Below are 138,040 nucleotides of genomic sequence, written 5' to 3' on the forward strand. Positions count from 1 at the left end.
CTCTCTCTCTCTCTCTCTTTCTTTCTTCTTTCTTTCTTTCTTCTTTCCCAGGGTCTCATTGTGTTCTCCAGGCTGGAGTGCCGTGAAGCAATCAAAGCTCACTGCAGCCTCGACCTCCTGGGCTCGGGTGATCCTCCCATCTCCCACCTCAGGCTCCCAAGTAGCCGGACTACAGGAATACTGCACCATACCAGCTAATTTTTTACTTTTTGTAGAGATGGGCGTCCGACTATGCTGCCCAGGCTGTAACATCAACTTTTTAATTTATTTTTTAAGTGATAGAGATATGAACATATATATAGGATATCGAGAATAAGAGATTGAACAAGTATGGGAGGGAGACAATAATTGATGGAATGAGATCCTGGAGTTGAGAGCAGGGGGTGGAGATTATGCACAGAGATAGAGGGATTGAATGGGTAGAAGGCCATTTTATCCTCTGAGACAGGAGGAACTCCCCAAAAGAAAATGAAAATCATCACTTTGTGAAAATACTACCCTACTCAGTGGTGTGGTTTGCCCCAAAAGCTTTCAGCAACTTGGGTATAGGGGATTATTTGGTTCTGCGACTGTTGACCACTGAGATAGCTTCCAGTTTTTCAACATTTTAAGTAATGGAAAAAACTTACTTTTCATCACTTCCTTTCTTTCTTAAAAAATGTTACATTACTAATACAGTTGAACACCTGATCGTATTTCTTTCTTCTTTGAGGTAATCACAATTCTGAAGTAGCAATGGTGTTCTCATACAGCTAATGTTATATTTTCACTAAGTATGTAGTACCCATTATATAAAGCATTGTTTCATATGCTTTAAAGCTTTAAAAAAGTTGATATTCTACTATATTATTCTGCAACTTGCTTCCTTTATTCATTATCATATTTTTGACATTTATCCATATTAACTCATGAGAAAAAAATGAGCTCTGATGTATTTTAGCTGCTCTGTGTTTTTACTGTCAAAAAATGCCACGGTTTATTTAGCCATTCTCCAATTTTGTTTCCAGTGTTTCATTCTTACAAAAATGAACATGTGCAAAGCTTCCTTTGTGAAGATTATTTTCACATTAAAAGAATGTGTATCCTTTTTTGTAGGTAGTATTTTATAAACATCAATAAAATCAAGTTGCTCAATAGTGTTGCTGAAATCTCTTGTGTCTTTACTAACTTTCGTCTGTTCTATCAATTACTGAGAGAAGGGTATTAAACTGTTCGAACATGATTGTGGGTTTGTCTGTTTTTCCCTTTAGTTCTGTAGGTTTTGCTTTATATACTTGAAACTTTATTACTATAGGTATACACGTGTAAGATTACGTCTTATTGATGAATTGACTCTTTTATCATTAAATTTTCCTCTTTTTTTTAGCTTTAAACTCACCGCTACACTCAGAATATGTCTGTCTGTTTGTTTTTTTATTTATTTATTTTGAGACAGAGTCTCACTCTGTTGCCCAGGCTGGAGTGCAGTGGCGTGATCTCGGTTCACCACAATCTCCGCCTCGGGGGATTCTCCTGCCTCAGCCTCCCGTGTAGCTGGGATTATAGGCATCTGCCACCATGCCTGGCTAATTTTTGTATTTTTAGTAGAGATGAAGTTTCACCACTTTGGCCAGGCTGGTCTCAGGTGATCTATCTGCCTCAGCCTCTCAAAGTGCTGGGATTACAGTCACTTTATTTTGTTCGTATTGCTTTTTTTTTGAGACAGACTCTCTCTCTGTCGCCAGGCTGGAGTTCAGTGGCACAATCTCAGCTCACTGTAATCTCTGTCTCTCAAGTTCAAGGGATTCTCCTGCTTCAGGCTCCGGAGTAGCTGGGATTACAGGCCTGCACCACCACACTCAGCTAATTTTTGTACTTTTAGTAGGGATGGGGTTTCACCATGTTGGCCAAAATGGTCTCAATCTCCTGACCTCATGATCAGCCTGCCTTGGCCTCCCAAAGCGCTGGGATTATAGACCTGAGCCACTGCATCCAGCCCATATTCCTTAACTTGAAGTCTATTTTGTCTGATATTAATATAGCCACTCTAGTTTTCTTATAATAAGTGTTTGTTTGGTATATTTTTGCCATTCCTTTACTTTCATCCTATATATGTAGTTAAATGTACAGTGTGTCTCCTGCAAATAGCATTTAATTGGGTTTGATTTTTATTTATATTTAGTTTAATTAATTATTTTATTTTTTTGTTACAGAGTCTTGCTCTGTAGCCCAGCCTGAAGTGCAGTGGCATGATCATAGCTCACTGCAGCCTTAAACTCCTGGGCTCAAGCAGTCCTCCCACCTCAGCCTCCTCAGTAACTGGGACTACAGGTGCCATCACCACCACACCCGGCTATGTTTTAATAATTGTTTTGTACAGACAGGGTCTCACCAGACTGGTCTCAAACTCCTGGTCTCAAATGATACTCCTGCCTCAGCCTTCCAAAGTGCTGGGATTCTAGGTGTAAGGCACTGCACCATGCAATATCTTGATTTTTAAATCCAATCTGATAAACTCTACCATTTAATTGGAGTGCTTAATCAATTTATATTTAATATAATTATTTTACATATTACAAGTTTTGAAGCCAGAGTGTTGAGATTTAAATTCCAGTAGTCCACTTAAATGTGTGATCTTGAAGTTACCTAATCTTTCCTCTCTTTCTCTCTCTCTCTCTCTCTCTTTTTTCTTTTTTTTTTTGCTTCAGTTTCTTCACTTGTAAAGTTGAATGAATAGTAGTACCTACATGTTGGAATTTTATAGGTGCCTGGTATGTAGTAACGATAAATGTCGGGTAAAATATGGATTTATCATTGTGCATTGCAATGACTTTAAGTTTTTATTTAATGTCTATAATAGCTCAAAAGACACTCAAAAGAAAGCTGATTCCAGGTTTATATTTTCAATCTCACCTAACAGCTATGCAAAAGTTTTCGTTGACAATAGCTAATAGTTGCTATTCCGGAGGCTGAGGTGGGAGGATCACTTGCGCCCATGAGATCGAGGCTGCAGTAAACCATGATGAAACACGAAATTTTTCCTTACCCCTTCATGGGTGGGAACTGGAATGCGGGTGCTGGAGCTAGCCGGCGGCTTTGGCTGGCTTCACTAACTAGGATCTGCTGTGCTCCCCCCTTTGCAGGATGGGGAGCACAGCGGAGTGGGTGCAAGAGCTGGGGCGAGTACTTCATGGGTGTGGGCAGGAACAAAACTTTGTGTGGGCCCCACAGCAGCACCTAGCGGGGAGTACCCATGACCGCTGAAATCTCAGAAGGAATGATACAGGCAGCGCTCTTTCAGCTTTGCAGTTCGCCGATGGCTCAAGTGTTTAACAGCTCAGTGGACCCTCTGCCTTTTCACAAGGGTAGCGGGTCACTGTTACAGCTTTCTGTATCCTAAGCTCTTGTCCCGAGTCCAGGAAAAATCAGACCCTAGGAACAAACAGAAGGATAGTAAATACAGGGGATTTTATTGCTGACGGAAGTGGCTTTCAGTGGGAAGGGGAGCTAAGAAGCAGCTGGAGTGGGAAGGTATTCTTCCCCCTGAAGTCCAGCTGTCTCTGGTCAGATTCTCCTAAGTGCTGCTGTCAAGCTGTCCCTCTGAAGTCAAGGGACTTCTCTAATGTTCAGCTGCTGCTTCTCTCTTCTCTGCTCTCTGCCAGGAGAGCCTGGGGTGTTTATGGGTACAGGATGTGGGGCGGAGTGGGCCAGGGGTGGTTTTGGAAAAGGCAACATTCAAGTAGGGAAAATGGGAATGTAAAGTTTTCATTTGGGGCCATGGTACCAGGTTTTAGGGTGTGGCCCTCACCAGGGACTCCACCCTTTTCTGCCTAGAATTTCTCTGCCTCTTGTCCCTATCAATAATCACGCCACTACACTCCAGCCTTGGTACCAGAGAAAGATCTTGTTAAAAAAAGAGAGAGAGAGAGAGAGAGAAAGAGAAAGAAAGAAAGAGAGAAATAAAGATGGAAAGAAAGGAAGGAAGGAAGGGAAAGAAAGAGAAAGAAGAGAGGGAGGGAGGGAGGAAGGAAGGAAGGAGAAAATAGAAAATAATTTTTCATCTTACCTAATTACAATAATTGTTCCTGTAGGACATGCAATGTTCATGTTTTTCTGCTTTTTGTTATTTTCTTTCCTTCTTTCTTTCCTTTCTTTCTTTCTTTCTTTTTTTCTTTTCTTTTCCTTTCCTTCTTTCTTTCCTTCCTTTCTTTCTTTCCTTCCTTCCTTCCTTCCTTCCTTCCTTCCTTCCTTCCTTCCTTCCTTCCTCCTTTTTTTCTTCCTTCCTTCCTTCCTTCCTTCCTTCCTTCCTTCCTTCTTTCTTTTTTTCTTTTTGTTTTTTTTTTTGAGACAGTCTCACTCTGTTGTCCAGGCTGGAGTGGCACAATCTCAGCTCACTGCCACCTCCACCTCCACCTCCCGGGTTCAAGCAATTGTTCTGTCTCAGACTCCCGAGTAGCTGGGACTACAGGCACCTGCCACTACACCCAGCTAATATTTTGTATTTTTAGTAGAGACAGGGTTTCACCATGTTGGCCAGCCTGGGCTCAAACTCCTGACCTTGTGATTCACTGGCCTTGGCCTCCCAAAGTGTTAGGATTACAGGCAAGAGCTACCGCCCTCGGCCATATTTATGTTTTAAATAAATATGTTTAAAATTCATTTAGAGTGCTCTGGAAAACCTCTAAGTAGGTTAGAAAATCCTATTTAAAAGTTGTTTGCTTTTTAAAATTAACTATGCAGATGGAGTTTTTAAAAATAATTGATAGAGTTAATTTTTTTAAAGCAGTTTTAGTTTTACAGAAAAGCTGAGCAGAAAGTACAGAGAACTCTGATATTCTTCCTTTCTCTCTGCCTCCACTTTGCTCCCCCATTTCCCCTATTATTAACCCTGTAAATCAGAAGCTTTATAAAACTATAAAGCTTTGACATTTATGCCTATGATCCATTTTGAGTTAATTTTTGTGAAAGCTGTAAAGGTATGTGTCTACATTCATTTTTTTCCCATGTAAATGTTCAATTGTTTCATTATCATTTGCTGAAGACTATCCTTTCTCCATTGAACTGCTTTTGCTTGTCTGTCAAAGATCAGTTGGCTGTATTTGTGTGTTTCTTTCTGGCCTCTCTCTTCTGTTCCATTAATCTATTTGTCTGTTCTTTCACCAATATCACACTGTCTTGATTATTGTACAGTAAGTCTTGAAGTTTTGTAGCGTCAGTCCTCTGAGTTTTTCTCCTCAATATTGTGTTGGCTATTTTAGGTCTTTTGCTTTTCTATATTAACCTTAGAATCTGTTTTTTGATAGCTACAAAAAGACTTGTAATTTTTTTTTTTTTTTTTTTTTTGAGACGGAGTTTCACTCATGTTACCCAGGCTGGAGTGCAATGGCACGATCTCGGCTCACCGCAACCTCCGCCTCCTGGGTTCAGGCAATTCTCCTGCCTCAGCCTCCTGAGTAGCTGGGATTACAGGCACACACCACCATGCCCAGCTAATTTTTTGTATTTTTAGTAGAGACGGGGTTTCACCATGTTGACCAGGATGGTCTCGATCTCTTGACCTCGTGATCCACCCGCCTCGGCCTCCCAAAGTGCTGGGATTATAGGCTTGAGCCACTGTGCCCGGCAAGACTTATAATTTTTATTGGTATTGCATTAAATTTATAGATCATATTATAAAGAACTGATAACAATATTGAGCTTCCTATTCATGATTCTTTCATGACAGTTTAATAGTTTTCCTTATATAGCTCCTGTACATATTTTGCTAAATGTATACCTAAGTATTTCTCTCTTTTTTTGCAGGGTGTCAATGTAAATGATGTTGTGTTTTTATTTTTATTTTTTATTTTCTTTTTTAAGTTAAGGATGCTACTGAAGATGTTATGTTATCAATTTCAAATTCCAAAAGGTCATTGCTGGTCTATAGGAAATCAATTGACTTTTGTATATTAACCTTGTATCCTACAACTTTGCTATAAGTGCATATCAGTTCCAGGAATTAGTTGTTTGTTTTGTTAGTTCTTTGGGATTTTCTACATAGAAAATCATTAGCTGTAAACAAAGACAGTTTTATTTCTTCCTTCTTGATCTGCATATCTTTTTGTTTTTTGAGATGGAATCTTGCTCTGTCGCCCAGGCTGGAGTGCAGTGGCGCCATCTCAGCTCACTGCAACCTCCGCCTCCCAGGTTCAAGTGATTCTTCTGTCTGAGCCTCCTGAATAGCTGGGATTCAAGGCACATGCTGCCACACCTGGCTAATTTTTTGTATTTTAGTAGACACGGGGTTTCACCATGTTGCCCAAGCTGGTCTCAAACTCCTGAGCTCAGGCAATCCACATGCCTTGGCCTCCCAAAGTGCTGGGATTACAGACATGAGCAACCACGCCCAGTCGATCTGTGTGTCTTTTATTTCCTTTCGCTGTCTTACTGTGTTAGCCATGTCTCTCAGAATGATGCTGAATGAGACTGGTGAGAGTATACTCCTTTGCATAGTTCCTAATTTTAGGAAGAAAGCATCACCAGTACATATGATGTTAGCTGTAGGGGGTTTTGTAGATGTTCTTTATCAAACTGAGGAAATCCCCCTCTATTCCTAGTTTCCTGAGAATTTTTATTATGAATGGGTGATGGATTTTGTCAAATTCTCTTTCTGTATTTGATCATATGATTTATCTTCTTTAGTGTGTTGGTGTTATGAATTACATTAATTGATCTCTTCTCAGGCTTTTGGCTAAGACCAAACATAGTAATATTAATTGATTTTTTTAGTATTGAACCAGCCTTGTATACCTGAAATAAATCCTACTTGGTCATGGCATATAATTCCTTTTAGATTTTTTGGATTTTATTTGTTAATATTTTGTTGAGGAATTTTGTATCTATATTCACAAGAGATATTGGTCTGTAGTTGTTGTTGTTTTTCTTGTAATATCTTTGGTTTAAGTATTAGGATAATTCTGGCCTCAAAGAATGTTAGGATGTATTCCCTCTGCTTCTATTTCCTGGAAGAGATTATAGGGAATTGTTATAATTTATTTCTTAAATATTTGGTAGAATTCACCAGTGAACCTATCTGAGCCTGGTGCATTCTCTCTTGGAAAGTTATTAATTATTGATTCAATTTATTTAATACCTACAGGCCTATTCATATCATCTACTTCTCCTTGTAAAAGTTTTGGTAGATTGTGTCTTTTAGGGAATTGGTCTACTTCACCTAGATTATCAAATTTGTGGGCATATAATAATTTATCACATTCCTTTATTACACTTTTAATATTCATAGTGATGTGCCTTCTTTCATTTCTGATATTAGTAATTTGTGTCTTCTATTTTTCTTGGTTAGTTTGAGTAAAGGTTTATAAATTTCACTGATCTTTGCAAAGAAACAGCTTTGGGTTCGTTGATTCTTTCTCTGTTGATTTCCTGTTTTCAATTTTGATGTTTTCTGCCCTGATTTTTATAATTTCTCTTCTATTGCAATTTAATTTGCTCCTCCTTTTCTAGTTTCCTGAGGTGGAAACTTAGATGATTAATTTTAGGTCTTTTTGATTTTCTAATATAAGCATTTAATGGTAGAAATTTTCCTTTAAGCACTGCTTTCACTGCATCTGACAAATTTTGATAGGTTGTAATTTCATTTTTATTGAGCTAAAACATTTTAAAATTTCTCTTCTCTTGAGGCTTCTTCTTTGACCTACTCATTTATTTAGAAATATGTAGTTTAATTGCCAAATATTTTTTGGATTTTCCAGCTATCTTTCTGTTACTGATTTGGATTTAATCCCATTGTCAAGATTTGTTTCATGACCCAAAATGTGGTCTCTCTTGTTGAATGTTCCATGTGAGCTTGAAAATAATGTGCATTTTGTTGCTGTTGGATGAAGTATTTTATAAATGTCAATTCGATTCAGTTGATTGATGGTGCTGTTTATGTTTAGTTCAACTATATAATTACTGATTTCATGCCTGCTGGATCTGTCAACTACTAATAGAGGGATGTTGAAGTCTCTAAGTATAATAGCGTTTTCATCAATTTCCCCTTGCAGTTCTATGAGTTTCGCCACATGTATTTTGACACTCTTGTTAGGTGTGCACCTATTAAGGACTGTTATATTTTCTTGGAGATTTAAAAAATCTTGTACTCCTCTTCTTTAACCCTAATAATTTTTCTTGTGCTAAATTATTTGCCTGAAATTAATGTAGAACTCCAGTGATTTTTTTTGACTAATATTAGCATGGTATAGTCTTTAATTTTTTATTTTTATTCTATCTGTCTTTATATTTAAAATGTTTCTTTTAAACAAAATTTAGTCAGACCATTTTCTTTCTTTCTTTTTTTTTTTTTTTGTTGTTGTTGTTGTTTGTTTTTAGATGGAGTCTCGCTCTGTTGCCCAGGCCAGAGTGCAGTGGTATGATCTTGGCTCTCTGGAACCTCTGCCTCCTGGGCTCAAGTGATTCTCCTGTCTCAACTTCCCAAGTAGCTGGGAATACAGGCGCGTGCCACCACGCCTGGCTAATTTTTTTTAATTTTTAGTAGAGACGGGGTTTCACCATGTTGGCCAGGATGGTCTCGATCTCCTGACCTCATGATCTGCCCGCCTCAGCCTCCTAAGTGCTGGGAATATAGGCGTGAGCCACTGCGCCTGGCCTTTTTTTTTTTTTTTTTGTCTAATTTTTTCTTCTTGTGGGGTCTGCTTTTTTTTATCTACTCTGGCAGTCTTTTTTAATTGCTGTACTTAAACCCTTCACATTTAAAGTGAATCTTGGCCGGGTGCGGTGGCTCACGCCTGTAATCCTAGCACTTTGGGAGGCCAAGGTGGGTGGATCACCTGAGGTCAGGAGTTCAAGACCAGCCTGGCCATTATGGTGAAACCCCATCTTAAAAAAAGAAAGAAAAGTTTAAATTTTTTTTCTTTTTTTTGTTTAAAATTATTTTTTTAATTAAAAAAATACAGTGAATCTTGTTATTGTTGGATTAATACCTATCATATGTTTAACTTTTCTATTCTTTTTTTTTTTGTCTTCCACTCTTTTTCTGCCTTCTCTGTTTTTTTTTTTTTTTTTGCCTTCACTGGTTTTAATTGAACATTTTATGATTCTATTTTCTCTTCTCTCTTACATCAACTATACTTCTTTTTAGTGGTTTCCCTAGAATTTTTAATATACATTCATAACTAAGGCAAGTCCACTTTAAAGTAATAGTATACTGCTTTGCAGTTAGTGCAAGTACCTTATAATGGTGTTCCCCATGCCTTCCTCCAACACGTTATGGCACTTCGGCCATTCATTTCACTTATTCATAAGCAATGGTCGCTGAAAGTATGGATTGTATAGGTTAGAACTAAACTGCACAGTGAAAATTTCACATATTTTGTAAATAATTTTTCTCATGTGGCTGTTATTATGCTCTATCATTTTATATTTTATTAGTGTTTGTGTTTTTAAACATGTCCAACTGTCCAATATGGTGATTTTTGAAGGCAAGGTATGAGACAGAAGAAAATATTATAGGCCTAGGTCCATGGACTCTTCTGACGGGGTTGATGACGGGGTTTTAATCTATATTTATTTATTTATTTTAGAGATAGTGTCTCACTCTGTCACCCAGGCTAGAGTGTAGTGGTGTGATTATAGCTCACTGCAGCCTCAAACTCCTGGGCTCAAATGATCCTCCTGCTCAGCCTTCAAAGTATCTAGGACTACAGGCATGTGCTACCATGCCTTGTTATTTTGTTGTTGTAGATTAAGAGATCTTGCTATGTTGCCCAGGCTGTTCTCAAACTGCTAGCCTCAAGCAATCCTACCAAATGCTCCCAAAATACTGGGATTACAGATGAAAGCCACCACGCCCAGTCAAGAATTTTAATCTTTTGAAGCATTTTACTGCACCAGGCAACAAGAAAACTCTGGTAATCCAAATTGTTCCATTCCTTTGTGCATTGTCCGTGGTAAACAACATGCACATAAAGCAGTGGTTTCAACAAAACTGCAAAGACTCAACTCCAAAGCACAGACATTTGACAAATAAAAGGGCAGATTATTTTCAGTGGTTATTGGAAAACTGAAAGAGAGTAAAGCTTTTGTTTTTTTTTTTTTTAAAAAGTCATAGTCAGTGAGTAGCCTCAGGAAGCAAGCTATTTAGTAGCAGTTATTCATTGTCCAGAAAAGGAAAATGCACACAGTGATGGGAACCTAAATTAGAGTAAATAAAATGTTAGGGCTGGCAAAGAGGCTGCTGCCTGTAGTCCTAGCTGCTTGGGAGGCTGAGGTGGAAGGATTGCTTGAGCCCAGGAGTTTGGGCAACATAACGAGATCCTGTCTGTTTTTTTTTTGAGACGGAGTTTCGCTCTTGTTACCCAGGCTGGAGTGCAATGGCGCCATCTCGGCTCACCGCAACCTCTGCCTCCTGGGTTCAGGCAATTCTCCTGCCTCAGCCTCCTGAGTAGCTGGGATTACAGGCACGCACCACCATGCCCAGCTAATGTTTTGTATTTTTAGTAGAGACGGGGTTTCACCATGTTGACCAGGATGGTCTCGATCTCTTGACCTCATGATCCACCCGCCTCGGCCTCCCAAAGTGCTGGGATTACAGGCTTGAGCCACCGCGCCCGGCCTGAGATCCTGTCTCTAAAATCAAACAAACAAATAAAATACTAGGACAGGATGTAGTATAAGAAAATGAAAAGTTTTCCCTCTCAAACAATACCGTTAGTCAACATATTGATGATTTATGTCATAAATGGAAACAAATGGCTCTCTATGTAGGTTGATGAATCAACAGATTTTACCAATAAATGTCGTATTATAAAATTAGTTGTTATTGTTATTGTTGTTTGAGACGGGAGTCTCGCTTTGTCACCCAGGCTGGAGAGCAGTCACACCACCTCGGTTCACTGTAACCTGCCTCCCAGGCTCAAGCGAGTCTCCTGCCTCAGCCTCTCAAGTAACTGGGACTATAGGCACCCACCGTCACACCTGGTTAATTAATATCATAACATTTGTAAGATTCGTAAACGAGGTGGTTTCTAAGACTTTTTTTCCCCTGGTGCAAAGAGTGATTCCAAACAACAAACTACCAGACGTGTTTAATGTTCTGTCTTTGTATCTGGAATGAAAAGGTCTGCTCTGGAGGAAACATGTGGGCGTCTATACTGACAGGACCCACCAATGAGCTCCAGGAACAGCAAAGGGAACACAGGAAATTCTGACTTTGTTCACAACACACCGTTTTCTTCATGGAGAGGTGCTGGTGTCAAAGCCTATCAAAGATGAAATTTTAAAAGTCTGGATGATGTGACAAAAATAGTCAACTTTCTTAAACAGAGATACAGTCTGATCATGTACTGAAGATGAGATTTACTCATCTATCTCTTGACAAACTGTGGATTTTTATTTATTTTCTTTTTTTTTAAGCTCTCTAACAATGGAGACAAACTGGATTTCTAAGGAAAAACAGGTTTCTGCTATTCATGGGAAAGCCATGAACATTTTGCTGGTTTTTAACTTCTCCTCCTCCTCCTCCTCCTCCTCCTCCTCCTCCGCCTCCTCCTCTGCCTCCTCCTTCTTCCTCCTTCTTCTTCTTCCTCCTTCCTCCTCTTCTTCTTCTTTTCTTCTTTCTTCTTCTTCTTCTTTTTTGTGATGAAGTCTCGCTATATGGCCCAGGCTGGAGTGAAGCTTCATGATCTCAGCTCACTGCAACCTCTGCCTGCTGGGATCAAGCAATTCTCCTGCCTCAGCCTCCCGAGTAGCTGGGACTACAGGCATACACCACCATGCCCAGCTAATTTTGTATTTTTAGTAGAGACCATCAGGCTGGTGTCCATGTTGGTCAGGGTGGTGTCAAACTCCCAACCTCAGGCGATCCGCCTGCCTCAGCCTCCCAAAGTTCTGGGATTACAGGCGTGAGCCACCGTGCCCAGCTGGTTTTTAACTTCTTAAACTTGTAAATGAACTTTTTCTTGTTTTTGTTTTTTGAGACAAGGTCTCATTCTGTTCCCTAGGCTGGTACAGTGGCATGATCAGAGCTCACTGCAGCCTCAACTTCCTGCTTCAAGCCATCCTCCCACCTCAGTCTCTTGAGTAGTTGGGACTACACATGCATGCCACCATACCCGGCTTTTTTTTTTTTTTTTTTTTTTTTGCAGAGGTAGAATCACCTTATGTTGCTCAAGCAAGTTTTTTTCTTTTCTTTCTTCAAGCATCTGAAATTATCATATTTCTGTTGAAAATTGTGTATTTGACCAGCAAATACACAAGCACAAGTTTCATTTAAGGGGTAAAGTCCATCCTTAAGTTTTAGTTTCAAAAAAGTGTTTAAAACACTTTTTTTTTTTTTTTGGGGGGGACGGAGTTTCGCTCTTGTTACCCAGGCTGGAGTGCAATGGCGCAATCTCGGCTCACCGCAACCTCCGCCTCCTGGGTTCAAGCAATTCTCCTGCCTCAGCCTCCTGAGTAGCTGGGATTACAGGCACATGCCACCATGCCCAGCTAATGTTTTGTATTTTTAGTAGAGACGGGGTTTCACCATGTTGACCAGGATGGTCTCGATCTCTTGACCTCATGATCCACCCGCCTCGGCCTCCCAAAGTGCTGGGATTACAGGCGTGAGCCACTGCGCCCGGCCCTAAAACACTTTTAATACTTTTGTATAGACTAAAGAGATCAAGAAAGTAATGTGTGTGTATAATAATTTTGTAATTGCTAGGCCTATATGGGAGTGTTAGTCCATTTTGTGTTGCTATAAAGGAATACCTGAGGCTGGATAATTTATAAAAAAGTTTATTTTGCTTACGGCTCTGCAGGCTATACAAGAAGCATAATGCCAGCATCTGTTCCTGGATAGGCCTTCAGGAAGCTTCCAATCATGGCGGAAAGTGAAGGGGAGCCAGAGTATCACATTGTGAGAGACGAAAAGAGAGAGAAGGTGGAGGGGCAGTGTTCTCTTAAACAACCAGTTCTCGCATAAACTAAGAGAGTAAGAACTCACTCATTATCACCGGGACAGCCCAAACCATTCATGAGAGATCTGCTCCCATGATCCAAACTCCTCCCATTAGGCCCCACCTCCAACTTTATTATATTTAAACATGGAATTTGGAGGGAACAAATATCCAAACCATAGCAGGCAGCCTGATCATGTCACTCAGTAAGGAAAAGCTTTTAAACTGTCTTAAAACAGTCTTAGGCCATTTTTATTCACATTGTTTTCTTTGCAGTTTTTGTGTTGTAAATAACATTAATTAAAATCAATTTACAACCTTTATGTAAATTAAATCAACTCCTCTTACCTTAAAAAAAATTGTCTCATTTTGTCTTAAGCCTGCTTAGCAAAAATGTATTATTTTTACAATACGAGTTTTAAAATTTTATGAAAAGCCACTGTGGAGATTAATTTCAAGAAAAGTAAGCTAATCTTAACTATCTGATTTTATTTCAGGGACAGATGTTTAAAAAGACATAACAGCCACATTAGAATCTAATTTAGTAGAAATTTGTGATAAGAGTTTGGGATCTACTTGGATAAGGTAAAAAACCTAAAATACCAAGTAGAGATAATTAATATCTTTTTTTGGTAGGAGGAACCACATAAAATGATAGGCAAGTAAGTTAGCCAAAATAAACAGATCTTCAGGAAAAGATATCATTCTCTACTCGAAAGAGCATTGGCAATTATTATTGGATTGTTATATCTACAACTTACTGATCATGCTAATGTACTATGGGCTTAGATAAAAATAATTTTTATGTAGAGGTCCCCTGAGACCTGGAAATTATTTCAGGAGTTCCTCCAGGGGAGAAAGACTGTGCTAGTGAACCTCTCTGTGGGACAAAAAAAACTGCATAGTATCTCCTCATCTCAATACAAAGTACTGTATAGAGTCTATCACTTAGAATTTTTAAAAAAATTAATCATGTTCATGACATCCTATGGTAAATATACTGTAATTTGTAACCATATACAAAAAGTGAAATAAAAAGTATATGATACTATCTGCATTTTCTTATTTTAAGAATTATATATCATTTTAGCAAATCACATGCATAATACATTAAATAAATTATATATATATAATTTTAATAATTTCTTTTTTTTTTTTTAAACAAAGTCTTGCTACATCATCAAGGCTGGAACATAGTGGCATGATTGTAGCTCACTGCAGCCTTGACCTCCTGGGCTTAAGAGATCCTCCTGGCTCAGGCTCTTGAGTAGCTGGGACTATAGGCATGTGCCACCATGCCCAGCTAATTCTTATTTTTAAATTTTTAAAATATGATGTAAAGATAGGCTCTCACTATGTTGCCCAGGGTGGTCTTGTACTCTTGGACTCAAGTGATCCCCCAACTTTGGCCAACCAAAGTGCTAGGATTACAGGTGTTAGACACCACACTTGGCCTAATTTTAATAATTTATTTCTATATTCCAATAGATCAGTTTTCATACCTTCAGGGATGTATACACCCACTTTGGAAGCCACTGTTCTAGTCATAGAATTTTATCATTAACTCCACCAACCAACCTCATTGACCATTCCACCCTACAATAGCTGAATATAAATTCTTTTCAAGTGACCATGGGAATATTTATTAAAATATAGCATATTTGGGGTCATAAAGCAAGTGTCAACAAGCTAAAAAGAATTTAAGTCATATATAGTATGTTCTCTAACCACAACTGAAATAAATTAGATAATAATGACTGCTGAAAAATTGCTGGGTAGACCCCAAATATTTGGGAACTAAATAAGAGACTTCTAAATATTCAATGGGCCAAGAAGAAATCAAAAGCAAAGTGATAGTATTTTAAATAGCATGAAAATGAAAACTCAATACATCAAAATGTCTGGGATGCCCTTGAAGCAGTAGTTAAGGAAATTTTTACAACACAAAACACTTACATTAGAATAGAAAAAAGGTCCCAAATCAGGAGACTCCAGCTTTCATCTTAAGACACCAGAAAAGGAAGATTAAACTCAAAGTGCATAGAAAAAATAAAATAATAAAGTTCACAGCAAAAATAATAAAATAAAAATCAGAAAAACAATAGCAAAAATCTGTGAAACCAAAACTCCTTCTTTGAAAACAAAAATCAATAAAATTGATAGGTCTCTAGCTAGGGTGATTAGGAACAAAAGACAAAAGATGCAAATTAACAATATCACTAATGTAGAATGTAACATCACTGCAAGTTATATACATAATAAAAGATAATAATAGAATATTATGAATGACTCTATGCCAATGAATTCAACAACTTAGAGTAAATTCCTTGAAAGGCACAGAATACCAAAGCTCACTCAAGTAGAAATAGGTAGCCTAAATAGTCCCATGCTTATTTTAAACATTTAATTTGTAGTTAAAAGTTTTCCCACAAAAGACTCCACATCCAGGTGGCTTGCTGCTCTGATGAAGTCTATAAAATCACAAAAATAAAATAATACTAATTCTACTAAAACTCTCAGAAAATTGAAAAGTAGGGAATATTTCAATGAATTCTATAAATTTAAGATTAACCTGATACCAGAAAGCAAAGGCAAGCAAACTACAGATCAATACTCCCCATGAGCATAGATGCAAAAATTCTAAACAAAATATTAGCAAATTGAATTCAACAATATATAAAAAGGATTCAACAATATATAAAAATGTATCATGACCAAAGTGGGGTTTATTCCAAGAATGCAAGGCTGGTTTGAGTTTCAATTTACAGGCACCAATCAAGGCCAGGTGCCTGTAATCCTAGCACTTTAGGAGGCCAAGGCAGGAGGATCACTTCAGCCCAGGAGCTCAAGAACAGCCTGGGCAACATAGTGAGCCCTGTCTCTACTTAAAAAGAAAGAAAGAAAGAAAAAAGGCAGCTATGCTAGCATTTGCCTATAGTCCTAGGTACTTGGGAGGCTGAAGTGGGAGGATCCCTTGAGCTAGGGAGGTCAAAGCTGCAGTAAGCCATGATCACACTACTTCACCCCAGTCTGGGTGACAGAATGAGAAGCTGTCTCTTACAAACAAACAAAAAACAAAAAACCAATCAATATAATTTACCATATTAACAAACCAAAAAGAAAAAACATATGATCCTCTCAATAGATGAAGAAAATGCATTTAGCAAAGCTCAACAACCATTTCTGATAAAAACTCTAAGCAAATTACTATTAGAACATCCTGAACTTGATAAAGGGCATCTAAAAAAATTATAGTTACCATTATACCTACTAGTGAAAGCCTAAATGCTTTCTTCCTAACATCAGGAACAGATAAGGATGTGCACTTTCACCACTGCTATTCAATATGGCACTGGAGATTACAGCCAGTGCAATCAGGCAAGAAAAAGAAATAAAGGGCATCCAGACTGAAAAGGAGGGAGTAAAACAGCTATTATTTGAAGACAACATGATCATTACAGAAAATCCAAAGGAATTTGCAAAACAGATAGATATTAGAAGTGACAGGTGATTAGAAGTAGGTTTAACAAGGTTATAGGATACAAGGACAAAATAAAAAATTCAATCGTTATTTCCATGCACTATTGAAGAACAATTTGAAACTGAAAAAAAAATGGAAAGCCCCACACATTATTATACAAAAAATTAAATACTTAATGATGACTGAAAACTATAAAATATTGCTAAAAGAAATTAAAGAAGACCTAAGTGGAGAAACACACTTTGTTCATGGATTGGATGACTCAATATTAGCATGTCAACTGTCCCTAAGTTGATTCATATATTCAATGCATTCCCAACCAAAATACCACTAGGTTTTTTGTAAAAATTGACAAATTAATTATTAAATTCAAATGGAAATACAGAGGCCCTAGAATAGCCAAAACAACTTTTACAAAATAAGAACAAAATTGAAGAACTTTCATTACATAACCCTAAGGCACTATGAAACTACAGTAATCAAGACAGTATGGAATTGGCATCAAGACAAATAGATAAATGGAAATCCCAGAAATAAAACCAAACATATATAAACAACTAATGTTTTCATAAATGTTAAAGGCAATTCTTTTTTTTTTTTCAACAAATTTTACTGGAACAATTGTATATCCATAACAAAAAAGAAAAAAAGAAAATGAACTTTGATCCATACTACACAGTATATAAAACAAGTAATTCAAACTGGATCACAAACCTAAATGTAAAACCTAAAACTACAAATGTTCTAGAAGAAAACATAGGAGAAACTCTTTGTGACCCTGGTTTAGTCAATAGTTTCTTAGAAACAATACCAAAATCACAATCCAGCCACAATTTTTTTTTTTTTTACTTTATCCAAATGAAGAACTTCTACTCTTTGAAAAATACGGTTAACAGAATGAAAAGACAAGAGTCAGTGTTGGAAAAATATTTGTAAATCACATATCTGATAGAGAACTGTGTCCTTTAATGTGTAAAGAATATATATATTTTTTCAAAACTAATAAAAATTTTAAAAATTAACAACCCAATACAAAAATGGGCAAAATATGACTTTACCAAAGAAGATACACAGATGGCAAATAAGCAAATGAAGAGATGTTCAAAAAATCATTAGCCATTAGATAAATACACACTAAAAATCACAATGAGATTCTTCTACACCCCAATTGGAACATCTTAAATTTTGAAGACTGTCCATGCCAAGTGTTGTCAAGGATGTGGAGCAACTGTAACTCACATATTGCTGGTGGGAATGAAAAATGATTAACCTCTTTGAAAAACAGTTTGGCAGTTTCTTAGAATTTAAACATACGCTTACCATATAACCCAGTCATTCTGTTCCTAGGTATTTACCTAGGAGAAATTAAAGCATATGCCCATAAAATTACTTGTGCACAATTGTTCATACCAACTTTATTTGTAAGAGCCTCAGACTAGAAATAACATAAATGTGCATCAATGGATTAATGGATAAACAAATTGTGGTAAATTTGTACAATGGAATACTACTCATTAAAGTACTCATTTTATTCCTAAAAAACAATAAAATAAATGAATATTGATACATGCTATATAACATGGATGAATCTCAAACTAATTACATGAAGTACAAGAGGGCAGGCAAAAAAAGAGTATATATTTTATAACTCCATTTGTGTAAAAGTCTAGAAAATGCAAAATAGTCTATAATGAAAGAAAATAGATCATGTGGATGGGCATAAGGCAGGGAAGTGCAGGAGGGAGAGATTACCAAGGGTCACAATGAACCTTTTGGTGTGACGGGTATGTCCATTGACTGGACTGTGATGATGGCTTCACAGGTGTATACATATGTCAAAATTCACCAACTGTATACTTTAAGCATGTGCTGTTTATTGTATATTAACCATATCTCAATAAAGCTTAATTAAAACTCCATTGTTATATTTCATATATCCTCCTTGAAAAAGGTCTTTTTTAAAATAATGTTTTATCCTTATGGTTAAGTACTTTGTGATGCTGTATTACTTATCATTTGGAATTCTATAAAATCATTTATAGATTTATACTCTATGTCTGTTGTGTAGTTGTTATAAAAGATGCATTTGAATCTTTCGAAATCACTTAAAAGGAAGTACATTTATAGATTTTATATTGGTTTCATTTTATTAATTGTGTTATTCAAACCTATTGTATCTTTATGAAATTTTAAAATTATTTTGAAAATGTAGATTTATTGTCTTTAATTAAAATTACACATTTATTGTTTCATTGATGATAGATGATTCTTTTACATATGCTTGACTGTGTGGGAAGGGAGTCTTTTTTAAGGATGGTTCTTTGGAGGCAACTTGAAATTTTTTTTTAAATTTTTTCTCTTCTTTTTAGATACTGCATAGAGAACAATTGAAATTTCTTAATCTCTACATTAAGTTGAAGTTCTTTTTTTATTGCTTCAGAATTTTTATCTTCAATTATTCCTTTTTTCTTTTTCTTTTTTTTTTTTTGAGACAAGATCTCACTCTGTCACCCAGGCTGGAGTGAAGTGGCATGATTGTGGCTCACTGCAGCCTCAACCTCCCTGGTTCAAGTGGTCCTCCCACTTCAGCCTCCCGAGTAGTTGGGACTATAAGCAAGCATCACTACAGCAGCTCTATGTACTTATTTATTTATTTTAGAGTATAGATGAGGTCTTGCTGTGTTGCCCAGTCTGGTTTTGAACTCCTGGGTTGAAGTGATCCTTTCACCTTGGCCTCCCAAAGTGCTGGGGTTACAAGGATGAGCCACCACACCCACCTTAATTATTACTTAAATTGTGCATATTGCTGGCCTTTCCTTTACCTTCTTGTGTAGCTCTGTGTCTTGTCTGTTGGAGCTTAGATGCACAGAGCACCATCCTTTTTGGAAGAGACTTTGGATACTATGATCTCCCAATATCCTCAACTTATAGACAAGGAAACAAAGGCACAGAGAATGTCTTACCTAAGGCCAAATGACTGGGTGAACTGGTTTGGAACATCAAACTTTTGATTCCTTGTTCTATGCCTTTTGTACTACATCTTCTTCTTCTTTCTACGATGGATCATCATTTCCCTTTAAAGGTTCTCTGCTTAACCTCCCTGTGGCTTGAGACATGTTTTCATATTGTTTCCTTTATTGCTTATTAGCTACGTTGCCTTATTTCTCTAGGGGAAGCAAACTTGTGTGAGAAAGCTTTTAATAACCTCTTCCCCACCCTGCTACTCTATGACTATGATCAATCTTTTGAGAACACTGTCTTTCTTTTTCTAATTTGTCGTCCTCAGATCTTTTATTTATTTATTTATTTTGAGATGGAGTCTCACTCTGTTTCCCAGGCTGGAGTGCAGTGGCACAATCTCAGCTCACTGAAACCTCCACCTCCCAGGTTCAAACAATTCTCCAGCCTCAGCCTCCTATGTAGCTGGGACTACAGGCTAACGCTTTGTATTTTTAGTAGAGCTGAGGTTTCACTGTGTTAGCCAGGATGGTCTCGATCTCCTGACCTTGTGATCCGCCCCCCTCACCTTCCCAAAGTGCTGGGATTATAGGCGTGAGGCACTGCGCCTAATCTACTTTCTTTTCTTACAGTCAATTCAGTTACTTCAATCTCCTGTTTGTGGTTCTTAAGATTTTCCCTCCATTTTCTTTCTTTTTCTTTGAGAACTTGAGGTTAAAAAACCTTTCCCTCCCACCCCCATTATAACTGAGACTTACCTTGTTAAATCATGTCTTGTTTAAGCTTATTTTGTCTTCTATATCTCTACTGTTACTTTAGTGGGTTTTCTCAATTTATTCCATCTTCTTCACAGAACCCTTTTGCTTATAAAACTCAGGAGAATACAGAAGTTCAATTGTATTCTACAAACTATCATGTGAAGGAAATTATCAGTAAAGATTAGGATGGTAAATAGTTTTCACCTGACTCCTCCTTTTGTGAGCCATCTCTCTTGTTTCCCTGACAGGATGAGCTCTGGCTGCCAGGTATAGTAAACAGAAATGATAGGAGATCAAATGAGAAAATGTGCATAAAAATAATTTCACTAAAAATACACTGAGCAAGTATATTAGCATCAAAATCATGATTATCATTAACTAAGATCATTAATTCATAATGTTAAACTTTAAAATAAAAGATAAAGGGTGGTTACATGTATATTACAGTTAAATGCTGCTTTTGTGGACATGGTGGACCACTGTACTAGAATTCCTTTTCCCAGAACTATGCAAGCCAGAGCCACATTTCAGAAACTATTTTTTTAAAGAGTCAGAAATCAATTGGAATTATAATAAAATACACATCTGATGAAACATAATGTTCGTATAAAATAAAATGTGCTTACTTGTTTCCAATTATCTATATGTATACATTTTTACATATAATAAAAAGAATCACCTATTTTTCAGACACTGAGCTGGAACCTCCCAACTAAGCTGCTCCTGGATTTCTAAATGTCTGAAACTGTGTAACATTACTTTTGTTGTTTCAAGCTGCTAAGTATTGGGATAATTTGTTATGCAGTCATACATAACTAATACAGCAACTCTGCCATGACATTTCCTCCAAACTCTTTCAGGGTACCAGGGACTGGGTAATGGGAAAGGAAGTCCACCTCAGGAAATTGTTCCAGGGCTTTCATCATTGGGAGTGGTTGGATCAATGCTTTGTCACTTCTTTTCCAATAGTAAGTCGAGTCATGGATTTCCAGCACTCCCTTAGTTCTGAAGGGAGAGTCATGACTCTGATCATAGAAAGAACATTGAGACTTACAGATGGCATTTTTTTTCTTTATGTGTTATAAAGATAGTATGTTGGGGCTGGGCACGGTGGGTCATGCCTATAATCCCAGCACTTTTGGAGGCCGAAGTGGGCAGATCACGAGGTCAGCAAATCGAGACCATCCTGGCCAACATGGTGAAACCGTCTCTACTAAAAATACAAAAATCAGCTGGGCATGGCGGCGAGACTCAGTTTCAAAAAAAACAAAAACAAAAACATAATCTGTTGAAAAATTAAGCAGTATCATCATCTTGAGCTCTCATCAACAAGCATTAAAGGTTTTTTTGTTTGTTTGTTTGAGACGGAGTCTCACTCTGTCAAGCAGGCTGGAGTGCAGTGGAGCAATCTCAGCTCACTGCAACCTCCACCTACCAGGTTCATTAGATTCTCCTGCCTCAGCCTCCCAAGTAGCTGGGCTTTTAGGAACGTGCCACCGCGCCTTGCTAATTTTTGTATTTTTAGTAGAGTCAGGGTTTCACCATGTTGGCCAGGCTGGTCTGGATGGAACTCCTGACCTCAGGTGATCCACCTACCTAGGCCTCCCAAAGTGCTGAGATTACAGATGTGAGCCACCTTGCCCAGCAATATAATTTATTAAACTGCTAATTATTCATTGGTCTTAAAAATTTCATTTCTAACAAGTGAAATTTATATAATTATGGTTAATATTAATGGTAAGTAATAAAAAAGGAGGAGACCTAGAATTTTTCATAACAGTCAGTGCACTGACATATTATAATTTTTGTATTATAGAACAGAATTTTTGTTTTGTGATACAGGGTCACACTCTGTCATCCAAACTGGAGTGCAGTGATGTCATCATGACTCACTGGAGCCTCAACCCTCAGGGTTCAAGCGATCCTCCCAATTCAGAGTCCTAAATAGCTGGGACTATGGACACATGTGACCATGCCCAGCTAATTTTTAAATTTTTTGGAGAGAAGGGTCTTGCTATGTTTCCCAGGCTGGTCTTGAATTTCTGGGCTCAAGTGATCCTCCTGCTTTGGCCTCCCAGAGTGCTGGGATTATAGGGATGAGCTACTGCGCCTGGCCTAAAACAGAATTTTAATTCAGTGCTTCTATACTATTTAAACACGTGTGCTACACTGGGAGAGGTTCAGGGAAAAGAAAATTGAAGAGAAATTGACAATTTAGTTATCGGATATGATGAAACTAGTCATTTTTCTGTTCCCCTGAAAGGGATACTGTCACTTTAAATTTAATATAAAGCAAACACTGATCTGCCAAGGAAAAATAGCAAAAGAGTTGTTAAATTGGTAACTTAGGTCAGTAAGTTAAAATTGCCAGATTGGCTCCCTGCCTAAAATGGCCATGGGAGAGGGTAAAATTAGGTTGAATTTTCCTAAGTGGTTGAAAACTACCTTCTGTTGGGTGGAAAATATGCAAGAAGTTTTGGCTCCCGATTATAACACACTGTCTTATATGTTTTATATGGAGAAATGACTAGTGAAAAAAGTGAGAGAGAGGTTGGAAAAATATGTGACAAGCTGCCCAAGGAAGACTGAAAAATTCTTGTCACTGTTTTTACAATTTCTTTCTGAAGTATGTAGGTATTTTACTTCTGAGTCTCAGGAGCCATCATAGAAAATTCTTCCCAGAAAAAGTAGTAAACTTGACAAACTGCCAACAAAAGGACTCACTCTAAGTAAAAATTCAGGAAATTTAGAAAATTAGAGATTTAGATAATTATAGAGTTTTAGAGAGAATTAACAAACCATATGAGGAAAGAAATCCATGTGTCATAAAAAATACATACACATGTATACCCATGTATAATATTTTTAGTAAAATATTCTAAAGAAATATTGGCTTTAGCTGACTTTACTTGCAAGTTGTTTTACCTTATTTCTGTGCTGTGTTTTGGAACTCTAACTTTGGTATAGGGTCAGGCAGAAACCCACCATTTAATTTTAAAAAGACATCTGCTCCTGCACCTTTTTCAAGGATTCCAAGAAAATGTAGTACTGTTTACCACCACTTGGTAAAGTCGTACAACATGTGCAGGACTAACTCCCGCTTCATAAAAGTATTTTTAATCTCCAAAGGCCTAAAATTGCAAAACCATTCTCATGATATGACAGCTTTATGGACACATTTATGAAAAAGTTACATTACAGTGGCTTCCACCTGTAATCTCAGCACTTTGGGAGGCTGAGGCGGGTGGATCACTTCAGGTCAGGAGTTCGAGACCAGCCTGGCCAACATGTTGAAACCCTGTTTGTACAAAAAAATACAAAAATTAGTCAGGCGTGGTGGTACACATCTGTAGTCCCAGCTACTTGGAAGCTAAGGCAGGAGAACTGCTTAAACCTGGGAGGTGAAGGCTGCAGTGAGCTGAGATTATGCCACTGCACTCCAGCCTGGGCAACCGACCAAGATTCGGTCTCAAAAAAAAAAAGTTTATAGGCCTGACATGGTGGCTCACACCTATAATTCCAGCACATTGGGAGGCCAAGGTGGGTGGATTGCTTGAGTCCAGGAGTTCAAGACCAGCCTGGGCAGCATGGTGAAACTCTGTCTCTACAAAAAATATAAAAATTAGTGCATACGGTGGCATGCATCCTATAGTCCCAACTACACGGGAGGCTGAGGTGGGAGGATAGCTTGAGCCCAGGAGTTCTGAGCTATAGTGTGCTATGACGATCTGGCATCTGTACTAAATTCAGCATCAATATAGTGACCTCCAGGGAGTGGGGGACCAACAGGTTGCCTAAGGAGGGGTGAACCGACCCAGGTCGGAAACAGAGCAGATCAAAACTCCCGTGCTGATCAGTAGTGGGATCACGCCTGTGAATAGCCACTGCACTCCAACCTGGGCAACATAGTAAGACTCCATCTCCAAAAAAAAAAAAAAAAAAAAAGAAAGAAAAAGAAAAAAAAAAAAGCTTACAATTAAGCAGAGAGTATTTGGTGAAGAACCAGAGTAAGCAGTGACAATTTTACCTACAAGAGAAATGTAGGGGGGCTCCTGTGATGTGGGGAGGCTTCAAGGAAAAGGTGTGTTTTCAGCTGGGCTCTGATGGGTAGGATCAGACTTGAGGGGATTGAGAGGAAGGCACTAGATTAGCAGAGGAGTTGAGGGGAGCACCAAGAACAGTGTGAACAGACAAAATGAGGAGACAGATTTAGATCAGGACTGAAGGCTTATGCCAGAAGTAATTTCCAGAACAAATGGATGAGCTGAGAGAGACGAGGAAGGTTACCGGGTTTAATAAATGGGCAGTGCATGAAGACCCCTGGAGGTGCTATTACAAGAGACCGGTCATCTATGGACAGAACTATTTATTATTAATAATAAACATTTGATTTTTTTTCTTCTCTTTTTTTTTTAAACATTTGATTTTTTGTGAATAAATTCCTTCATAATTTCTCATGAAAAATAACTTTATCTTAAAGACCCCTACTGGAGGACTTTATTACTTTTTTTGGTAAGATAAGGTACAAGGATTTTTTTTTTGAGACGGAGTTTCGCTCTTGTTACCCAGGCTGGAGTGCAATGGCGCCATCTCGGCTCACCGCAACCTCCGCCTCCTGGGTTCAGGCAATTCTGCCTCAGCCTCGCGAGTAGCTGGGATTACAGGCACACGCCACCATGCCCAGCTAATTTTTTGTAGTTTTTGTAGAGACGGGGTTTCACCATGTTGACCAGGATGGTCTCGATCTCTTGACCTCGTGATCCACCCGCCTCGGCCTCCCAAACTGCTGGGATTACAAGCGTGAGCCACCGTGCTCGGCCGGTACAAGGATTTTTATCCTTGATAGATAAAGTAGCTTGAGAATCCCCCTTATTTCAGCAACTTAAATCTAAAAACCTTTGTCTTCAAATCCTTAAGTTTAAAAAGAGGAAAACTGTTTTCTAGCCCAATAGGCCAGTAACAATAACAACAACAAAAAAAAAAAAAAAGAAAAGAAAAGAAAAAAGAAAAAGCTGTTGCAGGCCCAAGCCCGAGGATCCCAGCAAAGTATCAATAGTTGGTTCTGTGGCTTTTGCTTATGCCTTAGAAAATGTGTGTCATGGAGAGGGGGGTTAGAGAGAAAAGGACACATGGTACGATGTATACCTACTCTGTCTTTCTTTCATATCACGGGGTGTAGACACTAAGACTGAATGCGCCCATATCTAGGGACTGGAGAAATACCCCAGACATGACTGGATGAGAAATGATCTCAATGGAATAATGTGCTTTAGCTGATTGTATGTTATTGGATAACCATGATCAAGGGTTGATTTGGAAAAGGGTATATAAATTATCCACATTCCTTGCAATTGTGAACCCAACTGTAAACAGAATTATATGAATGAACTTATTACAATTTAAAACATAAAATGAGGTTTTACTTTCTGATCTCTTGGGACATCTTTGCCCTTGAATCAAACATGGATGTGAAATAAAATGATGCATGTTTAAAATGTTATAATTAAATTCTCCAACTATATCACGTATACAAAATAACAGCTAAGAAAAAATTTTATTCTTTATTGTATTTTTATGCAATTTTATTCATATGGCTTTAGTTTTATAGACATGAAGATTCTACATTTTTCTTTCATAATGAAGATTACCCTTTTCATTTTGTTCAAATCAATGAGAAAAAGTGGCTGCAGTTACAAATACAAATAAGAAACAGTCACCTACATCCAATGGGATGAGGCTCTGGGGGACTTCGGGAGGCAGTGAATATACCGTGCATGTGGAATGTGAATCATGGGGGTCACAAGGTAGACTGGGGTAGGCAGCCCCTAGATGGCTCCCAGTGACAGCAGCCTCCTCTTATTCTTGCTCATGTATAATTCCCTCACCTTGATTGTGGCCTGGATCTAGTGACTCGCTTCTAACAAAATAGAATGCCAGAAAGGTGAGTCACTTCTGGATTAGGTTATAAAAATAGGGTGGCGTCTGTCTTGCTCTCTTTTGCCTGCTTATTCTGAGGGGGGCCAGCTGCCTTGTTGTAAGCACCCTATGGACAGCCCTATGTGGCAAAGAACTGAGGGTGGCCTCTGGCCGACAGCGAGTGAAGAACTGATGTTCAGTCTAACAACTCATGAGGACTTGAATCCTGCCAACAACCGTGTGAGTGAATTTGAAAACAGATGAAGGCTTCAGATGACTGCAGGCTCAGCCAACACCTTAACTGCAGCCTAAGCGATCCACCTAAATGCTCCCAGATGCCTGTTAAGTTTTGGAGTAAGTTTGGAGTAATTCAGAGCATAATTTATACTCCCCTCAAGTAGCTTATGGTCTAATTAAATAAACTAAGCATACAAATAAAAATAATAGCTAACAAGTATAGTATTTACTATATGCCAGGGATTCTTCTAAGCATTTTAATTAATCATTAATCATTTTAATTAATTAATTTATTTATTGAGACACAGTCTCACTCTGTCACCCAAACTGGAGTGCGGTGGCTTGATCACAGCTCACTGCAGCCTCAAACTCCCCAGGCTCAGGTGATCTTCCCACCTCAGCCTCCCAAGTAGCTGGGAATACAGGTGCATGTCACCACACCTAGCTAATTTTTGTATTTTTTGTAGAGATGGGGTTTCAACATGTTGCCTGGACTGGTAGTCTTGAACTCCTGAACTCAAGTGAACCACCCACCTTAGCCTCCCACAGTGCTGGGATTACAGGCTTGAGCCACTACTCCTAGCCAGTCATTAATCATTTCATCTTTTTTTTTTTGAGACAGTGCCTTGCTCTGTCACCAAGGCTGGAGTGCAGTGGCGCGATCTTGGCTCACTGCAACCTCTGCCTCCTGGGTTCAAGCAATTCTCCTGCCTCAGCCTCCCAAGTAGCTAGAATTACAGGCTTCTGCCACCACGCCCCCCTCTTTTTTTTTTTTTTTTCATATTTTCAGTAGAGACAGGGTTTCACCATGTTGGCCAGGTTGGTCTCAAACTCCTGACCTCAAGAGATCCATCTGCCTTGGTCTCCCAAATGCTGGGATTACAGATGTGAGCCACCATGCCCGGCCAATCATTTCGTCTTTACAACAACTCTATTAGGTATTATTACTATTATCATTTTATAAAGAAATTAAGGCAACATGATGTTAAATAACTTGCTCATGATCATACAGTAGAGCTGAGATTCAAACTCAGTTTTGTGCCAGATTTCAAGTTCTTTTGTACTGCCTTTTGCTATTTTATATACCATAATAGAACTATGTATGCTTTAGGGAAGTACTACAGCATGAGGAATGATTATATTTGTAGGGTAAAAGGGTTAGAGGATTCGCAGACATCTAAGCAGGATCTGAAAGACAGACGAAAGGCATTCCAGGCAGATGAAATAACATATGCTAAGGCACAGACTGACTGTTACTATTCCTTTCAAATGTTTGTAATCAGAGTAGTGTGGTCTCCTTCATATTCTGACCTTCATTTCTATCGATAAACCTCACTGTCTCTGAATTCTAGTAAATCATTACTCTTTAAGAAAAGTGTAATTCCCGATTCTGAACCAAGAGCAATGACAGAGGCTCAGAAAGAGTTGAGAAGAAAAATCACCTTGTTGGTTATAACACAAGAGATGATTTTGAAGATTAGTAATGGAGGCACTTGTCTCTTGCAGCAACAGAGTCACAGTGTTGACACATTGTCTACGTTCTGTCCACTTTGAGTGCCTAACCACTACAATGCTGTCCACTGGTCTTGGGAATAAGTTTCTATATTTAAACGTAACTTTAAATAATCGTGTCCAGGCATGGTGGCTCACACCTGTAATCCCAGCACTTTGGGAGGCTGAGGCAGGTGGATCACCCGAGGTCAGAAGTTCGAGACCAGCCTGGTCAACATGGCAAAACCCTATCTCTACTAAAAATATAAAACTTAGCTGGGCATGGTGGCGCGTACCCATAATCTCAGCTACTAGGGAGGCTGAGGCATGAGAATCGCTTAAACTCGAGAGGCGGAGGTTGCAGCGAGCTGAGATTGCACCACTGCACTCCAGCCTGGGGGATAGAATGAGACTTTTTGTCTCCAAAAATAAAAATAAATAAATAATCTCACATCAGACCCAAATATGATAGAAAAAAATGAAAAGGAGAAAAGGTGTGATTAATTATTCACTGAAAAAAATTAAAAGAGGCAACACTAAAAACAGAGAGAAGAGGCTATAGATAGAACAACTAGGGACATAAAAAGAGTGGTTGCATTTTCCTCCTCATTATCATAATTATCCTTAAAGGGTCATTTAAAATGGTTTTGAGATAATTGTAGATTTAATGCAGTTGTAAGAAATAATGCAGAGATCCCAAATATCCTTCACCCAGTTTCCCCCAATGATAATATTTTTCATAACTACAGCACAACATTACTACCAAAAAATTAACATTGATGCATCCTTGCAACTTATTCCATTTCCTTCAGTTTTACATGCTTACTTACATGCTTACTTTACACTTGTGCTTACTTACATGCACATGTGCTTACTTCTATTCATTTTCATCATGTGTGTAGAATCACGTGACCACCACAATCAAGGTACAGAACTGTTCCATCACAAGGATCCCTCATGCCATACTTCTGTGGTCACAGCCACTTCTATCCCTCTTATTGTCCCCAGTCCCTGGCAACCACTAATCTGTTCTTCCTCTCTACAGTTTTGTCCTTTCAAGAATACTATATAAAAAGAATTTTTTGAGACTGGCTTTTTTCAACTCAGCATAATTCCTTTGAGAGTTATCCATGTTGTTGTGGTATTAATAGTTCATTCCAAATTAAAGCTGAGTAGTATTCCATGGTATGGATGTCCCATAGTTTAACAGTTCACCCACTGAAGGGCATTTAAGTTGTTTCTTATGTGGAGTTATCACAAATACAGCTTATATGAGCATTTGTGTACAGGTTTTTGTGGGAACATAAGTGTCCAAGAATGTAACTGCTGAATACATGCTTAGTTTTGTAAATGAAACAAAACAAAACACCATACTCTGTTCCAGAGTGGCTGTATACTCCCACTAGAAACGTATAAGTAATCCCAATTTTTCTGCATCCTCAGCAGCATTTAGTTATCACTATATTTTAGCCACCCTGATAGGTATGTAGTAGTATCTCATTGTGGTATAAATTTGTATTTTGCTAATAACTAAGAATTGTTGAATTATTTTCATGTCCTTATTTGCCATCTGTATAGCCTCTTTAATGAAATGTTATGTTCATGTCATTTGCCTTTTTGTGATTGGATTTTTTTTGTACTGTTGAGTTTTGAGAGTTCTATGTATATAGTCTAGAAACAAATCCTTCACAGGATATGTGGATTGCAAAGGGATTATCTCAGCCTGTATTTTGTTTTTTTCCAACGTCTTCACAGAATTTTTTGGAGAGCAAAAGTTTTTAATTTTGATAAAGTTCAGTTTAACAACTTTTAATTTTATAGATTGTGCTTTTGGTGTCAAATTTAAGACCTCTTTGTCCGGTCCTATGTTCCAAAGATTTTCATCTATTTTTTCTAAGTTTTACATTAAATGTTTCAATTTTTTTTTTTCATGGAGACGGAGTCTTACTCTGTTGCTCATGCTGGAGTACAGTGGTGTGATCTCAACTCACTATAACCTCTGCCTCCTGGGTTGAAGTGATTCTCCTGCCTCAGCCTCCTGAGTAGCTGGGATTACAGGAGCCCATCACCACATCGGTTAATTTCAGTATTTTTAATATTTTTGTATTTCAACATGTTGGCCAGGCTGGTCTCGAATTCCCGACTTCAGGTGATCCACTGGCCTTGGCCTCCCAAAGTGCTGAGATTACTGGCACAAGCCACTGCACTTGGACTAAATGTTTTAAATTTAAATCAGTAATCCATTTTGAGTTAAAGTGTGAGACTTAGGTTGAGGTTTCTTTTTTTTTTTTTTTTTTTTTTTTGGCCTTGCCATACCCAATTATTCTAGCACTATTTACTGAAAAGTTATCCTTCTTCTATTGAATTACTTTTGCACCTTTGTCAAAAATCACTTGAGCATATTTGTGCAGATCTATATCTGAGTGCCTCTATATTTTATTCCATTGATCTATGTGTCTATGTCTGTGCCAATCCCGTGCAGTCTTAGTTACTGTATCCTTATTATATTATATATATTAAGACACATATTAAAACTAGAATGATTCTTACTACATTATTCTTCTTTTTCAAAATTGTTTTAGTTATTCTAGGGCCTGCACCTTTCCACATAAATTTTAAGATAAGCTTATCTATATTCTAAAACACCTTGCAGAGATTTTGATTGGAATCACATTAAACCTACAGCAATCCATTTGGGGAGAATTGACATTTTCACTAAATTGAGTGTTCCAATTCACGAACACAGTATGTTTCTCCATTTACTTAGAATAAATTCCACTAGGTCATGGTACAGAATTCTTTTTACATATTGCTAGAATCTATTCACTATTTTGTATCTTTTTTTTTACTAAGTTCATGAGAGATAGCGGTCTATAGTTTTCTTCTGGCGTATAATCTTTGGTTTTGGTTTCAGGGTAATACTAGCATCATAAAATGAGTTGGGAAGTATTCCCTCCCCTCATATTTTTTGGGAAAGATTGCACAGAACTGGTGTTAGGTCTTCTTTAAAGGTTTGGCAGAATTCTCGGTGAAACCTGCTGAGCCTGGAGGTTTCTTCTTTGAGAGTTTTAAAATTATGAATTCAATTTTATGAATAGCTATAGCGTTATTCAAACTGTTTCACATTGAGTTATGGTAGTTTGTGTTTTTTGAGTAGTGGATCATTTCATCTAAGTTGTTAAATTTACATGTGTAAAGTTGTACTAGTATTCCCTTATTCTTTGAAGCCTGCAGTGATAGCCCTTGTTTTATTTCTGATATTGTTAATTAGAATCTTCTGTATTTTATTCTTTGTCAGTCTTGCTAGAGGCTTGTTTAGTTTTACTGATTTTCTCCATTGTTTTTGTTTTCAATTTCATTGATTTTTTTTATTTATTATTTCCTAACTTCTGCTTGTTTTGAGTTTATTTTGCTCTTCTTTTTCTTGTGTCTTGAAATGAGGCTTCCTTTTTAACCCATGAATTATTTAGAAATGTGCTGTTTAGTTCCCAAGTGTTTGGAGATTTCCCTGTTAATTTTCTGTTATTGTTTCTGTTTTGACTCCATTGTGCCAATGAACATAACTTCAATTTCAGTTGAACAAATTTCAATTTTTTATAATTTGTTGAGTTTTGTTCTATGGCTCAGGATATGATCTATGTTGGTAAATGTTTTATGGGCACTGAAAAACATATGTATTCTGCTATTTTTGGATAGAGTATTCTATAATGTTGATTAAATCATGTCTCTTGGTGGTGATGCTTTTTCATATCCTTGCTGATTCTGTCTTGTTGTTCTATCAATTGTTGATAGATGGGTGTTGAAGTCTCCAACTATTATTTTAAATTGATCTATTTCTCCTTCCAGTTCTATCATTTTTTATTTCACGTGTTTTGCTGTTCTGTTGTCTAGTGAATACATATTTTGAATTGCCATGTCTTCTTGGTGGATTGACCCTCTTATCATTATATAATGTCCAATTCTGTCACTGGTAATTTTCCTTGCTCTGAAGTCTTATGTGATTTTAATATAGCCATTTATGTTTTCTTTTTATTATGTTTACATATCTTTTTACATTCAACCTGCCTGTATCATTATATTTGAAATGAACTGATTGTAGACATCACAGAGTTGGGTTATGTTTTGTTTTTGTTTTTCTCTTTTAAGTCAGGCTCTCACTATGCTGCCTAGGCTGTTCTCAAACTCCTGGGCTAATGTGATCCTCTTGACTCAGCCTATTGAGTAGCTGGGATTACAGGTATGAACCACAGCGCCTAGCTTTTAATCTACTCTGCCAATCTCATCTTTTAATTGGTATATTTGCAAATGTACATTTATGTTTAATGTAATTATATATTAGGGCATATGTATGCTATTTTTTTATTTCTGTGTGTTCTCTTCGTTTTCATTTACCAATTCCTTTTTTCTGGCCATGCTGTGGGTTACTTGTTCAATCATCACCACTATCCATTTCCAGAATCTCTGCATCATCCCAAACAGAAGCTCTCTACCCATTAAACAATAATACCCCTTCCCCTTTATCTACAGTGTTTTTATTACACCCCTTGGAATATCTTTTTAGTGGCTGATGTAGGTTTTACATTATATACATATTCATCGCAGTCTACTAGCATTATCATTTTACCAGTTCAAGATAAGTATAGAAACCTTACTTCCCTTACATTATTGCCCTGTTTATAATTGTCTTAAATATTTTCTCTACATATTTATAACTACATCAAAAAAGGCTATAATTTTTTTTTTCTTTTTGAGATAGAGCCTCACTCTGTCACCAAGGCTGGAGTGCAATGGTGCAATCGCAGCTCACTGTAACCTCCACCTCCCTGGTTCAAGTGGTTCTCCTCCCTCATCCTCCCGAGTAGCTGGGAATACAGGCACCCACCACCACGCCTGGCTAATTTTTTTTTCTTTTTCTTTTTTTTTTTTTTTTGTAGAGACAGGGTTTCACTGTGTTAGCCAGGATGGTCTCAAATTCCTGACCTCATGATCTGCCTACCTCAGCCCCCCAAAGTGCTGGGATTGCAGGCATGAGCCACCACACCTGGCTACAATGCTCTAACTTTTGCTTCCACTATCAATTTAGAAATTTTAAAAACTCAAGAGGAGGAAAGTTTATTGTATATACCCATATTTTTGCTGTGTTTTTCCTTTCTGATATTCTGAGTTTCCTTCTTTTATAATTTCCTTTCTGTTTAGAAAATTTCTTTAGCCATTTTTTTTGGTAGATATGCTGGTGACAAATTCTCTTACTTTTCCTTCATTTGAGATGTCTTTGTTTCTCTTTCATTATGGAAGAACATTTTCACTGGACATTGGATATTGGGTAGATCATTCTTTTAGTTCATTACTTGAATATTATGCCACTTCCTTCTGGTCTCCATGGTTTCAGGTTAAAAATCTGCTGTCACTTGAATTGGTTTTCCCCTATCAATAATGCACCACTTCTCTCTGGCTGTTTTCAGTATCAATATTTTTTTCTGTATCTTCAACCTTCAGAAGTTTAATTACCATGTGTCTTGGCATCATAGATTTCTTTGGGTTTATCCTACTTGGGATTTGTTCAGCTTCCTGAATCTGAAGGTTCATCTCTTTTGCCAAGTAAGGGGAATTTTCAGCTACTCTTTGAAAATTTTCTTTTTCCTTTTAAATATCCTGCGGATCCTTGAGAGCCTGTTCACTATTTCCCCTATCTCTGTTGTTCAGATTGGGTAAGTTCTACCGGTCTGTCCTCAATCCACTGATTCTATCCTATGGTATCTTCACTTTACTATTGAGCCCGTACAGCAAGTTTTAAAATTTTACTTGTACCTTTCTGTTTTCTGTTCTAAAATTTTCATTTAGTTCTTTAATAAATTCTGTTTTTTTGCTGGGTTTAAAATTTTTGTTTCAAGAGAATTTCAATGATTATTAAAGCATTTTATTATGCCATTTTAATATGATTGTTAGATAATTTCAACACTTGATTTATCTCATCATTTGACAGCTGTTGATTGCTTTTCTCATCTGTGTTGTGATTTTCCTAGTTCTCGGATGAATGATTTTTTATTGTATCCTGTATATTTTGGATAGCATATTATAAGACTTTGGATTTGTATCCTATTTAATTCTTCTTTCCTCTTCTTCCTTCTTCTTCTTCCTTCTTCTTGTTCTCCTTCTTCTTTGCAGGCCCTCTGGGCCCCACTGACAGTACCTTAGCAAAACTGAAGTACTGACTCACGTGGCCTTATTCCAAATGGTGAGCTGTAAGTTCAGCTTTTCTATTGCTCCACTGACAACTTTTTTTTTTGTCTGTGCCTATTCATGGTGCAGGGCTGCAGACTTCTACAATGCCTTGTCTGAAATTTAGGAGGAAATGAAGAAACTAAGGAACTTCTCACATGTCATTCATCAAGTATTGAGATCCCTAGGCAGTCTGACTTCTTTCTACCTTTCAAAGTCTTCCTATGTTTGTTTTTTTGTGTTATGTCCAGGTTTATCTGGGAGGGCCTAGGAAAAATGGGACTACTCTATCTTGGTAGAACTAGAAGTCTCAAAAGGCCATTTTTATTTTATTTTATTTTATCTTTTAGACAGGGTGTGGCTCTGTTGCCTGGGATTGAGTGCAGTGTTGTGATTTCAGCTTACTGCAACCTCTACCTCCCGGACTCAAGCCATCCTTCTACCTCAGCCTCCCAAGCAGCTGGAACTACAGGCACATGCCACCATGCCCTGCTATTTTTTTGCATTTTTTGTAGAAATAGTGTTTCGCCATGGTGCTTAGGCTGATCTTGAACTCCTGAGTTCAAGCAGTCTGCCCACCTCGGCCTCCCAAAGTGCTGAGATTACAGGTGCAAGCCACGGTGCCAGACCTCAAAAGGCCATTTTTAAACACTTGCTTTAGTTTACTGTCTAGAGTCTCCTCCAGGTTGTTAAAAGCCATGAATCTGGTACTTTGTAAATTTACAACCCAAACCTCACCCTGCACAGATGCACAATAAGGTACATAAACAGGCTGAATCAAATACATAAGAAGACTTCCAGTTTCCAGTTCATGTACGGAGTTTTAAAGTCATCACTCCATCCTAACAACAAGTAAAAAACTGAACAAACTCTTCTTAGATTTTGTTTTGTTTTGAGACAGGGTCTCTTTTTGCCCAGGCATGATCATGGCTCACCACAGCCTCAACTTCCTAGGCTCAAGCAATCCTCCTGCCTCAGCCTCCTGAGTAGCTGGGACTACAGGCACACATCACCATGCCTGGCTAATTTTCTGTATTTTTTTTTTTTTTGTAGAGATGGTTTTCACCATGTTGCTTAGGCTGATATTCTTAGATTCTTTCCAGAAGTGAGGTCACAGGGCAAACTTCTGCCTCCTAAGCTGGAGGGTCAGGTAGGCAGATACAGAGAATTATAACATGCTGCAGCAGAAACTCAGAAATAGAAATCTCTGAGTGAAGCAGTACTCATAAGGAAAACCTAAACTGTAATTGAGGAAATGCTGAGACTCAGTGGACAAGTCTGAGAATTTAAAACCCTAGGATGGGGCGGTGGGGGAAGGCTGTCATAGATGGTCTTCACACTTGGAGCTTTGGGAGATTCTCACAGTGAATATCAGAGAAAAATCTATGCTTCTGGAAGGAGAAAGGAAAAATTTATTTTTAAATATTCCAAAGCATTCAATGATAAAAAAAAATCTCAAAAGAGCCAGAGGAGAAAAGTACCTTACCTAAAAAAGAGCAAAGATAAGAATTATATCAGGACTTCTCAGAAACCCTTCAAGCAAGAAGAGAGTAGAATGGTATTTGAAGTGTTGAGAAAAAAACTGCCAATGTAGAATTCTGTATCTTATGGAATTATCCCTCAAAAATGAAGGAGAAATAAACATTTTTTCAGACAAAGATTGAGGGAATTTGTTGCCAGTAGATCTGCCTTGCAAGAAATGTTTTAAAAAAAATTATTCAGAGAGAAAGAAAATGATGTAGGTCAGAAATTCTGATCTACATGAAGAAAAAAAGAGCAATAGAGAAAGAATAATTGAAAATAAGGTAAAAAGCTTTGCTTATTCTTAGTTGATCTAACAGATAAGAGTTTATTCAAAATGATAGCAATGGTGTATTGAACGGTTATAGCTTATATATTAATGAAATGAATGACAGCAGTTATATAAGGGACTGGAGGGAATAATTAGGAATATTTCATTATAAAGTATTTGCACTACCCATGAAGAGGTACAGTGCTATTTGAAAGTGGACTTGGATTAGTTGTATATGCATATTGCACACTTTAGAGCAACTACTAAAAGTTGAAAAAAGAAGTACAACTCATATGCTAAGAAAGGAAAGAGAGAAAGTGAAATCATAACAGGAAATAATAGCACCCTGCACTTCTATGGGGCTTCATGGTTTATGAGCACTTAAAAAATTACATGTATAAAAATATGTGTATATTTTAAAATATATATGTAATTTTAAAATACATATGTAATTTAAAAATATATACTCAACAATGTCTACTTCACCTACCTTGTAACACTGATATATATTCTCTCAACAATGTTGCAATGTGGGTGGAGTAGACCCTGTTATGAAAAAAATAATAATAATAAAAAAGCCCAACGAAGTTTGGTTAAGGTTCTTGCCTCGGGTTAAAAAGCTGGTAAGAGAAAATGTTAACAATTGTTGTAAATTTTAGCCCTGTGCTCCTATTGGCAAACCATGCTGCCTAGAATAAATTATCCTCCTTTATTCTACTGGACATAGCATGCTGAACAAGTAATCAGGGGGCATAATTTTGCCTTTTGAAGTACAGTGACTTACAAGTTTTAGAGTCAGAAAGATTTGAATTTAAATTCCAGCTCTAGTACTTATCAGCTGTGTAATCTTGGAGAAATTACTTATCCCCTCTGTGCCTCAATTTCTTCATCTATAACACAGGGATAATAATCCAAATATTATTTACTTTAAAAGGTTTTTTGTGGACTGAGATAATCGCACATTTAAAGCAGAATGCCTACCATGTTATAAGCACTCATAAATTGTAGCTATTTATTAAAACCAAAATAAAAAATCCACACCAAAATAAAAAAAACAAACCTCACCGCGTTTCCATAATGAGGAAGTAATGATTCAGACTCCAAGCTTTCAAAACGGGAAGGGTGCCTCTGTCTATTCCTGTTTGGTTGTGTTTCACCTCACGTGTTACTTAATAAGCCCTGGCATTTCTGCAATTTTAGAACTGGAAGGAACTTAAAGGTCGTCTATTCCAAGCTTTTCATTTTACAGATAAAGAAGCTGAGGCCGAGAGAGGTTGAGTGAATTACTTCAAGATTATAGTGCTAGCACCCTTCCTGCTACAGCTGGTAAAGCACACCAACAGTGAGCAGAAAACCTAAGAAAAACATCCAGATTCCAGAAAGGAAAAGATTCAGACAACAAAGCCGGAAACAGCAGGTTTCAAAAGGTATAAATAACCCCCTACAGGCTAAGCACCCAGGTGTAAGGGCAGTGCCTACAAACTATACTCACGGAAGTCTATAAGGTCCTCATGGAAGTTTATGAGGGGGTAATTTAACTGGCAGGCAACCAGACTAGAACTGCCCTGGTGAGTGGTGAAGGCCACAGTGAGGAGGGCTTCACAGCTTAGGAGAGGCTATCTTCTACAAACATTAGTGAATCTGAAGGACAGGGATGGTGTACACAGAAGTGCACTACTGTCAATAGTGCATATCCAGTCCTTAAAAGCCAATCATAACGGTGAGCAGGTATCATTCATCCAGCCAGCAAACAGGCCCCAAACCACACAGGTGACACAAAAGATGTATAATACATTCAGATCAAGACTTTTTGCTAATAGTTGTGCTTTCAACCATTTCTTTAACTGGTCATAGCAGCAATTCCCAGAAATATCTCAGATAGATATACATTTTTTACTTGAAAATGATAAAACTGTGCCAGGTACAGTGGGTGGTTCAGACCTGTAATCTCAACTGCTTGGGAGGCTGAAGCAGGAGGATGGTTTGAGCCTAAGAGTTTAAGGCTGCAGTGAGCCATAATTGCACGACTGCCCTCCAGCCTGGGTGACACAGCGAGACACTGACTCCTAGAAAACAAAACAAAACAAGATAAAAACTGATTTATGTGAGAAGAAATGCTATTTTTCACAATTCAGTATTTCTTTTAGTAACACATTTTGTCAGTTTACTCTTACTTTTACATTAGTTGTGAGCTAGAGTAGTCAAGAAGTTAGTAAGTTGTTTGACAACCTTGCTGATTCATTTTTATTAATGTAAGTATAAACGTAGGCTTTCTTACCCTTATCTTAAAGTGTATTTTGCATAAAAGCAGAGGGTTTTGAAAAATATAATTTCTCAAATTTGAGAGATGAAATTTTGCCTTTTTCTATCTTGTCTCTCTCTGGTTTATGTCTTCTAAGAATAAATCAAAGTGAAAAGAATATGTATGAGATGTGTTGAATAAGCTATAAGCTAGTGTAACCATTATTAAAAATTTCAAAAAGATGTCAAAAGCAGTTCTAAAAACCATTTTTGTTGTTGTTGTTGAAGAAAAGTCAAGAGGACAACAAAGCTATTTACAAAACAGTAAATGCAATTAGAGTTTTCTTTCATAAAAATGTGTATATGAGCTTATGTGTATGCACAAAAAAGAACAAATCTGTGAAAATTCACCCTGAATGTTAAAACTGATTTCTTTTTCTAGGTCTTGGGCTTTCACGGGACTTTTATTTCTGTTTACTTATTTGTATTTTCTAATTTTCCAACAATAAATATGTGTTTTGGCTGAAAGATATGTTTTCTTTTTCCTTTTTTTTCAATGTTTACTTAAATTTTACAGAGTCAAATCTGGAATGGAGGGGAAGACCAGAGCAAAGTCAAGAATGAGTGTCAATTAAAGCTTCTCCAGGCTGAACAGCATGTGGGGGAAGGAGTCCACCTGACACTACAGTAGGATTTTCTGTTTGTTTGTATGAGTACTTTTTTGTTGTGTGGTGAAAATGCAATTATAGAAAAATAATTTGCAGTTGCTCTGAAAATTAAATTTGTTTCTCTGTTGTTTCTAGAGGTGCTTCTTTGACAATTCATAGTTTATGCTTAAAGCACTTAAGCGCTGTGTAGAAAGGGCCAATACAAAGTAAAGTGGGAACATAAATCTCTGCTCTTAAAAGTACTATTTTTCTCTCCCAGCTAACTCTGAAGACTATTCTCCTCTAATTTGTGAATTTTCTTTTCTTTAACGAACACTTTTTTCATGCTGATTAAAACAGGGGAGATAAAAAGAAGTCAGCTCTGATCTGGAAGCTGATAGTCTAGTTAAGTCAACAAGGCACATGTTGGAAAAGTTAACTAAAAATATGGGGGCAGTATGCACTAAGGCATGAAATGACTTACACAGAGGTGTTACAGCAGTTAAAGGTAGGGCTGGTAACTTTACGGTGGTCATGATCTAGACCAGCACTTTTCAATAAAACTTTCTACAGTGATGGAAATATTTATTTCATGCTAATTAATACAGTAGCCACCAGCCACATGTGGTTATTTGAAATATGGTTAGTACAACTGAGGAACTTTTTAATTATCTAGCTTAAATTTCAATTTAAATAGCTGCATGTGAGCCAGGCCTGGTGGCTCATGCCTGTAATCCCAGCACTTTCGGAGGCTGAAGTGTGTGGATCACGAGGTCAGGAGTTTGAGACCAGCCAGGCCAATATGGTGAAACCCCATCTCTACTAAAAATACAAAAATTAGCTGGGTGTGGTGGTGCATGCTTGTAGTCCCAGCTGCTTGTGAGGCTGAGGCAGGAGAATCGCTTGAACCCAGGAGGTGGAGGTTGCAGTGAGCCAAGATCTCACCACTGCACTCCAGCTTAGGCAACAGAGCAAGACTCCGTCTAAAAAAAAAAAAAAAAAATTAGCTACATGTGGCCGGTGGCTATGGTACTGAAGAGTGCAGGCCTAGGTTCTAGAACGTGTCACTAAAGTAAGACTTGTTACTTGAAGAAAGGGAGGATTCAAAAAACAGAATAAAGCAAAGTGTTCCAAGAGAAGACAAAGTATGAATGAGCTGTACTCAAGTCATGCAGAGAGTGGGGAAGTGCTTCATGCCTGGATGGGGGCTTGTGCTCTGTTGCTACACTGGGCAGGCCACATCGTTGAGGATCTGAAGCTGTAGATAATGAGGAGTTATTGATTATTTCTGATCAGTAATAATGACTCTTGTGCCAGGCATTTGGTTGGGTGCCTTACATGGAATATTTCATACTGAAACAACCCTTTGAAGAAAAAAGAAGACAGAGAAAAGGGTGACTGAGCTTATCAAGGTGATCCTTGAAGAAAAAAGGAATAAATGGATTTGTCTAGGCAGTTTGACAGTGAAAGAAATGCGTGCTTGAGGAGGGTTAAATGAAGGTTCCTCCCCTAGGTAGGTCAAACCTATTTGGCCTGAAAGCAGAAAGCAAGAACCTACGTGGCAGCCAGCAGGCCCCAATGGCTGTCTTGGGAAAGGAGAAAGGAATCCTGGTCCTTTGGGTACGTGAGAGTGTTCACAAAATGGATGGTACACAGCAATACTCAGAGAAGAGTGATAGAGGTTGCTGGAGCTGGATTCCTTTTTTTTTTAAAAAAAATCTCAGTGAAGATCAGAGACATCTACCAATAAAAACGGGAAGCGAGAAAAATGGAGTGAGTAGGGAGAAGGGAGATCTGAAATAACATCAGTTGGGGCTGCCCTTTTATTACCTTTTTTACTACCACCTTTATTATGTGGTTATCATGAGCCTATTATAGGCATTTACATATATTATCTCCTTTAGTCTAACAATTTAGTTAAGTATTATTAATTCCAGTTATTTCTGTTTTAAGGAAGTTAAGGGTCAAAAAGGTTATCACTTAAAAAAAAAAAAAGGATTTTGCCTACCACCTCACGCCAGGGACTGTTCTAGGCAAAAAACTCAGACAGGCAAGGGGCCGGCCTTCATGGTTTATGGAAGTGGTGCAGACAGAAAAATAAAACATCAGATCATTTCAGAGTTTAAGTGGTGTGGAAATTTTAAAAATGTGTTACGATATTAACGGTGGGGAGGAAGTACATTAGTGTGGCCAGGCAGGGGAGGACTGTGTAAGGGGACAAGTGAGCTGAGAACTTTAGGATGAAAAAGGTAGGAGGAAGAGTTTTCTGGGCCAAGGAAAGGGCAAGTGCAGAAGTCGTGAGGCACGAACTAGCTGGGCTCCTGAAGAAATGCAAAGGTTAGTGCCGGCGATGCTGACCACGGATGTCTAGGCCAAGGCTGGAGACGCCATCGCAAGCTAGGAGAAGGATTCACCCAAGGGGGTAAAGCCGATCCTATTTAATAGCATCAGGCTTCCCAGGGGGCAAGGGCCAAGCTGTCCAGCTCTCCAGCGCGTGTTCTTTCCACTCGGCTAAGCTGCCCAGCTCAGGGCTCCGGGGCGAGGCCACCGTCAGGAGAGGTTCCCGGCCCTGGGGCCAAAGGGCCACTACGGCTCGCGGGGCGTGGGGACCTGACCTCCAGGGTGTCGCAAGCCCAGGGCATCGCTGACAGACGGCGCGGGTCATTCGCGGCTCCCCTCACCCAGACCCAATCACTTCCGCCTTCAATTCCCATTAGCGCTCCCGACCCGCCTCAGCACCCGCCCCCGGGCGGCCTGGCTTGGTTTTTCATCCTGGGAGGCGGATCTGTCGCCCAAAAGTTCGGAATGACTTCATCCCTTTCCCTTAAGAGCGATGAGGAGACGAAATAAATTGGGGTCAGGGCGACGTCCTATGGAAAACAGCCCTCTGTATTTTTGTCTGGTTTTCCCCCACGGCTTTCCAGAAACGACTCGTTTCTCGGTACGCTCTCCAAGTCAACCCCTCCAACAGCGAGCCCGTTGGTTTGGCCCATCAACCCGGATTGGCTGAAGCCTTACGCCTCGGCCATGGATTGGCTTCTTACCATTCTCCGCGCCCATTGGTTGGGTTTCCCCGCTTCTGGGCGGAGTGGTGAGGGCCGGTTTCCGCCCCCTTGTTTACGGAGCGCGTAGTTGTAGCGCTCTCTGAGCGCTGGGGCTGTCTCCAAAGTTCCCTATTTAGCTCCTCAGGCCAATTGGGGCCTCGCTCCACCCTCGACCTCTCCCTTGCACGCCTTCTGCGTGGTACGGCCCACACCTTTAGAGCGGCAGCCCCTGTGGGCGCCTGTCGCCTTCCTCCGCCCGCGATTGCCGGGCCCCCCCCTTCGAGGGTACGCTTGGTACGGCCCGCGCCGCCTCCTTTCCTCGCCGGGGTGGCCCGTCCCCCTCCCCCCAGTCGGCGGTGCTTGGTGCCGCCCGGGAGAACCAGGTCATCGGTCGGTTCCCGTGAAAACAAAAACAATCGGCCGCGCAGCCGCGGGCACTCGAACGCCGCGAGCGGGGCCCGGGGACGCGGGGCCGGGTGGAGGGAGCGAACGGGGGCGGCGGCGACACGCTGGGGGGCGAGGGCGCCATGGGGCAGGCGGGCTCCTGCTGCGCGGGGCTCCCCCGGCGCCGCGGCTAGTGCGCACGCCGCCTTGGCCGCCTCAGCCGCCCGCGCCGCCCGCCTGGGGGACGAAGAGCAGGACGCGGCCTCGGCAGGGCCCGGGCCGAACGTCTGCGGACACCCGGGCGCCGGGGAGCCGAGCGCCGCCTCCGGCATGGATCAATGCGTGACGGTGGAGCGCGAGCTGGAGAAGGTGCTGCACAAGTTCTCGGGCTACGGGCAGCTGTGCGAGCGCGGCCTGGAGGAGCTCATCGACTACACCGGCGGCCTCAAGCACGAGATCCTGCAGAGCCAGGGTAGGGCGCCTGTGTAGGCGCGCGGGGCAAGGCCCACCGCCCGAGCCCGGGCCCCGCGGCGGGAACGCCTCACCCACCCTCGCGCCTGCTGCCCGGCCCCCGCCTCCCTTGAAAGCGCGGAGGTCCCCAGACCCCTGAGACTTTTCCTCCTCTTTTCACTCGATTTACCTCGAACCTGCCGCGACCTCGTTGCTAATTCAGGAGTGCGAACCACCCGGAAACCCAGCCGGGAGCCGCGGGCTCCAGTCCGGATAAACGTGGGCGAGGGGGCCGTTCACCGCACCTGCAAGGTGCCGCCCTCCCTGAGTGGGCACCCCTCGCCCCCCGCCGGCCCTGGGGATCTCACGTGGTGCCCGCGGCGCAGTCCTGCAGGCGGGCGGTGAGCGAATCGCCTGGGATCCCAGGCTCCGAGGGATGAGGGCAGTGCAGGAATTCCTCTTCCCCCTCTGTGCCGCCCCGAATCCTTGCCCAGGAGACTTCGTTTTTCCGTCTTTTTATTTTGGAAAGTCGAGCGTTATTCTTAGCTGTGGGTTAACAACAGCCGCTCCTGCAACTTATGATTTGGCTGCCGTGTGGACGCAGCTCTTGTGAACTCCGCAGCGGCTCTGACGTGGTTCCTAGGAACCGTTCCGCTCTCCTATTGTAGCTTCTGATAACACCAAGGAGAAACGGGCGACGTTTGCCCAAGCAAATTTTGGTACATGTTGCTAGTTACTTGCTTTGTCTGGTCAAGTTTTTCCTTTTTTAAAAAATAGATTTTTCTGTTTCACCTAGATGTTTCACCTAGATTATTATTATTTTTATTACCCCAAGCCCTGGGGACAGGTACTTTGCCAAAGTTAATTTAACGTATGAAAGCTGGTTGGGAAGGTTTTTGGTTTTTTTGTTGGTTTTTTCAAATAACATTAAAGGTTTATTTTCCTTACACATAATCACAGCGATGATTCCTTTTGATCAAGAAGTACAGGACTTTTTAAATGGGTTTATTAAAGAGGCTGAGGGGGCTTCTCAGCTGAACAGAAATTTATGTGAAGAAAGGTTTGGTAGCTGGGGGAGATGCAGATATTTGTGGCAGGTGAGATGAGGGCAGTGGTGTTAGCTGAGCTTCTCTCTCCTGCATTTTTTTCACACTTTCACCCAGACTGCATTTCAGTTGAGGAAGGGTGGTCCATGGGAAAGGAGTCTTAGAGCAACTTCTCATTTTGAACACTGCAGACATTTTTTGTACTTTAGGAAGGAAGCAACCTGCAGTTATAGTGGATGGGATATTAATATGGAAAAAACATATTAATTCTTGTAGGAGTTGCAGTACTAGTATGGAAAAACGAGCAGATTTTGGTGGCTGCCTGTGAAGGGAAATTTGACTGACGTGGTGAGGATAATGTAGATATAAGGAAGTGAAGGTGGAATGGGACAGGAATCCTGGGAAGACTTTGAAGTTGGTTTTGTACGTGTGAGGTAAAGTTGAAGGGCTTAATGATGATAGAGTCGAGGGCTCTCGTATTTACTGGTGGCTGGAGATGCATAGGTCTAAGACTGTTTTCTGATGTCATTTCTAAGAGGACAGTGGAGGGGATCACTTAGGATGCAAAGAAGAATGACTAGGGTCTAACCACAGTCTTGAATTTCCCTTGGCGAGTCGAGGGCCAAGGCTAGATAGAGGCAGAAGAAACCGAAAAGGGCGGGGTTAAGAAAAAGAGGTTGGTCGGCATTTATTTAGTTATTGGGAGTCAGCAGTTTCATAGAATTGCTAGGACAAGCCAGATTACTGGGGGTTAAGAAGAAAAACGTAATGTGAACCGAAGTGTGGGAAATACAATACAGTGATGGGGAAGTATTACCTCTGCTCCCGACCCCGCCAAGGAACCAGTGGAGGAAGAGAATGAAGGGCCTAGACTTGGAGAGGTGAAAGGAACATTTCCTTTTTAGGGACCAGGTCATAGGCAGGGTTTAAGAGGAAAATGATGGAACAGGATGTACCTTTCTTCCATGAGAGAGGATATAAGTTGAAGGGGCATGTTATTGTGGGCTTTGTTTTAGAAAATTTAGGGCCAGTCTCAGATGGAGAAAATGACTGTGAGGAATTGCTGAGGCAAGAATTTGTTTTTTTACCTCTTCACTGGGTGCTAGGGAACTTCTCTCAGAATTTATCGTCAGAATGGTATTGGCCACAGTATGCTATGCTGTTAAAAACAGTCTGACTTGGTGAGTTTGTGTGTTCCTTTTTCAGCCTCCTAATTTTTTCCCTCTTGTCTTCCAAATTGCTGGTCTTATATTGGTATGTCTTTGATTTCCTTTAGTTCTTTAATAATAGGATTAAGTGACAAAAGGTAGTTATAAAATGTGAAAGAAAACAAATATCAAAGTGCCAGGTCTAGTTTTCAAAATAAAATCTTCTTTTTGGTGTTCTTTTATGTGAAGATAAACATCATGCTTTGGCATCTGGGCTATGGTATTTTTGAAAACAGGTGATTTCTAAATTAAAGTTCTCTGCAGGGGATGTAGATATTACATTGAAACTTAAATATACCCTTCTCAAAGATATTTTACTGAAAACTGAGTTTGGAACTGTATTTTCAAGTTTAAAGGGAAGAATTTAGGGCTTCTGAACATACATGTCTGGGCAAATGATCCTGGTAACCTGAGAGACTCTAATTGGGACCCCTCTGTCAGGACTTCGGACCTCATTCTCTGAGATGACGTGTGGTAATATTCTTGCCAGAATCTGGTATGAATAAAACAGAATTTTTGAGGACTATGTAGGACACATCATTTTGTCATACTGGTGAATGACTGCCTGTTTCAGAAACATCCTTTAGCTAGGGTAAAGGGATTGGTTCAGTTTCTGAGGATGAATTAGTTTTTATATTAAAAATTTTTTTTCCTCTCTGAAGTTGTGAGCAGACAGCTATATACTAAATGAGCTGTTGGGTAGTGGTGGAAACAGATACATAAATAGAGTTTAGTAAGACCATTGACAACCCTCTTCTAGTCTCAGCACCCTTATTCCAGATTGTAAATACTGCCTGACTGCCGGCTGGGAGACAGTCCTGCAGTGAACCCTAAAATTTCTCAGGTGATCTCAATCACCTTTATATAGCATGAAATTCTTTCACATAAAAGGTGTCTCATTAATCTTTTTTAAAATGCAAGTTTCTTAATGCAAATACTCTTGGGGGAATAAGGGTAGTAGGGGCTGGTTTCTCATACCTGGTGAATTAGTTTGTGCTCTGCCATTTAATCCACCTCTAACCTCACATCAGCCTGAGAACAGGAATATCTCTTTTTTTTTTTTTTTTTTTTTGAGACGGAGTTTCGCTCTTGTTACCCAGGCTGGAGTGCAATGGCGCGATCTCGGCTCACCGCAACCTCCGTCTCCTGGGTTCAGGCAATTCTCCTGCCTCAGCCTCCTGAGTAGCTGGGATTACAGGCACGCACCACCATGCCCAGCTAATTTTTTGTATTTTTAGTAGAGACGGGGTTTCACCATGTTGACCAGGATGGTCTCGATCTCTTGACCTTGTGATCCACCCGCCTCGGCCTCCCAAAGTGCTGGGATTACAGGCTTGAGCCACCGTGCCCGGCCTTTTTTTTTTCTTTTAAATGGGGGTGCAGTGGTATCAAGCCTGCAGTGGAGAACAATAATGGAGTATAGGGCTCTGAGAGGGAAAGTGCGGGCTTTGACTTGGTGCCACAGCCAATTGGGGAATATTGGTGGTTCAGGGACAACATAGGTGTAATAGATATATGAAGAGGCAGTAAGAACCAGGGAGAATACTGAAGAGCTCTGCTGAGGCCCAAGCCATTCCTCTCCTTGGAGACTGACTCTAGTTCTCTTCATGCCCTTGGAACTACCTTTGAAACCTTAGGGTGGAAGATAGGAGGGTGGGAGTGATCCAGAGGTGAAAGGAATAGAGACCACAACTTCTGTCATTTAGTTGTGCTAGCCTTTAGCGAAGAGTCTCCCTGTGAGCACAAAGTTTGGTCTTAAGATTCATTGTGGTTAATGCAGGCTGGTCATTTCTAAGAGGACAGTGGAGGGTATCACTTAGGATGCAAAGAAGAAAGACTAGGGTCTAACCGTAATCTTGAATTAAAGCCACCAGAAACTGAAAAGGGCAGGGCTTAAAAAGAGAGGTTGGTTGACTTTTATTTGGCTATTGGGAGTCAGTAACCCCCTGTGCTTGCAGTTTCCTAGGATTACTGGTAATCATTCCCAGTGTGCCTCAATCTAATTTGTATAGTGCACTGGTGCTTCTAAAACTTGACTCATACACATGTGTACTGTTATTTTTCAGATAGATTCATGATTTTACTAAGTAGATTTATCTTAGGCAATGATATTCGTGAAGTTGTACATGTGGTATGTAGGTATTGTTAGGTATAATGAACTACATGTTAAAATACATAACAATTAAAATATTAGTTTTCATACTGGCGATAATTACCATTCACATTAGTGGTATGGGAGCCACACTTTGGATAACCCTGGGTTAACAGATAAGTAGTATGGTAAAATTTTTATTTGATTTGTGATTTTATGCCTTTTAGCATTTTTTTCCTATTGGCAAATTTATATTGTTTCCCATTAGCAACTCCGTGGTGGAAGGGAAAAACAGAAAAGAACTACTTACCATGTTTTTCTGGTATTCTGAATTTATACTTTGTGAAAGAAAAGTAGGCAGAAATCGTTGGTAATGGTTTCAGGACACATTTAAAATATACTTGGGAAAATTGCAGTTTTTGTAAGAGTAAGGGACATGCAGTATTATTTTCTGATTATTTTTAGACTATTAAGGGGAGTTCTAATGTGGTTTCTGAAAGTGACTTTCAAGGAATTTTCTAAATTTAAAATTTATTAATTTTTAGTAGGCCACACATTCAAATGGTATCCATTCAAACAATGAAAAAGATAACCCCGTGAATAGTAAGTACATTTAAATGGTATAAACTCAAATGATAAAAAAAGGACACCCAGTGAAAAATCTTTCTACTCTTGTTCTTGAACCACCTGGTTGCCCACTTCACAGACATAAATGCCAGTTTCCAGAAGAAAAAAAATTTTTTTTTTTTTTTTTTGAGTCAAGACAGAGTTTCGCTCTTGTTACCCAGGCTGGAGTACAATGGCGCGACCTCAGCTCACCGCAACCTCCGCCTCCTGGGTTCAGGCAATTCTCCTGCCTCAGCCTCCTGAGTAGCTGGGATTACAGGCACGCACCACCATGCCCAGCTGATTTTTTGTAGCTTTAGTAGAGACGGGGTTTCACCATGTTGACCTGGATGGTCTCGATCTCTTGACCTCGTGATCCACCCGCCTCGGCCTCCCAAAGTGCTGGGATTACAGGCGTGAGCCACCGCGCCCGGCCCAGAAGAAAATTTTTGTTGTTGTTTTTGAGACAGTCTCCCTCTGTCACCCAGACTGGAGTGCAGTGGTGCGATCTCAGCTCACTGCAACCTCCGCCTCCTGGCTTCAAGCAATTTTCCTGTCTCAGCCTCCTCAGTAGCTGGGATTACAGGAGCCTGCCACCACACCTGGATAATTTTTTTTATTTTTAGTAGGGACAAGGTTTCAACATGTTGATCAGGCTAGTCTTGGAATCCTGACCTCAAGCAATCCACCCGCCTCAGCCTCCCAAAGTACTGAAACTGCAGGCATAAGCCACCGTGCCCAGCCTCCAGAAAAATTTTAAAAGAATCTAGGGAAATGATGATTTGTCACTTTTCCTTTTTTCTTTAAGGTATTGGATATGTATTTCTACTTACTACGATTTAACTCTGTTAGCCATTTTTTTCCAGGCTTACTCTGGAGATAATTCTTTGTTATTTGACACCTTATTCACTTTGTTAGCTTTGTTATCTCACTTTGCAAGTCGGTAAAGATGTCTACCTCTGTGGGAGTGATCAACATATACTATGTTAGCACCTAAAACTCCTTTTTTCGTGTGTGTGTGTGTGTGTGTGTGTGTGTGTGTGTGTGTGTATGTTGGGACTTCTAGTAGTAAAACGTAAACCGTAACTCCTCTCTTTATCTCTTTGGTGAATGAAAGAAACTGTTGAAAATTTGGTTACCAGTTGGAGAACTGCTTTCTTTTTAAAAATTTGAGGGTAACAAATGAGAACGTAAGTAGGCAAGTAAACATGAAAGAAAGAAACAACTTGTGGCGGTCACATTTTTAACTCATTTTTGTGGTGTGATATTGTATCAGTACACAGAAACCAGAGGTTGAGGGTCACATGTTAAGTATAATCCACTCTAGAATTTGGATTGTGTATATTATACATATGTGTTGAAAAGTATGCTTAGTATATATGATCTGTGCTTTTTCAGAGCCTACCAGTGTTGAATGTGTTGTTTTGAGTGAAAGTAAATGTGTTATATCAGGGCTTGGTAGATTTGTTTAGTAGTTTGTTTTACCTTTTTAGCCGTATTTAGTGTACATGGAGTAGGCCATATAGCCAGGTTGCCCATTTGTTACCCAGATTTTCGCCAAATACTAATAAGACACTTTTGAGAGAATAATGACTTTGTTTTAAATTGAATACAATTTGGTATTTGTTTAACATCTAGTCTGGAAAATAGTGTATCAGTAGGTCATAAATAAAAGTTTGGCTGGACATTGTTCAAATATTCTAAGAGAAGAATAGACTGGCTCTCAAGTTACTTAGGCTATTTTAAGTGGTAAGAATAAAAAGTCAGTATATTGGCGTTTCCAGTTGGGTTTAGAAGTAGATTTAACATTGTTAGCTGTTTTTTTTTTCCAGACTCACTCTGGAGATAATTAATTCTTTGTTATTTGGCACCTTACTCATTTAGACTGGCAGGTGATACAATAGTTTTCATTAGAATGGAATTTGTTGGTGTATAAATAGGCTGAGGTTAGGGCCAGGCTGGCTCCAGGGGCACAAAGGATGTCATCAGGACTGATCTTGTTCTCTTCTATCAACTGTTGGCTTCATTTTCAGGGGAGTTTTCTCCACATGGGGTAGAGATGACCAGTAGAGCTCAAAAGACAGGAACATGACCATTTTGTTGGAGATAGTCCAGGATATACCTTAATTATTCTGTTTTGGAGCCTCTCCCTGAATCAGTAACTGGGGCCTGGGAGTGAGGTCTTCTGGCCACCTTGAGCTGTGCTCACCTCCTCAGGAGGTGTATGGCCATATGATACACTGTTTCTCAGGTAGAAAAGAGACAGTTCTAGAGAGGAACACTTAAACCCAGACAGGCATAATATGTGTCTATTATAGTGGAACAGCTACATATTATATCAGTGTTCTAGAAAGGAACACTTAAACCCAGACAGGCATAATATGTGTCTATTACAGTGGAACAGCTACATATTATATCAGTAACGTTCTCGGAGATGTTTTCCTGACTAGCCTAGCCTTCTCAGCTTTTGCCTTGCCTTTCCTAACTATAATGTTTATATAATTCAAGTAGTGGGTTTTTAGCATGACTTAATCTATAGACTAGAGAATACAACTTGGTTCATGTTCTTCTTAGGAACTTTTTTGAAATTACTTTAATGCTTGACATAATAAAAGTTATTTTCCTAAGGTTATTTTATGTCTTAAGTAGTTTCTAACTCTGAATAATAACATTGGTAAGGAGAAACTTGCCAACACTTCTGTGATACAGTACTATCATACTGCAGCTAATAGAGAAGTTTCTGTTGTTTTCATGTCTTAGCCTCTTAGTTATTAGAATGGTGAAAATAGTGTTTTAGCAAACTGTTAACTTGGAATATTAAAACTAACTTGTTTTTACTTAGGGCCCTGCTTCTTCATCTGTAAGGCTTCTGAAGTCTTTGAAAATGATCCAGAAACGCAGTTTAGGGAGAATCGTGGAGGATCCTGGCTGTGAGCTATGTGTACTTGGAGACCCTTGGTACTTCCAGGAGATGATGCTCTCTAACTGGCCATTTCCTTGAAAGCTCCAAGAGTAGCAGAAACTTCTGGCCTTTCTCTTTAGATTAGATGTTAGCTCAGCCCTTCAAAGAACAAAGACTAGACTGGCAGGACTCGAGGATGTTGAGAAATGCAGTATGCTTTCACCGTATATGGGTGTGGTGATTGTGTGGCTGAGCTCAAAATGGTTGTTTGGGAACAGTTTGGGGAAGCCATAGGCTTATATTACCAAGTCTTTCTCCACTTAAGATGGAGCTCTGGGTGGTGATTTCTTCTGTTATGGGGGCACAATGTAGTATCAGGCTGTATGTTATCTCTGAGTTTGCTGTATCTGCAGAACTTGTATGTGTGTTTAATTCATCTTATTGATACATGAAGACGTTTGGGAGATGAGGAGAGAGTCTTTTAAAAGAAACATTATTCATGGCCCTAGTCCTCCAGGAACTTGGAGGTTAATGAGAAGATGAATCTATACTTGTGGAGTAGTACATAAAATTTTGACCCTGGGCTCAGGAGGTCTGGGTTTGAATCTTTGCACTGCCAATTTACTAGTTCTACAATCTTCTTTTTTTTTTTTTTTTTTTGAGACAGAGTCTTGCTTGTCACCCAGGCTGGAGTACAGTGGTGGTGTGTGATCTCAGCTCACTGCCACCTTCAGGTGATTCTTGTGCTCCCAAGTAGCTGAGATTACAGGTATGCACACTACGCACAGCCAGTTTTTGTATTTTTAGTAGCAATGGGGTTTCACCATATTGGCCAGGCTGGTCTTGAATTCCTAGGCTCAAGTGATCCACCCACCTCAGTCTCCGAAGTGCTGGGATTATAGGCATGAGCCACCGTATACGGCCTGATCTACAATATTGTTTAGCCTGTTTTTTCTTCAGTAAACTGACATCACAGAGTTATGAGGATGAAATAGATAGTAGATGTTAACTGGCTTGACGTTTATAAAACTGGGATGTGTTACTTAAAAAGTCTGTGCCTTTAAGTAGTTAGTGTTAAGCACTGTTTTGGTTGAGACATTTTGAGTAATATTTAGGTGTCTTTATTACTGGTTTATGTTAAATACCATTCTGTGCCCAGTGGTCTGCTTAACACTGTAAGGAATGCTGAAAAGGTATAGAGTCTTTAAGGAACTTAAAAGTTAGCTCAGAGACCAGACTCATATTTGAAAGGGAAAAAAAACAAGACCATGGCACAGTATATAACAGTGCTTCTGATTAGTAGTATAGACACCAGTGAAGAGAGAGCGAGCCCTTAGAAAAAACTGCATGAGAGTAGACAGGCAGTATTTCAACTGAATTTTAGATAATCTCATCAGAAGTTATTAATCACCATTTATATGTGGAACTAAGCAAAATCTTCTAGGAGTTAAAAAGAACAAGCATTTTCATCCTCTGAGAACTTTGTGTCCAGTTAGGGAGATGAGATTGGCATTTTTTTTAACACACACACAAACAACAGCAGTGCCCTGTAGTACAGGGTTATGTATCTAGGCCAAATGCTGCATGAGTGGTACAGACCAAAAGGGGTAGGATTTGAGACAAGGAGAGACTCTTTTTACCTATGAGAAGTTTTACTAGCAGAGATTAAATGTGAATAGTAGAAAGAGCAGATGGAGTGCCTGGAGGGGAGAATGGTAAGAACAAAGGTATAGAGAAGTGAGAGGTGAAGGACCAGATTGCAGGGGAAAGGCGATGAGAGCATTAAAATTGAATTGGAATCAGGTTTTGTAAAGCCATGGATACCAGAGAAAGTAGTAGACTGGGAAGATACTCAATGACTTTGGGGTGAGGTCGGGACATGATCAGAGACCAGTTGTCAGCAGTATTTAGGTTGGATTGGAGTTGGGAGCGAGGCTTTACTAGAGGCAAGAAGGCTAGTTAAGTGTCAACTTAGATTTGATGAAATAGGGACCTGTCTTTGGGTGCTGGTGGTACAAGTTTAAAGGGACCCATGAAAGGGATCTTCTAAGGGAAGGAATGACCAGGACTTGGTACACGGTTGGAGTCTGGCAGAGTAGGAGAAAAGGGCAGGAAAACCCAAAGGTTAATCCAAGCTTTTAAGCATGAGTGATAGGTAGATCGTTATGGAATCAGGTAGAAAATAGGAAGTTTAGGAGAGGGGAAGGTAGAAATCTGAGTTTGATTTTTGAATATGAAATCCAGATTCCAGTGCTACAGGAAATCTAATGTTCCACCGTTCATTTCAGAGATAAATGAGATGCCTAGAGATTAGGTCTCTATATTTTGAATTTGAAGGGAGTGAACAAGTTCTCTAAAATGGGACTATCACAGACATTTAAAATCTTGTGCCTACATCTTTTTTCTTCTCTCTGCAGTTCTTGCCTCATATGCCTTGAAGCCTTTCCTGTCTTCTCTATGATAGTCATTGATCTTGTTCTTTGCTCCAGGAGTGCTATTACTCTGTACCATGTAATTTAGCTCTTAAATATTAACTTTATTTCATTTTTTCCGCATGCTTGGTTTTACAGCACACTGTGTCTCCAATTTGATGCAGTGGTCTTTAATAACCTCTCTGGATCAGAACGCCTGTCTGTCAGTCTGCTGTTCTTTGGAAGGTCAGAGGTTGAACACCAAATACCATACTTTATTTTACTTTGCAAATTTACCAGCTACTAATCTACTGAAAAAAAATTGTTTTGTTTTCAGTGTGTACCTCCTCCAGAATAAAATGAATATGTTCTATTTGTGCCTTTTCCTTCCTCTGAATAAAATCTCTGTTAAGCAGCTGCTGTGTCCTAGGTGCTGAGGTAGCACAAGAAGCCCAAAAGCTTCAATAGACCACAGTTTGTTTTACTATGGACAAAATGAAATAGTCCTTTATTTTTCTTAAAATACCAACCTTACCTTTTCAAGTTTCAGGTTTTTCTATTCTAATACTTTGCTAGGATATCCATGGTCACCTTACCAGTGACTTTTCTAGAGTCAGTCTTAGACCTTTTTATCCTTTATCTTCTTTATTCCCAGTCTAAATTTCTTAAATCTGTGTAGAAACTGATAACATGGGAAAAGTATCTTGAACACTGCTCACACAGGTCTTCACCACTCAATAAATGTTAATTGAATCTAAATGTCAGTTCTCCCTTCCTTTGACCTTTTTTTCTGTTTTGTCTTGGTTTCATTTTGTTTATTTTAAGGCATTAAGACTTTTATAAGAGTGGTGTATCATAGATTTGTCCTCCCCATCCCAGCCTTCTCAGTGATGCCTAATACTCTTTTAGCTTTCTGATTTTAATGTTTTTATTTAAATAATTAATCTAGAATGAATTCTGGAGTATATCTCTATGAGGTCTGAGTTTTCATTTACATATAGTTAGGTTTGTTTCCTAAATGAATTTCTTTGTATTTATCTGCAACAACGCTTGTGTTCCATTTTGCTTTCCACTTAATTCTAAATTTAAGATCTCTGTCCATTTTATGAAAATGGAGTTAACTTTTTATAACTCAGAAGAGCTCAAATGCAATACATGTAATATTTATAAACTTGGATATTTTACATTTTTTCTGCCTATAGGATATTCATTAAAATGTCAAGCCAGGTCTTAGTGATTTCTGGGGAATCTTACTTCTCTGAAAATAGTCTTAGGTGGTGATATTTTCAGCCTTTTTGAAAATCATCATTATAACAATACATTTTTATATTGTACCTCTCTATTTTTTATACAGTGCTCTCAAGTATGGTGGGTCTCATCTCATGTATTTGACTTGTGGGCAGCATGTATTTCATGGTGTAATTGACACTTTTAAACTGCCTTTTATAGACGAAACTAAAACTTTTTATTATCTGCTGATGAGCAGACATTTCAGGCTACAACATAGTGTGCTGCCTACCAGCCAGCTGTTTAGTTTTAGCAATGCTATCTTTAACAATATGTTTGTGCAGTTGAGTTCCCTCCCCCCATATCATAAAAATAAGTGGCAGACGAAAATTAAAAGTGCAAATACTGAGTAGGGATGAGAAACATACTTGTCAATATTAATGGTGTATTCATCTTGATTGTATTAAGGTGAGCCAAAATAGTGGGTAAATTTTGTGACGGAGCTGGACATAAGAATTTTTTTTTTTTTAAGTCTGTGATCAGTAGGGAAGAAAATAAAAAGCAAATGTACAAAATGCTAAAACTGTATTGAAGGTATAACCAAGCTATAACTAGGGATTTTACCATTTTTAGCTTTGTGTAAGCCAGTCACCTTTTTAATATATAAGTTTATTCTACCTTCCTGTATTCTGACTTAGGATATACCTTTATAGGATCACATAATTATACTAGAGATGTTTCATCGCATCTTTGACAAATATTGGGATAGTTTTGTAAAAAAGAAGTTGTCTCAGCTGGGCGTGGTGGCTCACGCCTGTAATCCAAGCACTTTGGAGGCCAAGGTGGGCGGATCACCTGAGGTCGGGAGTTCAAGACCAGCCTGACCAACATGGTGAAACCCATCTTAAAAAATAAATAAATAAATAAATAATTTTAAAAAAGAAATTGTCTCAAAAGTGACTTGAGCCAGAGCACAAGCCCTTTAATTTCTGGGGGGCGGGCAGGGGGAGAGGTCATTCTTTCGAAGAGAGAAGGAACTTACAACTGATGCGGGGGGGACTCTTTTGTGAATGTGTCCTATTTGAAAATTGGTGTGCATGTGTGTGTATGTTTGTGTTGATCTTGCATACTGTAACCTTGTTGAACTCTCACTTATTCTTGGATTGTGTTTGTGTGTAGATTCCTTGGGATTTTCTACTTAGGCAATAATGTTGTTGACAAATAGGGACAGTATTATTTCCTAACTAACTTGGTATTTGGAGAACATAGGGTGCAGTGCTATTGTGTAGTAGGCACTAAACATCCTGTAAGAGAGTGAGGGATCAGTAAACTGTGGAGTGAAACTGAGGGTGTTAGTAGTACCAGACAGTCTTCAATGATGGGTTTGAAATTGAGATTATGTAATACATAATTAATTATTTTCATACTCTTTTGGTAACTAGTTACTGAATGTATAGTATATGCCAGTTATTATGCTAAATATTGGGGGTTAGTCATATTTCCTACCAAAGTTAATTTCATGGGAGTAATAGACAACTTTTTACAAGGAAGTATGAAACTCTGATAAGGAAGTATAGGATACTATGGAAACAAACATTTTTCTAGTTTATTGTTCCTGTGAAACTAGTGGGCATACATCCTAAAATGGCAAAGCAGTGAGGCCCAAGGGCAAAACTTGAAATATTTGAGAGGGTTATGCTTAAAATCTGTTTATATAATAAAAGGTGCTATTGTATTGTACTGAAATTTTTAACTTAATAAACCAACATATGTAGATGGTCTACATATGTTGGTTCTTTGATGGTATTGAACACGCTAATTCTTACACTTGTTTAATCGTAAAAGTGACTTTAAAAAGTACTTGTGACCATCCAGTGATAAGTGAGCATTGCCTCGGAGCTGTTTCTTTTAGGCTCGTGTATTAGGTCTGGGTCACCTGGGTTTATCACATTGGAAGACACAGTTATTATTGCAGGACTTTCTCCTGGGTGACAAGTGACCACTGCAGTGGCCAACCTGGATGTAGTTATGGTGGAGATGGCTGTCACAATAATTCCCAACTTTTCTTCTAGAACTGAATCCAGTTAGATTTCTTTCACATAAAGGTTCTAGAAGCAGATTGTTTTTTCATACAGAGAGATCAAAAGAACATTAGAACTCTCCCAGTAGGACTTAGAAGTTTGATTGACTCTGTCAGTTTGGTCATTATAGTGATTTTCAAACCTGTTTTTACCTTTGGCTGCTTTCCACTGAATCCATTTGAAAATGCATTAGTGGAATCTTTCTCTCTTAACAGGGCTTTCCCAGGGCTCTCGTTCAGATTATTCCATTCTGCTTTTCTTGAGTTTCCAAATACCTTGTAGAAATTATTTTTCCTTGGAGCATTCTGAGAACTCTCAGTATTAATTAATTGACCATAAACTGCTTTTATCTGTCATTCATAAAATTGAAAACCAAAAAGTGGAGGAATTTGTAGATGGTAAAGGAGGTAACAAACAGCACCAAACTCCAGATATGTAAGTCACTACTATTTGAATGTATCAGCGGATTTCAAGGTTGGTGTGTGGAAGTTCAGTCATAAATTCTAGGTGACCTCTCTCCTCCAGCTTGGCTTCCCCTTTTTTATTTTTATTAATGTATTTTTTTGAGACCGAGTTTTGCTGTTATCGAGACTGGAGTGCAGTGACGTAATCTTGGCTCACTACAGCCGCTGCCTCCTGGGTTCAAGCTATTCCCTTGCTTCTGCCACCCTAGTAGTTGGGATTACAGGTGCCTACCACCACAGTTGGCTAATTTTTATATTTTTAGTAGAGACGGGGTTTCACCATGTTGGCCAGGTTGGTCTCAGACTCCTGAACTCAAGTGATCAGCCTGTCTTGGCCTTGCAAAGTGCTGAGATAACATGCATGAGCCACCGCACCTGGCACCCCTTTTATTTTTTTATTTTTCCTACCTTGTTGTCTACTAGTTGTAGAAATAAATGTGTCTGGATGGATAGGAGGTATGACTTCCTTTTTAAAAACATTTTCTTTATTTCCAAAATAAATGCAGTACTTACGAACAGTAACTCTCCATTCCCACCCTGGATCCCCACTCCGACTACCGTTAATCTATGTCTGTCTCTATGGATTTGTCTGTTCTGGACATTTCATATAAATGGAATGACACAATGTGTGGCCTGACTTATTGAATACTTAATGTAAATTTTCTTTTCCTTTTCTTTTTTTGAGACGGAGTCTTGCTGTGTTGCCAGGATGGAGTGCAGTGACGTGATCTTGGCTCACTGCAACCACTGCCTCCCAGGTTCAAGCAATTCTCCTGCCTCAGCCTCCCAAGTAGCTGGGATTACAGGCACACACCACCATGCCTAGCAATTTTGTATTAGTAGAGACGGGGTTTCACCATTTTGGTCAGGCTGGTCTCAAACTCCTGACCTTGTGATCCACCTTCCTCGACCTCCCAAAGTGCTGGGATTATAGGCGTGAGCCACCATGCCCGGCCTCATGTAATATTTTCAATGTTCAACTATGTCATATGTATCGGTACCTCAATTCCTTTAATGACTGAATAATCCATTGTTTATCCACTTGTCATTTGGAGGTTTGGTTTGTTACCAGTTTTGTCTTAGGAATAATGCTACTGTGAACATTCTGATTCAGGTTTTTATGTGGACATGTTATTAGTTCTTTGGGGTGTATAACTAGGATATAATTAGGAATGGAATTTCTGGGTCATATGATAACTTTCACTTTCAGAGGAACTGACAAATTGTTTTCTATGGTGTCTGCACCATTTTGTATTTCACTAGCAATGGTTAAGGCTTTGAATTTCTCCACATCCTTTCCAACGCTTGTTATTGTGTTTTCCTGATATCCAGTCTAGTGGGTATGAAGTAGTATCTCATTGTAGTTTTGATTTTTCATCTCACGATGACCAATATTATTGAGTATCTTTTTGTGTGCCTATTGGTTATTTGTATATCTGCTTTTAAAAAATGTCTTTGAGCTTTTTTTTTTTTTTTTTTTTGACATAGGGTCTTGCTCTGTCATCCAGGCTGGAATATGCAGTGGCACAGTCATAGCTCACTGCAGCCTCAACCTCCTGGGCTCAAGGGATCCACTTGCCTCAGTCTCCCTAGTTGCAGGGACTACAGACATGAGCCACTGTGCCCAGCCACATTTTTGTATTTTTTATAGAGACAAGGTCTTGCCTTGTTGCCCAGGCTGGTCTCGAACTCCTGGGCTCAAGTGGTTCTCTCGCATTGGCCTCCCAGAGTGCTGGGATTACAGGTGTGAACTGTGCCTGGTGCTTTGCCCATTTTTCATTACATCGATTGTCTTGTTATTGTTGAGCTTTAAGAGTTCTTTATATATTCTGGATACTTGACCCTTATTAGAATGTAATTTGCAAATATTTGCTTCCCTTCTATTGTCTTTTTACTTTATTGATAGTGTTTGAAACACAAAAGTTTTTAATTTTGATGAAGTCATTTTAATTATTATTATTTTTTTGGTTGCTTGTGTTTTTGGTGTCATATCTGAAAAACCATTGCCTAATTCAAGGTCAGAAATGCATCTGTTTTTTGGTAGTTTCAACTCTTACATTTTGGGTCTTTATTCCATTTGAGTTAATTTTTATTTTTGTTTTTATTTTTTTGAGACAGGGTCTCTCTCTGTTGCCCAGGCTGGAGTATAGTGGCATGCTCATGGCTCTCTGCAGCCTTGACCTTCTGGTCTCAAGCAAATCCTCCCAGCTCAGTCCCCCTGGAAGCTTGGACCACCAGCGTGCACCACCACCTGCTGCTAATTTTTGTATTATTTGTAGGGATGGAGTCCTGCAATGTTGCCCAAGGTAGTCTCAAACTCCTGGGCTCAAGCAGTCTACCCACTTCAGGCTCCCAAAGTGCCTGTATTACAGGCATGAGCCACTGCACTCAGCTCATTCGAGTTAGTTTTTATGTATTCTGTGATCCTTTTACATGTGAATATCTTGTCCCAGTACCATTTTTTGAATATGGCTTTAAAACCAAAACTATTCTTTGTCCTCACTTTATTTACCATCAATTCACATACTTGTATGTCTTGCACATTTGCAGGCACTAATTAATATTAATATATTAATATAATATTAATATACAATTTACAATAAAGACTTGGTGTTCTCTTGGGGGCTAATGTTTAGTAGAGACTGATGATGGTATATATATATGAAATTGTTAAAATGGTTTATAATTAAGTGCTGGGGAAGTAGGGGAGAGATTGGAAGTTACCAGGAATTCAGAAAAGGGAGTAAGTCTGTGGTCAGATGGGTTCGTAGAGAAGATGAAGCTATTGAGGTTAGGTATGCTTTAGGTTCAGAAAGATCAGAAATGGCCAGAACAGAGCTGTTGAAGCAATTAGATTCTTTTTGGTCCAAGAAGTGTATGGAACAACTTTTAAACAGATTTTGAAATTTTCTTGAAGACCAAGTCTTGCCTTAGCCTAAATTATGTTATTAAAAGTTGGAAGCCTAATTGTGTTATTGGAAGTTGGAAGCACTTGATATAAACTTCATGCAACTGTGTTTAGAGATAAGGACAGTTTTTTCTTTTCATTTCTTTCAGTAATTGTCATTGAACCAGACTTAATATAGCCCCTCTTCACAGTTTCCTGTAACCTTTTAGGATTTATTTTCAAGGAACTTTAGAGAAACTATTTTTGTCATGGTCACTGATTACTTCCCCATTGTAAATCCAGTGGCCAATTCTCAGTCCACATCTTATTTGACCTAGTAGCATATAACACAATCGGTTACTCCTTCTTCCTTTGATACATTTTCTTTTCTTGGTTTCCCCAACACAATACTTTGAGTTTCCTCCTCCATCACAGTTAATGCTTCAGTAGTTTTCGTTAGTCTCCTTGTCCAGTTCTATTTCTTCCCAGCCTCATAAACTTGGAGTTCTTAAGACTCAGTTCATCACTTTTCTCTTTCTGTACAGACTCCCCTGTTGATTTCATATAGTCCCATGCATTAAATATCATATATATGCCAGCGACTCACAAGTTTGTATCTCCAGTCCTAACATTGCTCTTGAATTTCAGGTTTGCATGTCTCACCAACTCCTCCACTTAGGCACTGCAGTGCCTACTCAACATCTCAAACTTAACAAGCCCCAAACTGAACTTTCTGTCTCTCCTCTCCCCTTATACCCACTCAGCCTTTGTTTTATTTTATTTTATTTTTTTGGTGGGATGGGGAGTTGAGGTCTTGCTCTGTCACTCAGGCTGGAGTGCAGTGTTGTAGCTCCCTGCAGCCTACACTTCCTAGGCTCAAGTGGTCCTCCCACCTCAGCTTCCCAAGTAGCTGGGACCACAGTCATGTGTCACCATGCCCAGCTAATTTTTGTATGTTTTGTAGAGACAGGGTTTGACTCCACTGCCCAAGGTTGGTTTCAAATTCCTGTGCTCAAGTGATCCTCCTGCCTTGGCCTCCTGAGATTGTTTTTCATTTTAATTGAAGACAACTCCATCTTTCTAGTTGACCCAGGCTAGAAACCTTGGAGACATCTGTGAGTCCTTTTCTTCCCTCATGTCCAGTCATGAAATCCTAGGCTGAGCCAGTGTCATTTCTCATCTGGATTGCTGCCACAGCCTCTTATTTTCCTGCTCTGTTCTGGTACTCCTATTGCCAGTTAGACTGACCATATTAAAATGTTTTATTGGCCAGGCATGGTGGCTCACATCTGTAATCCCAGTACTTTGGGAGGCCAAGGCAGGAGGATAATTTGAGCCCAGAAGCTTGAGACCAGCCTGAGCAACATGGCAAAACCTTGTCTCTGCAAAAAATACAAAATTTAGCTGGTATGGTGGTGGGCATCTGTCATTTAAGCTACTTAGGAGGCTGAGGTGGGGAGGATTGCTTGAGCTGGGGAGGCAGAGGTTGTGGTGAGTCAAGATTGTGCCACTGCACTCCAGTGTGGGCAATAGAGCAAGACCCTGTGTCCAAAAGAAAAACAAATACATTTTATTAGCTTACATGCCTTATCTGCTCAAAACTTTGCAGTGGATCTCCCTTTCAGTCAGAGTAAAAGCATAAGTTTTTTGTTTGTTTGTTTTGTTTTTTAGCACTCAGAAAATGATTTGGTTCCAATGCAAGCATAAGTCTTTACAATGCCATAGAGATCCTACCAAACCAGTACCATTATGCCTTGGACCTCTTCTCTTACTTTCCTTGGCCAGAAATCCACTTTTGACGCACTGACGTCTTTTCTATATGAATAGTCTAGGTGTATTCTTGCAATAGGACTTTTCTCCCCTCAGCCTGACATACTTTTCCCCAAAGTAGCCAGTCACATGGTAATTCCTTCACTTTCTCAAGTCTTGGCTCCAGTGTCATCTACTCAGTGAAGGCCACCATGCTGGCACTGTTTTAAAGTTGCAGTTGCTCCAACCACACACACTCCCCATCTCCTTTACCCTGCTTTTTTCCCCCAGGTAGCATATATCATCTTTTGTTGTAGTATATAATTTGCTTATTTTTTGTGTTATGTCTCCTGCACGCAGGTGAGTTCTTGGGCGTGGATTTTTAGTTATTTTGTTTCACTGCTGTACCTGTCACATAGTGAGTGCTCAATAAATATTGGTTAAATGAGTGGGCATCCTAAGGATGTTATACTCTCGGGCTCCTTGTTGAAATTCTCAGGTGCCATCCCAGACCTACTAAGTGAGAAACGCTGGGGTTGGAGTCCAGCTACTTTGTTTTAACCTTAAGGCCTCCAGGTGATTCTGATGTAAATTAAAATTTAAGAACTTCAGCTATATAATGGTTAGGATTTCAGATACCAGGCCTGTTGCTTACAGGTGGGACTATGTAGATGCAGAGATAAATGACAAATACCTTAACTGGATTTGTTCTCTCTGTCTCTTTTTCTCCCGTCTCCTCCTTTTTTCCTGCTATAGGAACACAATTTGGAGGGAGGTAGCTCAGGGAAAGAGGATGTAAACTGGAGTAACTTTCAGTTGATCATGTGTGTTAGGGGTCTTTATAACCACCCTTAGGTTCCAGTGATTCATTAAAAGGACTTACACAATTCAGCATATAATCATACTGTCTTAATTAAAGTTTATTACAGCAAATAATACAAAGCAGAACCACCAATTACTCATGGGGCAAAAAATCCAAAGTCCAAAGTTAGGCAGTAGGTGCCCTAGTGACCAGCCCCCAATAAAAGCCCTGGGCACTGAGCTTCTAATGAGTTTCTCTGGTAGGCAACACTTAACACTTCTCATAACCCATTACTGGAGGAATTAAGCATGTTCTGTGTGACTCCACTGGGAGGGGACTATTGGAAGCTTTCTCCATGCCAGGAGAAAGCCAGGTACTCACTGCCTAGAATGTACCAAAATTCTAGATTCCCAGAAGGAACGCAGGTGTTCACCATAAACCACACTGTACAAAAGTTTAGGCACAATGGGCCATTCTTCTCAGTTAAGGCAGGGGTCCCCACACCCCCAGCTGTGGACCAGTACCTGTATGTGGCCTGTTAGGAACCAGGCTGCACAGCAGGAGGCGAGCAGCCCTGAAGGAGCATTACTGCCTGAGCTCCACCCCCTGTCAAATCAGTGACAGCGTTAGATACTCGTAGGAGCCCGAACCCTGTTGTGAACTGCACATTGGAGGGATCTAGATCATGTGCTCCTTTGAGAATCTAAGCCTAATCTGAGGTGGGATCAGTTTCATCCCAAAACCATCCCCCGCCCCCAGCCTTTATCCTTGGAAGAAATGTCTTCTACGAAACTGGTCCCTAGTGCCGAAAAGGTTGGGGAACGTTGAGTTAGGGAATGGTGGGAACATTTCCAAACTCCTAAGTTTCTATATGCCAAGAGCCAACTTTGTAAGCAGGACTTTCTAAGGGTAGCAGTCTCTAACCTGCTGTGTCTGACATAACTCTTTTCTGCACATGATGGTATCCAGAGAAGTTTGTTTTCTTCTACTTCTTTATATGGGATATGAAGCATTTGCACTAAATCATCTCTCTTGAGGAGTTTAGTAACAACCAGAACATTTTGAGAATGATTTCAGCAGTGCAACTGGGTTTAATAAGTGAGTTTATTCACTTAGACATATTTTCTTAAAAATAATACTGCCTTGATAGTATTATTCGTAGTCTGTACTTAATTTTGTAATGAGAAAAATGACTCCTTTTATAGTAAAATTTTCTTTTTCCAAAAGTAAGAAAATTGTATCTTTCTTAGTATCCATTTGAAAAACAACATCTGTGAATGTGACCATCAGCTTCAAAGCAGATACTAATTTTTCTTCACTTTTCTTCCCTCTTTCATGGTCCAAAAGGCCCATTTGAAACTTGTGATCTTTGGGTTTCAGTGAGTAACCAATCTTGCTTTTTTTATTTTTTTATAGGCCAAGATGCTGAATTATCAGGGACACTTTCACTTGTTTTGACACAGTGCTGTAAAAGAATAAAGGATACCGTTCAAAAATTGGCCTCGGACCACAAAGACATCCACAGCAGTGTTTCTCGTGTTGGAAAAGCCATTGATAAGGTATGGTATTGAAGGAAGTATTTGTATTTTTAAGCGTCATTGTCTTTCTTCTGTCAGTACTTAGATAACACTAGCTTTCACAAATTACTTCATGCTGTTCCTATTTTTTTTGCTTTTGGTAACTTATGCAGGTCTAGTTTTACTATGTTGTTGTTATTAAAGTTCCCTGTTACTATTATTTTAAAAATAAAAGCAAAATTAAAAACCCCTCCTTTTATAGCTTTGTTGTTTATCCATTTGCATACATGATTGGAGCTCTTAGGGTCATGATGAATAAAGTTCCAAAGAAATTTTTTTTTTTTTTTTTTTGAGGTGGAGTCTCACACTGTTGCCTGGGCTGGAGTGCAGGGGCATGACCTTGCCTCACTGCAGCCTCTGCCTCCCAGGTTCAAGTGATTCTCCTTGGCTTAGCCTCCCAAGTAGCTGGGATTACAGGCACCAGTCATCACACCTGGCTAATTTTTGTGTGTTTTTAGTAGAGACGGGGTTTCTCTATGTTGGCCAGACTGGTCTCAAACTCCTGACCTTGTGGTCTGCCTGCCTCAGAATCCCAAAGTGCTGGAATTACAGACCGGAGCCACCTCACTCTGCCATTCCAAAGAAATTTTAACCTAGCTTGTGGGAGTTTGTTTACCAGTAGTAACTTTTCCTAATTCCCGAGTAATTCCCTGGCTGTGACTCTATCTCTGTTATGGGATGGTTAGAGTAACAATCTTGTATCAGTCTCCCCCGAATCATCCAAACTCTTTTCTTTCTATGGATATCTTAGCTACTTTTTAATTTTGCCTCCTGTGTGAATGAGTGAATGGGTTGGTTGCTAGGCAGTGAGACTGACCACTTTTGTCTGATGTTTTTTTTCTTGTGACATTTCTTGAGTAAGCAATCTTTGACTTGGTTGACTTACAAACAGTTATCATTTTTAGTACTGGCTGATTTTACTAATGGAGTTCATAGTCCCATTGGGGCCCAAGAGAAGTAACACAAAGTTGCTGTGTGATACCTCTGACTACTTCAAACATTGGGGAGATTGTGACTGGTCAGGGGCATTTCTCTTCACATGTCGTAAACTTCTGGGAAGGTAGGAAGAACTTCTGAGGAGTCCCCTCTGTAGCAAAGGCATCTCCTAAACAGTCCTATGAGTTACTCATAGGAGAACTCATAAGAGTGATAGTTGTAACAGAGGTAATAGAAGTTATAACAGAGGTAAATGAATCTGGAGAGTGGTTCATGTAATCCATGGGTAGACCTAACTGTTAGAAATTATCCTGTGGAAAGGCTAGACTTGATGGTGCTTGAGTCAGAGCTATGTGCTTATAAGGTTGTACCATTCACTGGTAGGTATGGTGTGACAAGACTGTAAGTGGCAGGGGTTCTGAGGACTTATTTTGGTAGTTGTGGCTTACAGAAGTGTTGGTGGCCTTTCAGAGACTTCTCACCACTCTCAGTGGTGTGAGGGCTTTGACTTGGCCAAAGAGTCAGAGGGTGGTTTTGGCAACAGCAGAGTTCCAGCCACATTGTTATTACTGGTGATGGCAGTTACCGTCAAAGTCTGGGAAGGCAGTGAGTATTCTCTGAAATGGCTTTGAGGTTGTGAAGCCTGTTTGGTAACTCCAAGAGAGTGAACACAGTTTTAGAAGTGGGTTTGGCATCAACCCTATTTGGTACTATGATATTTGATGTCTTCAATTGGTACCTGGAGTGGTTGTTGGTGTGTATGAGCTTAAGAAATATGGGAGTGGTAGTGGGACACTTTATTTTCTTCCAGCAGCTGTATCCTTCTAGAATGTGATGGGGCACTTTAGAGATGGTCTTAAATCACTGCAGGTGAAGAACCCTTGGTTCTTCTAGGGTACAGTAACTACTGGTGGTGTCTAAGAATCAGATTTTGATGTTGACAGGGACCAAGGCATCCTGATGATTCTAATGGCTCAAAGCTCAGAGAGAACCCCAGGAAGTTCCTGGGGACATCTGTTTGACAGTGACCAAGGCATCCTGAAGATTCTTATGGCTCAGAGCTCAGAGAGAACCCCAGGAAGTTCCTGGGGACATCTGTTTGACCACCAGGCTGCCTGCAGTTATAACAGAGGGTCAGCATTTGAACAGTAGAACCAAAGGTGCTATGACAGTGAGAAGAGCTAAAGCTTCCAAGGCAGCCAATCAGAGAAAGTATCTGGGAAGAGATCCCAGATTCTTGGAATAAATGAGAATGGGCTCAGAAACTATAACTATAGTGTGTGGGCTACTGACCAGGATCTGGAGCATTTGGGCAAGTAATTCACTAATTTTGCTTTCTGCAGCTGGTAGCATGACCATATATGTTCCTGTTTCCTAGTTTATGTCTGTTGTTCTGTCACGATTATTGGAACCTTCTTTTGGTCTTGTCCTCTTGCTTCTGTTACCTTGCTGAGCATGTCTTACTCCAGATATAGCAGATCTTTATAGATACTCATAAGGGTTGTCAGATATTTTGACCAACCTTTAAGACAAAACATTATCTAGATGTACTTGGTGCCAAAAATGGAAGTATCTTATTGGGAATGGCTATCAAGGGAATACATTTATAATGAATAATCTACATTCTGGCTTATTTTGGATAGGGGGATGTGTTTGAGGTGAAGATTCCTAATTACATATTTTAATTTACTTGTTCCTCTCTTGAGGACATTTTTTTTTCATGCCCTTGGAAGTTATAAGGACTTTTTCAAGTAATTATTTTACAGTTTCTTTCAAAAAATTGTTTTTTTTGTTTTTTGTTTTTTTTTTTTAAAGACAGACTCTCTCTCTCTGTCTTTTACCCAAGTTGGAGTGCGATGGCATGATTTCAGCTCACTGCAAACTCTCCCTTCTGGATTCAAGTGATTCTCCTGCCTCAACTTGCTGAGTAGTGCCCAGCCCAAAAATTGTTTCATGTTCCTGTGAAAGTAGTTTCGGTTCTGGGTGACCTGGATTCTAGATTCTTCTCATCCATCATATGAAACTATTATTTAGTTGGCTGGGCCTGGTGGCTCACACCTTTAATCTCAGCACTTTGGGAGGACAAGATGGGCAGATTACCCGAGGTCAGGAGTTTGAGACCAGCTCGGTCAACATGGTGAAACCCTATCTCTGCTAAAATTGCAAAAAAATTAGCCATCATAGTGGCAGGTGCCTGTAATCCCAGTTACTTGGGAGGCTGAGGTAGGAGAACCCAGGAAGCGGAGGTTGCAGTGAGCCGAGATTATACCACTGCACTCCAGCCTGGGTGACAGAGCAAGACTCCATCTCAAAAATAAAAAAATAAACTATATTATTTAGTTGATACTGAATAGTGTTTGTGGTACTGTAGTCTGCCGCCACAGAGGAAGCCTGGATCTTTTAGCTCAGCTTCCCAACATCTTTCAGTACATTCTCTCCCCGTATTTTTGGCGTCTACTTGGCCTTAGCTGAAGAGGAAGCTGTTTCTCCATTAGAAGTACGGAGACATTATGAATGGGCTTCTCACATACACGAGGAATTCCGTGTAGGCTGTTTCATATGAGACTCCATTGACTTAAGTCTTCCAGGAGTTCTTTTTTTTTTTTCTTTTAGTTGCATTTATTTTAATGCTGAATTTACTCCTGTGCCATAAGTTTTTGTTTCTTCAGTTTCTTCTGGAATATCTTCTTCTTCTGGGCAATCTCCTCTTCTGGTTTAGGAACAATCTGTTCCTTTTTGGTAAGGATCATCTCAATGTGGCAGGGAGAACTCATGTATGGGTTAATCTAACCGTGAGCTCTGTAGGTCTGGCGGTGCATCTTGGGTCCTTTGTTCACTTGGATATGCTCAATGACCAGAGAATCTACATCTAAACCCTTAAGTTCAGCATTACTCTCTACATTTTTAAGCATGTGCAGCAAAAATTCAGCACTCTTTTTGAGCCACCGACCTTGTGTCCAGCCCCACTGCTTGGCCTGGGCACACCTGCCAACTCCATTGTAACGTCGGAATGGTACGCGCTGTTTCTGTAAAGCGACATCTTTCAGATACTTCGTGGCTTTTCATATATGCATACCCTTGATGGCCTGGGCAGTTTCACACATGTTCTTAAGTGAACATGAAGATTGGAACCTCTTGATTTGCATGACTTTCTGGCGTTCTCTGGATCAAGTGAATAGCAGACATTTTCACAGATTACTGCTAGGCACTGGACCTCTGGAGTCGGCATGGACCACCGGCGGCCTGCGCCTGCCCACCCCTACCAGTGGAGGGGCCTGGTTGTCCTCACTCTCACCCATCACATTCCTCTGCGAACCGCAGAGGCCCACTGGCCCCAGCTTCCAAAGTCGGCGCTCAGCCACATCCCCCCACATAAGAAACCATCACCACCAGCGAGGATTTAGTAGCCCTGGGAGTTTTCCTCACGGGGGCCTGGAGGCCGCTGCCCCCAAGGCCAGGATGGCGGCAATGGCAAGAGGATTCCAGGAGTTCTTTTAATTTGAATCTGGTAGTTGTGTAAGTTCTGGGCAGCCTGTTGTAAAGGCTGGGAGGACCTGAATTGGTGGTGACCAAACAGGATAAAGCAGAATCCACTGTGGCAACAGCCCTGAGTAATAAACTGGAATGCTGTTCATCAACCTATGAGTACCACTTTATGGACACATGTTCCCACCCTTACAAAATGAGGACAAAGAAGCCAGTGGCTCCTTTATGAGCAGGCTGGTGTTGAGTGAGAAACATAGTAAATTTTAGACATGCTCAGTGATATTTTTCCTTTTATATTTTAATACTTATGTTTTAAAGTTCTCCACTTATTGTATCTCTGAAAACGTAAGCAGAATAGAAGTTTCTGGTGGTGTTAGCCAAAATATTGTTTGGCTTTTAATTATGAACAGAGTCTTTCTCTTAGCCTAGGCTGTAGTGCAGTGGCGCCAACACATCTCATTACAACCTTGACCTCCCAGGGCTCCAGTGGTCCTCCCACCTCAGCATCCCAGACTCAGCCAAGTAGCTGGGCCTACACGTGATTGCTAACATGCCCAGTTAGTTTTTTTCATTTTTTCGTAGAGGTGTGGTCTTGCAATGTTGCCCAGGCTAGTCTTGAACTCCTGGCCTCAAGTGGTCCTCCCACTTTGGCCTCCCAGTGTTGGGATTATAGGTGTGGGCCACCATGCCTGGCCCATTATTTATTTTAAATAAATAATATTTGCTCTGTGACTTTTTTTTTTTTTTTTTTTAGTAAAAATAATGTATTGAACTGTTCTTAATTTTCTCTTCCATTTTTAGATAATCTAGAATTCAGCCAGTTTAGGGTGTTTTATTCAGTATTTTATTTTTAGTCAATTGACTTTTAAAGTTTACTTACTAAGAAAAGTCAATAAAAATAATTACTGCTTTTTATACTTCTAGGTATGTGTGGATATGTTTTAATATTAGTAAAGATTTTAATACCTGAAATTTGACATGGTATTACTAAAAACTAACCACATAGTACGCGTCCTTTATAAGATTGCTGGAAAAATTTTGAGGCTACATGAAAGAAGTTTGCATGGAATGGACACTGATTATTATAAAGTAAAGATAGTTGATATCTTGAATTTGACTTGAAAGAATCGGTAAGATTTAGAGCAGCAGAACAGTGAGGTGTGATTTTTCCTTGAGGCTGTGAAAGGGCAAACCAGCAACTGATAATATGCCTGACTCAATGTTTAAGACGCTTAAGGATTGACTTGATAGTGTGACTGCACCTGTTGGGAATAGGGTAAGGCAAATGATGGAAGGCCTGAGAGGCGTGGATTTGATCAGGTGATGAAAGCAGTTGAGGATTTACTTGACCTCATTAAATAGGATGAAAACAGACTAAGCAATAGTCATGGGTAGGATGATAATAGCTATCACTTACTGAATGTTGACCATGTTCCAGATAGTGAGCTAAGTGCTTTACATACATTTATATCCCATGATGCAGGGACATTATTCTCATTTTATATATGAGGAAACTGAGACTCAACGTTATGAAATAACATACCCCAGGTATATAATTTGGAAGTGGTGGATCAAGGTTTGGAAAAAGTTTTCACTCAAGAATCTGTTCTTAAACACTGTGCTAGACTAGGAAATCAGGCCATTGCAGAATTGGTAATGTTGAAGGAGGACAATAATAGTTTTAAAAAAAAAATTTTTTTTTTTTTTTAGATGGAGTCTCACTCTGTGGCCCAGGCTGTAGTGCAGTAGTGTGATCTCGGCTCACTGCAACCTCTGCCTCCCGGGTTCAAGTGATTCTCCTGCCTTAGTCTCCCAAGTAGCTGGGATTGCAGGTGTATGCCACCACGCCTGGCTAATTTTTATATTTTTAGTAGAGACAGGGTTTCATCATGTTGGCTAGGCTGGTCTTGAACTCCTGACTTCAGGCGAACCACCTGCTTCAGCCTCCCAAAGTGCTGGGATTACAGGCATGAGCCATCGCGCCTGGCCCCAGTTAAAAAAATTTTAAACATCATTGTTTAAACAGATCTTTTGACACTAGGTGGATTGTCTACATTGGTGAGGCAAAATGCTGACTATATTAAGGAGTGAATAGAATAATAGTAAAAAGAAGTGACATATAGCATATTTTAAGATAGTTCTGGGTGAGCAGTCCAGAACTGCCTTTTATGTAGGTATGTGTGCAGTATACGAGAAGGAAAAGATAACAGTAGGAGGTAAGATTTTGTGCTTAGCCTTAAATTATAATTTAAATCAGAGGTGTCCAATCTTCTGGCTTCCCTGGGCCACATTGGAAGAAGAATTGTCTTGGGCTAGACATTAAAATACATTAACACTAACAACAGCTGATGAACTAAAAAATTATAATAATTGCAAAAAAATCTCATAATGTGTTAAGTATGTTCACAAATTTGTGTTGGGTTGCATTCAAAGCCGTCCTTGGCCGCATGTGGGCCGCAGGTAGGACAAGCCTGGTTTAGATAGACTGGTTAAAGTTAGATATATACTAGCTTTAAAAGTTTATAATTATGTAATAAATAAGTCCTTATGTAGTAGAAGAATCTTATTGTTAAGGAAAGAAAAAGAAAATTAAAAAACTAGAAAATACATAATTCGATATATGTTTTGGGTAGAATTTTTAGAATTGCAGAAAGAAATAGTTGGCAAAAAAAAAAAAAAAAGTTGGGGGGGTGATAAAAAGCCAAACTTCATTTTCTAAAAATAAAATAAAGCATATCAGATTATTTCTCCCTATGGCCTTTCCACTGCCATCCCTTGAATTGCTAGAGAGTAATCCAAGAAAATGCAGTATAGAAAAAAATGTCTAAACTTTTGCAAGGCATTTAATAAAATATATCTTTGTGGTCAGGATAAAAGATGTTGCTTTTAAAATTACGTTGGTTGAATAGGGCCTGCAATATTCTCAATACCCTGTCCACTGTGGCCTCAGTTGTTTGCTGCATGGTGGGCGTTTCAAAATCCTTCCCTAGGATCTTTCTTATTAGAGCATTTTAGAGCAAGAGGGGCTTGGGAACATGTGAGCCTAGGAATGATTAATTGCCCTTGAGAGAATCTGGTGTGTTGTGGGAAATAAAGCCCAGGTGCCAAGAGAAGGGTAGGGAGCATTTTTGAGGTCCAACTACTCTCCCATCGCTTTCTTTAAATCCAACTTGCTTGGGCAAAAAGATTTTCTGTTTGTGCAAACCAAGAGTCCTGACTCATACAGACAGCTAGATGGATGTTTTCTGTGACTCTTCATTAATACTGGACTTCAGCTCCTGTGAAGGAATATTGGGTTCAGTCCTTTTCAGTCTGAAGATCATTCTCAAAATAGAAGGTAAGTTGAGTTCTGCTCTCTCTGCTGTCTGTCACATTACATTATTCTGTAAGTTTTGGACATGTATTTTTATTACTCCTGTTCTGAAGAGAGTGAAGCTACATTATTTAGTTGGTGCTGATAATCATGTGTTGACTTCTAGTTCAGGCCACAAAGGAAAACCTAGACCTTTGCATTCACGTCTTGTATTAGGTTTCAGGGTCAGAGAATCCCACTGGACCTGGAAGGTGGTGACAGACCATTTTTGCCTGAGTCTAGTAAGGTCTAGCTTTGCCTGGTTTAGCATCCCAATTCAGGTTGGGTAGAGACGGACAAAGGACTTAATATCCATTAAACTGTGCTAGCTAATCCAGTCTGCAATTGCATTTAAGTGCTTTTACATTAATGAATATTAATATTTCTGTATGCTTTTGTGTATTTGTTTTTATTTATATTTTCTAAGAAGGATTCTGTTAAATACAGAAAAGTTTTGGTGGCAACCTGGCTCTCAGATTGACGTTTGGCCAGGTTTGGCCTGGCTCACAGATTCAGCCAGCTACTGTTTATTGAAGGTTTATTGATGGATGGATACTTACAGAGGTTTTCATATACATTATTTACCTTAATCTTCACCAAACACTCTGTAAGGTGGAGGTTATTGTTTCTATATACACATCTGAAAACTTAGATGTGTGAGTACATCTAAGGCAGGTAGTACGTTCCTGAGGTCACAGAACTGAGAATGAAACCCAGATTTTAAGACTTGAAGGAGTTTTCTCAACTGAAGTTCCTTGAGAGAATTAATCTCTAGTGCCCTGAGGGTACCCATTCTACGTATGAACTTTTCCCCTTTCCATAGAATGGTGAGAGATGCATATCATCCTTGGGAGATTTAATAAAATAGCCACAGAAAGGAAGATAATAGTGGAGGGATAGGAATACAAATGTGACAGAAAGGCCAGGCAGAGTGGTTTGGCACATTACTCCCCCACTTTTTAAAAATAAAGTAATAATATAACAGTGTGAATCTACCTTTCTCTTAAAATCGATAACCAAAGATGAGGAATGAATACCGTGAGGAGAATATGGAATGTCTGCATCAAAAAAATGCATCTACAAAATGCTGATGATGACACACTACCAAGTTTATTTCCCAATCCTTGGCTTGTAAAGCACTGCCGTCTAGTATATGCCTAAATATGGATTATTTCATCATAGGACAGGTGCCTCATGATCAGCTTTACTAGGTATTGCAAAACTTTTCCCTGAAGCGTTTATACCAATTTACAGTCCTGCCAAACATGTATGACACTTCCTTTTCCCTCGTTTCTCACCTACACCTGGTATTATCAGACTTTAAATGTTTAAAAATTAATCAGATGGGTGTGAAATAGTATCTAGTACTAATTTTGCCTTTCTTTGACCATCACGAAGGTAGGGCATCTTTTCATGTTTAACATTAGGAATTTCCCATTTGTGCATTTCATGTTCTGTCCATTTTTTCTGTTGTCTTTCTTATTGAGAGGTGTGTGTTTGTTTCAAACTCTTCTGAATACTAATCTTGTGTGGGTTGTATGTGAAGTAGCTATTGTCCGTTAGTCTGAGGGGAGCCAGAATCCAGGTCTTCTTATTCTGTATCCTCTGCAGTCTACCTCTTACTGCTAAACCAGAATAACTGGATGCTTAGAAGGGAAATTAATTCCTGGTAGGTAAAACAGTAGCACGTTGTTAGGTTCATACACTAATTTTTCTTCAAAGTAGTTGGAGAAGTTTCAAAATACATGTTAATACTATTAGGGAATTGGCACTTAGGAATTAAATACTGCGTTTTACTATATATTGTTACCACTGTCTGCTCAGTCATTATAATTTTATAAAATATATTTGAGAAACGGATTGGTTTTTGACAGTAAACAGTGAAAGCCATTTCTGACTGATTTGTATGTTCATGATATGGCCAAAGAGGCAGTATGTTCATGATATGACCAAAGAGGCAGGGTGGTCTGTTTAGATCTCACAATTTCATAATGATGTTGTATTAAAGTTATTTACTCCTCTTCTGCCTCAGCTTCTAGATTTAGTATGTCCTGGATTTCTCTTTCCAAGTCAGAACATCCTCTTTGGATGGACACACCCTTGAATGTGTGCTTTTTTGCTTTTGGTTCTTGTTTGGATCCTTTCTTCCCAATTAAGAACAAGATGCCAGATCTTTTTTTTTTTTTTTTTTTGCTTAAAAAATATGAAAAGAAAAAAGTATAGTAAGACAGAAGATGTTAATAATAGGTAGTATTTCTCTTCATTAGCCACCTCTTGGCTCATTTGCAGTGCTGTGGGTTTTCTGGACAGCCATGCAAACGAGTTTGGTTACCTAGCAACAGAAGCTGGAACTGATGCTGGCTCTGATGCAACAGTGAGTAAGAAACTGCAGTTACAACAAAAGGAGTTTGACACTGTATTGTATTTTCTTAACCTCTATATATTTTATAATTGTAGCTTTAATTTTTAATACATTTCACAAGGGAATAAGCTATGGAAGTTTACTTATCTTACCTCAGTAGTTTATGCTGGAAAATCAGAATGGTAGAAGGGAGCTCAGAAATGTCCAGAAAACAATTGAATGCATTGCTCGTTCATGCTTATTTTCCAAGAGCAGAAAATAAGTTATGATTATGAATGTAGTTAGATTTTGAGTGTAAGAGTGTTTGATTTTTCTTACCCATATAGTAGTGACTAAAGTAAGCCTTTTAAGGAAATACAGGTACACAAAGGGCATCATTGTAAAACTTTGTAGCAAACCCAAGGAAAACTGTTTAAATATTAAACTTTTTTTTGTAATTTCCAGGTAATTGATGTTTACTTTTAATATATATATTAAGGAAAGAATTCAAGAGATTATTTTGTTTGATCTGAGCAGATACTGTAAGATGGTAGCTTATTAAAATTCTGACCTAATATATATACTACCAGATAAAATTGTTTCAGTGTGATCTGTGCTTTGAACTGACCAGCATATCTTCCAGAGTTGTTTAATTTTTCCTAAGGAAAAGGTACTGATAAATTTGTTGAGGGGTGATGGGATTGGGGGAAAAAATAATTAAATGAGTAGGTAGAAACCTGAAGGTTATATTCGGATTTAATGAAATTGATAAATTAGTGAGAGAACTTTCTTAATTAATCTCATTGATTCTTTGCTTATACTGTGCATTTAGACATTTAGAGAGTCATAGGCAGATTCCTGAGTTTGTAATAAATTGTCATCTTCAGAAACCCATTTCTTTATTCATTTGAATGGCTCTTGGGGAAGTAGAATTTGGGAGAGAATACGTCAATCAGCCTTTGAGCCTCTACTCCAGAAGAAGCAGAAAGTAGTACCACATCCAGTGTTCTAGTTGTTATAGACAGCGTAAAGTTATAATAATTTACTTAAAAATACTGATGAACTGTTATAAAATTAGCTCTCAACAAGCAGAATCTGATAAATAGAAATTAAACATGATAATCTTATATAAGCAGTTGTGGTTCTTCAGTGTTAGGTAACAGTCGTTTCATTATGTACATGGATGCTGTTGCTTTAGGATCTAGGTACTTTGTATTGTATCTATTCGGTTTTTGGTTGGGTTTTTGTTTTTTTTTTTGAGATGGAATCTTGCTCTGTTGCCCAGGTTGAAGTGCAGTGGCGTGATCTCAGCTCACTGCAACCTCTGCTTCCCCAGGTTCGAGTGATTCTCCTGCCTCAGCGTCCCGAGTAGCTGGGATCACAGGCATCCGCCACCACACCTGGCTAATTTTGTATTTTTAGTAGAGGCACGGTTTCACCATGTTGGCCAGGCTGGTCTTGAACTCCTGACCTCAGGTGATCCTCCTGCCTTGACCTCCCAAAGTGCTAGGATTACAGGAGTGAGCCATCACCCCCAGCCGTATTACTTCTATTCTTTAGGTTGTGCTTGGCTAAGAAAAATGTCTATGAAAAGAAAATGAATACAATTAAGACTGCAGTACTACTATTGGTTTTTTTGTGTTTGTTTTGTCTTGAGTGATTCCAAACCTTAACATATGTATTCAGTTTTAGGCTATTGATTTGACATCTAAAAATAGAGTAGATAGCTCTTTATCTATCCTATTTTTTTTATTGGGAGAAAAATGTGGTTAATTTTGGAGAAGAGCACTCCTGCATTGTGATTGTAAATAGTGGGTTGTTTGCAGTTGCTGTTGCTGGTTGCTTACTACCTGTTCCTGTATGTCCTGTAAAATAATCCCATGTTGATTGGACTGTATTTAAGCCCTGGTTGACTAGGATTACAACTTTAGTTAAATCTAAATGGCCTTGTCTGGTTAACTTTATATGTTTTTAAAAAGAAATGCAAAACATTTATTAGGGAGCCATGCCTATGAAAGATAAAGCATGCCAAAGTGGAATTAGGCAGGGAAAGCTTTCACACTGTGATGTACATTTGCTCTTCTTTCACTCTTGATGTTTCATGTTCCTTCCAGTGTCATTTTCTTCTGTCTGAAGAACATACTTTAGCAATGCTTTTAGAACAAGCCTGATGGCAGCAAATTCAGTTTTCCTCTGTCTGAGAATTTCTGTATTTCATCTTCATTCCTGAAGGGTATTTTCACTGAATATAGAATTCTAGGATGACAGTTCTTTTCTTTCAGTACTTGACAGATGTCATGCCACTTCTTTCTGGCCCCCATAGTTTCTGTTGAGAAATCTGTAGTCATTCGAATCAAGGTTCCCCTGTAAGTAACATGCCACTTTTCTCTGGCTGCCTGCAAGATTTTTTTTGCTTTATCTTTAGTTTTACCAGTTTGAGTATGAGATGTTTGGGTCAGATTTCTTTGAATTTATGATTTTATCTTTTTTAGAGCTCACTGAGCTTCTAGAATCTGTAGGTTTATGTCTTTTGCTAAACTGGGGAAATACTCTTCAAATATTTTTTCTATATCATACTCTTTCTCTTCTAGTATTCTGATGACACACATTAGATCTTTTGTGATTTTCCCACAGGTCCCTGAGGCTCTGTTCATCTTTTTTTCTGTTGTTCAGATTGGATGATCTCTTTTTTTTTTTGAGATGGAGTCTCGCTTTGTCGCCCTGGCTGGAGTACAGTGGCGCGATCTCAGCTCACTGCAAACTCCACCTCCCACCTTCCAGGTTCAAGTGATTCTCCTGCCTCAGCCTCCTGAGCAGCTGGGATTACAGGCACATGCCACCATGCCCAGCTAATTTTTGTATTTTTAGTAGAGATGGGGTTTTACCATGTTTGTCAGGCTGGTCTCGAACTCCTGACCTTGTTATCCACCCATGTTGGCCTCCCAAAGTGCTGGGATTACAGGTATGAGCAACTACACCCAGCCCAGACTGGATGATTTCTGTTGATCTTCACTGACTTTTGCACTGCCACTTTGCTTCTGCTGTTGAGTCCATACAATGAGTTTTTAATTTTGGTTACTGTATTTTCTTTTTCCTTGCTAAGTCTCTCCCTTTGTTTCAAGAGTGTTTTTATTTTTGTAATAACTGCTCTAAAGTTTTGGACTATTCCAACATCTCTGTCATGTTGGCATTGGTGTCTGTTGATCATCTTTTTCCAGGTGAATTGAGATTTTCTTGATCTTTATATGCCAAGTAATTTTGAAGCATATCTTGGACAGTTGGAATATTGTGTTAATAGTATTCTGGGTCTTGTTTAAGTTCTATGGAGATTGTTGGTATTTTTGTTTTAGCAGGCAATCATCCTGGTTGGATTCAGGCCACAAGTTCTGACCAGTCTTCTCTGGCTTGTAGTTTCAGTGTTAGTTTTTTTCCTAAAACCATTAACAGTTATTTAGATTTGTCCTGTGTGTGTACCACGTGGTAGCCAATCTGGGATCTAGGAACTAGGTCTATTCCCTAGTTCAGTTTTCAAAATCTGTAGTTTGCTGTTTAGAGCCAGGACCATGCATGCATAGCTCAAAGGCAAACCCAAAAGTGTACACAGACCATTCTCTTAACTACTTAGCCATCTCCCCCAACCACTTCTGATCTCAATACTGCACTTGTTGGGTTGTGCCATGGATTCTCATGTTTTTTCTCCTTTTTTCCCCTACCATTACAGACAGTGCTGCAGTGAGCATGCTTTTACAGGTCATTGCATTCCCCTAAAAATATTGCTGTATATAATGTCTAGAAATCAGTTCATTCACTTATTTTATTTTATTCATGGGCACTATTATTAAATCTACTTTTAAAAAATACTCTCTAAAAATACACGTATTTACTTTTCTAATATGACATGTTTTAGAAACGAGCAGTGGAAAAATTCCTTCCTTTGATATGGTATAGATAAATTGTAGTTGGGTACTTATTGAGGGTATCTCAGACCGAAATGAAGACCATTTTTTTTCTATTAAGTGGAGTGAAAATTATTTGTGATTTTCTTTCTGTTTTTTTCCCCCAGAATTTTGATTCTGACATTAGCAGTGTGGGAATAGATGGCTGCTGGCAGGCAGACAGCCAAAGACTTCTCAATGAGGTGATGGTGGAGCACTTCTTTCGACAAGGAATGCTGGATGTAGCTGAGGAGCTCTGTCAGGTAACAGTGTGCCAACTGGGAGGATATGAAAAAGAAGGAGACTCCTTGAAGTTTACAGTATTTGCAGGGTGGGGTTTTGAGCCTTCCTCTAGCTATGGATAGATTTTTAATATTTTAATTATTAGAGATGACCTCATTTTACTAGGAATTTTTGGGGGAATTTTTAAGTGACAAAAATACAGTTCTAGAACTTGTCCAAATTATTCTTCTCTTGTTCCTGTCCTAGAAGGTTAGTCCCGGGTCATGAATCAGAGGGCTCAGAAGTGATCCTTTCTTCATTTCCCTTTTTGATAGAGAAAGTTAGTATAGCAGACAAGAGGAAAAAGACAAAAACATTGATGTTTGTTCTTCTGATCTAGCCCAGCTTAAACAATTTTATCAAATAGATTTCCAACTAAAATTTTACTTTGCGTTAGCAGCATTTGTCTTTTATTTCTATCACACATGAGCTTAGGGCTCTAGAATAGTTTACCAATACCATGTAGTCATAATAGTAGCAGCTGCCATATATTGAGTGCTTACCTTAAGCCAAGCCCTGCCTTTATTCCTTGCTGCAGTCCCATGAAGTACAAATTATTTTTCCATCCTACAGATGAAAAATCTAAGGTCTAGAGAAGTAAGTAACTTGCCCAAGGCCTTAACAGGTGCTTTGTGAAAGAACTTGGGATTCAGGCCCCTATTCATGTGTCTTCACACTCTGTTCTAAGCCACCATGTGCTGTTGCATTTTTATTTAGAAAAATGAAGGACCAAAAGGATTAAAAAATTTAAAATTAGTCTATAAACCAAACCTCTAATCTAAGGCTTTTCTATTTTAAACAATTCAAATAAATGATAACTCAGGTCTTTCTCTGTACCTTACAGGGCTTTTGTGTGTGTGTCCATATAATGTCCTGCAGTAAACCATCATTGAAGATAGTTTGCTTTTAAGTAACAAAAGACCCACAATCATAGTGGCTTAAGCAAAAGTGAAGTTTTTTTTCTTGCACAGAAATAGGTAGTAAGACGTCCACAGCATGTTTGGTATCTCTGCTTCGTGAAACTCTTAGGGACTTAGCACCTTGTAACTCTGTTATTCCCAGGGTGTTTCCTATCCTCAGGGTCCAGAAGAGCAGCCAAAGCTCCAGCCACACCTTTGTATCCCAGGAAGGGGCAGAGTGCACGTTTACATTTCATTGGTCAGAACTTTGTCTTACAAAGCCATACCCAGCTTTAATCCATTTGCTTATGTACCCTACTGAAATTTGGGGATTCTGCTGTGGAAAAGAGGGGAAGAATGGTACTAGGGGGCAGTCATCAGTCTCTAGGAAATTATCTTTAATGGTTTGCCCCATATTTTACAATCTAGAATATACTTTTACCACTATCTCCTTACCCTGATTGCTACTAACAAAAGTTCTTTCTGTTTTTTTCAGGAATCTGGTCTTTCTGTAGACCCAAGTCAGAAAGAACCATTTGTGGAGTTAAATAGAATATTAGAGGCATTAAAGGTCAGAGTTCTGAGACCTGCTCTCGAGTGAGTATTGAGTTTGCTTTCTTTTGAGTACTTTGAGAACTCTCTGTAAGAAAACTCAATGAGAAAACACATTAGAGATTTGTAGATACATTTATCTCACTTGTGGTAGACTTCAGAAAAATCAAAGGAGAATTATTTATTTTAGTTAAGTGAAATATGGAGGGGATGCAATATGAGAAAGCTTATTTCACTTACCAGTTGGTCTAAATTCCCATGAGAGAAAAGGATTTTCTGTTTCCAGGCTAAACCACCACTTTGTGTGGGCTGCCACTATAACAAGCACTATTGTTCAGGCAGTGCAAGTTTGATATTTAAGCTTCCATTAATGTGCTGGGTTTTGTGCTAGCATTCTAAGAAATAATTGGTTATCGAAACTAGTGGTATGCATGAAGAGAACAAATATTTTTATAAAGGCACTCAGTTCTTAATTACTGTGGATTTTGGTAATTGACTATGACCCTCTCATTGATAAGAATTATCTGAAATTACTGAGTAAGCTATGATAAATATTCTAGAGCAGGGTCAGAAAGCTTTTCCAAGTAGTAAATACTTGAGGTTTTGCAGTCCACATAAGGTCTCTGTCGCATATGCTTCGCTTTATTTTATAACCCTTTAAAAATTTAGAAACCCATTCTTGTCCATCTGCTGTACAAAACAGGCAGCAAGCTGTATTTGGCCTGTGCCATAGTTTGCTGACCCCAGTCCTAAAGTTTTTTAATGTGAGGATTAGCAGGTTGTTTGTAATAAATAGCTCGTAAAATAAAGGGAAGACACTAGATGATAGAAGCAGTGATTTGTTGTGAGGTTATAGCTTTAGAATCCTGGTATTTTAAAACCAGAAAAATTTGCCATCAGTGTTATGGGTTTAGTTGGGAAGTTGACTTTTATAAAATGCACATTTTTTTTGTTAAAATTTAGTTCCACTAACCCATTTAATTCTTTATAGCTTAGTTTTTTGTTTCTGATCATTTCTCAGTTGTTTTGTTTTGTTTTGTTTTGTTGTTTGAGACAGGGTCTCACCGTCACCCAGGCTGGAATGCAGTGGCATAATCACAGCTCACTACAGCCCCAACCCCCTGGGCTCAGGCGATCCACCTTAGCCTCCTGAGTAGCTGGACTGCAGGACTGTGCCATTATGCCTGGCTAAATTTTAAAATTTTTCTTTTGCAGCGACAAGGCTGTTTTCGAACTATGTTACTCAGGCTGGTTTCGAACTCCTGGGCCCAAGTGATTCTCCCACCTTGGTTTCCCAAAGTGCTGGAATTACAAGCTTGAGCCACTGTACATGTCCGTTTCTTAGTTCTGAGAAAATTTTATATAGTTCTAAAACCAGCCCAGATGACTAGATAGAAATTCCTTTGTAAATTTATACAAAATTCCTCTATAAATTTTAGTAGATCTCGCTTAAGAATTGTACCACTGTGTAAGATGCATGAGTTTGTTTAAGCAAGTTTTAGATTGTGACATATCTGGAAGATAAATTCAACCAATTACCTCTAATACCTCTTAAACAAAATATGGCAACAACCACTTCTGTTTTTTTGTTTTGTTTTGTTTTAAAGAGACAGGGTCTCACTCTGTGTCCCAGGCTAGAGTCCAGTGGGGTGATCAAAGCTCACTGTAACCTCTCAAACTCTTGGGCTTAAGTAATCCTCCTGCCTTGGCCTCCTGAGTAGCTAAGACTACTGGTGCATACCACCACACCTGGCTAATTTTTAAATATTTTATAGAGACAGGGTTTTTCTGTGTTGCTCAGGCTGGTCTCTAACTCCTGACCTCAGCTTCCCAAAGTACTGGGATTATAGGCATGAGCCAGTGTACCTGAGAAAGCCTACTTAGAAACATGTAATGGGTTTCCCAGTTGTTTTACAGTGATTAGGAAATAATATTTGGGTTGTTATTCAAGGTAATATGTGTTACTTTGAATATGCGTTACCTTATCTATGCTTTTTTTAGTTTTTTTTTTTTTTAAATTAAACTGTTATATATGTGCTAGTCATGTACATACTACGACTGTGTATATAGTTACTGGCACATAGTATTTGCCAACATAGTCTTCAGAGTACTCCAGACTTTTCCTATGACCGTTTTTAACTTTGTGCATATATATGTTTCTTGTCGATAAGCCTGTTACATATATTGAGTATTTCTATACGTTTTGTCTATTATTTGTAGGCTTAAGACAATTTCTCTCAGGCAAAGAGAGGACTTGTGCCATGCACTTAGTGGTAACAGTGGGAATTTCCATAAGTAAACATTTTCTCATTTCATGTTTCTGGGAATATTGTTTAATATTAGCATGAGGCAATGTAGTGGTAATTATAGTTAACTCTTCTTGAGTGGTTATTATATGCCTAGCATTGTTCTAAGCATTTTTATATGTCTTAACCTGTTTAACCTTCATATTAGCTCTATGAAGTAAGTCATCTTATAGAGAAGGAATTAAGGCCTAGGAGATGCTCTGTGAAAAAAAGTCAAAAGATTATGTGACAAATGCCTCAGTTAACAGTTCCCCAATGTTCTCATTTGAGATTCACTTTAACTTCTTAAATGTATCATCAAGCCTGGTGGAGTGGCTCATACCTGGAAGTCCAGCATTTTGGGAAGCTGAGGTAGGGCAGATTGCTTGAGTCCAGGAGTTCGAAACCAACCTGGGCAACATAGCAAAACCCTGTCTCTACAAAGAAATACAAAAATTATCCAGACATGGTGGTGCATGCCTATAGTCCCAGCTACTCTGGAGGCTGAGATAGGAGGATCACTTGAGCCTGGGAAGTGGAGTCTGCAGTTTGCCAAGACCACACCACCATCCAGAGTGGTATCCTGTCTCAAAAAATAAATAAATAGATGTAAAAATGTACCATCAGTAATCCTACAGTAAAGAAACTCATTTAACTTGGTATAACCCAGTGTTTTCTATGCATATTTGACCAAACAGTTCTTGTTTTCCCTCGAGATAACACATTTTAGACCCATAAAATTGGAGTTATATAAAATATAAGTTTGGAAAATGATTTAATAGAAATCATCATTACAACAACTCAGAGTTTTGCTATTCTTGCCTATTGTAGATACAGAGCAGATATTGACTAAGCATCTTTTATGAGCTAGGTACAGAAAATTCACTTCATTCAACTTATAGCAAAAGTTGGATGATATGGGACACCAATTTGGGGAATTCTAGTTCAGGTACAAGGGCGAAGATATCTGCCAGTTATGCAGCTTCCCATTTGTTCCTGTTGGTAAGGAGCATCATGGAGCTCACAAGGGAAAAGAGGAAGGAGAGGATGCAGTAATTCCTGCAGGCTGCCTAGGCAGGTGAGAAAGCAGAGGCCAGCCGAGATAATTGAGGAGGCTAAAGGCCATTGAAGGCCTGGAAGGGAAGGAAGCTATTGAAGAGTGTTGGCTGTTTAGTTGCAGCAATGGAAAGAGGGCCCAGGAGAATGGTGATAGGATGGAGGGAAGTGGCAGAACAACACCTACTTATATAGACAGATCTAGTCAGGACCTTGCTTACTCCTTTGTTTGTACCCTTGTACTTCTGAGTTTGTACAGATTTTCCCTCCATTCAAATTTCTTTTATGCTTTTATGCTCACCCAGATTGCTTTATTTTTTTTTTTTTCTTTTTTTTTGGTTTTTTTAAAGTAGAGATGGGGTTTCACTGTGTTGGCCAGGATGGTCTTGATCTGACCTCGTGATCTGCCCGCCTTGACCTCCCAATGTGCTGGGATTACAGGCGTGAGCCACTGCACCTGGCCTCTTTATTTGCTTTTTAAATTTCTTTTGGCACCTAGAGTAGTGCTTACCTCATAGTAGACCCTCAGTGAATAACAGAATAGTTTGAAGGAGAATTTACAGCAAACATGTCATCCTGTTTTATGTGCCAGATAGAAAGCCAAAAATAATTAGTATTAACGAGTGAATAATAGTAACTTAGTCCAACAAGGTGGGGGAAATGTTAGAAAAATTAGAAACTGTCCTTGTAGCTATGCCATTATTGACATTTTGAAAGAAAGTACTATCTTTAGGGGAAGCTACTTCGTTGCCTTTCTAAAGGTATCTGAAAGAGTAATACTACAGCCGGGCGCGGTGGCTCACACCTGTAATCCCAGCACTTTGGGAGGCCGAGGTGGGTGGATCACGAGGTCAAGAGATCGAGACCAACCTGGTCAAAATGGTGAAACCCCGTCTCTACTAAAAATACAAAAAATTAGCTGGGCATGGTGGTGTGTGCCTGTAATCCCAGCTACTCAGGAGGCTGAGGCAGGAGAATTGCCTGAACCCAGGAGGCGGAGGTTGCGGTGAGCCGAGATCGCGCCATTGCACTCCAGCCTGGGTAACAAGAGCGAAACTCTGACTCAAAAAAAAAAAAAAAGAGTAATACTACCTTGCTGGATTTGCCACAGTCTAGTATCTGACTTTCAGCCTTGGCAGACTTGGAAACTTGTTTTTGGTGTCCTTGTTTTGTTTCACTAAGAAAAGGCCTTTAAAAAGCTAAAACCTGAATTGCTAAGCTACGTGTATAGTTTGGATTACTAGGGGCTGTGAAACTAGCTTGTGTTAGGTCGGTCCACGTGGAAGGCATGTGAGTTTGCTAAGCCTGAAGTTGGAACAAGAGGAGATTGTTCTAGAAAATGTTCAGTGTTCTCAGGCTGAAATGTCATGATGCTGTTATCTCTGCAATAAAAGTTGTGTTGCAGGGCCACTGGGCAGTTCAGACTTTATTCGCGGACTCCTTTTCTCAAAATAGTCCTTGGCTTGCCTTGGTCGGTCTGTTCTTAGTTTTCCATTATTGGCCAAACTCCTTTTTAAAAAAATTTACATTGTTAAAAGTTTATTTTATCTTGAATTAATTGCTTTAATTTAAAAAAGAAAAAAGTTTATGTGAAACCTCCATTTTTGAGTTTTGAGTCAGCATTAAGTATTCCAATAGGCAATAAATAGAATACGAAATCAGAAGGTACAATAAAATAAAAATATAGTGAAAAGTAAACCTTTTCCCCACGTTTGCCTTCTAATCACAGTTACTCTCCAAACAGGCAGCCGCCATTAACTTTTTTCTTGTGCATCGTTCTAGAGATAGTCCGTAAGTCCACAAGTTTATCTGGGTGGTAGTTCCCCACTTACCCACAAGGGATACGTTCTAACACCCCCAGTGGATGCCTGAAACAACAAATAGTACTGAATCCTATATATGTTGTTTTTTCCGTATATATACATACCTTTGATAATTTACTTTATAAATTAGGCATAGTAAAAGATTAACCATGTATGACATTAATCAAAAATGACATCTCATATTTTCAATTTTCGTTTATCACATAAGTGAATTGAGTTGAGCCACATCTTTTCTAGATATATTTACACCTTCATTGTGGCAAGGGCTAAGTCCACTAGACTTCTGGCGTGGGCTAACAGTCTTGGACTCTTAAGGCAATTTTAAGGCAGAAGGGACCACTGCTGCCTTAAGATATGTGACACCATGTATACCACAAAATCATTTACATGGGCCTGTGAGAGCATTTCACCACCACCTCTGGGGAACCTCGTAACACTTTTTTCAAAGAATTTGCTAACAGCAAAGCCGCAGTAAAATGTCATAAAGAAAGCAACTGGCCAGGCATAGTGGCTTATGCCTGTAATCCCAGCACTTTGGGAGGCCAAGACAGGTGGATCATCTGAGGTCAGGAGTTCAAGACCAGCCCCGCCAACATGGCAAAACCCTGTCTCTGCTAAATATATGAAATTAGCTGGGTGTGGTGGTGTTGAGAGGTGCTGAGTATATGATTGCTGAGAAATGCTGAGTGTATGACAGAATATATCGTTTGCTAGGAAGAACAATGGCAAGGAAAACCTAGCCAGGCCCCCACCCCAAGTAGAAAACCTGGGGGCATTCTAAAGTGGCAGGGCAATATATAAATAACATATACCGTTAAAACAATTCTTTAAGTACAGGACATCTGACCCTGTCCCCATGGCTCCTTCCTGGAGAATACTTTTTAGTTTGTCTGTGATTAGTGGTAAGCGGACACCAGCTACCTACTTGGTGTATTTTTGTGTTATGAGAAAATACTGAATATCTGTTTGTTAATAATAATCACCTGTTCAGAGAGGATAAATGGTGTGGGTCAGAGTCTACATGAGGCCCTCAGCCCGGAATGCTGTAAGCCTCTGAGGCTCTCAGCTCTGTAGGCTTTTGGCCCCCTAGATAGACCCACTTTGCTGTTCTATCTGGGTGTCTGCTTCTCACTACTTCAGCACCGCCTGGGTGGGGGTCTCTATGGCTGTGCAGGTCTCAGTATGGTGGTGCATGCCTGTAACCCCAGCTACTTGGGAGGCTGAGGCAGAGAAGAATCCCTTGAACCCGGAAGGTGGAGGTTGCAGTGAGCTGAGATCGTGTCATTGCACTCCAGCCTGGGTGACAGAGTGAGACTCTGTCTCAAAAAAAAAAAAAAAAAAAAAAAAAGAAAGCAACTGAATGGTTATGACAAAGGGAAGAGAGACGTTACAATATTTTTCGCAGAAGAGAGAGAAAATTATATCAGACCACGGAGGGGTTTAGATTGTTCAGGCCATGAGCAGTATCAGGCAGGTTGCTGAAATATGAGAGGACTCCATCTCCAAAGCTAGCAGCTAAGTGGGAATAGAAATGAGCCATAGGTTTCTTTGTGTTGTGTGTGACCAGTAGTCCTAAAGATGAGAAAATGCTTGACAGACTTAATAGAAATTCTAGTACCAATGAGTAAAACAAAACAGTTCTAGAAAATGGAGGGAAGCAAGCAGAGGTGCCTGATCATGGGGCCTTGGCTGTCACTGGAAATGAGGGTAACAGTGATTCAGCAATTTCTGGTGTTTTCTTTTTCCTTTTTTTAATTGAATAGTGTTGGGGTCTCACTATGTTGCCCAGGCTGTCTTGAACTCCTGGGCTCAAGCAATCCTTCCACCTTGGCCTTCTAAAGTTCTGGGATTACAGGCATGAGCCACAGTGCCCAGCCTGGTGTCTGTTTTCTTATTCCCAGTCGTGGCTTCCTGTAGGTGAGCAGTCTTCCTGACTCAGGCACATTTTAATAGCTACATAGAACCACAGAGGAAGCAAGGCTCTGATAGATGTGCCAGTCCAACAGAAGAACAATCAAGGCTTGAACAAGTTGGATATTTTTCCAGAGGTTGATTTGTTTTTCTTCTCTCCCTCCCTTTTGGTGTTAATTTTGAAAAGGCAGAAGAAGGAGTTAATAGACACATTTTAACTCACTCTCTATGCCCTAAGTCTGGAGGAGAAAGCATACCCCTTAAAGAGAAGCTAATTGAAACACAGAAAGAGGTGCTATTTTTCAGAAGGTTACAGAAAAGAAGGCAGCAGCACATGGAATAGAAAAGCCAGAAGAAGGCTGGGCATGGTGGCTCACACCTGTAATCCAAGCACTTTGAGAGGCCAAGGCAGGCAGATCACGAGGTCAGGAGATCGAGACCATCCTAGCCAACATGGTGAAACCCCATCTCTACTAAAATACAAAAAATTAGCCAGGCATGGTGTTGGGTGCCTGTAGTACCAGCTACTCAGGAGGCTGAGGCAGGAGAATCACTTGAACCCAGGAGGTGGAGGTTGCAGTGAGCTGAGATTGTACTACTGCAGTACAGCCTGGAAACAGAACTAGTCTATCTTAAAAAAAAAAAAAAAAAAGAAAAGAAAAAGCCGGAAGAGAAAAAAATATTTGGGTTGAAAACACTATTTTATATTTTATTTATTTATTTTTATTTTTTTTTAATTGCATTTTAGGTTTTGGGGTACATGTGAAGAACATGCAAGATTGTTGCATAGGTACACACATGGTAGCGTGATTTGCTGCCTTCCTCCCCTTCACCTATATCTGGCAGTTCTCCCCATGCTGTCTCTCCCCAACTCCCCACCCCCCACTGACCCTCCCCTATTTCCCCGCAACAGACCCCAGTGTGTGGTGCTCCCCTCCCTGTGTCCATGTGTTCTCATTGTTCAACACCCGCCTATGAGTGAGAACATGTGGTGTTTGATTTTCTGGTCTTGTGTCAGTTTGCTGAGAATGATGGTTTCCAGGTTGATCCATGTCCCTACCAAGGACACAAACTCATCATTTTTGATGGCTGCATAATATTCCATGGTGTATATGTGCCACATTTTCCCTGTCCAGTCTATCATTGATGGGCATTTGGGTTGGTTCCAGGTCTTTGCTATTGTAAACAGTGCTGCAATGAACATTTGCGTGCACGTGTCCTTATTTTATATTTTATATTTGTTGATGGTGAAAGTTTATACAGGTTTGTAGGTATTCCTTAGGAGAAAGAATAGACATTATCTGAATACATCCTCACCAAAGACTTGAGCAGTATTGGAAATGAGTAGGAAACTTGTGACTAGAGAAATTGAGAGTCTTTATAGAAAGAGAAAACTTAAATGATCCCTGGGACTAAATGTTTAAAAACATAAGGAGCTAAACTAGCTGGGAGGCCAAACACACATGATAGGAAAGAAAAGGGAGACCTGGGAAAGACACTGGAGTTTGTGCTTGTAAAATACAGATCTGTTATTAGATTTATAAAATACCTTGTTTTTTTGTGATTGGAAACTAGCAGTAAGTAAGGCAAAGTCATATTAAGTACTTTAAAAAGATCACTAATCCGTAGAGTTGTTTATCCAATATGGTGACCACTGCTATGTGTAGCTCTTATTAATCTCTGCATTACTGAGAACTTCATATAAAGGTGTGTGTGTGTGTATATTTGTATGTTTTAAGTAGAGTCATATATGCAATACCATATATGTGTGGTTTCTTAAATAGCACGTGAAAAGGACAGAGACTCACACCAACTATGAGATGAGTTAAATGGTAGTAGTTTCAGCAATGGACTCATCCCATAGCTGAGAAATTACCATTTGAAAATGGTAGTTTTCTAAGAAATGAAACCGTAAGTCTTTTTTTCAGTCTCTAAAGCAAAGTTATAGAGTTCTTCACTTTTTTGACTGAACTTTGATTTTTATCAGGTTTACCATTCTCTGAATTTTTAAGCATTTGATTCATATTACTAACGACATTTCACCAGGTCCACCCCTGTGGAGTAAAAAAAAATGTCATTCATTCCCCTGAACTTCAGCTTTTTACCACCGAGAGTATAGCCTTAAAGGAAGCTAGAAAAAGAAGTTTTTGTAAACCTTTAAAATGCTGTGAAAGGTTATAGTGGAGTATGCTGTGGGATTGGCAAGAGGCTGTTTTTTTATTTTTCAAGTATTACTAGAAATAGATACCCACCCAGGCTGACACAATTGTAAGATGAGAGAGATAAACCCACTAATGCTGACCAGTTAGGTTCCTAAGGGAGAACAGCTAACTATGAAGGCAAAATCTTGTATTAATTATTTTTGGAATGATGTAGAAATTCTAAATGTGGAGGTAACAGTGTGCCAAGTGTTTTTACAGGCCTGGCAATTAGGATAATTAATGCTAATGTTTCTTCTGGGTAATTGTGTAGATGTTGATTGCTTCTGACTTAGTCTTCTCAGAAGAAATACTGTTTTGGGGTTTGTTGGTAGAAAGGCCCCCAAAAGGCTCTTCATCAGAAGAATGTAGTGGCAGTGCACAGAGATCAGTGTGACACTGTTGATCCTACTAAGTGTCGTTTTGGGGGTTTTCAGTGTTTCTCTAAATGGAGTAGTTCCAAGTGTGACAGTGCTCTCATTGTCCTTGCTAGAAATTTGGGAGCAGAATTTTTTTTTTTTTAAATTACAGAGGTGGTAATAATTTGTCACTGCATTTTTAGTTTGCTTGTTCCCCCTTCCCACCATATCTACTTTAAGTACAGAATTAGCCAGATGTGGTGGTTCTCGCTTGTAATCCAGCTACTTGAGAGGCTGACGCAGGAGATTCGCTTGAACCTGGGAGGTGGAGGTTGCAGTGAGCCAAGATCCCACCACTGCACTCCAGCCTGGGCGACAGAGTGAGACTCCGCCTAAAAACAAAACAAAAAAAAAAGAAAAGGAGAGGGCCAGGAATAATTTTGGTGACAAATAGAAAACTAATCTTGTTTTCTTTCTAATTCTTTAAGATTTATGAGAATGAGTCATAGACACCCCTGACTTGCTCAGTTTCTCAAACTTTACATCTTTCTTCATTATATCAATCTGGAACTTTCTTGTCTTTATAAAGTAACGTCTTACCGCTGAGATCTCTGTGTTCTTTCTCTCCTGTTTGTATTCTTTTTTTTTTTTTTTTTTTTTTTTGAGACGGAGTTTTGATCTTGTTGCCTAGGCTAGAGTGCAATGGCGTGATCTCAGCCAACCACAACCTCTGCCTCCCGGGTTCAATCAGTTCTTTTGCCTCAGCTGCCCAAGTAGCTGGGATTACAGGCATGCACCACCATGCGTGGCTAATTTTGTATTTTTAATAGAGACAGGGTTTCTCCATGTAGGTCAGGCTGGTCTCGAACTCCCAACTTCAGGTGATCCACCCACCTCAGCCTCCCAGAGTGCTGGGATTACAGGCATGAGCCACCGCGCTCAGCCCTTGTATTCTTTACTGAACCTATGGGCAGTCTTTCCAATATACATAAATTCATTTTTATCACAGTTTAGTTAAATAACACCTGGCTGCCAACAACACAGTTCAGATTTCAGTCACCATGGTGTATTAACTGTAAGCAGTTGTATAAAATACACTTCTCCGCCAGCTCTTCAGTCTGCAGATCAGGACGTGAGTAACAGGCACATCATGGTCATGACTAGTTCTGTCCCTTCTTTCTGAGTCTCAGTGGTCACTGCACATCTACTGTCAGTTATCCTCAGGCAACAAGTGTGTAGTTGTATCACCTCTAACTCCCAGTGATAAACCCATGTGACATTTTACAAAAATGGATAATTGGAAGATGGACTTGGCAACAAGAAAAATCTCTAGAAGTGAAATTGGATGTGGTTAGGAAGATTTGAAAATGACACCAAGGTGAAGCTAGGGCAAGACCTAAGCCTACAGGAAGCTAATGGTACAAAGCATATTGGAAAAGTCCTATCACTATAAAGACCAGGGTAAAGTCACTTCAACATCTTTTCACTTATATGGCACTAGAATAGAAAGATGCTTGTAGTTCAGATGGAACATTTACTTCTTCTTCTAATTTTTTTTTTTTTTTTTTTTGAGATGGAGTCTCGCTCTGTTGCCCAGGCTGGAGTGCAGTGGTGTAATTTCACCTCACTGCAACCTCTGTCTCCTGGGTTCAAGCGATTCTTCTACCTCAGCCTCCTGAGTAACTGAGATTACAGGCGTATGCCATCCCGCCCCACTAATTTTTGTATTTTTAGTAGAGACGGGGTTTCACCATGTTAATTTGACGCTAAGATGTGAATACACCAGCAAGTTAATTAGAATGTACAGCCCTTTCGAGGAAGGTTAGCACCCAGTAAAAGTGCAGCTCTGTGAAGTCCAATCCCAATGAGTGAATTCATTCTAAATAATTTGGAAGGTTTTTACTCTTGTAGTTTGTGGAATTACTCAGATTTTATATTTATACCCAGTTCAGATTCCAGTGATCTTTGGTGAATTAGGTGGGGAATATTTGTCTGATAGTCAAATTAAGTAATATAATACTAACAGCTTCTGTATGTTAGCATATTTAGAGAAATAAAGTAGTTTTTTCTTTTTCCCTTACTGCAAAATTTCATTTAACAGCTGGCTGTATATTTTCCTGCCTTTGTCCTCACCTGACCTGGTAGTTCCAGTTCAGGATTGGTTATTCCAACTATTTGTTCTACAGAAGCCTGAGGGACTATATTTTGGCTCATTTAAAATTGAATCTTGTTTTTTTCCCTTATTGAAACTATGTTTGATTAGCTGGGCGTGGTGGCACATGCCTGTAATCCCAGCTACTCGAGAGGCTGAGGCAGGAGAATCACTTGAACCTGGGAGTCGGAGGTTGCAGTGAGCCAAGAATGCGCCACTGCACTCCAGCCTGGATGACAGAGTGAGACTCTGTCTCAAAAAAGAAAGCAATGTTTGTATAAATCATTTTGCACGGTAAGATTTACTGTATGATATTTGTCTGGCTTTATCTTCCTGATAAGACTGAAAGCACTTTGAGGGGAAATAACAGTATTTACTGTTTTTAATCCCAAAGTGAGTAGCACAAAATCTTGCAGTTATTGAAAGCTGGAAAGTGTAGTTCCCTTTCAGGATCTTTGATTCATGCTTGTATATATTAGGCCAGTTTTACAGGAAAAGAGCAGTGGATATAGGCAATCTACTTCTGAATCTCATGGCTGACGCTGCTTCAAAGTGTGGTCCTATGCAAGTTCAGATGTGTTATGTGATACATCAGACTTATTCTGGTAACTGTCATCTACCTTAATGCTTTTTCTTTCACTGGTTGACGGGCCTCTGCAGGTGTAGTTGGTGGTTACTTTCAGGACAAGTCTTGGCCCTAAGGATTGATGTTACCATTGATCTCCACAAGATGGCAGACCAAACCGCTTTTTTGTTTTACTGGGTTTCAAATAGTTGTTAAGACACCTTGCTTACGCTCTTAATTATTCTTAAAGTCTTTTTTGCCTTTTCTTTAGGTGGGCAGTATCAAACCGGGAAATGCTTATAGCTCAAAACAGCTCCTTGGAATTTAAGCTACACAGACTGTATTTTATTAGCCTGTTAATGGGTGGAACCACAAATCAGCGAGAGGCATTACAATATGCTAAAAATTTTCAGCCATTTGCCCTAAATCATCAAAAAGGTGAGTCTGGAGTCAGATACTATTAATGTTTGAATCAGGGCTATAGCCACCACTGTAACTTAACAGTTCTTAACTAGAGCTAATACATATTTGCCAGTAAACAGTTGTAGATGATAATCACTTACAGGAAAAGCTCTCACTGGCTCTAGAACAAATGCAAAAATATTAAAGCCTCTTATAAGTCAGAGATGTTGCAGATTTTGGAATTCCATATTAAACTAAGAGGGGACCTGAGAAAGGGCAAAGTGTGTGCTCATTTCCACCCCCAACTGGCTGTATGCTGCTGCTGTTGCCACAGCAAAGTGTCAGAGAGCCAAGGTGGCAACTGTTAACACCTCGTATCTGTGTAGGAATACATTATCTCTGCAATCAGAGATAATGTGATGACATAATTGTGACTCCTCTAGGCAATGGTAATTATGCTATGCTGTGAAAAAGAATTTATATATAAGTTCAGTATTTTCACTACTTTCCTTTTCTCTCCATGCTATTTGTTTAATTTAGGGTGAAGGAAGAAACCAAGCTTAAGGATCAGAATTTTAAAAGACTTGTTAATCCATTATTTTAGGCTGTATCAGTATGGGTGGGGGTATTCTTGCCTTTCGCAGCTTATTACCTGCAAGCAAACTAATACTTTCTTGCTGGTGCTTTTTTTCAGACATTCAGGTTTTGATGGGAAGCCTTGTGTATCTGAGACAAGGGATTGAGAACTCACCATATGTTCACCTACTTGATGCCAACCAGTGGGCTGATATCTGTGACATCTTTACACGGGATGCTTGTGCCCTCCTGGGGCTCTCCGTGGAGTCCCCTCTCAGTGTCAGGTATGGAAATTGGCCCAGTGTTATTGAAGTATGCACTGCATTAGTCACCTCTCCTTAACTTGTTTGGTTCTTGATGTTTAAGACCAAAAGAACTTTAGTCTTTCTGAAGAAGAGTGCAATTGATATTTCAAAAGATAGCACAATTGGCAGTGACACTGTTTTAGAGCAGCAGATTTGAAAATGTGGTATGTGAACCTCAGGGGATCCTGAGAGCCTTTTTCACTGTGTAGACATTAGTACAGGTGGTCCAGAAACAGTGATGGGCTAAACTGCTAGAGCCTTAGCACAAGTCTGGGTGGTGGTACAAACTCCACAAATACTTGGTGGATTCCTCACCATCACACACTTATAGCTTAAGAAATGCTAGTTTTACTTAACCATGCCTGTACAGCACTTTGGGAGGCCAAGGCGGGTGGATCATGAGGTCAGGAGTTCGAGACCAGCCTGGCCAACATAGTAAAACCCCATCTCTACTAAAAATACAAAAAATTAGCTGGGCCTGGTGGTAGGCACTTGTAATCCCAGCTACTCAGGAGGCTGAGGCAGGAGAATTGTTTAAACCTGGGAGGTGGAGGTTGCAGTGAGCCAAGATCACACCATTACACTCCAGCCCAGCCCAGGCAATAGTGCGAGACTCTGTCTCAGAAAAAAAAAAGCTCTTGGCCTGGTGTGGTGGCTCACATCTGTAATTTTGGGAGGCTTAGTGGGGAAGATCTCTTGAAGCCAGGAATTTGCGACCCATCTGGGCAACATAGCTAGACTCCATCGCTACAAAAAATTTTTTTAAAAAAGGATGTTCTTACTTCTTTAAACATTTAAATTATTTTATGAAATTTTGACCTTTGAGTATACATCATCTTAATAGTTTGTATGACAAAATAGGAAATCCATATAAAGCACTTTAGTTTATGCCAAATTATTGTAATTGTCTTGAGAAAAAGTATGTTGTTTTGAGTTAATGAGCTAGCTAGTCACTTTTTTTCATGGAATAGTTTTTTTTGTTTGTTTTTTGTTTTGTTTTGAGACGGAGTCTCACTCTGTCCCCTGGCTGGAATGCAGTGGTGCAATCTCAGCTCACTGCTGCCTTCACCTCTTGGGTTCAAGCGATTCTCCTGTCTCAGCCTCTAGAGTAGGTGGGATTATAGGTGCCTGCCACCAGGCCCAGCTAATTTTTGTATTTTTAGTAGAGATGGGGTTTCATCATGTTGGCCAGGCTGGTGTTGAATTCCTGACCTCAGACAATCCACCTGCCTTGGCCTCCCAAGGTGCTGGGATTACAGACATGAGCCACTGCACCCAGCCGTGGAATAGTTTTTACTTGAAAGAATTATTAACATACAGTTATTCACTCTCAGGTTTTTGTCCATCTTTTTTTTTCCCCCTAAATTTTTAAGAAACAGAGTCTGGCTGTGTTGCTCAGATTGGACTCAAACTCCTGGGCTCAAGTGATTCTCCTGCCTCAGGCTCCTGAGTAGATGGGACTACAGTTGTGCACCATATTACCCAGCCATTTTTTTTAAGTGAATGAAGAAACCTTATCACATTTGAAAGGTCTTAATTAAGCATGATCTTACAAAAGCATGCATGAGTAAAAGTCATTTAAAGTACAAGACAGACAAATGGATTTTTAATGTAGCAGGGTACAGAAAGTTTAATGGTAAAGTTTCAGATTCTGCTCTGCTTTTAGAAAACTACTACCTGTTTTGGCCAAAACTGTGAAAAGTCAGTTTTGGTGTGGTATTAAGGAGGAATATCCACAATGATCTAAAAAAGTGATCAAAGTAGTCTAGTCATGTGCATGAGACAAGGTTTTTTAAATTTACCTCGACCAAAAGAACATATCACAATAGATTTAATGCAGAGTAAGCTATAAGAATCCAGCTGTCATTCAGGAGATTTGTAAAAGTGTGGAACAGTGCCACTCTTCTCACAAATATATTTTTGTTTTGGAAAGTGTAGTTATTTTTATAAGAATGTTGTTTATAATAGTGGCATGGTATTTTATTTTTAAATGGACTAAGGGGCACCTTTTACATTTCTCATTTTAATTTCTAGTGCATTAAAACATATAGCTCATGAAAACAAAAGCTCTTTGAGATCCTTAATACTTCAGCATGAAAAGGGGTCCCGAAACCAAAACATTTTAAGAACGTGTTTTAAGAAAATAACTTTTTTTTTTTTAGCTCCTCTGTTCATTTAATTCCACAAATGTTTTGCATACCTACTACGTGCCAAGCACTGTTGGCACTGTGTTGGATACAAAGATGGTTAAGGTGCATTTCACAGGGTGCTCTATTCTAGCATCGAAGCAAACCAATGCAATTAGCTATAATCTGAGGTATTGTTGCCATCAGGTTCCCTGAGGAACAGACTCTCGAGGGAATGTACATGCAGGAAGTTTATTGACATCAGCATCTGGGGGAATGAAAACAGCAGGACTGAGCAGAGAGGGAAGTTAGACTGTGTTAGAATTGCAACAAGGTCTCTGCTGTCCCTAAGGAGCTCTGGAGCTTTGATGGGCCTGTGGAGTTGTCCCAAATTGGGCCTAAAGGGCTAGGCTTCTGTATCCTCACATCGAGCAATCGCCAGATGTGACTCTGGTCAGATGGCTGTCTTCAACTGAGGACAGTCCTGAAGAGACGATCACAGCTGACATTTGGCTGCCAACACTTCCAGATCGAAGAAATGAGTGCTTCCACCCTGGACAGGGGTGATCTGGGGATAAGAAGAACTAGGCAAAAACGTGTTTCAGGGGTGAGCATGTCATTTGACTGATAAGCTGAGCCCATTAAACCTGGTTGTTTTGTACAATATGAAACCTTTTTTGGCACTAATATAAGATTATTATGAAATTATTTACTTTTTGAAACAGGGTCTCATTCTGTTGTCCAGGCTGGAGTGTGGTAACATGATCATAGCTCACTGCAGCCTGAACCTTCTGGGATCCTCCCACCTCAGCCTGCTGAGTAGCTAGGACTACAGGCACACAGCTACTGTACCTGGCTAATGGCTAATTTTTATATTTTTTATAGAGAACAGGGGGTCTCACTGTATTTCCCAGGCTAGTCTCAAATTCCTGGACTCAAGTAATTCTCCCATCTTGGCCTGCCAAAGTGCTGCAATTATAGGAGTGAGCCATCACCATCTGTTGTTGTTATGAAATTCTCTAAAAACTTCATTCTCAATTCTGTACTTCTTTCCTTTGGACCAAAAATGGTATATAAATCAGCACCGTCTGCAGACCACATTTTTAGTATCACTGTTCTAGTTAGCATATACCTTGGACCACATTGTGTAAGAAAAATAAACAAATATGGTGGTAGGTGGTCTGAAAGAAAGAGAATAGGAAAGGAAGTTATATCTTGTATATTGCCGAATGCAGAATTTTGTCCAAGAACATCTCTTTTTCTTTCATAATCAGATGCTGAAACTACCCTGTTTGGAAGAATAGTAGTTCTTAATTCCTGCTCTTCCTTCATTTGAATTAATTGGTTTTCCAAATCTTCTTTCTTTTTTAAAATGGATGTTTTAAAACTTTGATTTTCTGTGTTTTGAGGAAGTAAGCTCAAGTTAAATCACCCTAGCCAGATGAGTTTTAGTTTTTTTTTTTTTTTTAAGTTGTGCATTCTTTAACTGCATTTCTCCCCATATTGGTGAGGTTTGTTTAGTAAATTTAGTTTTATTTTTTAACTGGGATTGTTTTTCAGTAACTTCAGGAAATAAACCAGTGGGCCTGGGGAAGAAGGGGAGGGAAAACAAGTTATTTTTCTTCTAGTGGAAATGGCTAGGCTTACTTCTAGCAGAACATAAGGCTTCCGCCCTGTCCAGTGGCCAGGGCCTGCGGCATATAGAGTCTGGAGAAATTGATGTCTCCCTGGACCAAGTAGCCTGACACCTGGCCTGGCACTGACATTTCCTATTCTGCTCTCCTAGTTTCTCAGCAGGTTGTGTGGCGCTGCCAGCTTTAATTAACATCAAAGCTGTGATTGAACAAAGACAGTGCACTGGAGTTTGGAACCAGAAAGATGAATTACCTGTGAGTTCCATTTTCTATTGGCTATTTACTTTTACTGTCATTAGAAAAATATGGCATCTTTAAATGCTCATCTTATCTTTTAATCAGGAAACATTATTGTAGTCATTTGACAGTAGTTCTTTTATGGATATGTAAAAGATTAAACAATACAAATGAGGCACCTAGTATATTTGGGGGACCTTGGAGGAGTATTCTTATAATTTTGACTTGAAGTGGCCTTGAAAAATGGTGAAGGAAAACATCAGAAGTGGGGAGTGTTATACATACAGTAGCATGCACTGTGTTCTGCAGTGCAGTTCACAAACCACTCCTATGATTGTTTTTCAAATATAAAAGCAATTTTAATTGGATTTGCTTTTGTCTTAACAATTGTTGTTAAGATCCTGGGTTTGCACTGGTTACATTTTCCTAATGCCAATAGAAATAAGTATAGAGCTGTTCAAGGTCATTCTTTTAACACCTGTAGTCATCAGTGGGCCTTCAGTACTGTATTGCTACTGCTTTTCGTGGAAAGGACCATGGTTTTAAACATCAGCACCAATCACTTGCCAGCCCTGGAACTTCTCTAAGCAGTAGCGTATTCATCTCTAAGACAGGACATAGCTTTCTCTTTATGGGGCTGCTGAAGGCTAAAGATAACATAAGCATGCCTAGAATAGTATGGGACACATGATGGGCACTCAAATTGTGGCTGCCATGGTGCAGTTATGACATGGAGTGGCAGAGGTAATTGTATGTGTGTTTCTGCCAGGTCTGTGACAGACACTAAGACTCCGGCCTGGAATTGTCATTTATGTTATGATTGTGTCACAGACCCTGAAAAGCTAACATGCATTTGGGCTTTTTTTTTTTTGCCTTTTATATCACACCTATACACAGGTTTCTTTGCAGTTACCTTGTTCTTTCAGCTGGTAACCCTGTCAGTTGGTTTCCCCAGCTTCTTCTCCAAGATCTTTTCTGATTAAAGGCACAGGTGCAGTTCTAGGCCTGAGTGTGGTCAGAATATAAGCAGCACTCCTGCTCTACTGCTGCTAACTTGAACAAGTGAAAAGAACTTGAGCCTTCACTTGTTTTGTGGAGGCAGGTGCCTGGCATCTGGCAGTTTCCCGTTTATGTTTTAAGCATCTCTAACATGCCCTAGGACAGAGCAGACTGAAGTCTGAATTCACCTAAAGACTGTGTTGTCCAGCCAGTAAAGCCATTAGACGTGGTCTGCCCATTAGAGGTGATAACCTGGTCACTGTTTGTCAGGCTTGTTTTTATGTTTTGTCAGCTTTCTTGAAAATAATCTTGAAGGCTAATTAACGCTTTGAATCACTAAGACTCTCCATCTTTGAGTTAGAAGAGTGCTATAGAAAGTTATATTCAGGTGAATATATCTGATCAGTGTTCTTTGCTGCACAGTGTATATTACCATGTGGATGGTTTTGCGAAATAATGACTTTAGCTTTTTTCTTTTTTAACAGATTGAAGTGGACCTTGGTAAAAAGTGCTGGTATCACTCTATATTTGCCTGCCCCATTCTTCGTCAGCAAACAACAGATAACAATCCACCCATGAAATTGGTCTGTGGTCATATTATATCAAGAGATGCCCTGAATAAAATGTTTAATGGTAGCAAGTAAGTGACTTTTTAAAAATATTAGCAAATAAATTTGGTTTTGGAACTTGGTAGGAGGATAAGAAGTAATGAGGATTGAAAAAATGCAGCTAGATTTAGAACTAAATACATTTCTTAACTATTCATTTGGCAGAGTAGGTGGTATCTGATTTGACTATTTTTTATTTGTTTATGGATTTGGTGATTAGATTTATAAGCATGTCTTTAACTTCCTTAACTTTTTGGGCAGGTGATAGATTTTCTCCTTTTTTTATACAAATGGTTGCATGCTAAATAATGTTCCATAGTTTGCCATTTTCGCTTAGTGATGTATCTTGGAGATCTTTTTCTATGCTGCAGAAACAGCCCTCGTTGTTTTTGTTAAAGCTGCAGCATATTTTACTGTATAGAAATATAAGATTGGGTAGCCAATTCCCTATTGATGAACATTTGTTTCTCTAAACAGTGCTCAAGTGAATTATCTATACACATAAATTCCTAGAATTCAAATTGCTGGTTCAAAGAATATGTGCATTTTAAATTTATTTTAGATAGTGAGCTCAACTTTTTTTTTTTTTTGAGATTGAGTCTCACTCCATCACTCAGGCTGGAGTACAGTGCAATCTCAGCTCACTGCAACCTCTGCCTCCCGGGTTCAAACAATTTTCATGCCTCAGCTTCCTGAATAGCTGAAATCACAAGATACGCTCCACCGTGCTTGGCTGATTTTTGTATTTTTATTAGAGATGGGGTTTCACCACGTTTGCCCAGGCTGGTTTCAAACTCCTGAGCTCAAGCGATCCACCCACCTCAGGCTCCCAAAGTGCTGTGATTACAGGTATGAGCCACCATGCCAGGCCAAAATTGTTGATCTTCATTCAGACTGTACTGGTTTCATGTCCCACTGTGAGCCATGTGGGCTGTTCTGTTCTTGGTGTGAGCTTATAGCTGCCATCACATTCACTGCCCTTGAATGGATTTGTGTGACCAGTGCATTTGAAATTCATTTAGAGACTGATGCAACCTTAACCTTTGGGAAAGGGAAATTGAATTTATTTTTGAAACCCCAAAAACAATTTTCAGAAAAGTTATCTTTGTTTTGTTTATGAAGCAATTTTCAATGAAGAACAGGCTTTCAGTTTAGGATCTGGCATGGATGGTAATGTATTTGTGACCCTTCAAATCTTGGCAGTTACATTAAGGGAAAGCATAGTTTATCCTCAAAGCACAGGCACACCTGTGTTTTGTGTATTCTTATATATGTGTATAATTGTTAAAGATACTCTGTAACTAGATAAAAATTAAATACTCAGTGCTGAGCCTGTTCCTTCACTCAGTGTTTTCTTTTTGTCTTTAGATTAAAATGTCCATACTGTCCAATGGAACAAAGCCCAGGAGATGCCAAACAGATATTTTTCTGAAGAGATAACTTTAGTTTGCAATTTGTAAGTGAAACTGAATTGTGGGCGCATTTCAGAAGAGAATGTTCCATATAATGCAGCTAACCAAGGACTCCCATGTTTCTATAAGCTAATGCTCCAGAAACTTTGCCAACCTGTTAGTGTACACACACTGAGGGGAGTGCTCCCAGTGAATATTATCATAGGGCTTTATTATATTCTTGGTCTTCATTTCTGATCAAGTAAATACACCAGCAGTTGTCATTCAGTGCAGGTTTTTGTACTTAATTATATGGTGATTTTTTTACTTTTTAAGAGCAGAAACGGAAATTGACCTCCCCACCATGTGTTTAATATTTCTCCTGCTTTTACTTTTGTCATTTTCTTGATAATTGTAAGCCTTGAGAGTGTTTGTGAAAAAGTTTTATTTTCAGTTATGTATACATAATTAAAAGTTTTCAGAAAAAGTTTGACAAATTGTGGTTATGAAACTAATTTGCATTTTTATTTGCTTAAGGAAGAAAGCTGTGATAGATTCCAGATTTGCTTTTTGATGTTTTCCTCTGCTCCAGCTCCAAGAAGTCAGCACACCTGCATTTTAGCTCTGCATGCAGCCCCAGCAGGCTGTGTGTTAAAAATTTCATTGTTTAACCAGCTGGTGTGAGAAGTCTTCCGTTAGAGTAGAAGGAGTACTATTATTTGTTTTTTTGTTTTTTTTTGCTTTATTGCCAAGAGGTGCTTGTTTTAAAAGTATGTTTAATAAAATGAAATTCTAAAGTTAGAGGTGTTCTTAAGTTGATATTTGCTCTCTTGGTCCTGGTAGCCCTGTTATATCATTGCAGACACAGTGTTGTGCATGTGTGTATATATGTGCACCAGCATCAAACATTGTGTATCTGGAAGGAAAGCAGCATGTTCCAGTTCTAAAATGCAGTTACCAGACCCACCACTTTAAATCTTTAAAGTTAGAAGCTAGCAAATTTTCTGTAGTACAGAATGTTTATTGCTGTTTTTGTGTTTGAATAGTATAATGTTCGATGCCTCTCTTCAGCAAAGTGTATCATTTCATTACTGTGAATCTGTATATTAATCTAATGGATACAGATAATGATCTTTTCTCTTGTGAGGTATCTTCATTTAATGTACTGTCCAGAAATAGCCATGTGTAAGAGTCTCTCTGTATGATGAACCACATGGAAAAGACTTCTGTGGACATAATTCTGACTTAAGCCCATGAAGTTACTTCATTATAAGAAGAATGTTACATGGAAATCACCAAATATTTCGTGACTTTATTTCATCTGACATGGAGTGAATATCAATAGGAATACTTTCATAAGAAAATGAAAAAAGAAAACAGAAGCAAAGAGAAATGTTGCGCTTCACATTTTAAACTACAAATGGACTTAGTCTGAGGGAGGGCAATCACAGATTTGGTGCTAATTAGAAACTGGCAGCATTTACAGTAGTACACCAGCCTGGATGTTTTTTTCTGAACTGTTTACCTGGGAGAGCTGGGATTTGTTTGTGAAGCGAAAGAGTGCTGCGGAAAAGCTCTGTTTGCATACTGTGTAGCTAGGCCTATGTGGATGGCTACTGCTTGCTATGTGGGTTCTCCAGCAGTTGGGATTGGCCTAGCTCAGAGTGCTTGTCTGGTCCAACCTCAGTCTGGCCCCATAGCGACTTTTGCCCCATGATTCTGCTTCACTGTTGGAATCCTCTTTGAAGTTCCCCCTCTCTTTACTAAAGCAGTGAAGGAAGAGAACAGAGACAAACTCTGGACTGTGAAAGAGAAGGTAGAGAATTCCAGGCAACAGTCTGACTAAGGGTGTAAACCAGTTTATTATACATATATATATATATTTTTCCCTTTGAATTAAAACCTAGAGTATTGTTTTTTTTGTTTTTGTTTTTTACCCTTTCCTCCCTAGGCCAAGGTTAGCTTATTCTCATCTTTCCACCCCATATACCTACACAACATTTAGGCTTCATATAAGGTTTGAATGAGACAGATGTACTCTGAAGGCTGGTGGTAAATGTGTTTGGTGACCGAACACTTCATACAGTTGGCTTGGGCCACTTTTAAGGACAAAAGCCAGAGCTCAGCTTTATCCCTCTCCTAATGTTGGGAGTCAAAAAACTGTTGACAGTTTTCTTGTGCAGCTCATGAAAACTTTAAAAAGAACATGCTTTAACTGAAGCATTTGACTTTGCTGCTTTCTGTGTAAGGTCCTTGTACTCACCCTGGGCAGGGTGAGGGCCAAAAAATCTGCAACTCATGAATCTGACAATTTTACGTAGAAATTATGTCTTGTGACCATCCCTAAGTGCATAGATCTAAAATTCATGAGAGACTAAATGGGAGGGAGAGGTGGATTTAAAGAGGCCAGACCTTAACCAAAGATGCTGAGATATAGCATTCTGTCCTCCCTACCCTAGAAACTCCGTCATAAATGCTGTCACGACTCTTTCATCGCTGATGCTTTCTGCATGTCAGCAGTACAGGAGGATGCTTTTTGTCTCTCTTTGCCTCCGCTTAAAAAAGATAATGACAGAGGCAAGATTTTAACAGTCACATTTAATTATAAGGTACATCGAAGACAGAATTTCAGAATGGTTTCTAAAATTTTCTTGGGAACTGTTTCCACATATCAGTTATAGACAAAGGCCATGAGACTATGCTACACCAATAAAACCTTATTAGCAAGTCTTCAGAATCTGACTTAGCCAGAGCATCTGAGTGTTCAAGTACAGTTGTATAGTGGCTAAGGTTGTCTCTTGATCTTTTTTCTCTGTTGTGTGATCATCACAGATGCTATTTCCGTTGTTTTATTGGTGATTATATGAGACTTCTAATACATAAATGAACGGGTATTGGTGCCTCTTTATTTTAAAAATTTTGAAGAAAAGAGCCACCTCATATTCATAGGGTGTGTATTTTTTGAGTGTGTGAACATTTAATTGAAAATAAGAAAGTTATGAAGTAAATCTTAACTTTTCTGTAGCAGCTAATGTATACAGAGACACTAAAACCTACACCACATTTTGTGGGGAATGAGGATCCTCTTTTGTCCTCTCCAGGTAGTCCCGCAGGTTAGGCAGCTTAAGTTCAGTGTTCTTTATGCTGTGAATGATTTCCACCTCCGTGGCTTAGCCTTTGGGACAGTGGACACTGCAGCAACCAAGAACTCTTGGTTAACCGCACAAAACAAGCTGCTGGTAGACTACATTAGCCCTCTGGTTTTCCAGCTCAACCTCTGATAAAGTGGACTGACAGCCACGCTGCTCAGTCTGTTTAGTCAGCCGACTCAGGTTATTTTCAGGGAAGGCATGGAGGCATAGTTTGGTTAGTTTCATCACTATGATGCATAAGGTGACGACACAAACCAAATACCTTTCATCACTTAACTATACGTACGTTATCTCTGGTAACACTAGAATGCTGTGGTCTTGAGGGAATGTTAGCAAGGAACACATAGAAGATTTGGTGTTTCATAAGCCTGTCTAGCTGCAACAGGCTTTGTGTGGTACACTGATGTTTACCATAAGCCGGTACAAGCTTCATGAACCGTTCTTAATGAACTACAATTGAATAGATACCAAAAATAGAATGACAAATGTATTTTAATAGCAGACGAGGCAGTTAGTTTTAGGATGAATTTTCCACTGTTGATTTTACTTCAAGACATAGCAAGAGACATAAAATTTTGTTTTCAAGACATTTCCACTACAGTTTCAAGCTGTAGTGGGCATATGCTTCATTTACTTCCAAAGAGGCAAGAGCAGCTGGAATTGGCTTACAGCACATGCTTTGTTTCATGTTGTGGGTGAGGACCTACATACATTCTTATTTTAACAGTCACTTAACCTTCTCCAGCAAGGCAGTTGTGGGGTTCACTAGGATTTAGTGCCTGATCTTTTCTTTGGGAAGGGGGTGGGAATGAATGTGTTGGGGCTGGGAGGGAAGCAGAAGAAAATGGGAGCGTGAGTGAGTGTGCATGTGTCTGAAATTCACCATTGCCCCCACCTGTACCTAGCAAGGAACTAGGTGTTTGATGTATTTTGCTCATGACTGCAGTATGCATGTATTTTTTTCCTTTTCTGTGTTTTCTAAACTTACACTAAAGGATTCATCAAATCATCTTGTTCAGATGGCTCAGGATTGTATTTATTTTGCTTACCCTGTGCTCTTGGGTTCTATAGTATTTCTATAATTATGTAATGAGAATAGTGTTGCACTGTAATCTATCATATAGAGCTATATGTATGGAAAATTTTGATCAATTTTTTACGAAATGTATCCTGTTTGCAAAGGCACAATAAAGTTGCATCTTATAGACTATAGGCAATAAAGCTAACAATAAACCTTATTTAACACAAACCACATCCATATCCTCTGTTCATTTGATTTTGGAAAAAGTCTAGCATATCTGGTAGTTTCAGGGAATTCATTTTAACTTTAAGAATTCTGATATATTTAATTTATAAATTTCTGACTGATAACAGAGTTTTGGAAAACTATAAGAAATGCTTTGTTAATGTGTGTATTCCTATGTAAAACACATGGCTTCTCCTGTGTATATTTTTAAAAATTAAAGAAATGCACATTTAAAAAGTGTTTTGTGGAACCGGTCTGTATAAATGTGCCAGGTGACAAAGGTATAAGGGAGGGAGTAGGGAGGTGCTGACTGTGGTAGAATTGCTGTCTGCATTTGCTAAGGGTCTGCATAAGGAAATATCTGTCACCGTCTTATTCTGTTTCTGTGCCACCAACAGCGAGAAGAGGTGGTGACTGGGTATTGTCCCAAGTTTTGGTGGTGGTGGTTTTTGTTTTGAGACAGAGTCTCGCTCTGTTGCCCAGGCTGGAGCGCAGTAGCCTAATCTCGACTCACTGCAACCTCCGCCTCCCGGGTTCAAGCAATTCTTCTGCCTCAGCCTCCCGGGTAGCTGGGATTACAGGTGCGTGCCACCATGCCCAGCTAATTTTTGTGTTTTTAGCAGAGACAGTGTTTCACCATGTTGGCCAGGCTAGTCTCAAACTCCTGACCCTCAAGTGATCTGTCTGCCTAGGCCTCCCAAAGTGTTGGAATTACAGGCGTGAGCCACCACACTTAGCTGAGTCCTGAGTTTCTGAGTAGGCAATTATGTTAATGTTTCCAGGCTGCTGCCCCCTCTCACCCCTCCTGTGCACAGCAGGGACTCTGATCGGTGTGCCGACCAGAGTGGCAGTGAGTGTGTAGGCCTGGCAAAGAGGAGCCCAGAAGCAGCTTGATGTCCAGGCTGCTGGTGCGGTGGAACTTGTGCTGTCAGCATTGCCAGGAAAGACCAGAGACTGAATTGCCTCGTCCTCAATGGCAGGCTGAGGTGGTAGAGACCAAGAATTTATTTGTTCTCCTTTTGTATATTTTCGAAGAGATTTGATGTTACCTGAGATTTTAGGATGTTTCCTACCTATAGAAACCCTTGTGATCCCACCCAGTCATTGGAGCTAGTGGCCCAGGTAGTATAGAAGAGGCCTGGCAGGCCAGGCCAAGGTCTCACCACCTTTCCCTCCAGCATTTGGGCTCCTTAGGACTCAAAAGTGTTGTCCATGGACCAGCAGCATCAGCCGCACTTGGGAGCCTATGAGAAATGCAGAATCTCAGGCCTGAGCTCAAACCTACTGAACTGAAATCTGCATGGTCATGAGAAAACGGATTTCCTTTATAAGGAGCTTCCTGGATGCTTCCTATTTCAGGAAATATCCTCCCTTGTAAATGTGGCAGGTCAAGATCACTCACACTGAATAGGATTTACCTTTGAGGACTAAGGGTAAATCTGTTAGTCATCAAGAAAGTTTAAACTAACTGTGCTTTGAACTGTAGTTTTTTTTTTTTTTAAATGAGTGTTATTTCTTTAAGCATCTAAGTAATTGAGGGAGTACTGTATTTGCAGCATGGTAAAGTGCATTTTCCATTCCCTTCACCGAAACAGGGATGGTGTGCATCAAAGATGAAAAATAATTTTCATAATGACAGGGACTAAAAATGCACCCTTAAACGAAACAGCTTGATGCTTCTCACCCCCAGTAGAGAAAACTTGATAATCAGCCATATCCCAGCAGAAGGACAGGCTTTCCTAACTTTTCTTCTGTCAGCACCCTGTAAGAAATTTAATATCATAACCCTGTGTACACAAAATTTAGAATTCTGAAACATTTTGCAAAACAATATTTAATGCTACAAATGTGTGTGATGTGCTATTTCATTTTTAATGCTCACCAAGAATGATTTGATTTTGTGACCTGCTAATGAGTCAGTTTTTAAAACCTTGCATGACAGAATAATAATGCAATGGTCTACTTATCCACCAAATTTCTTTGAAATCTGTCAATATATGTATGATAGAAAGTACTTAAAAAAAAAAAAAAAAAAAAAAAACTTTCCTTGTAGCAGTAGGGTATTTCATACCCTGTGTGAGTCTTCTATGCTGGCAAATGTGGTGATGCACCTCAATGCTAGAAGGCTTGTGTAATCCAGAGCTACTAATTAGTGAGCTCTCCTGTCAGGCAATGTTGCATTTATTTAGCTATACTTCCTTTCAGCTTAGAAAAGTGCAAAGTTATGGCCAGGCATGGTCGCTTACGCCTATAATCCTAGCACTTTGAGAGGCCGAGGCAGGCAGATCACTTGAGGTCAGGGGTTCAAAACCAGCCTGGCCAACATGGCGAAAACCTGTTTCTACTAAAAATACAAAGAAATTAGCTGGGTGTGGTGGTGGGCACCTGTAATTCCAGCTACTCGGGAGGCTGAGGTAGGAGAATTGCTTGAACTTGGGAGGCAGAGGTTGCAGCAAGCGAAGGTCATGCCAACTGCAGTCCAGCCTGGGCGACAGAGCAAGACTCCATCTCAGAACAACGGAACAGAAAGTGCAAAGTGCTTTATGCTAAACATTGGCATGTAAAGTAGAGTCCTGTAATAAAAAGACGTGAGTTTTAAGATGTTGTGGTTTGACATCTTAGCAGTCACTCATTTAACATTTCCACTGTGCTGGGCACTAAGATGAAACAGCCTACAAACTGCTGGAAAATACAGAAAAGTAGAGCTGAGGTCCTGTAGTGAGGTTAATAACACGAGAGTGTTGGAAGAGACAGGAGGGCTGTAATAGTTGCATGTTTTTAAGGCCCACTCTGGCCACAATGGGATGAAGCGTGGTAGGGGAGGGGACAAGGCTAGAGCTGGGGAGGACAGTAGGTAATTAAGGTCAGTGTGAGTATTTGTTGAGTTGGGGGTGGTGGCGGGCGCCTGTAGTCCCAGCCACTCGGGAGGCTGAGGCAGGAGAAGCACCTGAACCCGGGAGGCAGAGGTTGCAGTGAGCCCAGGTCGCACTTGCACTCCAGCCTAGGCAATAAGAGCGAGACTCCATCTCAAAAAAAAAAAAAAAAAAGAAAGGTATCTATTGCTGGCTGGTGTTTTGATACAGATACCAAAACAAAAAACCACAGTATTTGTTGAGTATTGGTCTCGGGTACTCTTGGAGATCTCAGGTAGAGTGGTAAACAAGGCAGACTTGTTCTCTAAGTGAGAATCAGTGTCATATCTGAGAGTCAGAAATGTCATGAAGGAAATACAGGATGGCAATGTGCTCATCACACAGTGCTCTGAGCCTCCTGGTATTTAGAAAAGCAGTATGATGTTCTTGTCTCAAGTGATAGTGGGCTTTTTTGCTCTAGCGTTTTAACTGTATTCCCACTCTTTCTATTATCTATGTTTTCTAGGAGGATGAGTTTCTAACTTCACTGGTCTCCTTATATTGGTCTCCTACACTGTGTGGGTTGTGTAAAATTCTCTCAAATTCCACTTGGGGCTGGCCTTTTTACTCTATTCGAAGACATTTAGTGGCTGGGCCCAGTGGCTCACGCCTGTAATCCCAACACTTTGGGAGGCCGAGGTGGGCAGATCACTTGAAGTCAGGAGTTCAAGACCAGCTTGGCCAACATCATGAAACCCCATCTCTACTGAAAATACAAAACTTAGCCGGGCACGGTGGTGTGCGCCTATAGTCTCGGCTACTCAGGAGACTGAGGCAGGAGAATTGCTTGAACCCAGGAGGTGGAGGTTGCGGTGAGCCAAGATTGGGCTACTGCACTCCAGCCTGGGCAACAGAGTAAGACTCTACCTCTAAATAAATAAATACAGACATTTACCTACCACTCAAGTGTTGGATCCAGTCAAATGAAGGATTCTAGTGTGTCATTTTCCCCTCTGATGTAAAAATGTTTCTTGAAAGACATGTCCTTATCATTCAAGACTAAGCTCTCCCCTTGAGAATAATTAGAAACGCATTTTAAGTTTTCTTTCATTCTTAAGCACAAGACTATGCTGTCTTTAGATATTTGAGATTAGTGAGCTAATCTGCCCTAAAGAGGAATTTCACGGGAAATTATTAAATTGTCTTGAAAGCTTTCAAGAGTGGCTCAGGAAATACGGGGCTGAGGGCCTCTGTCCTTCCTAGCATGTGCCCTTAGGACTAGGCTTAGTAGCAGTTGTGGAGTAGGTTGCACGGGGTTTGCATGGTAGCTTCATGACCATCAGGGGCCTAGACTCCTTTCTGCTCCATGGTCTTAACATACGACCTCAAATTTACTCTTTTGTAATCCTAGCTGTGTTCCAGACAGGAAGGAGGAGGAAGTGGGTGGGGAAAGAGCAACCTTCTCCGTTGAGATAGCCCCTCTAGGAGCCTTTCCTGGAAACCCCACCTGGCAACTTATTTGCTGCGTGTGGCTGCAGGTGTGTGTGGGAACGTGGTCTCAGTTGGACACATTACCATCTCTTCAGACGCTAATTGTGTGCTCAGGCAAGTGATAGAAACTTCCTACACTTTTGCTTCTTCATCTGCAAAATAGAATGATAATAGTTCCTACATCATAGTTTTCATAGTTTCGATGAGACCTAAATGAGATACTGAGCTATGGTGAACATTGAATAAACTGGTAGTTTTATTAAATCAATAGAATATAAATGACATTTACAGACCACGGTCAGCTAAGGCGGAGCAGAAAAGGGAGAAATAGTAACTGGCACTCAGAGGTGAGATGTGTCTGAAGGGATGGAGGGCTCTTCAGTAGGTGCCAAGATGGCAAAATAGTACAGCACACTTTTTTCCTCCTCTGCCCTTCGTCAGCTGCCCAGAGGATAAGTAATAGAAACTTCCTACACTTTTGCTTCCTCATCTGCAAAGCAGAATGATAGTAGTTCCTACATCATAGTTTTGATGAGACCTAAATGAGATACTACTATGTGGGTTGTGTAAATTCTCTCAAATTCCACTTGGGGCTGGCCTTTTTATTCTATTTAAAGACATTTAGTGGCTGGGCGCCGTGGCTCACGCCTGTAATCCCAGCACTTTGGGAGGCCGAGGCGGGCGGATCACTTGAGGTCAGGAGCTTGAGACCAGCCTGGCCAACATGGTGAAACCCCAACTAACCTAAAATAACACGGCACCAGAGCTCCCTTGTAGAATTAATGACCATAGCCATCAACAGCGGAAGTGGGGTGGTGGCACTCCGGATTCAAGGCTGAGGTGAATTTCAAATAACACAGTGCTGTCAGGGGCTGAGTCTGTCTGGGACAGAGCTTTCCTGAGATGCATTCACCCTGCTGTGCACAGGGTGCTGAGATCCTGGGGTATATGTAATAACATATCAGTCAGGAATGGTTACTGTTTACATTTTTGGGGGAATAACAGAAATGGGAAGAATCAGACTCACAGAGCTGCATTCAGAGTATAATCAATATGGCACTGGTTTGGAAAAACTCAGTACAAGTTCATTTTTTTAGCATACATTTATTATTTGCTTACCATGTTCCCGGAGCTGTTCCAGGCAGTTGAGAAAACATGTATGAACTCATGTACTTTGAGGTAGGGACTATTATGAGTTCCATTTTATAAGTGGGGAAACTGAGGGATGAAGACATTAAGTCACTTGCTAGAGAACACAGTTAAGTAAGTAACAGAACCAGGAGGCTGGTGTATTTTGTTTTTGTTTGAGACGGTTGTGCCCCATTGCACAGGCTGAAGTGCAGTGGCATGGTCTCGGCTCTCTGCAGCCTCAAACTTCTGGGCTCAAGAGATCCTCCTGAGTAGATGAGACTACAGGCGTGTACCACCATACCTGGCTAATTTTTTTTTGTAGTTTTTGTAGAGATGTGGTTTCACCATGATTCCCAGGCTGGTCTCGAACTCCTGGGCTCAGTCAATCCACCTGTATTGGCCTCCCAAAGTGCTGGGATTACAGGCCTGAGCCGCTGTGACAGGCATCAGAAGGCTGGTTTAGAGCCTCTGCATTTAACCACTATGCTACTGACGCCTCCTTTAGTTCTCTTTGGTGGAGAAATGCTGCTCAACCCTGCTTTTAGGAGCAGCTTAAGTGGTGCTGCCCCAGGTATTCATAAAATTGTGTGCAGAGAAGTATTTGCACACAGATCCAGGGCAGGAAGGAGGCAGTTTCTGGCTGGTAGAAAAGGGAGATTTCTCCCTAACCCACTTGGATAAAGATTCATGAGGAATTTTCAAAGGTAGGGTGGGCTTTCTTAAAACCAATGGAACAGCTGGAGAAGGAAATGACAAATTTCTCTCTGGCTTTTTTCTTCCACAAATAGGATATGTTTTTATTAAATGAATGCATGTTAAATGAACCACATTGAGGCTGGATTCCAGCCAGCTGATACCCAGTTTCCAGCATAATAAAGGAGTCATTTCTCTTCTTTGTGTTTTTCAGGGTCAAAAAAAATTTATGGGCACATAAGAAGAAGATGTGTAGAACTAATGTCTCAGGCTAGCAATTGGCAAATGAAACATTGTTGGACCAGAGGCTGGCTGTGGAGTGCTCCTTCTGCGTGTGTAGAATGAACAGGTTGAATGTCTGTGGTTGTTGCTGATTCCTAAGCCTGAATTCACAGCCCACCATGAGTGTGTTTTAGGCCTGCATGGCCTGCAGATTTGTTTTCTATTTTCTTCCTGGTCCAGAGGGCTAGCTCTAATGAATGCATTTTCCTATATTGATATTTCTAACTTCCAAATTATTGTTTACCATTTTACTTGTGGCAAGTGGAATCCAGTTTTTTCTTTGAGGGTATAAAAAAAAATCAGTTAAGTATTTGGCCCTCTCCGCAGCCTCCCAAGGGTGGCCCCTCCACCACTCACCACCACCAACTTTGAGCTCCAGGTTGAAGAGGAAATGCTGCTTGTGGCAGAAATGCCCTTTTCCTGTTTTTGCCCTGACACAGATTCTTTGACATTCATTGGTGCTCCAGGGTTAACTTCACTAATTTCTCCCACGAGAAGGGCAGAGACCTGTTGCGAGATGCTCTGCCTCATCCTTCCCAGGGAATCCAGAGGTAGCCCGGAGCCCAGGCCCTGCTTCCACAGGAGGCCTCGAAACCTGGCACCTGCCCTGACCGGGCCCTCAGTGTGCCAGGCTCCTCCTGGCTCTGATCAACTGGGCTCAGGGAGGAGGGACATGGAGAATTTGTCTCATGGGAAATTTCTCAGCTTTCTCTTCTGCCTTCACACACAGGATACTTCATTTAGGGAATGGAAAGCCACCCTTGCTTTCTGTTCTCTAAAAGTATCTTGGCTTTAAAATTTACAACAGACTTCTAGAGGGCTGGTTACGTGGATGTATGTTTGCTTTATGATGTTATCGAACTGTCCATTTACAACTTAGCAATTTTCAGTATGTATATTTTACCTCAACAACAAGATGACTTTGTGATTTGTCATGAAAGGAGCATCATCACATCTGTTACCAAGAAAGAACAAAAGGAAGAAGGGTGATGCAGGGTGAAGCTAATCTGTTTTGATTGATGTGAAAATGGCAGGCTCAGGGTGAAGGTGGGGACTGATTAAATAATTTTAGGTCTTTTCCTAAAGAAACAAAAATATGTGCAACAGGTAATAGTTAAATAAATGATGACACGATCAAAATGGGATGCTGTTTAAAGAGGATGCTACAAATGTTTATTCATTAAAGCCACTTATAACAGCACAGTACAATCCCATTTTAAAAAGAAAGACATATTTTACATGTATGTGTAGAAAGTAATCAGGAAGAATGTACACCATATTAACAGGTGAAGAAATTATGAGTGGTTCGTATTTCCTTATCTACTTAAGTTTTTTCTCTTTAATGGTGGCAGGCATTTCTTGGATAATACGGTAAGCAAGGAAATGTGTGTTTGGGACAGCAGTTTGGGCTCTCAGCCTCCTTAAGAGAGTCAGGTCTGCCTCATCCGTGCATCTGCTGTTGAGCAGAGGCCTGGGCTGTGTGAGCAGCTCTCCAACAATTGTCTTTACAAACTGTAAAAAGTCATCAGTGATCCCAACAGCATGTTTGAATCTAGTATCTCAAATTCAGAGATTCGAGAGGGCCTTAGTTTAACCTCACTGATGCTCAGACTCTATGTGTAAAGGAGTGGCCTCTCCTCTTTCATGGGCCCTTCTGCAAGGCAAGGGCTGGGAGAGCAATTCTGCCTCCACATGGGGGTTTCACAGAGATTTTCTTTAGCGACAGAGGGATTCATTTTCCAGGGTGAAGATCAGCCTTCACTTTATTTTAGATTTATACAATTTTAGGCTTTATTATATATATTTAAAAAGTTAGATATTGTTCAACTACATTATAAAACTCTGCCAAAGGCAGTTCTCTTCTTTAATTCATTATCTCCTCGAGGCTCTGGGCACAGTATCCCAGGTTATCCAGAAGTACTTGTTTCCTTGCAGTTGGAGACTCAAGCACTTCACCCTGAGACAGGGGGGCCTCCGAAAGAAAGCCCTGAATGGTGTGAAGGAAAGAGTCCTGAGCTGGGAAACAAGGTCCCTCCAGCTCCCGCTCCAACCCTGACTTGCTGTGTGCCTCTGATCAAGCTGTCTCAGGGCGTTAGCCTCCTCCTTTGTAAAATGGGCGGAGAGGAGGTTGAGATGACTGGGTGCCTCCGGCTCTGTCAGCATGATTCTGAGAACAAGGCTCTGCGGGCGGCTCTGGCCTGCCCCTTTCCACCCGCTACCCCAATGTGCGCCCAGCAGTATTCTGACCCTTGTGGTGTACTGTAGATTTTACCTAGTTTTGTTTCCCGTCAAACACATAAAGAAAAAGTATTCTTTCTCACCCCACCCCCACTAAAATCATAATCATGAGAACGAATACACAGGGAGGAAGACTGGACAAAATGAAAGGGAAGGACTTGCTCTCTCAAAAGGCAAGATCTCAGTTTGAAGTAACGCAGTGGCTGTCGCACAGGGTTAGACGTATCTCTCCGAAAGGCTGGGCTTGCCTCCCGATTTGACCGCAGGCCTGAAAGAGAGGAAGGCCACCATCGTCGTAGCGAGAACCCCATCAGTGCAACATCCATCCATGTCCAGCCTCCCAAACCCCCAGCCTCTGAAAGATCTGAGAACCTGCCCCTGGGGCGCCAGCATGGGACTCGGGGAAGGACCTCAGCAGAGCACCCCTGCCAAGTGCCTTACTTGCACCATCTCATGTAATCCTCACAGCAGCCTTGGGGTGGGCACTGAGCTTGAGAAGTTAAACTTGCCCAAGCTCACACATCCAGGAGGTGGCTGAGCCAGGATCTAAACGGAGTTACTCCAGCTTCCTGGAGCCCTTGTCAAGGTCTCCACAGAGGCGTGAGAGTCAGGCTGATAACCAAAGTCGTTAGCTGACCTGAGTCTCAGCCCCAGAGGATCACAGGGATAGAGGAGGATGTCAGCAAGTCACCACCATCAGCCAAATGATGTTACGCTAAAAATGTGTGTTAATTCAGCACCAGTCTAGCACCTCCTAAATATGCTAATTCATCATGAGTGTCATGTCTGCATTCTCAGCCCTCTAAAACCTCTCTGTTGAAGCTGAGCTGCCCGCTGTCATCACTGAGTATATTAACTCGGGTGGTGAAATTCCCCAGATGTGTTTAATCTGTATAGCTTTGTATTTTAAGGCAGAATTTTATTCTCAGTTATTCATCTCAAAATGAGAGTTTTCAGAAAAGAGAAAAGGGATGATTCTCCTGCAAAAGTTCCCAAGTGCACCCTGAATAATAAAAATGCGAAAAAACGAAGTTTCTCCTTTTTTGTGTGTGTGATGGAATCGTGCTCTGTTACCCAGGCTGGAGTGCCGTGGCACGATCTCAGCTCACTGAATCTGCCCCCCGGGTTCAGGTGATTCTCCTGCCTCAACATCCTGAGTCGTTGGGATTACAGGCACGTGCCACAACACCCAGCTGATTTTTAAAGAGTCTTTATTTCCGTGGTATATCACCTATAACATATGCATTGGAAATTCGTTGCATTTCCATTGTTAAAAATAACAATGTATAAAGTCCTGAACTTGGATACCCTCAGAAAAATGTAAAGGAGTATAAAATGCAAACTCCAGGTATAAAATGTAAACTATTTTATCTACCAGAAAGAACTGGTGTACATAGTTGGTTATCCTTAACACTTCAGCCTACAACCACGGGTAGGTGTCTGAGCCTTGGCTGGAAGTTGCTGCTCCACTACTTGCCGGCAGTATGGCTTTGGACAAATCACTAAGTGTTCTGAGCCTCAGTTTCCTTATCTGTAAAATGGAGGTGATCATAACTACTTTAAAGGTTGTTATAAAAGGTAAAAAAAAAAAAAATCTATAAAGCAAGTAATGTGTATGGTAACTTTCATCAAATGGCTATTATTATTGATAATCTGAGTTTAATTGTGCCTTTGCCACTTTGGGTAGGTTTCCTAATCCTTGAGCCGATGAGCTGTGAGGTGGGACAAGGTTGCTGTGAGGATTAAGAGAGATGGGGAGTATCACCCCATCACAGTGCCTGGTGACAGCAGGCACTTGTTAGATGCCACCACAGGGATGCCTCAACGAACAGGTGAAGAGAGGAGGTTTTTAACAGAAAATGTGTTTTTTTGTTTTTGTTTTTAAATCATTTCAGAATGATCCTGGTCTGAAACTGGATGGGCAGTCACTTGAGCTGCCAGGTAGTGAATTGTCCCTGCATCTGGTTCCCCTTTTTTCTACTCTAGTCCTTGGCAGAAAACCAAGGCCCTACATGATACAGAGAAATTAGGAACCAAAGCCATTCGGGTTTTTTTGTTTTGTTTTGTTTTTTAAGTGCCAGATCAATTAAGATGGAGATTTACTGGAGTCACACTGCTCTCAGCACCAGCCTAACCCGGGCCTCCTTTTTCTCAAGGATGCAGGCCAGATGCCAGCCTCAGCTTCTCTTTGCCCTGGAACGAGCTGACTCCCTGCCCTAGGACTCCACGGCCTTGACCTCCCTTTGGGAAAAGTTCCCACTATTTGCTGCTGCGGAAATCAGGACCCCACCCCAGGGCTGCCCAAGGTGAGCAGGCTGAGGGTTCAAAAGAGACTCACCGGGGACATTTGCAAACACGTCTTCGGTTCCCTGGATAAGGAGAAAGAAGGGAAAAAGTGAGTGCCCCCATCCACCAGTAGTCCCCAAAGACGGGGTATTTTGTTTGTTTTGTTTTGATTTTTGGTTTTACAAAAAAATCGTTTCAGAATGATCATGGGCTGAAATTGGATGGGACAGATAGCGAATTGTCCTCACGAATTCTCCTTCCTTTCCTCTATTTCTTTGAGGATTATAACTCTTGAGACCCAGGTAAGGGTTTCTCATCCATACTTCGTCTCAAGCATCAATTTAAAGAAAAAAAAAAAAATGAGGCCGGGCATGGTGGCTTACGCCTGTAATCCCAGCACTTTGGGAGGCCGAGGCGGGCGGATCACAAGGTCAAGAGATTGAGACCATCCTGGACATGATGAAACCCCGTCTCTATTAAAGGTACAAAAATTATCCGGGTGTGGTGGCACGCGCCTGTAGTCCCAGCTACTCGGGAGGCTGAGGCGGAAGAATCGCTTGAACCCAGTAGGCGGAGGTTGCAGTGAGCCGAGATTGTGCCACTGCACTCCAGCCTGGTGACAGAGCAAGACTCCGTCTCAAAAATAAATAAATAAATAAATAAATAAAATAAAAATAAATAAAATAAATAAAAAAGAAAATTAAAAAAAGGAAAAAAATGCAACTATAGGTGCGACTGAACGCGAGGAGCCTGTAGACCTGATCCGGCACTTCCCCTGCATGGGACCCAAAGCGGGATGGGCCGCTTGCGGGAAGGGAACCAAGGGTGAACTGGTCGTGGTTTTGACCTAACCCTTATGGGCACTTGACCCAGGGCCACAGCGGCCCCCTCCCGGCGGGCGTCTGTCCTGTGTACCGACCTGTGCGCGCGCTGCGGGCTTCGCTGACAGAACACACCTGTTGCAGCCCCTCTGGGAACAGGGCTTTATCTTCCCAAAACCTCTCCCAGAGCGCGAGAAGGAGCAGGAAGAGCTCTCTCGCGTTCTATCTCCAGGAAAGAAGTGCCTTTACCTGTGGGGCAGCTCCGGAGTCCCAGAAATCTCAACCCACCGCCCGCGAGGTCTGCCTGGAACTAGCAGCGCCGAGGGCGGGAGCTGGGCGTACTCATCCTCGCCGCGATTCCTCGGGACTTACTGTGATTGCAATAAATGGTGATGACCAGTGACAGGAGAAGGACCCCGCAGGTCCCGGCCAAGGGCACCCAGATGTAGATATCACAGGCGAAGTCCAGCCCTCTCGTGTCCACTGACGAGACCAAAGACAACAACATTTAGGAGCGGGCCCGGGATCCCCCTACCCGGCCCACAGTCCGGGACACGTCTCTTAGCCTCAGGTCTCGGTTTCCCACCACTTGGGCAGCCCCCGGCTCTACCTACAGTATCAGGGCTGCCCCTGGCATGGGCTGTCCCCGCGGTCCGTGCCGCCCGCGCCCCAGGACCCCGCACGTCTCACCTGCGCCCCCCGCCGCTGGCCGGCAAGCCTGTGGAAGCAGGGACAGGGGCTGCGACGCAGTGGTGGGCTCCGGTGTGGGTGGTCGCGGTGCTGGCGTCGTGGTGGGCTTCGCTGCAGGAGCAACAGAGCGTGGTCGGGGACCAGGCTGGGGTTATGGACTGGCCGCTACCCAGCCTGGCCCGGGGCGCCTTTCCCCACGGGGGATCCTCCCCCGGGGTTTTCCTGGGAGAAGGGATGGCAGAGGAGACGGGATGAAGACCCGGGAATGCTCGCCTACCCCTGTGCTCGGCCCAGGCTCAGCCCTGAGCACGCGGCGCCCGGGGCCAGAGCGCAGGAGCACGCTTCCTGGCACCCGGCCTCTCTCCTGGGCTGAACCAGCAACCCTGGAGCGCGGGTTAAGTTTTCTGTCCGCATTTTACCCACGAGCAAACAGAGGCGCAGAGAATTTAAGTCGTTTGCCCAGAACCACGCAAGCATCCGAACTCGAGCCCAGATCAGCCGGACTTAAAAAGCCATCTCCAGTCCCCAGTCAGCCGCAGGTTAGCCTCAGTTTGCCCGTCTATGAAATGGGAACAGTATCTAAGTCGCTTCCAGGTGCTCTAGGAGGCTTGAAAGCAGGGCCTCCGTGTGGAAAACAAAGTGAGGGGAACCCCAAGCCCCATGCGGAGAGGCGCCGCACCCCGCGCCCGAACCTGGCAGGAAGACCGGCACGAAGCTGCTGAAGTGCATGATGGAGTTGCTCAGGGCAGAGCAGAAATAGTAGCCCTGGTCCTTCTCGCGGAAGTCGCGCAGGGTGAGAATGAAGCTGTCCCCCATCTTCTTGCCGGAGAAGCGCTGGGTGTCCAGCCCATCGGCCACCTTGGGCTTGGTTTGGGAGATGTATAGGAGGAAGGTGGGGCTGGCGGCAGCGCCGCGAGGCTGGAAGAGCCACGAGCAGCCCGAGGCCGGGTTGGACAGCAGCACCTCGCACTTCAGCTCCACCTTGTCGCCCAAGTTCCAGGTCCGATCCAGCGGCGACACCCGGAACCGATTCGGCCTCGCAGCGTCTGCAGGCAGCAGGCAGCGAGGCTGAGTCCCGCGCCCCCCGACCGCCCCATACCCTGCCTTCCCGGGGGTCACAAACTCACGGAGCAGCAGGGCCAGCGGCAGGAGTAAGGCGGTCACGGGCGAGGCCATGACGCGCTCCCCAGGACGCGGCGCGGCTCAGCTAGAAGCTCGGGCTCGAGGAGCAGCGCGCGGGAGCCGGTGGGGCGCAGAGCGGGGGGGGGGGGGGGGGGGGGAGGGGAGTTGCGCCCTTCGACCTGCCCGGAGACTGATTTCGCATTTGGAGGATGTGATGTCACCTGAAGCCCCCGCCGAGGACAGTCACCCTCCTTTTCGCGGTTGTAGCCTTTCAGCCGGGTGAGGAGTCTGGGGCCGTGAGCGGGGCCGTCGAGGCAGCCTGGCGGGGCAGCTGGGGACAGCTGGGGACAGCTGAAAACTGCGGATTTGGGGATGAGGAAAAGGGCTTGGAAATAGTCCTTGGAAATGGCTGTCTTGTGAGATTGACAGAGTGGGTGAAGAGAGATCAAAGATTTCAAGAAGTGAGGGCGAGAGCAGGCAGGAAAGGAGGGGAGTGTCCCTTCCTTTGCCTTCACTAAACGCGTCTCTTGAACTTTGGGGCTTTTTATCGGCAAAATGGGCACTGAGGACTGAAAAGAAAGAAGAGCTAGCGACCTGCCCGCTTCACGGGAACTCGGGCAGAGCAGCCGCAGTGTTCAGCGAGGAAGGGCCCTCTCCCTTCCCCCGGGAGATTTCCATGAGGGCGGCAGCAGCCGAAGCCTTGGGTGTCTCTGCTGACCTCACCCTTCCGGGCTTTCACCTAGCGGCTACACTCACCACACAGCCTCATTTCTTCTTGCGGCCCTTGCAAGAGCCTCCACACCAGTCTCTCTCCTGACTTGTCTTCCAGCCACGCTGTTAAAAAAGTTATTATTCTCCCTGTAATTCCAGCACTTTGGGAGGATGAGGCAGGCAGATCACCTGAGGTCAGGAGTTCCAGACCAGCCTAACCAACATGGAGAAACCCCCTCTCAACTAAAAATACAAAATTAGCCGGGCATGATGGCAGGTGCCTATAATCCCAGCTACGTGGGAGGCTGAGGCAGGAGAATCTCTTGAACTCGGGAGGCAGAGGTTGCAGTGAGCCATTGCACCCCAGCCTGGGCAACAAGAGCAAAACTACATCTCAAAAAAAAATTATTATTATTCTCATAAAGGGGATCTGACATCACTCCTGCAGCCTCCCATGGACTGCATTGCCGGATGGAAACTCAACCCCAGCTTAGTTGACCAGGCCTAGGGTGCTGGCTCCTCCCAGCCTCTGCGCAGCCCCCTGCCCAGCCTTTCCCATACACCTGCAACTGCAGCTTCACAGGCTTGAAGTCATCCAACCACTGCGCTCTGTGCTTTCATACCCTTGCACTTACAGTCCCTATCAGAACAGGGATACTGGTCTGTTTAAGCCCTGGAGCCAGCTCCTGTGCTGTCTCACTTGGACCTCATTTCTTTCACCCCCAGCTCTGGGTACTCTGCAGGGAGGTGTGGGTGACATGGGTGAATGTTTGGTGGAGGTGGTTTTCTCTCTTCTATACCTGGCACACATGTGTCGTCCCTTCCCTTTTGTTTCCCTTTAAAAAAAAAAAAGGCTGGAGCCTCATTATTTTGCTCTGGCTGAGCTTGGGACTCCTGAGCTCCAGTGATCCTCCCGCCTCAGTCTCCTGAGTAGCTGGGACTATAGGCTCATCCTTCTTTTTTGTCTGTTGCTGTCCTGAAACCTTCTGTCCCCACTGGCATGCCCTCTTCCCATTTCTTCGGGGTTTCTGAGTCTTTCCACTTTGAATCCCATAGTGGCTGCACCTCACATTGCTACTGCTTGATCCTAGAGGCAAGCCACCTAGCATTCTGTGTTCCACGTGTCTGCCCCACCCACGAGTTCTCCTGGGCCAGGACTGTGCCCCAGACTTCATGATGTGTCTTCCATCCCCAGAAGCACAGCATGGGCTGAGCTGTTCTTGTTGAACTGTGCTCTTTGTCCTTGTGAGGCCCAAACTTAAGTGTTGGGTGGGATTTTTTTTGTTGTTGCTATTTTTTTTTTTTTTTTTGAGACGGGGTCTGGTCTGTTTCCCAGGCTGGAATGCAGTGGCATGATCTCACCTAACTGCAACCTCTATCTCCCAGGCTCAAGTGATCCTCCCACCTCAGCCTCCCAAGTAGTTGAGATCACAGGAGTGTACCACCATGCCCGGCTAAATTTTTGTATTTTTGGTAGAGATGGGGTTTCACCCATGTTGCCCAGGCTGGTCTCCAGTGTCTGAGATCAAGCACTCAGCCCCGCCTTGGTCTCCCAAAGTGTTGAGATTATAGGTGTGACCCACCATATCTGGGACTGGATGGGCTTTTTTTTTCCCTAATTATTTTGATTTCAGTACCTCCTTCCAGGTTCCTCAAAGCATCCAAGATGCTTATTCTAAGATGGAACATTTTATATTCAGAAAATTTTTTAATGTCTTTTAAGAGACAAGAGTGCAATATGTTCTTGGGAAAGTTCGGACAATTCAAAAACCAGCACAGAGTTCCCTGTCTCAACTCTCATCACCGTCATCTGCTCCCCACAGAAAACAGACAGTATCTACATAAACAGATGTTTTATACATCATCTTAGACACATGGGATTGTATGAGGTATACATATTTTGCAACCTATCTTGTTTCACAGTAGGAGAGCTTTCAGCAGATGTAAATCCACCCCATTCTTATAAATGGGTGCATTTTATATGGGTGTTCCATAATTTAATTCTGCTGTTAGTGGACAAATTTGGCAATTGCCTGTTATTACAATGCTATCCAGGCTGTGGTAGGTACAATGTATCTGTATCACTGAGGACTTGCACCAGTACCTGCAGCTTTTTCAAATGGAAGATGAGGGAGTTGAGGAAGAAAGCACCTTTGCACTGATGGTCAGAACTGGCATATTGATGTATGCATGTGTGTGTGCATGGTATGTGGGTCCCTTGCTGTATAGACATAGTGCTGTGCCTCAGCTTACCTGAATGAAGGAGACAAGGAAGGAATAAAGTCCAGACAGGCCACCAACACATCAATCCTTGCTCTAGATGGCAGTTTGCCATTTTGCTCAGCACCATCAGCACTGTATCAGGAGTGTCAAATAGCCCTACTGGCCAAAGGCTGCAATCAGGAGGGTGGTAAAGATGGCTAGACACGAAACTGCACTTGCCCAGTGATGGAAGCATTGAGGGGGCCAGAGTCAACCTCCCCACATTTGGATCTTGGGAACCAGGCCCCTGAGTATGATGATGGCCAGATTTTGGGGTGTACTGCTTGAAAACAGAGTAGTTCCATCTTAGTCTCCCGGAAATCAGCTTGGGGGCCTTTTAGCCCTGCGAGTTGTGGGGAGGACAAGGCAACATGTCAAACCCACCAAGGAGGCTTGTGACCCCAGTGATATTTTTCACAGAACACAGTGCATTCTTGATGTAACCACAATGACATCCGCCTTGCAGTAGGCAGAAGAACAGATGCAATTGCACAAGTTCTGGAGATACTTTCTATAGACCAGGTGTGCAGATGGCTGGGTTGGGCCTATCCATCACTGCCAGGTAAGCTCCCACACCCCACACTGCAGCACTCACTTGGGATGGCATGAAGAAATGTGAATGGCTGCATTCCTTTAAGCAAGCCCCTTATTTTAAAAAACATCCAGAGGCAAATAGGGTAAGATAGTAACCAGTTTCTACGCTTATTTAAACTGGTCCATGGAAATGGAAAATTTTAATTTAGGTTGAAGATGTATTCAAAATGCATAACTGGGCAGAGCAGTGGTAGGAATTTCATTGGGGTTCTGTGCCACTCCTCCTAAAATATGGACTGCAGGGACGGCCTGGAATCACAGCTGGGAAATTGCCTGCTGTATCCCCACTGCCGGTTCAGGTCTATAAAGATGTTACTGTTCTTGGAAGGAGTTAGCTTGTCCAGGGCTAGAAACTCTAGAATTATCAGGGCTTTGTTTTATCTCAATTACAAATGCCAATCAATTTGGCCTCACTTTGGTCATCTTTATTTTCCTCCACCCTGAATTCCCCAAGTTCATCTAGGCTGCTGTCCTTATTTCCTGGACTTTTGCAGTGGCCTCTTAACTGGCCATCCCCATTTCTGCTCTGGTCTCTTCTAGTGAAAATTTCATCATGCCAACCCTCTGCTTCAACCTGAAAGGGCTTCCTGGTGTCCCTAGGAGAATGTCAGGATCCCTAATGTTGCCTGTGAGGCCCTGCACACTTGGCTTCATAGTCTCTGTCCTCTCTCCCCATCACTTTCTTCACTCCTCCTAGGTTCAGCATCTCTCATTTCTCAAAGGGTCCCTAGTCCTTTCCAATTCAGAGCCATTAAGCATGATATTCCCTCAACTGAGAATGTTCTCACCTCTGTTCTCTGCTTACCAATCTCCTCTCCCTTAAGACCCAGCTCAAGCGTCTCCTTCCTGTGGGGTTCAGCTCCTTCCTCCTCCCACTCCCAGGCAGTATAGACCACATCCTTCTCTTCTCTGTGTCACCCAGACCTTGGGTATCTGCAGACTAGAGCACAATGGTTTGCCTGTCCAGCTTGACCACCAAACCCTTGGTCCCTTGAGGAAGGAGACTTGTGCCTCTCATGTTTATACCAGGGTGCCAAACAGAGGGCTTGGCACACACTCGAGTGACACACACTCAAGAAATTCTTGCTCAGTAAAAGCTAAAGGAAGGCAGAAGTAGAGTATAGCAGACCAGAGGAGGCTGAGATAGTTCAAGTAAGGGTGGTCAGGAAAGGCTTCACACATAGTTAGGTGTGAAGATAAAGGAAGAATTAGGAGAGAAGTTGGTTAGAATGAGGCATTTGATATTTCTAATTAAGATTGGCTGACACCATGCTTTAACACACAGTAATGGTGTAGTTAAAAACAAAAGGAAGAGGAGGAAGGGGAGAAGGCAGATGTACTCAAAAGCAAGATAAACATCTTAAAGGATGTAGTTTCAGGGCAAGGGCTGGAATCAGGGGTTGGCTTGCTGGAATCTGTTCTTAGCAAACCATTCTTGGGCCTGGGTCTTGAGGATCTATTCTTAGTGCAGAGACACCAAAAATTTGACTCTTCCAGCTAACGAAGTTCCATAGCGCTGTGGAGGAGAAGGGGCGCCAGGTTCCCCTGGGGAGCTCCCTGGCTTCCCTGTGGGGAGGCTGGAGCCAGGCTCTCTGCTTCAAACAGGGATTTGGATCTGGGTTTCTCTTGACTGAAGGAGATTCCACAGCCACCTATGTAAGGCCTAGTTCTGACTGTGGGCCGTGGAAAGTCAGAGGCTACTAAAAAAGTAACTCAGGAAAAGAGAGAGTAAGAGAGGAAGAGATTTTGAAAAATTTCTATTCAAGATAATCCTACACACACACTCAAAATTCAAAGTATATATATAAGAAAGACTCAACAAGTGGAATGTGAATTCACTTCCCCAAAGATGAAAATTATTGAACAATTTGAAAAAAAATTTAAAATAAAGAGAACAACAAATGTAGAAAATGCAGAAATTAAAAAAGAACAGTTGAAGATGATAAATACTGAGCATAGTGAAAATGAACACTCTAGGTATAAACTAGGATATACTATAGGTTGGGCATGGTTGAAGGGATAATAGAGCATTGGGAGCTAGCACTGGGAAATTCACAGAGAATACAACACAGGGAGATGGAAGCAGTCTTAAAAAGCTGTTGAGATGTATATTAGCATGGTGAAATGTTTAAGAGGATTTCAGAAAGGGGAGAACAAAGGGAATGTGGAGAAGGAATACTGGAAGAAAGGATGGCTGAAAATTTTCACAATTAAAGACAAACATTCTCAGATAAAAAATGCTCTCAGTGCCAGGTATAAAAACATACGTATCTTTGTACATATCAAAGTGAATTATAAGACATAAAGAGTAAAAACAGGAGGGCATCCCAGGAAGCTAGGATGTCTGAAATATATTCAGAGGAATCCTTAGATGCAGATTGGATTGGTCAGAGAGGGTAAGAAGCTGAACTGTTATGGGGGAAAATGTACACATTTTGGTTACACCTTGCATTGACTCTCTGTCATCCCCCTCTCTTGGTGTTGATACATGCCTATAGTAAAGCTGAATTGGGTCAAACTGAAGTTGATCCAATGGTCCCATAGAGTTGATGTTCATGGTTTCTTTGAATAAATATAGAAATTGATCCTCACAGTCTTAAAACCTGAGAAAGTTATCTTTAGATATTTGTCTTATCTAAGTTCCTTTCTAGGGAAACCAACCATCAGGCCTCCCAGATAGTAGCAATGAGCTGAAACTCACTAGACCACTAATTTTGAACAATGAGGCATCAGACTCTTCGGCTGGCATGATGGCCTAACCAACCTCCTGTTTCCTGTTGACCAACTTCTTTTCCTTACTCCTCCCTACTTTCTGCTTTCCCATACATGATTACATATCTTTCCTGCTATGTAAACTCCTTAATTTTAGTCGGTCAGAGAAATGGATTTGAGATTGATCTCCCATCTCCTTGGCTACAATACCTAACTAAACTCTTCTTCCTTGGCAATACTTGTTGTCTCAGTGATTGGCTTTCTGTGAGGCAAGCAGAAGGACCTAGATGGATCCCCTGGTGTTTTGGTAACAAAATTGTTGTGGATCTTTAGTCTCAAGAACACTGAAGCAGAAGTGTTCTGCATGAAACTGGAGAGCCAGGATTTGAGTTCAGGAGAGAAGCCAGGGCTGGGGATGCAGCCTTGGGAAGAAGGTGATAAGTTGTGAGAGTGGGTGTCATTCCAAAGGAAGGTAGTGTAGAAAGAAACATACAGAAGAGGATATGGAATCTTCAGGGAAGGCTTATATTGAAGAGCAGGAAATAAAATGTTGGCAAGGAATCCAGGTAGTACAGGAAATTCAGAATGGGGCTTCAGAAGGTGGAAAAACTTCACAAGGGAGGTTTGGGCTATAAGAGAGGCACAGAGAGGTCATCAAAGCCTGTAGCAGGTAGATATTTTTAAGCTCATATCTGCCCCGGCCCATATGAGGACGTCCCACGTTTGTCATCGGTGGATGATAAGAAGGAAAACTCATAGGAAAAAGACCAACAAGGGAGGGAGGGGACAGCATGGGGAGTTGTGGAGGGTAATGTTGGATGAAGTGATGTTGACATCTGAACTTCATTCATTATTCACTCATTTAAATGTTTCTGCTATTTACTTAAAAAAAAGTTTTGAAAACATTTTAACATAGAACAATACAGCAAACAATATAAAATGCCCACTCCTTATAACTTTTAAGTGTTAGCATTTTATTGTATTTCCTTCATATAAACATTATAGATAAAATTGTAACCTCCCAAGTACTCCCCCACCTGCCTTCTCACCAAATTTGGAGTTTTGTTTATTAATTATGACAGAAAGATGTTAATTCTTTTAATTTTTAATTTTTTACTTTTTCTATGGTGCTGAGACAGAAGGATACCAAATTTCCAATGATTGTGGATTTATCTATTTCTCCTTTTAATTCTGTCCATATTTTGTCTTCTATATTTTGAAGCTTTGTTATTAGGTGCATACACATTTAGAATTGTTGTGTCTTCTGGATGAATTGACACTTTTAACATTATGATATGTCTCTCTTTACCTCTGGTAATACTTTGTTTTGAAGTCTACTTTTGTTTCATAAGGAACACAGCTTTCTTATGCTTTCCGTTACCATAATGTATCTTTTCATTTTTCTTTTTTTTTGAGACAGAGTCTAGCTCTGTTACCCAGGCTGGAGTGTAGTGGTGGGATCTCCACTCACTGCAACCTCCACCCCTGGGGTTCAAGCAATTCTCTTGCCTCAGCCTCCTGAGTAGCTGGGACTATAGGTGTGCGCCACCATGCCCAGCTAATTTTTGTACCTTTTATAGAGATGGGGTTTCACCATGTTGGTGAGGCTGGTCTCAAACTCCTGACCTCTGGCAATCCACCAGCCTTGGCCTCCCAAAGTGGTGGGATTACAAGCATGAACCACTGCGCCCAGCCTGCATAATGTATCTTTTTTGATCCATTTACTTTCAACTTTCCCTTCTCTATTTTGAAATTTTTACTAGATATGTATACATGTATATGTGCACTATATATTAATGCCATATAATTTTATTTTCTGAGAGTTTCAAAATACAGAAATGTTATTATATTGTGTGTCTCTGAGCCATGTTGATATGTACAGATTTATTTTAAATGCTGTGTGGTGTGTCATTTTGTGAATGTACCACATTTCCATGTTCAGTGGTTCTTGAAACTCTAGAGTGTTCATCTCTGCAGGTACATGGAAGCTGTTCTTAAGGATACACATAATTTTAAGAAAATTGTTTTCCAGATTCTCAACTCCCATTGACTCTCTTTGCGTAAAATGGATCTGCCCAAGAACAAGTGCCTGTGTTTAGGCTTTGTGCTGGTTCTCCTTTCTGGCCTATTCTTTCATGATTGTTTTATTTCCTACCTTAAAACTGAAAGGCAAACTTCCCACCACTTTTTCTTTTTTTCCTTTTTTTTTTTTTTTGCAGAAAGGTGATTTTATTTAGGTAGAGAAAAGAGAAGGAAAGGAGAAGAGAAAGGCTTCCATGAAGAATGTGGAAGCGGATTCCCAAGGGGAAAATCCTGGAGGGCGCTCCCACCGTGTGGGAGGAGATTCCGGAAAGCTGGAAAATCCCCCTTTGTTCTTTACTATGCCCCGGAGGTGAGTGCATAATCCTCTGGGCCACCAATAAAAAGACAAATCCAGCCAGGCGAGGTGGTTCACGCCTGTAATCCCAGAACTTTGGGACGCCGAGTTGGGTGGATCACAAGTTCAAGAGATTGAAATCATCCTGGCCATATGGTAAAACCCTGTATCTACTAAAAATACAAAAATTAGCTGGGCATGGTGGCACACATCTGTAGTCCCAACTATGCAGGAGGTTGAGGCAGGAGAATCGCTTGAACCCTGGAGGTGGAGGTTGCAGTGAGCTGAGATTGCACCACTGCACTCCAGTCTGGCAACAGAGTGAGACTCCATCTAAAAAAAAAGAAAAATCCAAACATTTTTCATATAATGTCCATTCATTAGAAATTGCCAAAGAATGCATTTCTCCCTAACAGGGTCCCCAGTATCCAGGTAAAGAGTCATCTGGGAGGGATGCAGGAGGCAGAGTTCCTCACAGCAGACTTTGGGGTCTCATCACTCTATCTAGTTCTCTATCATAGAGCTAGAATTCAGAGGTGAGACAGTCATTATTAGGATGCATATTACCATGTTCATTATGATTGCAAAAGGAATCAGACTTTTTTTTTTTTCAACAGAAAGTAGGTCTGATTTGTTAATTTGACATTGAAGACCAGCTTTGTCAATAAGGCAGTATTTTAATTTTCCTTGAATCCAATGAACTAAAGCTTTTGCTCCAAGGTTTTGATGAAAATCAAGTTTAGTGCTTAAGAAACAGCTTAGAAAAAGAAAACAATTTTAACAAGTTAAAAATCTGTGGTAAGATAAAAGCATTTTGGCCAAGCATGGTGGCTCACACCTGTAGCCACAGCACTTTGGGATGCCGAGGCAGGCAGATCACTAGGTCAGGAGTTTGAGACCAGCCTGGCCAACATGATGAAACCCCGTGTCTATGAAAAATACAAAAAAATTTAGCTAGGTGTGGTGGCATGTGCCTGTAATCCCAGCTACTTAGGAGGCTGAGGCAGGAAAATTACCTGAGCCCAGGAGGTGAAGGTTGCAGTGAGCTGAGATCATACCACTGCACTCCAGCCTGGGTGACAGAGCAAGACTCCATCTCAGGGAAAAAAAAAAAAAAAAAAGATAAAAGTGTTTTATAGGCTGGGCTCGGTGGCTCATGCCTGTAATCCCAGCACTTTGGGAGGCTGAGGCGGGTGGATCACGAGGTCAAGAGATCGAGACCATCTTGGCCAACATGGTGAAACCCTGTCTCTAATAAAAAATACAAAAATTAGCTGGGTGTGGTGGCGAGCGCCTGTAGTCCCAGCTACTCAGGAGGCTGAGGGAGGAGTATTACTTGAACCCAGGAGGTGGAGGTTGCAGTGAGCCAGGATTGCACCACTGCACTCCAGCCTGGAGCCTGGTGACAGAGTGAAACTCTGTCACAAAAAAAAAAAAAAAAAAAAAAAAAAAAAAGGGTTTTATCAAAATATTGTATATGCTGGAATTTGTCTTGAAATTAAATTAAAAATATTTCTAATACTCCAACACTTTCCAAGTTAATCAATTTAGGCAATTGTTTTTAGGTGAAAGAAGAATGATGTCATTGATGTCTACTTGGTAGGCTTTGGTAAAACCTAGTTTAGGGCTTCCAGAAACAGAGAAAGTGAATAACTCTAAAGATGGTAACAAACCCACGTGCAGGTCAGTGGTTCCCAAGTCTTTGCTTTTAACAAAACTGGAAGAAGACCTTCTAGATTTGGCAACTATCCCAGGTTGAATTGTGTCCCCCCAATTCATTTGTTGAAGTCTTATACTCTAGTACCTCTGAATGTGACCTTATTTAGAGAGAGGGTCCTTACAGAGGTAATCAAGTTCAAATGAGGCCATTAGGATGGGTCCTAATCCAATTTAACTGGTGTCCTTATGGAGAGGAGCAATCAGGACACACACACGGAAAACATCATCTGAAAACAAGGCAGAGATGAGGTGATGTTTCCGCAAGCCAAGGAATGTCAAAGATTGCCAGCAACTGACTAGAAGCTAGGTGAGAGGCATGGAACAAATTTCTTCTCCAGGCCTCAGAAGGAACACACCCAGATGACACCTTGATCCTGGACTTCTAGCTTCTAGAACTGTGAGGCAATAAATTTCTTTTGTTGGCACCACTTAGTTTGTTGTACTTTATTAAAACAGCCCAAGCAAACTAATACAGCAACTAATAGATCATTAAAATTAAATTCGATGACAGATAACATTGTGGTTGTTTCCTTTTTCTTTTTATTTGCTTTTTTTTTTTTTTTTTTTTGGAGACAGGGTCTTGCACTCTCGCCCAGGGTGGAGTGCAGTGAAGTCACCACAGCCTCAACGTCCTGGGTTCAAGCAATCCTCCTACCTCAGTCTCCCAAGTAGCTGGGACTACAGATGTAACACCATCATATCTAGCTAATTTTTTGTAGGCATGGGGTTCACCATGTTGCCCAGGCTGGTCTTGAACTCCTGGACTCAAGGGATCCATCCATCCACCTTGGCCTCCCAAAATGCTGGGATTACAGACATGAGCCACTATACCTAGCTCATGCTTTTGTCTTTTGGAAAAAAAAAAAAGAAAAAAAAGAAAGAAAGGAAAAAGTTAAAAGATTTAGTGATTCTGCTGTAACAAAACCAACTATTCATTTATGAAGACAAAATTTCTCAGTACTTACATTGTATGACAAACAAAAATAAAACAAAACTAATGCTGAGTTCTGTCTCATTCTAGCAATCAATAAATCCTGTTAGATTTATAAGAAAAAAACAAACAAACCCATTCAAAAGTGGGCAAAGGATATGAACAGACACTTTACGAAAGAAGACATACATGAGGCCAACAAACATATAAAAAATGCTCATCATCACTGGTCATTAGAGAAATGCAAATCAAAACTACATTGAGATACCATCTCACGCCAGTTAGAATGGCGATCATTAAAAAATCTGGAGACAACAGATGCTGGAGAGGATGTGGAGAAATAGGAACATTTTTACACTGTTGGTGGGAATGTAAATTAGTTCAACCATTGTGGAAGATAGTGCGGTGATTCCTCAAGGACCTAGAAATAGAAATTCCATTTGACCCAGCAATCCCATTACTGGGTATATATCCAAAGGAATATAAATCGTTCTACTATAAGGACGCATGTACATGAATATTCATTGCAGCACAGTTTACAATAGGAAAGACCTGGAACCAACCCAAATGCCCATCGATGATAGACTGGACAGGGAAAATGTGGCACATATACACCATGGAATATTATGCAGCCATCAAAAATGATGAGTTCGTGTCCTTTGTAGGGACATGGATGAACCTGGAAACCATCATTCTCAGCAAACTGACACAAGACCAGAAAATCAAACACCACATGTTCTCACTCATAAGAGGGTGTTGACCAATGAGAACACATGGACACAGGGAGGGGAGCATCACACACTGGGGTCTGTTGGGGGGAAATAGGGAAGGGACAGTGGGGGTGGGGAGTTAGGGAGAGATAGCATGGGGAGAAATGCCAGATATAGGTGATGGGGAGGAAGGCAGCAAATCACACTGCCACGTGTGGACCTATGCAACCATCTTGCATGTTCTTCACATGTACCTCAAAATCTAAAATGCAATAAAAAAAAGAAAACAAACAAATAAATAAATAAATAAATCCTGTTATTTTATGGGTTCATTAATTAATTGGAACCCAAAATTCATTTGTGAGGGGATCCATTTTGTTAAGAGCTGAATTTTCCCCCAAAATTATTTTTTAAAAAACTGTTTTTGGAGATAATTGTAGATTGACAAGAAAGAGTACAGAGAGATTCCATACCCTTCACCCAGTTTCCCTTAACAAAGGTTACTTATTTATTAATTTTTAGAGACAGAGTCTTGTTCTGTTGCCTAGGCTGGAGTGCAGTGGTGTGATCTCAGCTCACTGCAACCTCCACCTCCCAGGTTCAAGCGAGTCTCCTGCCTCAGTCTCCCGAGTAGCTGGGATTACAGGCACCTGCTATCATGCCTGGCTAATTTTTGTATTTTTACTAGAGATGGGATTTCGTCATGTTAGCTAGGCTGGTCTCAAACTCCTGATCTCTAGTGATCTGCCTGCCTTGGCCTCCCAAAGTGCTGGGATTACGTGTGAGCTACCATGCCTGGCCAAAAGTTACTTTTAATATTCATCAATTTTAAAGACTTATAGTTTATTTTATGCTATAAAGGACAATTGTGCACAATTAATAGTCGCAATGATGACATAATCTAAATAAACGTTTACTATTTAGAAACATGGTTATAGGAATTAAAAATTCATCTCGTATACTTTTTTGGCAGAGAAGTACAAAATATTGATCAATATAAGTTACACCTATTATATTAAACTTTTATGGAGGAAGTAGAATATAATTCATAAATTCATTTATTTTTATTTTTTTGAGACAGAGTCTCACTCTGCCACCCAGGCCGGACTCCACTCACTGCATAATCTCCACTCACTGCAACCTCTGCGTCCTGGGTTCAAGTGATTCTTGTGTCTCAGCCACCTGAGGAGCTGGGATTACAGGTGTGCACCACCATACCTGGCTAATTTTTGCATTTTAAATTTTTGTATTTTTAATAGAGATGGGGTTTCACCATGTTGGCCAGGTTGATGAAACTCCTGGCCTCAAGTGATCTGCCTGCCTTGGCTTCCCAAAGTGCTGGGAGTACAAGTGTGAACCACTGTGCCTGGCCTAGAATTAGTAAATTGAAGGAGAAAAAGGAGTGATGAAAAATTTCCAAAAGTTAAGAACTTTTTCTTTTATTTTAAAAATGAGTGATGGTTGAAATAAAACTGATATATTATTTATGTGCTATTAGAAATAATGAAAAAGAATGATGTAAAGATTTTATTTTAAAAATCAACATTCACTTTGGAAATTATATCTTTTACAGTGATGAAAAATGTTTGATGTCAAGTTAAAAGTGAGTAAAGAAGTACATTCATTTTATAACAGCATTTTTGACAGTAGCTAAAATATAGAAGCAACCCAAGTGCCTATTACTGCATGAATAGGTAAACAAAATGTGGACTCAGGAATTCCTCTTCTGGGGTCATACCCAAAGGAAATGAAATCTCCACCTCAACAAGGTGTCTGTACTCATACGTTTATTGGAGCATTAATAATAACCAAGATATGGAGACAACCTAGACAATGGATGAATGGTTAAAGAAATTGTGGCATGTATATACACAAAGGAATTCAGCCTCTAAAAAGGAGGAGCTCCTACCATTAGCTTTAACATAGATGGACCTGGAGGACATTATGCTAAATGAAATAAGCCAGACATAGAAAGAAAAAACATTGCAGGCCGGGCATGGTGGATCACACCTGTAATCCCAGCACTTTAGGAGGCCGAAGTGGGTGGATCACAAGATCAGGAGATGAAGACCATCCTGGCTAACACAGTGAAATCCTGTCTCTGTTAAAAATTCAAAAATTAGCCAGGTGTGATGGCATGCACCTGTAGTCTCAGCTACTTGGGAGGCTGAGGCAGGATAATCACTTGAACCTGGGAGGTGGAGGTTGTAGTGAGCAGAGATAATGCCACTGTACTCCAGCCTGGGTGACAAAGGGAAGACTTCGTTTCAAAAAAGAGAAAAAAGAAAAAAAGAAAAAATATCGCATGCTATTGCATTATTGCATGTTCTTACTTATATGTGGATTTTCTTTTCTTTTCTTTTTGAGACAGAGTCTCACTCTGTTGCCCAGGATGGAGTGCAGTGTTGTAATTTTGGCTCACTGCAACCTCCGTCTCTTGGATTCAAGCGGTTCTCCTGCCTCAGCCTCCCAAGTAGCTGGGATTACAGGTGCCCACCACCACGCCCAGCTAATTGTTGTATTTTTAGTAGAGACAGGGTTTTGCCATGTTGGCCAAGCTGATCTCGAACTCCTGACCTCAGATGATCCACACACCTTGGCCTCCCAAAGTGCTGGGATTAGAGGTGTAAGCCACCGCGCCTGGCCTGTGGAATCTTTTAAAGAAGTCAAATATATAGAGAATAAAACAGTGGTTATCAAGATTGGAGTAGGAGAGAGTAAATGGGGAGATGTAGGTCTAAGGATACAAAGTGGCAAACATATAGGATGAACAAGTCAAAAGATCTAAAGTACAACATGAAGACTATAGTTAATAATAGTATATTGTTTCAGGATTTTTGCTACTGGAGGAAATAAATGGGTGACTAAGTGAGATGATGGATATGTCAATTTGTTTCACTATAGTATCCATTTGACTAAATAGGTATGTCTTATACCATTATGTTGTATATACCTTAGATATACACAATAAGATTTATTTAAACAAACAAAATGTGGTATATACATAGAGTGGAATATTATTCAGCCTTAAAAGGGAAGTTTTGACACAGGCCGCGATATGGATGGATCTTGAGGATATTATACTAAGTGAAGTAAACCAGTCACAAGAAAACAAATACTGTATGATTCTATTTATTTGAGGTATTTAGAGTAGTCAAAACAATAGAGACAGAAAGTAGAATGGTGGTTGGGACAGGCTGGGGAGAGGGCGGAATGGAAGTTACTGTTTAACGGTTATAGAGTTTCAGTTTTTCTAGATGAAAAGAGTTGCAGAGAAGGATGGTGGTGAAGGTTCCACAACAGTATGCATGTCCTCAATACCACTGAGCCACACACTTCAAATGTAAAATTGTTATGTGTGTTTTGCCACAATTAATTAGAATTCCTTTTTTTAGAGACGGAGTCTAGCTTTGTCAACCAGGTTGAGTGCAACTCCAACTCCTGTGCCTTCCAACTCCTGGGCTCAAGCAGTCCTCCTGCCTCAGCCTCCCAAAGTGCTGGGATTATAGGCATGAGCCACTGTTCCCTGCTAATTTTTTTTTTTTGAGCCTGAGTCTCACTCTGTCACCCAGGCTGGAGTGCAATGGCATGATCTTGGCTCACTGCAACCTCCACTTCCTGGGCTCAAGCAATTTTCCTGCCTCAGTCTCCTGAGTAGCTAGGATTACAGGCACATGCCATGATGCCTGGCTAATTTTTGTATTTGTAGTAGAGACAGTTTCCTCATGTTGGCCAGGCTTGTCTCGAACTCCTGACCTCAAGTGATCTACTTGCTTTGGCCTTCTAAAGTGCTGGGATTACAGGTGTGAGCCACAACACCCGGCCTAAAAATTTTTTTTTAGTGAGTGAAGGAGTCCATAGTCTTTCATACTCTCGGTATGATAGAAGAATAAGAAGGTGTAATGACAACTGCAACTTTTTATTCATTCCTTTGTTGATGTACTTTTGGGCTGCTTCTGGTTTTGCTGTTATAAGCTAATCTACAACAGACATCATTATATACATTCCCTAGAGTCCAAGTACAAGACTTTCTTTAGGGTGTTTTCCTGGAAAAGGAATAATTTGAGGAGTATGGCAACCTTGTGAGAAATAACTGATTTGAAAGGTGTGCCCCATAGCTTTTGGTACATTTTTATCCAAAGTCATGGTCCAGTTCACATTCACACCGGCTGTGGAAGTTTTCATTTTTCCACGAGCTTTGTTATTCTTAGTTTGGTCAGTCTTTTTAATTCTGCCAATCTGATAAGGTGTGATGATATCTCATTGTTTAAACTTGCACCTCCCTTATTAAGGTTGAGACTGAGCATCTGGCCCCGTGTTTGCTGGCTATTCAGGTTTCCTCTTCTGCTGATCGCCCGTTTGCTCACTGCTCTGTTTCAGCAACTTCCATACACCAAGTACTATCTCTGCCTTCCATAACTCACATCACTTAAAATACAAATTTTGTTGATGCTTAAGGAACTGATTTTCTTCCAACCAATTGTGCTGCCCTAATTCCAACAACCAGATGAGGCTTCAACTCTTCTTTTTGTTCAGAGGCCATCCTCAGTCCTGTCCTACTCACAGTAAAGGCTCTGGCAAAACACACGCACGCACACACACACACCACAAAACATCACGGGGAAAAATACACTGCATCCAAAAAAGGCTCATTTCTTTCTTTCTTTCTCTCTCTCTTTTCTGTGTACGTGACAATTTGTTATCTTGAAACAGCTTACCCAAAATAGAAACTACAAAGCCAGTGGAAATTTTTCTTTTTGCATAAAATGGTTAATTCTTTGGGGTGCTGGCCTGGGATCCATGAAATAACCTCCACTCAACCATAAAGCTTTTCACTCCCACGTTATGCAAACAGTGACAACCTTGCAGGTGGCAAGCCCCCCGTGTGACCTTCCGAGGGGATCTGAGTGGTGGAAGCTGGAGGATGCAGTGATGGAAACATTGCAAGAGGAAAGGCGACTGTTTCCACCCACTTACCCTCAGAGCGTGAGGACTGTGCAAAGGCTCTGACTCCTGTAGCAGGTGACCCACTTCTAGGACTTTAGAAGGAGAGGTGTGGACTTGGAGAGACGAAGGAAGGAAAGACAAGGGCAAGGAAAGTCCAGGGCTTGCTCTTCCTTTCATCCTTGTCTTTGCCCTGCAGCAACTCCTCTTTCTCTTTTCGTGGTGACAGTCTGAAGAGGATTTCTTAGTATGGTTTGCACCTTCCCAGTTGAGCAGGAAAAAGAGGAACAAACTGCTCCCTCCACACCTCAGACACTGAGGTCAACTGCCCTTTGGGTGGGGCACATTGGCTTACACCTGTAATCCCAGCACTTTGGGAGGCCGTGCTGGGAGCATCACTTGAGCCCAGGAGTTGGAGACCAGCCTGGGCAACATAATGAAGCCCCATCCTCTGGCTTTCACCAGTCAAATTCCCTTGGAAAGTCACACAGGGGGGCTTGCTACCAGAAAGGTCGTCAGTGTGCAAAACATGGGAGTGAAAAGCTTTATGGTAGAGTGTAGTTTATTTCATGGATCCCAGGCCAGGACCCAAAAGAAGAATTAATCATCTTGTGCAAAAAGAAAAATTTCCACTGGTTGTTTAAAAGTTTCTATTTTGGGTAAACTTCTTCAAGATAACAAACAGGGGAGACAGAGAGGAAAATTCGCCTTTTTAAGTTGCAGTTTATTTTGCCCAGTTACGTTTTGTTTTGTTTGCTGTTGTTGTTGTTTTTGCCAGAGCCTTTACTGTGAGTAGGACAGGACTCAGGATGGCCTCTGAACAAAAAGAAGCATTGAAGCCTCATTTGGTTGTTGGAATTAGGACAGCACAATTGGTTGGAAGGAAATCAGGTTCTCTACCAAAAAAACAAAACAAAACAACAACAACAACAACAACAACAAAAACCCCACCATCACCACCAAAAAAAAAAAAAAAAACCCAGCTGGCGTGCTAGCGCGGTGGGGGAGATCACTTGAGCCCGGCGGTCGAGGCTGTAGTGAGCCCTGATTGCACCACTGCACTCCAATCTGGGCGACAGAGCAGGACCCCCGTCTCTTAAACAACAAACAAAACCAAAAAAACTGCTTTGGGAGTGTTTCTGCGCGTGCCCAAAAGCAGAGCCATGCTATAAGATCTCCCCTGTGCCCCACAGTCAGCTTCTTACTTGGGGGGTAGAGAATGGTACTTCCCCACGCGGCTGTGCAATGGAGAGGAGCTATGTGTGAAGCTGGCGTAGGGGTGGGGTTTGCAGGCTTCCTTCGGTTCAGCGCAGGCTGCGGACCCCGCACCAATTCCTGTTCTGCAGGTCCCACCGCAGGGGCACGACAGCCTTGGGGACAAACGAGGGAACACGTGATGTCACGATTGTGGGGGGGATGCCAGGATGCGGTGAGCGCGATGCCAGGATGCGGTGGGCGCGGTCGCGGACAGGCGCACCAGGAGCCCAGCGGAGCGCCGCCGGGAGCAGGGGCGGAGGAGGGCTGGGGAGGGCCACCCTGGCGACGAGAGCTGGTGCGCCTGAATCAGCCTAGAGGAGGCGAAGGAGCAGTGTGGTGGGCGCAGGGGCCGGAGCTGGGGGACGGGCGCGGGGTTAGCCCAGGCTGTAGGCATGCAGGAGCAGGGCCGCGATCTCAGATCAGAAACAGCCGCAGGGTTTGAGAACCAAGCACCAAGCGCGGGTGGAGGCAAGGTCGGCTGACAAGGAGGTGGGGCCGCGTCCCAGCAGTAAGGCCGTGGACCTTGCAGCCCTTCCATCCCCAGCCGCTCATTCTGTGCAAATCTCTGCGCCAGCCTTGGGGGGGCTGTAAAGTGTCCACCAGAGCCCTGATGCCCCCGCCGCTCTCCCATGAATTCATCTTTCTGTGCACAGCAAGCCCCTGAGAGGAGACGGCCGACACGTTTCCCACTGTTACCCCAGGAAACAGCGGCCCCTGAGGAGGTCAGGCCCCTGGCAGGGGGCAGAACTCAGCACGCCGCCCCGAGGCAGAAACGGGGTCCAAAGAGGGTGGGGTGGAGGAACAGGGAAGGGTCGCCTGAAGGTCTCTGGCGCAGGGAGGACAGATGAGGGATCTAGAATCCGGAGGGGGAAGAGAATTCAGAAAAGATCCGGCCCGGCACATTTACTTCACAGAGGAAGAAAAACGGAGACCCAGGGAGGGTGAGCACTCCAGGTAACTCGGGGTCCCAGACTGAGCTGGGACTAGCAGCAGGGACACTCCCTACCTCGCGCGTCGTCCGCCTCCAGCAAAATGTGACGCCCGGTCGGCCCAGCAGGGGGCGGTGCCGCTTTAGTTTTGGCCTGGTCGGGGTTGGGAGGAGAGGGGGCGACTCCGAATTCGGTCCGCACCTGACTCGAGCCAAAACCAAGCAGACGCACTTTCCCGTCCTGCAGCTGGGGCCCAGGAGCATCCATCTTCGCCTCGCTCCTGGCTGGGGATCCAGCTCCCCGCTTTCTTACCCCCACCGCCAGGAGCTACCTATCTTATTGCAGGCTCACTTAGATTACCACTGGGGTAGGTGGGAGGTGCGGCGGGATTCGCATTTTGCAAGAGATCACATGAGCGGCTAATTATGGTATTTCTAGCCCAAGACATTGGCCAGAGATATTGCGGTAGACCCCCTAACCTCCCTGCATCTCTCAATATCTACCAATTAGTGCTGCGCCTCCTGTGCAATGTATCCATCTATAGAAATGGCCAGAATGGGCCAGGCGTGTTGCGCGGGGGCTCACGCCTGTAATCCCAGCACTTTAGGAGGCCGAGGCGGGCGGATCACCTGAGGTCAGGAGTTCGAGATCAGCCTGGCCAAAATGGCGAAATCTCGTTTTTACTAAAAAACAAAAAACAAAAAAATTAGCCTGGCATGATGGCGCATTCCTGTAGTCCCAGCTACTCCGGAGGCTAAGGCAGGAGAATCGTTTGAACCCGGGAGGCGGAGTTGCAGCGAGCAGAGATCCCACCACTGCACTCCAATCTGGGCGACAGAGCGAGACTCCATCTCAAAAAAAAAAAAAAAAAAAAAAAAAAAAAAAAAAAAAAA

General features: G+C 40.9%; 2 protein-coding genes and 1 pseudogene across 8 annotated transcripts; 1 reads left to right on the forward strand and 2 right to left on the reverse strand.

Moving 5' to 3' along the window:
* Window positions 1-41,920: 41,920 nt before the first annotated feature.
* On the forward strand, window positions 41,921-115,558 carry RMND5A (required for meiotic nuclear division 5 homolog A). Of its 5 annotated transcripts, XR_004258311.1 has the most exons (11): window positions 41,921-42,557; window positions 63,427-63,569; window positions 77,766-77,900; window positions 79,315-79,415; window positions 91,991-92,157; window positions 92,816-92,981; window positions 96,915-97,017; window positions 98,484-98,638; window positions 99,975-100,062; window positions 110,777-110,911; window positions 115,239-115,558. XR_004258311.1 is itself a non-coding variant. In XM_032243613.1 (10 exons), exons 1-9 carry the CDS (start codon window positions 42,416-42,418, stop codon window positions 100,036-100,038), a joined length of 1,176 nt encoding a protein of 391 aa, XP_032099504.1. In that variant the 5' UTR covers window positions 41,921-42,415; the 3' UTR covers window positions 100,039-100,062; window positions 110,777-113,120. The 5 variants fall into 5 exon arrangements, 4 of the variants coding, with proteins under 4 accessions (XP_032099504.1, XP_032099501.1, XP_032099502.1 ...); XM_032243613.1 differs by lacking the exon at window positions 115,239-115,558 and having other exon boundaries at window positions 110,777-113,120; XM_032243610.1 differs by lacking the exons at window positions 110,777-110,911; window positions 115,239-115,558 and adding an exon at window positions 100,535-104,635.
* Window positions 66,786-68,107, reverse strand: LOC116526894 (annotated as a pseudogene).
* Window positions 111,992-118,906, reverse strand: CD8A (CD8a molecule). 3 transcript variants are annotated; one of them, XM_032243615.1, is made up of 7 exons: window positions 118,758-118,906; window positions 118,007-118,359; window positions 117,572-117,925; window positions 116,880-116,990; window positions 116,562-116,672; window positions 115,421-115,451; window positions 111,992-113,350 (listed from the first exon to the last, which is right to left on the reverse strand). In XM_032243615.1, the coding sequence occupies exons 2-7, from the start codon at window positions 118,053-118,055 to the stop codon at window positions 113,299-113,301; spliced, it is 708 nt and encodes a 235-aa protein (XP_032099506.1). In that variant the 5' UTR covers window positions 118,056-118,359; window positions 118,758-118,906; the 3' UTR covers window positions 111,992-113,298. The 3 variants fall into 3 exon arrangements, with proteins under 3 accessions (XP_032099506.1, XP_032099505.1, XP_032099507.1); XM_032243614.1 differs by lacking the exon at window positions 118,758-118,906 and having other exon boundaries at window positions 118,007-118,705; XM_032243616.1 differs by lacking the exons at window positions 111,992-113,350; window positions 118,758-118,906 and adding an exon at window positions 114,277-114,613 and having other exon boundaries at window positions 118,007-118,715.
* Window positions 118,907-138,040: the final 19,134 nt, after the last annotated feature.

Source organism: Sapajus apella, unplaced genomic scaffold (genome assembly GCF_009761245.1).
Source record: "Sapajus apella isolate SASKATOON/1434 unplaced genomic scaffold, GSC_monkey_1.0 scaffold52, whole genome shotgun sequence".
Classification (NCBI taxonomy): Eukaryota; Metazoa; Chordata; class Mammalia; order Primates; family Cebidae; genus Sapajus; species Sapajus apella.

Coding starts and splice junctions, on each gene's coding strand:
- RMND5A (XM_032243613.1), top strand. CDS start 42,416: ATGGATCAATGCGTGACGGTGGAGCGCGAGCTGGAGAAGGTGCTGCAC. Junction 92,158..92,815: donor TGCCCTAAATCATCAAAAAG/GTGAGTCTGGAG, acceptor GCTTTTTTTCAG/ACATTCAGGTTTTGATGGGA. Junction 97,018..98,483: donor ACCAGAAAGATGAATTACCT/GTGAGTTCCATT, acceptor CTTTTTTAACAG/ATTGAAGTGGACCTTGGTAA.
- CD8A (XM_032243615.1), bottom strand. CDS start 118,055: ATGGCCTCGCCCGTGACCGCCTTACTCCTGCCGCTGGCCCTGCTGCTC. Junction 116,991..117,571: donor CGTGCCGGTCTTCCTGCCAG/GTTCGGGCGCGG, acceptor TTGCTCCTGCAG/CGAAGCCCACCACGACGCCA. Junction 115,452..116,561: donor CACCATTTATTGCAATCACA/GTAAGTCCCGAG, acceptor CTCCTTATCCAG/GGAACCGAAGACGTGTTTGC.